Source organism: Gorilla gorilla, chromosome 3, assembly GCF_029281585.2.
Source record: "Gorilla gorilla gorilla isolate KB3781 chromosome 3, NHGRI_mGorGor1-v2.1_pri, whole genome shotgun sequence".
Lineage (NCBI taxonomy): Eukaryota > Metazoa > Chordata > Mammalia > Primates > Hominidae > Gorilla > Gorilla gorilla.
This window is the reverse complement of record NC_073227.2, coordinates 48,077,284-48,219,071: the sequence shown is the minus strand read 5'-3', so window position 1 is coordinate 48,219,071 and position 141,788 is coordinate 48,077,284. Positions and strand designations below refer to the sequence as shown.

Sequence of the window (141,788 nt, the reverse complement as noted above, 5' to 3'; positions counted from 1 at the left end):
TGTGGGAGGCCAGGTGCAGTGGCGGTGGCTCACACCTGTAATGTCAGCACTTTGGGAGGCTGAGCAGGGAACATTGCTGGAACCTAGGAGTTCGAGACCAGCCTGGGCAACATAGTGAGATCCCATCTCTACAAAAATTAGCTGGGCAACCACACCTGTAGTCCCAGCTACTCAGGAGTCCGAGGCAGGAGGATTGCTTGAACCCATGAGGTTGAGGTTGCAGTGAGCTGTGATCCACCACCACACTCCAGCCTGGGGACACAGCAAGACCCTGTCTCGAAAAAAGAGAGAGAAGGACAGACAGAAGGAGGGAAGGGAAGGAAAAGGAAGAGAAGGGGAGGGGAGGGGAGGGGAGGAAGGAAGGAAGGAAGGAAGGAAGGAAGGAAGGAAGGAAGGAAGGAAAGAAGGAAGGAAAAGAAAGAAAGGAAAGAAAGGGAAAATCCTCTGTGGAAAGCCAGATCACCATGGTGATGTTATCAGCTGAGCAGAACATAAGCTTGTGGATATTTTATTTATTTACTTCTGGTTTTGTTCATCAAAGGATTTAGAGCATCTGGCAAAAATACTTACACCTTAGCAAAATGAAACAATTAAAAACAAGAAATTTGAAAATGAGGCCAAGAGAAGTGAAGACAAAAATGACACTAAAACTGGGGGTGAGGTTAATTACAGAGAATGTATGCCACGTGGTTCTATGCTCTTCAGCAACTGGTATGAAGCAGGAAATATCACCACACAGAAAGCTCATTGCCCGCGGGAGAAACATAAACACATAGCTCAGAATCATGAGGTCTTCCTGGCTCCCCAGTGCTGAGATTAAAGAGAAACTTTGCCCCCTGGATTCCCATAGAGAAGACAACACGGATGAAGTGAAACACCATGTTTAGACTCCACGCAGCCAGCCACAAGTCCGTGAGGTGGTTCCTTACACTGTTCCTCCATATATGCTGATTGCATCTCACCGAAGAGTTTACTAAAAGCAACTCCAGGGTGTGCGGCAGGGAGAGTGCAGCAGGAGATTAATAAGAATGTGCCACCCCACAACACCACTTTGATGTTCCAGTTTTATCCAGAGGTGAAAAATGACTTCATGGGCCGGGCGCAGTGGCTCACGCCTATAATCCCCACACTTTGGGAGGCCGAGGCAGGCGAATTGTTTGAGCCCAGGAGTCCAAGACCAGCCTGAGCAACATAGCGACACCCAGTCTCTAAAATAATAATAATAATAATAACAATAACAATAGGCCGAGTGCTGTGGCTCACGCCTATAATCCCAAAACTTTGGGAGGCCGAGGAGGGCGGATCGCTTGAGGTCAGGAGTTCGAGACCAGCCTGGCCAACATGGTGAAACCCCATCTCTTCTAAAAATACAAAAATTAGCCGGGCACGGTGGCTCATGCCTGTAATCCCAGCTACTCGAGAGGCTGAGGCAGGATAATTGCTTGAACCCAGTAGGCAGAGGTTGTAGTGAGCCAAGATCATACCACTGCACTCCAGCCTGGGCAACAGAGTAAGACGTCAGCCTAAATAATAATAATAATAATAATAATAATAAAGAAAAATGACTTCAGATATGCTTCAGAAAATTCAGGATAAAAAGTTTGTCTCATCCAAGTTTCTAAAAGATTTAAAGAGGCAAAGAGTTCAAAATTGGTTGCCCCTCCAACAGGAGATCCAGTGTCCTTTAAGGGGGACAATGTCTGCCCTTCAGAAAGCAGAGGAGTCAGAAAAGGACAGCTGCCTGTATGGACAGATCCCCTCCATCTCCTAAGTAGAAGGGGAGATGAGGCTCCGCCCTTTGGGAAAAAAAGCAAGAAACGCCACCAGCATGATTTATAACGAGCTCCAGGCCTCAGGCCTTGTACCATTTTCTGCACGAAAGTGGAGATGTACTCCAGAGTCAGGATGGACTGGGTGTGTCCCACCCCATCCTGGAAAGGACTAGGAAGGGCATTGTCATACCTGGCTGCAAGACCCCTGTCCATTTCACCCCCTGGCTGACCACCCTTCTGCTTCTGAAGAACTGGTTTTCTGTGCCTGCAATTGCCAGTTTTAGATGATCTGGTACAGTCCAGTGTTGGGCTTCCTCCTGCTCCTGACCTAGACGCCTCTAATCTTCACACAGTTTAATCTCAGAGAGGATTTTCTTAGGGGAAGGGGACAGGGTGTTGCCATCTAATTTTCTTCTTTCCTTGAAAATGTCTTTTTGGTGTTTCTCTTTCTCTCTCTCTCTCTCCCCACTCCCCTCCTCCCCCACCCCGCCCCTCCTCTCCTCTCTCTCTCTCTCTCTCTCTCTTGCTCTCATTCTTCTAACAGACTTTTAACCGACAGGAGTAGTGGTGAGGGGAGGAAGCAAACGCTGAAAATACATGCAAACATTCACAGACACACATGCACCCAAGTCCCAGGGCGTGTCCCTTCTGACGCTGTGTAGTCTGTCCTTGGGATGGGGTTGGGGGAAATCCTGGGGACTTCAGAGTGGCAGGAGGAGGGAAACCATGGGTCCTCAGTTCGTAACTGGGAATCAGAGCCCCCCTCTGAGCCATCTTCCAGGAAGCCACCTGTAGCCACCACCCACCTCCACTGCAAGCCCAGTGAGGTGCCCTCCCAAGGGCTCCATAGCACGTCGTGTTAACACGGCCAGAGCACTCACCAAATGGCCCTGCAGTGTTCACTTCAGAGGTCCCAGGGCTCAGGGTCCAGCCTTGCCCACTCAGAAATCCAAGGTACTGAACAACCACTTTCTGACCAATAGATTGATTCTCCCATCTCACAGCCTCACAGCTGCCCTTTATGGTAAACACTTTAAACCCTATTTTAACAGCCAAGGAAACAGAGACTTCAGCTGGTTAAATGATTTGCATAAGACCCTATGGCCTAAGAAAACCAGAACCAAGATTCACCCCATTCATCTGTCCTGGCTGTCACTCCCACTGCCTCCCCACAGAGAGAACTGAACCACTGTGGCAACGAGGAGCAGCCAGAGCCCCAAGGCCCATTTTCTTGGCCCTAAACATGCCCCCTCCAGGATTCCCTGTGCGAACGGTCCCCTTCAGGTCAAGGTGAAAAAGCAAAGACTTACTTTCTCAAAACCACCTTCATCAGAAATGTTCTCTGATATGGCAAAAGAACAGCTTATTTTAATAGTCTCCTGTGAACAAAGGCCTCTTTTATTGAGGTTTTTTAAGTAATATGACAACTGCTTGTGTATGTACCCTCAACTCATGCATAAGTACTAGGTTTGCTCATTGCAAAGGTGTTGTGCCACTTACGCCAGCGAAAACTCTTAATGACAATTGTAATTGTATGAATAGTAAATCTTAGAAACCTTGAGACTTGAATCATCTACTAAATTATTTCAGCGCTGGGTTAGTAAGATGCCTTTCCCTCCCCCTTGCTATTAGCATATTAACTGAAATGATTTAGATTCAGTGGGTAGCTCTTAATGTTTACACAGACCCTCATTTATGCCACCTAATAAAATATTTCAGTGAGTTGTGAAGATAGGTAATATGTACTAAAACCTTGTCTGAAGGCTTTGAATTTCAAACTCAGGCCATTAGTCATATTGCAATTATTCTCACCCAGCTCTCCACTGGATGATGAACAACTGTATTAAAACAAAATATCCTTTCCTTCTGATTGAGAGATTTCATGATGGGAACTATAAAATGTTAAGAGAATGATCTTAATTCTGATGTAATTTTTAGTGTAAAAATACATTCATATAAAATACTTTTTAAATTCTGAATATTGAAATAGCTTCAAAATGCCACAGGCTAGAAATCTCATGGGTGATTTCCTCTTTATGCATTTTAATTCATTATTAAAAAAAAAAAAAAAACAGCCTCCCTAACCAGATAATAGCATTTGAAACATCTTCTAGCTTCCCTCTTATTGCCATAACCATAAAAACATCATTTCCCCTGCTGTTATTCTCATCATTTATTTTCTCTTTAAATATGTTAATGTATCATAACATATTGCTTTTTGTTTCAGTGAATATTCGGTTCTCAGGATTCTCAGCTGCCGTGTTTATTCTGGTTTGTTTGCCCTGGATTACTGTGTTGATCTAGCAAACATTCACATCCTGGTTCGTTTTATTGCAGAGCCATAATTCATAGGAAGACAGGGTCTTGTTGCGGAAGATGATAGCACCCAAGTAATAATTCAAGCTGTGGCTCTAAAGTTATGATACAACTTTTTCTAAAAAGTCTGTCAGAGCAGAGCAAATGTAGTGAAATGACCGTTTCCCTTCAAAGCAGTCCCTCGATAGTTGATGCGCTTTTGCAACATCACAGACATGAGTCAAAGTGCATTTAGACCCTTTTTACAACATCCTTGAGAGACAGCTTAATAAACTACAAAACAAAACCAGTATCTGCATTCTGTTCACAACTTGTTTTTGACTCAAAATAGTATATGGCTTTTTAACCCACCTTATTCACTGGATGTAGCTCCGAATGGCTGTCTCCTAAAATCAAATCCACTCTAAAAGGAAAAAGATTTTGCAATCATTGACAAAGTTTTTAAAGATTGTGTGGCAGGCTCTGAGAGTGAGTCCAGAGGAGGAGTTTAAAATGTAGTGTTAGTAAGAGCAGTATCTTTGGGTCAAGGGCCCAAGCTCCTAGGGAATGACTGCAAAGCACAGGACATGCACAGTGATGTAGAAATTCATCAGCATGAAAAGTGAAGAAGAAGGTGATCACTGCTTCTTCTCAAACTCATGTCTTACTTGTTGCATTGATAGGGATCTTCAGTTTGAGCACAAACATCACAGGGTAACTGCAACCCAGCACATCTGCTCACAGCGGGCGTTGCAAACATTTCAGTTGTAAGGCAGGGCAGACCGAGTGTTAATTTGCCATCTTTTCAAAATAACAGATCTCCTCACTGTTCTGTAGGGAACAGGTTGAAGCTTAAACTGAAAGGCAATCTGAAATTTTGGAGAAAGTATACATTTGGATTCAGACAAAGCAAGATTCGAATCCCGGCTCCACTTATTACTAAGGATGAGGCCCTGACCTGCCCAACTGCAAAACAGGTATAATATCTAGCTTGGAAGAGTTCTATTAAAAAAAAAAAAAAAAAAAAAAAAAAAAAACCTGACTCGTGCTTGGAATACAGTAAATGCTCAATACACAGTGGCTGTAATTAGCCACTCCTGTTTTGGATTTTTGCTTTCTGGAGTTTTTTTTCCCCCTCCATCCCTACCCCCTCTTTAAATAACAACTGTTGAATTGAAAAATTTGAGAAGCTTTGGCAGGGCCCAAATTCACGTGGAATAAAGTCATAGAAACTCACACATCACTCAGAGGATTCTAATGTCATGTGTTTATTGTCACAATGAGTTAAAAGGATACAGAAAATTTAAAATCAAATTGTTAATGACATTTTATTCCTTATGCATAATCTGAGCAATGCAGAATCTTCAGAGGTGCCTCCTGAAGCCATCTGGTTGCCCCATTACAAATGCCCTAAGATAAATGAGAATTTATCCTTTCATTCAACGAATATTTACTGAACACTTGCTATAATACTTATTGAGCACTGGGCTAGGTGCTAGGGAGACAGCAGCGAACAACAAGAACAAAAATAGCCTGCTCGCCTGAGTTTATATCTACGTATTAGGAAGACAAGCAATGAATATGAAACTCTAGTAGTAGAATATGCTACAGTGAGCTAATAACTAAGAAGAAAAGCAAAGTAAGGAAGGGGGATAGAAAACTTGGAGGGTGCATATTTAAAAAGGATGGTCAGGAAAGTCCTTCATAGAAAGATGAAAAATGTAAAGTCTTTTAAAAAATATCCTAAAGCCATTTTAATGTTCAATGGTCTTATTTTATGTTTGTGTGTGTGTGTGTGTGTGTATGTGTCTGTGTGTGCGTGTGTGTTTGAGACAGACTCTCCCCTCTCCCCCTGTCGCCCAGGCTGGAGTGCAGCAGCACAATCTCTGCTCACTGCAACCTCCACCTCCCGGGTTCAAGTGATTCTCCTGCCTCAGCCTCCTAAGTAGCTGGGATTACAGGGGCCTATCACCATGCCCAGCTAATTTTTGTATTTTTAGTAGAGATGGGGTTTCAGCATGTAGGCCAGACTGGTCTCAAACTCCTGAATTTAGGTGATCTGCCCCCCTCAGCCTCCCAGAGTGCTGGGATTACAGGCGTGAGCCACCGCTCCTGGCCTATTTATGTTTTTTGAGACGAAGTTTTTGCTCTGTTGCCCAAGCTGGAGTGCAGTGGTGCCAGCTCGGCTCACTGCAAACCCTACGTCCCGGGTTCAAGCGATTCTCTTGCCTCAGCCTCTGAGTAGCTGGGATTACAGGAGCCCGCCACCACGCCGGGCTAATTTTTATATTTTTAATAGAGACAAGGTTTCACCCTGTTGGCCAGGCTTGTCTGGAACTCCTGACCTCAGGTGATCCGCCCCCCTCGCCCTCCCAAAGTGCTGGGATTACAGGTGTGAGCCACCGCGCCTCGCCATAATGTTCAATGGTCTTTATCATCGGCGTAAATCCGTAGGTTTAATGATCATCCGGTATCACCAAGTCCTGGCTCCTCCTTGCTGATGCACAGTCCGCTTCCTGTTCTGCCCATACCTGCGAGCGGGAGAAGCTGACCACGCAGCTTTACTCGGGGGCCAAGTTGGTGCTCATCTCTCAGCCCCATTCCTCCACTTCACTGCTCAGTCCTCCACCCTTCTGAGTCCTTTCTGAGTCTCTTCTCTGAATCTTTGAAAGTCTTTTCCATCACAGACTGCCATGGAGAGAGAACCATAACCAGAGCCAAGTACCTAGTGGAAAATTCCAGGGTTGTAGGGTTGTAGGAGCTTTTTCAAGACGCAGCACCACCATGCTGCTTTCTTCTTCAGCTTGTTATTCTCTGCTCCCTTGATGGTGTTTTGTTTTGTTTTGTTTTGTTTTGTTTTGTTTTGTTTTGTGTTTGAGACGGAGTCCCGCTCTGGCGCCAGGCTGGAGTGCAGTGGCGCAATCGTGGCTCACTGCAACCTCCCCCTCCCAGGTTCAAGCGATTCTCTTGCCTCAGCCTCCTGAGTAGCTGGAATTAAAGGCACACAACACCATGCCCGGCTAATTTTTTGTAGTTTTAGTAGAGACGGGGTTTTGCCATATTGGCCAGGCTGGTCTCAAACTCCTGACCTCAGGTGATCCACCCGCCTCGGCCTCCCAAAATGTTGGGATTACAGGCATGAGCCACCACACCCGGCCTCCCTTGATCTTTGTAATCAGAGCATACTGTTAATTTCATAATAATGGTCACACTGGCTTACCATTTATTAGGCACTACATTAGTCAGTTAAGCACTTTTTTTTTTTTTTTTTTTTTTTTTGAGATAGAGTCTCACTCTGTCACCCAGGCCCGAGTGCACTGGCGCCATCTCAGCTCACTGCAACCTGCGCCTCCCAGGCTCAGGTGATCCTCCCAACCTCAGCCTCCTGAGTAGCTGGAACCACAGGCACACACCACTCCGCGCAGCTAATTTTTGTACTTTTTGTAGAGTCGGGTTTCCCTATGTTGCCCAGGCTGGTCGGAAAATCCTGGGCTCAAGGGATCCGCCTGTCTCAGCCTCTCAAAGTGCTGGGATTGCAGGGGTGAGCCACTGCATCCGGCCCAGTTAAGTACTTTATATGCATTTTCCCACTTAATCATCCCAACAATTATGAGGTAGGTACCATTGATATCTCCATTTGCAAAGGAGGAAACTGAGGCACAGAGCAATTAAGTATCTTGCTCAGGGCCACATGGGCAATAAACAGCACAGCCTGATTCCATAGTCTACCTTTGCACATCTTTATGATGGTAGCCGGTTGACTTTTGCCAATATCTTTGGTATCCTTGACTTCAGGCTGTGGCTACATCATTTAAATATTACTTGTTAGGTCTCTCCACTAAGTGAGTACCCCAACCTCTCAAGCTAGTTTGCCTGATCCCGAATTCCAAATGGCTCATTGACAAAGATCAATTTTAAACTTCAAAGGCTACTATTATTCTCATCCAAAAAAGAAGAAACATTTTCTTTTGTTGTTGTTGTTGTTGTTTTTCCTCCCTCCTCCAGAAGAAATCTTTTCCTTTGCCCTCACTCTGTTCCTTGCACTTTTAAAGAATAGTTCTTTGCCTCTTTTTGTCTTTTTATTCCTAAGATGCCTGTAATTTCCTGGGTTAGCGCAAGTTTTAGACATTCATTTTTAAATGCCATTTTTATTAGCTATCACCATCACACAACTAAGCAAAAGGAATTCCACCCACTAACGCACAGTTTCTGCTGATAATGTGAACGACATGTGTGAGAATGGCTTTCATCTGCCCTCCTGAGTTTTGGAAGATGTTACAGACATATGCTGATTTATAGATGAGGTGTGTGATTGTCTTCTGAAAGTCACTCAAAACTAGAATTGATATGACTTGTCAATTCATAATCTGAACAGGTTAGCTCTCTTAAGTGAATAAAATGCATCTTAGGCTGGGCACAGTGGCTCACGCTTGTAATCCCAGTGCTTTGGGAGGCCGAGGTGGGAGGATCACTTGAGCCCAGGAGTTTGAGACCAGCCTGGGCAACATAGCAAGACCCCATCTCTACAAAAAATAGAACAATTTTAAAAATAAATAAATAACTGTGTCATATAGTGACATATAACCAACACAAGGAAGTCAGGGTATGTCCTGAGTTGGAAAGTAAATGACCAGTGTCGTTTTAATTACATGTAGCCATTTAAATTTTTTTTGCACAAATGTCCAGAATGTGTACAGATTTTTGGCTTTGGATGAATGTAGGTTTTGTTTGTTTTTAAAGATTCCATTTACAGTATTAAAAATGGTCGAGAAAATCAGCTTACCAGAACACAGCACACTCCTTAAGTTTTCCTTACTTCAAGAGAAATTTTATAGTTGACCTGTTGGCAAATCAGGAATAATCTGGCTAAAGCTTTGGGAGGCCAGATTCAGATTAGCATATCCCTTCTTCCTCACCAATTAATTTCTTGTCTTGGAAGTATTCCCTGCTCAAGATAAATGATAAATGTTGAGTCAGTTAAGTAAAATTGTGAATTTCATTCACTTTATTACTGATGCAATTATCATGAAAAGAACCAGCTTAAAATATCTGTGTGAAAATGCGTACTTATTTATAAATTGCAATTGGGCCCATAGATAAAAAACAACAATAATGACAACAACAAAATATGTCATCCAGATGAGACTTGACACCAGTTGGCATGACTTATCAGGAAAAATAGTCATGGGCTCAATGAAAGAGAGACAAGTATGGGCATGAGTCAACCACATTCTTCTTGAAGGCAATGATTTCCTTTCTTTGCTCCTGGTGGCTCAGTCCTAGGAAGCAGACAATATCAGCTCACTGCAAATCAAAAAATCTTTAATGACGTGGGAACATGCTCACAATATACTGTTAAGTGAAAAAAGCAGGTTACAAAACGAATTTAGATTCAACTTGTTGTATACACACATGCCAATGTTTGTAGAGGCAACCTCTAGGTCAGGGGTCCCCAGTCCTGGGGCTGCAGACCAGTACCCACCCGTGGCCTGTTAGGAACTGGGCCGCACAGCAGGAGGTGAGCAGTGGGCAAGTGAGTATTTCAGGCATGAGCCATGCTGCCCAGCCACATATTTCCCAAATGTTCTGTAATGAGCATCTATCATATAGATGAACCAGATGAAAAGTTGTTGTTCCTTTTTTATTTTTCTTAATTTCATTGAGCAAGTCTACCTAAGTTTTCTCTATAAACCCTTGTCATTGCTTCGGTCACAATGTTTTACATAATAACCAGTGATTTTTATAGCAGTTGATTCTCAGGGGAGAATCACTGAACCACAGCTAAGCATAGCAAAGTCATCTTCCTCATTACTCAGCTTACACAGGATCATATTTAGAGGATTCCAACCCGATGCCCATTCAAACTTCCAGACAGACTCCAAAGACAAGGGATTCCAGAGGCTTTTGCATCAAACCTCTTAGAAGCCCTGTCTTAACTTTCCCTTAAAATGGAAATTATACCTGGGAAACACATCCTGGGCAATCTCAGTAGCTTTCTCTTCTCATGGGAAGATAAAGGAGTACTCAAAAATAAAAAAGTGAGGTTTCCGGGAAATTAATTCAGTGTCTGTGCTCAAAAAGAAAGAGGTAGTGGGAAATGCTTGAGGCTCATTAGAGGAAAACATGTTTGTGACAAGTGCAGTCAAGGATTGCAAGGTCTGGTTTCAAACTAAGCCTGCTGCGTTCTCATTATTATTATTATTATTACCTAAATTATTGTAGCTGTGCATTTTTTTAATCATTTAAAAGAAAAGGAAGTAGTTTTGTAATTTCTCCTAAATGAGTACCTTCCTGCTTAAATGACATTTTAAATTATACATAAAATTTCAAGATTAGTCATAAACAAACGTTTTTTGCTTTTTTTAAAACCACATAAACCTTTTAAAAAGTAAAATTTCTATTAAAATGTTTTTTCCAAATAATAAATTTAAGTTCTCAAATGTTTACCAAAAACAAAACAAGCTTTACAATTTTGAGCAAACCTATCTCTATAGTATTTATTATTCAAAATAGAAAATAAAATTGTTTTTGTTCTCTAATTCTTGTCTTTTAATCTTCTAAATATACAATAATGAGATTTCTAAAAATACTTTGAAAGGATATTCACATTACTAAGTTTTCTTTTAACTTTAAATTTTTGTCTTTCAAATTCAATTTACAATATCCTTTTATATTATCATTTATCACAAGGAAACCATAAAACAGCAAAAACCACTATTACTATTATTAGCAACATCTTCACTTTGTAAATGAGAAAAGTGAAGTTCAGAAAGGTTAAGCAACTTACATAAGACCACACAGCCAATGAGTAAGGGGACTCCCTGAATCAATTTACTTCTACAGCATTTCCCCTTACAGAAGACAAATTACTTTTCAAATTAATTCATTATAGTACAACAAGAGGTACACATCGAATGGAAGGGAGACATGCAAAAAATAGAGAAAAACTGTTATTTTTAAAGGGACATGGATTTATTATTACAAAGAGTAAGCTATAAAATTAAACTATCTGTACAGTAAAATCCCAATTTATTTTTTATTTTATTTATTTGTTTATTTATTTATTTTTTGAGACAGAGTCTTGCTCTGTTGCCCAGGCTGGAGTGCAGTGGCACACTGTCGGCTCACGGCAACCTCCGCTTCCCAGGTTCAAGCGATTCTTATGCCTCAGCATCCCGAGTAGCTGGGATTACAAATGTGTGCCACCACGCCCAGATAATTTTTGTGTTTTCAGTAGAGATGGGATTTCTCCATGTTGGCCAGGCTAGTCTCGAACTCCTGATCTTAGATGATCCACCCGCCTCGGCCTCCCAAAGTGCTGGGATTACAGGCATGAGCCACCATGCCCAGCCCAAATCTCAATTTAATATGAAAAAAATTTTTCACATGTCTGAAAGGCAACAAATAATTAGACCCAATAGTAATAGTGACTGTCTCTGAATGGTAAAATTGGAGATAATTTTTTCACTTTTTTCTTTAATTTTTTGTACTCTGCAGATTTTTAATGATCAGTAAGGATTAACTCTATAATCAGAAAAATAAACTTTACAATCTATTTTTAATAAAGAGCTGTACTCATATAGTTTATTCTCTTCAGTGATTCTCTAATGTATTTGGTTTCACTTCAGTTTTTTGCTTTGCTGGGAATTTTTTATTTTAAAAAAAAAAAGGCAGATGAAGTTTCATTGTAAAGAAAAAAAAATAATGTGAAGTCCAGTGCTGCATTTTGAGGGCCTGTTTCTCCATTCTAGCCCGTGCAGCCATACAGGGCAGCTTCTGAGAACTTAATCTGAAAACCATTTTTGTGGTTTTCTTTGTCTCCACAGTAAGTCCCACGTTTAACATAGATGACTACCTGCCCGATAGTCATGTCTTCTTCCTTGCTAAAGAACCTCTATTTTGAGATGGACAAAATGTTCTGTTCCAGGGGATGAATCATGATGTCTAAGACTGAAAAAGAATCTTCTGATTCCTGCTTCACAGCTTCCCCTGCAGCTATGAGTGGCTGTGTGACCCAGTCCTCATCAACGAAATGTTCGGGAAAGTCTTGCTTGCTCCTGGGAGAGGTCCTCCTCACCAGTTAGATTAAGCAGACACAGGGCAGGGGCACCCGTCTTCCTTACATGCTTTGGGTGTAGCCGTGGAGAATTAGATGCCTTGAAGTTTGCAGCAGCCCTGAGGACAAGCGAAGAAACCCAAAAAACTGCAGAGAGACACAGCAGAAGCCCGGCATTGTTGACTCACTTATCACCTCTTACTTTTTATTATGTGAGATAAATGTCTTACCTAAGCCACAGTTCATTACTCTAATACTTGACTGTCTTCTAATGATATAGTAACAAATAACAAAAAGCTTATGACGTTGAAGCTATCAACCTCTTATAAAATGTAAAAAGTAGGCCGGTCGCAGTGGCTCACGCCTGTAATCCCGGCACTTTGGGAGGCCGAGGCGGGTGGATCACGAGGTCAGAAGATCGAGACCATCCTGGCTAACATGGTGAAACCCCGTCTCTACTAAAAATACAAAAAAATTAGCCGGGCGCGATGGCGGGCTCCTGTAGTCCCAGCTACTTGGGAGGCTGAGGCAGGAGAATGGCATGAACCCGGGAGGCGAAGCTTGCAGTGAGCAGAGATCGCGCCACTGCACTCCAGCCTGGGCGACAGAGCCAGACTCCGTCTCAAAAAAAAAAAAAAAAAAAAAAAAATGTAAAAAGTAGTTTAGCCAATACCCAACCTAAATGGCCAAAAATGTAGAATACTATATAGAAATGATTGGTAGATTATCTTACTGGGATGTTACACACGGTCATTTGAAAATAGTATTTGGGAAGATCATGTGACCACATAAGGAGATGCTCATGATACAAGGTTATGTGCAAAAAGAGAAACAGGACTTGGGATTGTATCTGTGCATTATGACTACAACAGTGTTTCCAAAGACTATGAGGAAACAAAGCCAAACCACTAACAGGAATTGTCTTAGGGTAACATGGTTGGTTTTATACATTCCTCTATTTTCTAAATGTTGGAACTTACACAATTTTTATATTAAAAAATATTAAATGGGGCCAGGTGTGGTGGCTCATGCCTGTAATCCCAGCACATTGGGAGGCTGAGGCGGGCAGATCACCTGAGGTCAGAAGTTCAAGACCAGCCTGGCCAACATGGTGAAACCCCATCTCTATTAAAAATGCAAACATTAGCTGGGCATGATGACAGGTGCCTGTAATCCCAGCTACTTGGGAGGCTGAGACAGGAGAATCGCTTGAACCTGGGAGGCAGAGGTTCCACTGAGCTGAGATCCAGCCACTGCACTCCAGCCTGGGCAACAGAACAAGACTCTGTCTCTCTATACATATGTATATATATTAAATGGACCAGCCTGGGCAACATGGCGAAACCCCGTCTCTACAAAAAAAAAAATTTAGCCCAGCATGGTGGCGTGCACCTGTAGTCTCAGCTTCTTGGGCACTGAGGTGGGAGGATCGCTTGAACCTGGGAGGTGGAGGCTGCAGTGAGCTGTGTTCCCGCCACTGCACTCCAGCCTGGGTGACAAAGTGAGACCCTGTCTCAAAATAAATAAATAAATAAAATGAACTCAGACAAGCAATTAGCTTACATCCCTGGAAGGATTTATACCAAATACAAGGATCCATTTGGCTCCCTACTGCCTACAGGGCAAAAGCAAACTTCTCAGCCTGACCCTCAAAGCCTTTCCTAATGTGGCATCTGCCTCTCTTTCTAGCCTGACCTTTCACCCATGTCCTGTTCGAAGCACATGAACACATTTTCCTGTCTCTGCGCATGTTCTTGTATCAGCCTGAAAAGCCTTTACTGTATGCACGGTAAAACACTGTTAGTTGTGTTAGAGACTGCTGACTATCCCCCAAAATCCGTTTCCTTAGCAACAGAACATAATTTTCAACTGAGCATTGTAGCCAATAATAAAGGTTATTTTTCCCAATCTTCTTTTCAGCTGAATGTAGTCATGTGGCTAAGTCCTGGCTAATGGGGTGTAAGCAACCTCCAGGCAATCCCAGGAATGTCTTTAATGGGAAGAAGTACTCTCTTCTTTGTCCTTTCTCTTTTTTGGAGAAAGAGTCTTGCTCTGTTGCACAGGCTGGAGTGCAGTAGCATGATCTCAGCTCACTGCAACCTCCGCCACCTGGGTTCAAGCAATTCTCATGCCTCAGCCTCCAGAGTAGTTGGGACTACCGGTGTGTGCCACCATGCTCGGCTAATTTTTGTATTTTTTAGTAGAGACAGGGTTTCACCATGTTGGCCAGGCTGGCCTTGAACTCCTGACCTCAGGTGATCTGCCTGCCTCAGCCTCCCAAAGTGCTGGGACTAACAGGCGTGAGCCACCGCACCCGGACTTCTTCTTTGTCCTTTGCTTCTTAGGTGCTTACTTAAGTTTGAGCGGCCAACTTGAACTATGAAATGAAAGCCGCGAGTTGAGCTCAGAGGAACAAGAGAGAAGAAAGCCAAGTCCCTGAAGATGACATTGCTGCCATACCAGCCTTGGAGCACCTACCTCTCAGTTTCATTTGCACAGTAGGGAAAAACCAACTTCTATCTTGCACAGCCCACCATTGCTTGGGGGTTTTCTGTCACATACAATTTAACCTAATCCTAATTGATATATTAATCTACAAGATGAGCTAGTATTGAAAATGTTTTGAGAAGAAGGGATGACAACAGTAGCACTGAATTGCTATCCGGAAGAAACAAACAGAAAGCTGGGGAAGTTTCAAGCTTGCTTGAAAAAGAAAACAGAGACAAGAAGAGACAGTGGGTTAGCAATATGGTGACAAGCTGGAGCCACCAATGACTATTTTAGGGGAGGGAACAAGGGCAAAGATTTGGCCAATGTATATATATTTTTTTCTTTTTTGAGACAGACTCTCGCTCTGTCACCCAGGCTGGAGTGCAATGGCGAGATCTCAGCTTACTGCAACCTCTGCCTCCTGGGTTCAAGCAATTCTCCTGTCTCAGCCTCCCAAGTAGCTGGGACTACAGGCACATGCCACCATGCCCGTCTAATTTTTGTATTTTTAGTAGAGACGAGGTTTCACCATCTTGGTCAGGCTGGTCTCGGACTCCTGACCTCATGATCCACCCCCCTCAGCCTCCCAAAGTGCTGGGATTACAGGTGTGAGCCACCGTGCCTGGCCTACAGTTTTTCTTTATACCAGGATAAGGTCATGGTAGACATATTGTTTTGCAACTTATTTTTGTTTTGTTTTCACCAATCAATATAGCAAGGAGAAGAAGTCTGGAAAATAGATTAACCTCACCCTTTAATAGCAACGTAATATTCCATTGTATGGAAGTACCATAATTAATTTAACTAGCCCATCTTGATGTATTTCACTTTTTTGCCATTACCAACAGTGCTATACTTGTACAAAACGATGTAACACATATTTTGTAATTGTGAACTGAATTGATTGTACATGAATGAATTGTGCATGAGTAATTATTCCTGTGGAACAATGACAGGAAGAGACTTTGCAGGTTTCAGAGTAGATTTTTTTTTTATTGTAGTAGATATTGCCAAATCCACTCCAGGGAAGTCCACCAGTGATGTATGAGAGCAACTAACTATCTGCCTGCATTATCACAACACCAGATGTTAGAAATCTTTTTAGATTTTATCAGAAATTTTTTTAGTTTTTTAGTTGAAAAGTGGTGTCTTGCCGATTAATTATTATTGAGATTCAACATCTTTTCACATATTTACTGGTCATTTGTATTTCTCCTCTAAAATGGCATATTTATATCTTGTGCCCATTTTTTTCTATTGAATATTGTCATATCAGTTTAGAAAAGTTGTTTGTATATGAAAGATATCAATAATCTGTCTATATGTTACAGACATTATCTCTCAGTCATTTGTCTTTATTTTATTTTATGGTGTCTTTTGCCATGCCCAAGTTTTTAAGTTTAGCAATTGCTTAGAAAGGTTTTACCACTCTAGGCCAGGTGCGGTGGCTCATGCCTGTAATCCCAGCACTTTGGGAGGCCGAGGTGGGCGGATCACCTGAGGTCAGGAGTTCAAGACCAGCCTGACCACCATGGAGAAACCCTGTCTCTACTAAAAATACAAAAGTAGCCGGGCGTGGTGGCGCATACCTGTAATTCCAGCTACTCGGGAGGCAGAGGCAGGAGAATGGCTTGAACCCAGGAGGTGGAGGTTGTCGTGAGCCAAGATCACTCCACTGCACTCCAGCCTGGGCAACAAGAGTTGCCCAGAGTTTTTTGAGACACAGTCCTGCTCTGTCACCCAGGCTGGAGTACAGTGGCTCGATCTCAGCTCACTACAGTCTCTGCCTCCGGGGTTTAAGCAATTCTCCTGCCTCAGCCTCCAGAGTAGCTGGGATTACAGGCACCTGCCACCATGCCCAGCTAATTTTTGTATTTTTAGTAGAAACGGGGTTTCACCACGTTGGCCAAGCTAATCTCGAACTCCTGACCTCAGGTGATCCACCTGCTTCGACCTCCCAAAGTGCTGGTATTACAGGCGTGAGCCACCGTGCCGGGCCCAGGAAGAAGTATTTAAAAAGCAAAACAACTACAAATTCCCTTTCCCTCCCTTCCTTCCCTCTGCATGGTACCAGATCACCTGTTATCTCCCAAAGAACCTAGTTATCTGTTTCCTTTCATAATCCATCTCAAAAAAAAAAAAAAAAGAAAGGCTTTACCACTCTAAAATGTAAACAATATTTTCCTATGATTCATGATTTATCATTCTTTCAAAATTACACTGCAGTAATATAATGGTTAAGAGCACAGTCTCTGGCACCAACCTGCCCAAGTTTAAATCTTGATTATGCTGTGTAACCTCAGGAAAATTATTTAATTTCCATGTGCCTCAGTTTCCTCAACTGTTAAATGGGGATAATAACAGCCTCTACACCTCTTATGGCTGTTGTGAGGATTAAATGAATTAGTACATACCAACTGCTTAGCACCCTCTTGCAACACAGAAGATTTCAATAAACATTAGCTACTATTAGTTTTGCTGTGACTCAATGGTAGTTTTCCAAAATGTTTTTCGTTTGTTTGTTTGTTTGTTGAGATGGAGTCTCACTCTGTCGCCCAGGCTGGAGTGCAGTGGCTCGATCTCGGCTCACTGCAAGCTCTGCCTCCTGGGTTCATGCCATTCTCCTGCCTCAGCCTCCCAAGTAGCTGGGACTACAGGCGTCAGCCACCACACCCAGCTAAATTTTTTTGTACTTTTAGTAGAGTCAGGGTTTCACCATGTTAGCCAGGATGGTCTCGATCTCCTGACCTTGTGATCTGCCCACCTCGGCCTCCCAAAGTGCTGGGATTACAGGCATGAGCCACTGCGCCCGGCCTCCAAAACGTTTTAATATCTACTAGGACCCATAAATAAATGCTCCACAAATACATCCATTCCTTATAATGGTCTTATGCTTTCTGCCACCTGCTGCTATCAATAAAAATGAAAAATCGGCAACCACAAAGACAGAAAATGAGAAGGGCAGTGTCACACTGCAAATCAAATAGAAGTACCAGCTGCAAAAACTCAGCCAGCTTTAAGCAAATAGAAGAACATGAGGCAGGGAGTTTCAACTGTGAGTCTTGCCCTGACAGAGCTCTCCGACAGCAGCTGCACTAAGCATGTCTTATCCCATGGAAGGCAAATGTGTGCTCATATTCAAAGGAAGTTCGTTCCCTACACATTTCACATGTCTCAAGGAAACTGTGCAGACGGAGTCTGTTCAAACCTTTCCAAATCTTTGTTTTGTCCTGGGCAACTTATTTAGTTATCTAGAGAGCTGGGTATTGTCCTTGTTAAGCATGGTAGCTGGAAGACCAAGAGTGGTGATTGTTTTTTACAATGATAAAGTATGCCCACGTTAATAATCATTGAAATCTACCAGAAAGGTACATGATGCCCCAGTATCACTAGTTACAATTCTTCAATCTCTTTCATATCTGTGAGTACATTTCTTGTGCCTAAAGATGAAGGTTTTTCTTTTCTTTTTTTTTTTTTTTTTTTTGGTGGCGGGGCGGGGGAGTAGTCTTGCCGGAGGTTTTCCTACAACATTTATATATCTTAAAGGAACAACTTTTGATTTTACTTGCTAACTCTTGCTTTATCATTATTTTCCAATTTATTCATTTCTGATTCTATCCCATTTGTGTTGACACTGACAGTTGAGAGAAAGGTAAAGATTGTTTTTAGATTGTACACATTTCTGAGCAAAGAATTCATCCTCCTGTTTTGTTTTGTTTTGTTGGGTTCTTTGTTTGTTTGTTTGTTTGTTTGTTTGTTAGACCCAGTCTCGCTCTGTCACCCAGGCTGGAGTGCAGTGTCATGATCTCGGCTCACTGCAACCTCCGCCTCCTGGGTTCCAGCGATTCTCCTGCCTCAGCCTCCTGAGTAGCTAGGATTACAGGCACCTTACTTTCTACTTGTTTTTTTGTTTTCGTTTTTTTTCTGGTTGCTTAAGTTAAATGCCTCATCTTTCTGTTTTCTGTTGCTCTTATTTCATAACAAAAGCATTTATTTGAGACTATTTTATTCAAAGGACAGAGTGACCCCATGCAGGCACCTGGGCTATGTAAGATTTGTGAAAATAAAGTTGCTCTCCCCTAAAGAGCCTTCCATGTGAGATGACTGCAGAGAAGATGGAAGAACATTAGAGCTGGGAGCAGGCGTAAAGAAAGCCAAAGCCTTACACTCTACAAATGAGGGATCTGACACTAGAAAATGAGAGCATTTGATACTGAAAATCAGATATCCTCACACGGAGTCTGTGCTCTAGTTGAGGTAGAAGTCTTTATTTTTTTTTCTTCTTATTTTATTTTTTGAGACAGAGTCCTGCTCTGTCACCCAGGCTGGAGTACAGTGGCTCGATCTCAGCTCACTACAATCTCTGCCTCCGGGGTTTAAGCAATTCTCCTGCCTCAGCCTCCAGAGTAGCTGGGATTACAGGCACCTGCCACCATGCCCAGCTAATTTTTGTATTTTTAGTAGAAACAGGGTTTCACCATGTTGGCCAAGCTAATCTCGAACTCCTGACCTCAGGTGATCCACCTGCTTCGGCCTCCCAAAGTGCTGGTATTACAGGCGTGAGCCACCGTGCGGGGCCCAGGAAGAAGTATTTAAAAAGCAAAACAACTACAAATTCCCTTTCCCTCCCTTCCTTCCCTCTGCATGGTACCAGATCACCTGTTATCTCCCAAAGAACCTAGTTATCTGTTTCCTTTCATAATCAATAGAAACATGAAATACTGTGTGAATTCTGTGTTCAGAGTTGAGCTTTAGCTAGGCACGACCCCCTCCAGGTTGGTCATTGGAGGAAAGTTCTGGAAGACAGAGGAGCATGCTAGCTTTCCACTGCTGTCTGCTGCAAAAATACTCTTGGTTGATGTTGCAGGACTTTTCCTTAATTCCGCTAAAGAGGGGGTTCTTGTCCGTCCCACAGCCACGAAAATGTAGGCTTGCAGACGGTTTAAAGGATGAGAAAAGGATTTTATTGGGTGAAAAGAGAAAAAAGCGGGGGAAAACAGGGATCCCCCGAAAGGCCAGAGTCTCCTGCTAGAGCGCTTCCCGCACGCAGTTTGAATCCCAGGTTCTACCCAGGAAGAGGAGGGGCCAGGTTCCTCCCTGCTGCAAACAGCATGAACTTCCCGAGGCTCCACCTCAGTGGGCAGGTTGGGTGGAGTTTGTCCAGGGACTCTCTCCCACGTGGCTGTCTCAGGGACATCTGCTTTGACTGTGAATTCTACCACAGGGAGCTTGAATAATTAACTCAGTGAGAAAAGAGTATCACAATTATTCAGGCATTTGTTACGGTTACTGTTCTCGTGTTTTCTCCCAGTCACCACAGAGTGACTTCAGTGCCTTAATCCTACATTTCTTAACTGGAGTTGGGGGAGAGGGAGGCATGCTTATCAGAATCACCTCGGGACTACTTTTGTCAAAACTACACACTCTCCACTCCTTGGATGATGAACAATGATCTAATCAAAGAAAGGGAGACATAAGGGACAAAAATTAATCTAAGAATCTACTTTTGGAAACAAAAATAAGGACAGATGTTCATATTCTTAGTGATGAAGATTTTGATCAGCATGAATGTCCAACAACAGGAAAATAAATTATGTTATTATTACATGTTTGTAACTATTTCTTTTTAGAACATCAGAAAAGATGGTTTAACTTTTTCATCTTGCAAAATCATTGCAAGATGAAAAATCATTTTTCATCATTGCAAAGATACATATTTATAAAATATGATCACAACTATTTAAATGTTTATATACACAGCAGAGAGGCTGGATAGGAAAATCATCAAAATTTGTTTTTTTTCTTTCTCTCTTTTTTTTTTTTTTTTTTTGAGACGGAGTCTCGCTCTGTCGCCCAGGCTGGATTGCAGTGGCCCGATCTCAACTCACTGCAATCTCCGCCTCCCGGGTTCACGCCATTCTCCTGGCTCAGCCTCCCAAGTAGCTGGGACTACAGGCGCCCGCCACCGCGCCCGGCTAATTTTTTGTATTCTTAGTAGAGACAGGGTTTCACCGTGTTAGCCAAGATGGTCTCGATCTCCTGACCTCGTGATCCACCCACCTCGGCCTCCCAAAGTGCTGGGAATACAGGCCTTTTTTTTTTTTTTTTTTCTTGAGACGAGTCTCTGTTGCTCAGGCTGGAGTGCAGGGGCGCAATATCGGCTCACTGCAACCTCCGTTACCTGAGAGCGATTCTCCTGCCTCAGCCTCCCGAGTGGCTGGGACCACAGGCGCCCGCCACCACGCCCTGCTACTTTTTGTATTTTTTGGTAGAAACAGGGTTTTGCCTTGTTGCCCAGGCTGGTCTCAGGAGAGCAGCCCACTTCGGCCTCCAGAAGTGCTGGGATTACAGGCATGAGCCTCAGCGACCCGCCAGTTGTTTTTCTTTTGAATACAATACATTATTATTACCTACAGTTCTCATGTTTTGCATCAGATCTCCAGACTGGTTCATCCCAGGTATCTGCTACTTTGTATCCCCCCATCCTCTATCTCCCTACTTCCTACCTCCCACCCTGCCCCAGGTAATCACTATTTTATTGTCTTTGTATATTTGGCTTTTTTTTTTTTCTATATTTCACATATATACCAGGCTTGGTGGCTCATGCCTATAATCCTAGCACTTTGGGAAGCTGACGCACATATGGCCAGGAGTTCAAAACCTGCCTGGGTAACATGGGTAACACACCGAGACCCTGTCTTTACCACAAAAAAAAAAAAAAAAACTTAGCCAGGCACAGTGGCATGCACCTACAGTCCCAGCTACTAGGGAGGTTGAGGCAGGAGGATTGCTTGAGGCCAGGAATTCTAGGCTGCAGTGAGTTCTCATTGTGCCACTGCACTCCAGTTTGGGCAACAGAATGAGACTGTCTTTGAAAAAACAAACAAACAAACAAAATTTCACATGCAAGTGAGACCAAGCAGTACTTCCCTTTCTGTGACTGGCTTATTTTACTTAACATAATGTCCTTCAGGTTCACACGTGGCAGCAAATGGCAGGATCTCCTTTTTTTTTTTTTTAGGCTGAATAATATCCCAGAGTCTATCTATAGCACAGTTTTTCTTTTTTTCCTCCCAAACTGCTGTGAACACTAAGCACAGTTTTGTTTGTTTGTTTGTTTGTGACAGCATCTCACTCTGTCGCCCAGACTGGAGTGCAGTGGCGCGATCTCGGCTCACTGCAACCCCTGCCTCCCAGGCTCAAGCAATTCTCTTGCCTCAGCCTCCTGAGTAACTGGGATGACAGGTGCGCACCACTACACCGGCTAATTTTTGCATTTTTAGTAGAGACAGGGTTTCACCATGTTGGCCAGACTGGTCTCAAACTCCTGACCTCAAATGATCCACCCACCTCGGCCTCCCAAAGTACTGGGATTACAGGCGTGAGCCACTGCACCTGGCCAGCAGTTTTTTTAATCCATTCTTCCTTCAACACACACTTAGGCTGTTTCCACATCCTGGCTATTGTAAGTAATGCTGCAATGAACATGGAGTCCAGATATCTTTATGAGGTGGTAATTTCATTTTCTTTGGGTATATGCCTAGAAGAGGGATTGCTGGCTCATCTAGTAATTCTATTTTTAATTTCTTTAAATGATCACGGCTCACTGCAGCCTCCATCTCCTAGGCTCAAGTGATTCTCCTGCCTCACCCTGCCAAGTAGCTGGGACTACAGGCATGCACTACCACACCGGGTTAATTTTTTTATTTTTTGTAGAGACAGTGTCTTGCTATTTTGCCCAGGCTGGTCTCGAACTCCTAGACTCAAGCAATCCTCCCGCCTCAGCCTCCCAAAGTGCTGGAATTAGGCATGAGCCACTGTACCCAGCCTCTCGTCTTTTTGATAATAGCTATCCAGTTGTTTGTTTTCAATGAGATTAATAAAGACTTCAAATTTCTTCTGCTTTATACTTTTTTTTGTAGTTTTAGTGTTTTTTTCTCACAAGCATTATTACTTTTATAATTAGAAATAAGCCCAGAAAAGTTTATGAGTAAAACTTCAAATCCGTACTTTCTATTTCTTGCCATCAGTTCAGGAAAAAGAAAAAAAGAAATGAGAAAAGAAAAGGGAGGTAAAAGGAGAGGACAGGGGAGCAGAGAGAGGAAAGAGAAAGTGATAACGCAGAGAAAAGGAAATACTGGTTTGCCAATAGAGGTGATATGCAAAATATTTAACAAGAGTTCGGCCCAGGCTCTCTGCAGTGAGAACACAGTTTGACTTTGACTGTGACTAACTGGTCCACTTGCACTGGTGTATATCCACTGACTGTCAGCCTGTTTTCAGGCTCACTTTACAAGGAAGGGTGTGTTTGGGAATACACTGTTAACCTTGCACAGAGCGTATTTCCCTTCACCTCCATCCGATGCTCATCATCATGAGCCTTACTTGGCTGCCCTAGTCAAAATGAACTTCTTCCTCTGTTCCCTCATACCTCTCACATAGTGTGTACTACAAATGCTGCCTCCTGGTATAGCAATGAGTATCCTATTTTCTTTCCTGCTATTGCGTAAATCCTTGAGGACAGGGGTTGTATTCCCACAGCATCTAACTTGCCAGGGATCACATTCTCATCTTCATCCAACTACATTCAAGCAAAAACTATTTGTGATCATGGGGTGCTTTCCAGGGAGTTCCTGCATTTAGGGTAATCAGCTACCTTTTGCAATTTTGGGTGGCCAATTTGTCCACACCCAGGATCTGAGCAATTTGCTGAGGTGGGAGAACAGAGGTTTCCTAAACTAGCCCCTCTAAGGGGACAAGGGGTTCAAGGGGAAGTTGGCCTGATGCGCAAGAGATGTCCTCTACTGATGGTGATAGTAGAGTTAGATGACCACAAAGATCCTTTTTTGTTCTGGGCTGGGGGTAGAGGGATGGGAACAATGGGAGGGGAAGTTAGGGGAGCAAACTGTCAACAGCAAGGCAGTGTCAACTGGACATAATTTCAAAGATACAGGGAATACTGGGTGGTGCTTTTGCAAAAAAAAGCAAAAAAGTTCGTAGATTCAATGTAACCATTCCTTTGTTTATTTAACAAACAGTAATATTACTTTAGCCAGGCATGTGCTGGAGATTTGGAGATTTTAAGATATTATAAAACACATTGTTGGGAAGACTGCAGTGAAATGGTCATTCACAGATTCAAACACACTGTTGAGTTGAACTGATCCAACCTCACTGTATTAGTTTGCTAGGGCTACAGTAGCAAAGTGCCACAGAACGGGTGGCTTCAGAGAAATGTATCGTCTCATAGTTCTGGAGGCTAAATTCCAAAATCTAAGTGTCAGCAGGGCTAGTGCCTTCTGAGGGCTGCAAGGGAGGCAGCTGTTCCAGGCCTCTCTCCTTGCCTGTGTGGTGTCTTCTTCCTGTGTCTCTTCACATCATCTTCCCTCTGTGGTTATCTCTGTGTCCAAATTCCTCCTTTTTATAAGGACACCAGTCACATTGGATTAGGGTCCACCCAAATTACCCCCATTTTAACTTGTGTGGTGGTTAATATTGAGTGTCAACTTGACTGGATTGAAGGATGCAAAGTGTTGTTCCTGGGGGTGTCTGTGAGGATGTTGCCAAAGGAGATTAAAATTTGAGTCAGTGCACTGGGAAAGGCAGACTCACCCTCAATCTGGGTAGGCACAGTCTAATCAGCTGCCAGTCTAATCTGCCTGCCAGAATAAATGCAGGCAGAAGAACGTGAAAAGACTAGATTGTTGGCAGGGTGTGATGGCTCACACCAGTAAATCCCAGCATTTTGGGAGGCCGAGGTGGGCAGATCACTTGAGGTCAGGAGTTCAAGACCGAGACTAGTCTGGCCAACATGATGAAACCCCATCTCTACTAAAAATACAAAAAATTAGCCAGGTGTGGTGGCGCATGCCTATAATCCCAGCTACTGAGGAGGCTGAGGCACAAGAATCACTTGAACCCAGGAGGTGGAGGTTGCAGTGAGCTGAGATCGTGCCTACTGCACTCCAGCCTGGGCGACAGAGTGAGACTCCATCTCAGAAAAAGACTAGACTGGCTTAGTCTCCCGGCCTCCATCTTTCTCCTGTGCTGGATGCTTCCTGCCCTCGAACATCAGACTCCACATCCATCAGCTTTGGGACTCTTGGAACTTCGACTACAGACAGAAGGCTGCACTGTCAGCTTCCCTACTTTTGAGGTTTTGGAACTCGACTGGCTTCCTTGTTCCTCAGCCTGCAGATGGCCTACTGTGGGATCTCACCTTGTAATCATATGAGTCAATACTCCTTATAAACTCCCCTTTATGTAGATATCTATCCTATTAGTTCTGTCCCTCTAGAGAACCCTGACTAATCCAACTAGATTACTTCTGTAAAGACCTTACCTCCAATTAAGATCACATTCAGGAGTACTGGGGGTTAGGACTTCAACATATGAATTTTGGGGGAACATAATTCAAGCCATAACACCCAGCCACATCATAGGGGATGATCCAAAGCTGAACCTGTGTCATCAGACAACACTGAAATGCTTCTCTGGCCATGTTGCATGGGAATCACCACACAGCATTACCCTGGGAAGCAAAGGTAGCACCAACACCAGGCTCAACAGCAATAAGTAGAAAACAAGATGGCACTCTCTTTCTGCCAATGGTATTGGCAGCCTTCTCCTAGAGCTCGGCTCCTGGTTTCCTGGCTAGTTTTTGGCAGAAGGGATGGACAAACGATGAAAGTGACAGCATGCCCTGGCACTTCACGTTGGAAGAACTTGCGAAGGGCAGAAGATAGACTGAGAAAAGTGGAAGCCCAGTCCTTTAAATATGCAACCTAGCAAGATAGGCTAAATATACCTAAATGCCTTGACCAAACTCCAATATAACTGATACAATCATTAAACTGGGCATCCCTAAATAAAATATACACCAATCTGCTTTTGCTGAAATATTAAAACTGTATTCTCAAACAAGTTGCCAAGAAAGTAAATAAATCTCTCAATCATAAACATGTAAAAGCCTTTTCCATATCACTTATCTCCTAGTTTCAATCCCTTTCCAACATATCAAAGAGGAACCAAAATAGAAAATACATCATTGAGCAAAATGAGGATATGTGAAATACAATTGCACTGTCTTAAATGGCCCATGACATATTAACTCAATCATTTAAGTTAATGCATAACCTGATAGAGCTATTGAACAGGAAATGATCTCATTTGGTAACATCTGGCCAAAAAGATACAGCTGAAAAAACGTAGTCAACAATTTCCAATTAGAACACAAAAATGGATGAGGTCTGCTGAGCTCCTGCATGTGCTTTTTTTTTTTTCTGGGACAGGGTCTCACTTGGTCACCCAGGATGGAGTTCAGTGGCACCACTCGGCTCACTGCAGCCTCAACCTCCCAGATTCAAGCTATCCTCCTGTCTCAGCACCCCCCAGGTAGAGTGGGACTGTGGTGGCGCATGGGACTAAAGGCACGCACCACCACACCCGGCTAATTTTTGTATTTTTTGTAGAGACAGGGTATCGTCATGTTGCCGAGGCTGGTCTTCAACTCCTAAACTCAAGTGATCTGCCTGCGTCAGTCTCCCAAAGTGCTGGGATCACAGGCGTGAGCCACCACACCCGGCCATTCTGCATGTGCTCTTATTAGACAACTACCTAATTCATTTTCTTTTTTATTTGTAATCTTTAAATATATTACCACAATGGACTCTTAAGTTGGGATGACCAGTGTACATAGTAAGCAGGCCCCCTAAAAAAACTGAATGATTGAGGGTATATATCTTGAAATTTATGTTTTTATTTCCATGAAAATTATAGACAGAATTATTGAGCTAAATGTATATTTTAATTTTTAAAAGCTTTTTACCCTCAAATTCATATTTCTCTTTTTTAGAGATTTTTATCTCTTCTAAATTTCATTAATATGAATCTTTTCTTAATTTCCTCCTCTATTTTCTTTTATGGTTATTTTACTTTTTTTTTTTTTTTGAGATTGAGTCTTGATCTGTCACCCAGGCTGGAGTGCAATGGTGCAATCTCAGTTCACTGAAACCTCTGCCTCCCAGGTTCAAGCAATTCTCTGCCTCAGCCTCCCGAGTAGCTCAGATTACAGACGCCTGCCACCACGCCCAGCTGATTTTTGTATTTTTAACAGAGATGGGGTCTCACCATGTTGGTCACGCTGGTCTCGAACACCTGACCTCAGGTGATCCACCCACCTCGGCCTCCCAAAGTGCTGGGATTACAAGCGTGAGCCACCACACCCAGCTTCCTTTTTTTTGTTTTTTTTTTTAAAGATGAGCACTGAATTTCCAATCTTTATGTACTTTACATACAGCTCTTGCTGGATTTTGTAGGTTTGGTTATGTCGAGTTTCCCTTTTTTTCTTTACAAAGTTTATCATTTCAGTTCACTTTCTAATTTGATCCAATGATTATTTAGGAGGGCGGTCTCAAATTTCAAATAATTATTTTTAAATCTTTTATATATTTCTAATTTCATTAATTTACTTCTAATTTCATCAAATAATGTGAAATTTAAAAATCTCTGTTTTTAAGGTTTTTTTCTTTTTTTTTTTTTGAGACAGAGTCTTGCTCTGTTTTGCTGGCTGGCGTGCAGTGGAGTGATCTCAGCTCACTGCAACCTCCACCCGCTGGGTTCAAGAAATTCTCGTGCCTCAGACACCCAAGTAGCTGGGATTATAGGTGTGTGCCACCATGCCAGGCTTTTTTGGTATTTTTAGTAAAGGCGGGGTTTCTCTACGTTGGCCGGGCTAGTTTCAAACTCCTGACCTCAGATGATGCCCCCGCCTTGGCCTCCCAAAGTGCTGGGATTACAGGCGAGAACCACCACGCCCAGCCCTTTTTATTTTTGTGGCCAAGTTTATGATAAATTTTGGTAACTAGTTAGTAGCCATTTAGAAATATATATATTTGGCCAGACGCAGTGGCTCAAGCCTGTAATCCCAGCACTTTGGGAGGCAGAGGTGGGCGGATCACCTGAGGTCAGGAGTTCAAGACCAACTTGGCCAACATGGTGAAACCTCGTCTCTACCAAAAATACAAAAAATTAGCCAGGTGTGGTGGCGCGCACTTGTAATTCCAGCTACTTGGGAGACTGAGGCAGGAGATCACTTGAACCCAGGGAGGCAGAGGTTGCAGTAAGCCAAGATTGCACCATTGCACTCCAGCTTGGGCAACAAGAGCAAAACTCCATCTCAAGAAGAAAAAAGAAATATACATATTTATTCTCTGAAGAATGTATAATTCTATATATATTTATTAAAGCAAGGAGGTCAATTGATTTCTCTGTGGTCTCCTATTTTTTGTCTACTAGATCTGTCTAGTTCTGAAACGGTGTAGTAAAATCTATAAATTTCATTTTTATGATGTTATCCTTATATTTATAACAATCTTCTGATTTATATCTTTATGATATTGTTTGGTGCTTATCTTCATATATTGTCTTTTATAGGTACTGCTCTTCTCCCTGTTTAGTTCATTAACAGCTTGTCCCACCTTTTCTGATATTAATATTGCCTCTCCTAATTTCTAATTTCTTTATATATCTGTAGTATTGCTTTTCCAATTGCTTTAAATACTTCTTTATCATTCTAAGTGTGTTTCTTGTAAACAACATATTCACTGGGTTTGTTTTTAATCCACTCTGATAGTCTCTGTCTGTTGATAGGAAAATTGGGCTTATTTACATTTAATATAATCACTGATATTCTTCATTTTATTCCTTCTCTCTTGCTTATATTTACTATTAAACTTACCTCATTAATTTTCTTTTTTCCTTTTCTTTATATATACTGGTATGATCAAGTTACAATTTATTCCTTTGTTTCCTCTTACAATTTCAAAATGACACTATGCTTTCCCACTCCACTAGTGGTTATGTTTTTTTAATACACATCATCAAACACATATTTTATTACTATTATGTAAGAATACACTATTTCCCCACCAAGTTACTCTATTCCTTGATGCTTTCCCTCCACCCAATAAGATAAAACTTTTAGAATGTTTTTACTTCTTCCTCCCTTTCCTCCAATACCACCTCTTAGGTTTTGCTGAGAAAAATTGTAACTTTTACTCCCAGGCTCTACTTAGATGAGTCTCATTTATCTTAAGAGTCTTTATTCAACACATATAGTACACATTTTCAGTCATTTCATCATCATCCAAGTACATTAACATACATACCCATGTATATTACAAGGCTTATTGTTCACTCATCATCTTCCCTTTCTACTTTACCTTCTCATTTCTTGAAGTCTCTATTCTCATTAATTTGTTATTTAGTTACAGTCCTCTTTTCAGTTTCTTCAGATGGGGATATGCAGATGATAGATTCTTGGAATCCTTTCTGCATCTCTTTCACTCTGGCAGGTGAATGATGCTTGGCTGGAAAGAGACTTCTTGGGTTACTTTCCTTTTCTCTTAACAGGTATAGATATGATTCCACTGTCTGATACCAGTCCAATTCTTTTCCCATTGCAAATAACTTCTTTCTGTCTGGAATCTTATATATTTTTCTCTTTAACTTTGAGATTCAGGAATTCTGTCAGAGTATGTTTAGGTGTATGCCTTTTCTCATCAATCCTGCCTAGAATTTAGTGAACACTTTCAACCTGCAAATATAAGGCTTTATTCAGCTCAGGAAATTTACTTCTATTAAATCTGGCTTTTCTCTTGTATTTCACTCTGGAACTCCCATTATATACAAATTAGATCTCTTGGATCTGTCCTCCCTTCTTCCAGCAGTTGTATCAATTTAAGAGTTTAAAAAGGCAGATTAATGCTTTTCCTGATAATATCAGATCACCACAAACACCAGGTCAATTATCTGATTATAACATTTGGTACTAGAAGGCAGCCTAAAGAGAAACATATTAAAATACACATAATTTGTACACTGAATAATTCACTCTAATATCAAGTATGACATTTTCACTATGTTTCAAAATGTAAAAGTGTAGTTAGAATGAATAAGATCTAGTATTTAATAGCATAAAAGGGTGACTACAGTCAACAATCATTTAGTGTACATTTTAAAATAACTATAAACAACTGAATTGTTTGTAACACAAAGGATAAATGCTTGAGGGGATGGATATCCCATTTACCCTGATGTGATTAATATGCATTGCATGCATGTATCAAAAATATCTCATGTACCCCATAAATGTAAACACCTACTATGTACCCACAAAATTTTAAAATAAAAAGTGCATCTATTAATTATCTTTTTGTTTGTTTTTTTTTTTAGATGGAGTTTCACTGTTGTTGCCCAGGCTGGAGTGCAATGGCGTGATCTCGGCTCACCACAAACTCCTCCTCCTGGGTTCAAGTGATTCTCCTGCCTCAACCTCCCAAGTAGCTGGGATTACAGGCATGCATCACCACGCCCAGCTAATTTTGTATTTTTAGTAGAGACGGGGTTTCTCCATGTTGGTCAGGCTGGTCTTGAACTCCCAACCTCAGGTGATCCACCCGCCTCGGCCTCCCAAAGTGCTGGGATTACAGACATAAGCCACCTCGCCCAGCCAATTATCTCTATTTTTTAATGACTTTCTAATAGTAATATATATAGTTTTAAAACAAAAACAGTTGAGACAATGAAGGCAAAATCTAATTCTCCTACCTCTGACCCCACAGGCCTATCCTGCAAGATAGCCTGCTGTTCAGTTTCTTACAGAATCCTTCAGAAATTCTTCATGTGAAACAGGGAAAAAACTTACTACTGTGGGGGTATTTGTAGCTTCCTTCCTCCTGCCTACTAACAAAGAAAAAGATTCCAATATTTGCATCCTGACCACTTCCCACTGGCTACACCCCCACCTTCCATTGTCTTATTGTGTAGATAAAACAAATGGGAGGGAGGTGTGTTCTATGAGAAGAACCAAGGAAGCTGAGATGAGAGATTTATATGCAAAAGGCCCAGAACTATTCACTAGGCAGAAGAAAACAGAAAGAAAATGGGAAGGGAGATAGATAAGGCCCAGCAGTGGTAGAGACATCAGGGAGGGTTTTGGTGAAAGGAAGAGAGGAAGAAATAGAGACAGAGGCTTTGGGGTATCTACGGAATATAAGAATGGAAGACAGAAAGAATATGAAGGGAAAACTAATTTCAACTTGTGCTATATAAAACACAAATGTTTCCTATAAGTTCTTTGAGGAATACTGACTTCTGAACATGACATCCTTTGAAACTGAGTCATAAGGGGCCCAGAATCTATTCTATTCACTCTATGTGTGGGTTTGCATTCATATATACATATACACACACACACGTACATAGAGATGTATAGTATATCAGTGGATCTATCTACACATATCCTTTTAAAAAACACACTAATGGATCATCCTGTGAGTACCCTTTTGCACCTTGCTTCTTTTTCTCTTAAAAGTAGAGACAGGGACTCACACCTGTAATCCCAGCACTTTGGGAGACCAAAGCAGGTGGATCACTTGAGGCCAGGAGTTCAAGACCAGCCTGGCCAACATGGCAAAACCCCATCTCTACTATAAATACAAAAATTCGCCAGACATGGTGCCGCACACCTGTAGTTCTAGCTACTCAGGAGACTGAGGCACGAGGATTGCTTGAGCCCGGGAAGCAGAGGTTGCACTGGGCTGTGATTGTGCCACTGCACTCCAGCTTGGGTGATAGAGCAAGTCAAAAAAAAAAGTACAGATTGATTTTTATCCTATTTCCAAAAAAAGATTTGAGTTAGCTTACAATAAAATCACAGGAATATGACCTAAAACTATTAACATGACTCTAAGGACAGGAACCAAGAAATATAAGGGACAACTATATTCAGATATTCTAGCTAATGATTCTATGAAGGTAACATAAAATTAATAAGGTACTTTAAAAATAAATTCCTATGTAACCCACTGCCAAAAATTATTTTTGAAAGAAAAAATTAATTTTATCTAAGAAAGGACAGAACAATGAAAAGAAAAACATAGCCCAGAGCTTAAGAAGACAGTGAGCTCTTCTTTACAGCTCAGCAAAGATCACCAGAGTCTTCAGAGTCTCAGCAAAGAGATCAGCAGAGTTGCCTGTAATTGTTTAAATAAATAGGGAAACCACAATAATCTGAAATAATGGGCAATGTATAAGCCTATTTTGTTGGTTTTCATAAATTCAGATGGATTAAATAAATAGGCAAAAAGCAACTTCAAACAAAACAGTGAGGTCCCGCTGCAAAGAACTGTTTCAGAAAGACCTAGGAAACTCCATTTCTCATGACTCTCTCCTTTCAGCCCCTCCCAGTGACCCTATCTATCTTGTCTCTCCAGTCTTGACAAAGCAGCAGATTAAAATAGATTAATCCTTATAATTCTTTCTTCAACATGGGGCTGTGTTGAGTCAGATCCCATCCATGTGAAGAATGGAGACCACGCAAATAAAGAAAACATTTTTATTTCACCCAGACTTCCCAGCAGACTGGCTTTCAATCTTCCTCTCTACTGCACTGCTTGTCACTTTTCTAGGTAATATGTACACAAAGTGGATGATCCAGAAATTTGGTATCAATTCTGTGACCTTCTCCACTCCGACTACCATCATCTCCATGCTCAGCCATAAATCAAACTCCCTTAGGAACAAATACCCACGTCCTAATATCCTGAACTCTGAAGTTCTCAAGGTTCCTTCCTACAACCTCCTTCCACTTTCCCTCCCCCTCAAACTTTCTGAATCTGTTCTTTCCTCAACTATACCTTCACTGCTCACCTCCACTATTCCAGTCTATCAGCCCCCTCTGGATTCCACTTGACTCCTTACCAGCCTGTATCTCACAGTCAAGCTTTTCAACCTTACACATACAGCATTGTGAATTTCGTCTCCTTTCCTTCCCACACTGAACCCTTCCCATACCTATCCGCCAATCACTACCTCTGCTGAAACCAACTGATGTCTCTGTTTCTCCTCTCTGATTCCTGAGAATTGCTGGAGAAAAGTCACTTAACTGATAAAAGACCAGGTGCTTAGAACATAGACATCTCAGTCTGAAACCCGGCTCTGCTATTAATAGCCGGGAAAGATTTAGCAAATTCTATAATCTCTCTGAACATGTTTCCTAGTCTGTAAAACAGGGTATATCAAATCATTAGGATGCTTCCAGATGTAACACAAAACCCAAACAAAGGCAGCTTATTGTCTCTCATAACAAGGCCACTAAAGGTCAGTTCCAGGGTTAGTTAATTCAGGGGCTCAATGACATCATCAAGAACAGAGGGTTTTTCTTCTCTACACTCACCATCCTTAGCACATTGGCTTGGGCCTTAGGTTTGTCTCTTCATGGTTTCAACAAGGCAACTGCAATTCCAGACATCACATACAGATACAAAGTCTTGCTGAACAAGAATGCATTTCTTCCTATGTGTTTCTCTGTATTCGTGAGGAAAACCTTTCCTAGAACCAATGTAGCAGAATTCTTGTTGGTATGATCATATATCCATCCTCCAACTAATCACTGGCAAGGGGAAATGGCATTGCCATGATTGGCTTTTCCACCAATCAAAATTCACCTGCAGGAGCTACAGAGGGGTTGATCTTCCCTGAGCCAACTGCCACCAGATGCCTGAACAAAAAGAGCTGTAATAGAAAGAATGACTGTTGGGTAGGACAACAATGTCGGCCATGTGGGCAATAATACCTACCCCAGCGGGTGGTTATGATTATACTAGGTACATCTGCAAAGTACCTAGTGGTGCCTAGTTCATAGTAAACATAATGGCTTCCAAATACATACACAAATCCTTTGACATTGTATCCTTCAAAAGGTAGAGCTAATTCTCCTGTGCTTCAAAGTTAGCTGAATTTAATGGCTTGGTTCTAACAAACAATTTGGCAGATAACTGCAAAAAACTTCCAATACTAAGTCATAAAAGGTACTGCAGTTTCTGTTTTGCTCACTTGGATTACCTGTTCTGGGGAAACCAGCCACCATGTTTTAAGGACACTCAAGCAGCCTTTGGAGAGGCCCACATGGGGTCCTCTCCCCCTGGATTTTGAGAACTTCACACTTGAACTGAAAGATACCATCAGCTTCCCTGGCTCTGTGGCCTTCAGACTTGTACTGGGCCATGCTACTAGCTTCCCTAGTGCTCCTGCTTGCAGATGGCCTGGAGTGGAACTTCTCAGCCTCCAAAATTACAGGAGCCAATTCTCCTGATAAATCCCCTATCTATCTCCTATTCATTCTGGAGAACCCTAATACATACACCAATAAGCTACATTAAATAATAATGTGTATTATTTGCCATTGAGTAAAACCAGTGCTCCTGAAATATATCCTAAGCTTATCCTGGACTTGGGGTACTCCCTGGCATACCTCTAAATATCCCAGTTGACATGCAATGCTTTTGTGACTAATATGTCAAGCCATTTTATTTCTATACCTGGTTGGACAAGTATCATCGGTGTAGCAAATATGAACATTTGATACTCATCCTCCAGCTCTACTTCTTCTTCTTTTTTGAGACAGAGTCTCGCTCTGTCACCCAGGCTGGAGTGCAGTGGCACTATCTTCGCTCACTGCAACCTCTACCTCCTGGTTTCAAGCATGTGCCACCACACCTGCTAATTTTTGTATTTTTAGTAGAGACAGGGTTTCACTATGTTGGCCAGGCTGGTTTTGAACTCCTGACCTCAAGTGATCTGCCTGCCTTCGCCCCCAAAAGTGTTGGGATTACAGGCATAAGCCACCACACCCAGCCCCAGCTCTACTTCTAATGAGCCTTTCCGTAAAGTTTAAAAGAACATTTCCCAGATCTTTGATGAAGGTAAAATTCTATATATATTAGAATACAATAGTTTCTACCAATTAGATACACTCCAGTGAGATTTGGGAGGCATAAGTAAGGTGGAGGCCATCTATCCACTGGTACGGCTCATTCTGTTCAAAAGGCAAATGATGGAGATTTTTTCTACAACACTTTTCTGGTGCCTAGTCACCAGCTTTGAGAATGGTTAAGAGACAGCTGTGGCAACAGTGCCATGGTGGCCTCCTGATTCCTCACCTTTAAATTACGGCAGAGGTAGCAGCTACTATGCAGGTTAATTCTGCAGCATTCTGGAATTCATCCCCAGAGCCGGGTCTAGAATCCACTTCTCCAGCTCTTCCATCAACTTTTTAAAAATCCTTTTTTATAGAGCTTTGAATATCTTCAAAAGTAGACATTCTAGTATAATAGACATCTATCTTTCCCATTTACAAACTTATGGGCAATCTTGTTTCCTAAGTACCCACACCCACTTCCTCCATCTTATTTTGAATTGCTAACATCGTATCATTTTACATACATATTTCAGCATGTATCTCTTTTTTAAAAAGAGATCCTTTTAAAAATACAACCACATCATTCCTAAAAAACAATTGTTCTTTAATTATCAAGTCAATGTTCACATTGCCAACTGTCGTGTGATTGTCAAGTTTTTCTGCTGAACCAGCACCCAAAAAAGGTCCACAAATTGCAACTGGTATATGCCTCTTTGGTTTCAATGGGTAAGTTCTCCCTCTGCCTGTGTGGTTTTATTTTATCTTCAACTTATTTGAAGAAATTGTGTTGTCAGTTTCCCAGTCTATCCTGGTAATTGCATCCCGATGTCTCACATATTCCTGTGTCCTCTGTAATCCCTGTAAATTGGTTGTTGGATCTACAGCCTTGATCAGATCTAATTCTCCAAGATGAGGGTGCATTCTCTCTGAGAAAATCTGCGTCTGCCTTTGTCAGGCAGCTAGTGGCGGCAGTATCAGGCCAAGACCTCTACCAATTCAATTCTCGACTTCTCATTTTTTTGCCTACTCTAGGTGTTATGACTTCGGGCTGTTATTCTGTGAGGGCCAGTAGTGATTTTAACTTGTCAGGATTGATTGATTGAGTTTTTGGTCTCTTCTGCTCATGCCAAGACAATATTCCTTGCAGTCCTTCTGGGGGTGGGAAGGAGGGCGAAATTGTTTTATTCATCCCCATCCCCACTGAGGATAAAGCTCTGTGGGGTGTTAGGTTTATGGAGTGTCTTAGTCTTTAAGTCTGCTGTCCTTTGTCATCTGTCCCTCCATCCCAAAACTGAAAACTAAAACTTAACATGAGTCAGGAGCAGAGGCACCTTTTGCAAAAGTGCCTCTAATATTCTCACTTAGATTTCTGACCTAAGCCCCTTTATCAACTATGCAGTGCTTTTAGTGTGTGTTTAGTATTTTCATCCGGAATCTTTTGTTTCCCCAACTCTCCCAGTTAGGGAGTCAGTCTGAGTTTTCTAACTAAGAAATGCATGTGAAATAAAGATGTTCCTCAATTTACAATGGGGTCACTTACGTAATAAACTCACTGTAAGCTGAAAATATTTTAAGTGGAAAATGCATCCAATACCCCTAAGCTACTGAACATCATAGCTTAGCCTAGCCTATCTTAAATGTGCTTAGGAAAGTTAACGTTAGCGTGGCTGACTAGGAGCTGCAGCTCGCGGCCACTGCCCAACATCACAGGCGAGTATTGCACCGCATATCACTAGCCCATCACCAGCACAAGAAAGATCAACATTCATGCTTTGAAGGATGGTTTCTACTAAACGCATACAGCATTCATACCATCACAAAATCGAAAAATAAGTCAAACCATCCTAAGTGGGAGACCATCTGTACATATATCCTATATTAAATAGGGCGGGCTAATGTAGCAATGCCAAAAACATGTTTTGACTAATGTACTTCCTGCCATTAGCACTTATTAAGCTAGTCCGTGTCATTTAGTTTTTTCCTACTTGAGGCTAGAACAGGATCATATACAGCAATCCTCCCCGAATAAAATTCCCTGGCTGGGTGTGATTGTTCACACCTGTAATCCCAGCACTTTGGGAGGCTGAGGCGGATGGATCACCTAAGGTCAGGAATTCGAGACCAGCCTGACCAACATGGTGAAACCCCGTCTCTACTAAAAATACAAAAATGAGTCAGGCATGGTGGTGGGTGCCTGTAATCACAGCTACTTGGGAGACTGCACCACTGCACTCCAGCCTGGGTGACAGAGTGAGAATCCATCTTGAAGAAAAAAAAACAACAACAATAACTGTGATTTCCTTTTTTTGATTCCTAACACTCAGAAGTCATCAATGCATCAAGAACTAATTTTCACATTATTTGCATATAATGATAAAAAATGATGTGGCAGAGACTGCTATTCATTCTCCTAATATCCATTCTCTTTCCTCCAAGAGAATACCAAATTTCAGCAGAACATGGCAGTCTGAAATAGAAAATTTCCCAGCCTCCCTCGCAGCTAGATATGACATGACTAGGTTCTGGCCAATAGGACGTAAGTAGAAGTGTCCTACGGCAGGTTCCAAAAACCATCTTTAAGACCACTTGGCACTTGCCTTTTGCTCCCTTTTTCTTTGTCTTTCCTCCAGCAGAATACAGATGTGACAGTTAGAGATGTAGCCACCCACCCTGGCCTAGGAAAATGAGGGCCATTATCTTGGGTATGGCAGAATGATGAACTTTCCTAGATTCCCAAAAGCGCCAAGTAAAAGAAGATTCCCAGCAGTCCTGGAATTTTTATCCCTGGGATTTTATAGGAAGAAAGAAATAAACTTTTACCTTTTGCCATTAGTATTTTGGGTTTTTCCAAAGTACCTGCTTTCGTATAAAGGAAGAAGGCAGAATCATAAACGGTAGGTTTTCAAAGACATATACTGTGGAGCCACAACTCTCTGGAGAGAACAGTAGACTATTATCTCTTTATAAGTAACTATTCTCTCTTAGGACAAATGCAGCTGCTCCATATTAGGAGTCAGAGAATGTGGTTCAAGTTATACCTCTGACATTAAACAGCAAACCAGTTAACTTCTCTAAGTCTATGTGGCTTTATTCATTAAATTGGGATAGCACTACCTATGTAATAAAATTCTCTTGAGATTTAAAATATAACATATACGAGAGTATCCCATAGTATAAGTCACTACATACATAGGAGTTGATAAGAATAATTATAATTCTGGATAAAAGCTCTATCGCATTTACCCTGTAACCCCAGTAACAAGTGCTCTAAATATTTGTTAGATAAATGTTTTTAAGTCCTTGCAAAATGAGTGAATTCTGCTTTGGACTCGAATATAAAGTTCAAAGGTCATTAATATTATTTAAAGCATTACTTGAGTCTCTAAGAGATTCTTTTTTTTTTTTTTTTTTTTTTGAGATGGTCTCGCTCTGTTGCCCAGGCTGGAGCTCAGTGGCACAATCTCGCCTCATCGCAACCTCCACCTCCCAGGCTCAAGCAGTTCTCATGCCTGGGATTACAGGTGTATGCCACCATGCCTGGCTAATTTTTTGTAGAGACAGAGTTTCACCATGTTGGCCAGGCTGGTCTCAAACTCCTGACCTCAAGCAACCTGCCCGTCTCAGCCTCCTAAAGTGCTGGGATTACAAGCATAAGCCACCGCGTCTGGCCTCTAAGAGATACAATTCTTAATTTTGATATCAGTCAAAAGATACAGGGTGTGAGGAGAGAAACCATAGCTAATCCATTTATCTGGTTCAAAAGTAGACTCTTATTTGCTACAGAAAACGCAAACTAGAAGAAAAGTTGTGGTACAGAAATAAAATTTTTATGACACTTTCCCCCTGAAATTACAAAGTTAGACATAAAAATATTTTAAAATATTTAAACCACTAACCCTAATACATCAAATGAAGGATTTCCTCACACTGGACTGTGGCTAAAGTATTTTATTAAATTAAGTATGTAATTTGCAAATGGCTTCATAAGAAAATTTAAAAGCAAATTTATAAAACATTTTCAATTTAAAAAGTACAGAGTTAACAGCAAAATTACATTTTCTATACAGTACAAATAAAAACATTTTTCTGATATACTGTCTGAAAATTTTACAATATATTCTCCAACTGATAGCTGCAATATTGTATTTTAATGAGAAGCCTCACAGTTAATTCAATCATTTATTAATAATAAGTTCATCATTGGACCATAAAAGTCAATTGCTCAACTTTAAGGAAAATAATGAACTTTGTCATCATATAATATGAAGTTATAAACGGCTCTTCAGGATGTAGATGTGTTCTAGTCTTGTTTCTCTATTAAATTCTGTAAAGAAGCATTAAGTAATACTGTAAACTTGAATTACATTTTAAAAATAAGCACCATGAACATACATTCTACATAAACTTATTTTACCTTTTAAATGACACCTTTTGGCCACATAAACATTTAAATCTGTTTTCTTTACATGTAAATAAAAATTGAGCAATATTTAACTACTATACAGAAAAATTACCAAACTTCACCTCATTGCACAATGGAAAAGCACTTAGAAAAAGCACTTGGAAAAAACAGCACACGTTATTTTTGTCTTTTTTATACATTTAGTCATTTTCTTAAATTGAGAGCAGTTAAAACATTGTCAGAGCAATTTCCTGAGTTTCCAAAGTTTCCAATTTCCAGCTCAGAAATAACCGATCTCAATATTATACATGTCTACTTTCTAAGCATACAAAACACTTGAATTCAAAAAGAAAAGACCTAAATAAAGGATGGAAACCATCCAGAAGAGCAGTATAGCTTTTCTTCTCAAAATATACTACTCAAGAGGATTTAAAAGTCAAAATTTCTGCTATATAATATGTCCTATATTTAAAGGCCATAAAGTTGCAAATAGTATGGAAATACTAACAAATTAAAGAAACTGCACATTAAAAATAATGTAGAGAAATATGAAGAGCCAATAAACGTAAAAAAAAAACAACTTCCATTTCTCACATTGGAATAAAGAGATGGACAGACTGAAAATACTGTTAGGTGTCTAATATCTCCCTGGTCCAACTGGATACCCTCTGGGGTTTCCACATTAGTCCTCTTTTTCCATCTGGGAAATAATGGTAAGAGACTACTGAATGAATATAATTATTACTGAAACCTTCCATACTACAGAAGTGCTGTACTTTTAAAATATTAAGTTTACAAAGAATCATTCTAATGAGTCATGTATTAGCACAAATATACAGGTTGAGTGAGTATCCCCTACTTAAAATGCTTAGGACCAGAAGTGTTTTGGATTGCTGGGGTTTGGGGGGATATTTTAGAACATGTGCATTGTATTTACTTGTTGAGCATCGCTAACCTACAAATGTAAAATGCTCCATGAGTATTTCCTTTGAGCATCATGTCTGTGCTCAAAAAATTTCAGATTTTGAAGCATTTCAGATTTTGAATTTTCTCATTAGGGATACTCAACCTACACCAATACATGAAAATTTTTATAATCTCCAAACTATCTTTGACATACAGGATTTAGAAATGGGTAACAGAGAAAACTTTTAAAATCCCCAAACTATCTTTACCGCGGGCATACAGGATTTAGAAATGGGCAAAAAAAAGAAAGGAGGGATTATAAACTTTTCTTTCAAAATTATGTGTTGCTTAAACTATGCTAGATAGTGGGGTGGGAGGCAATTTGGAATTAAGCAGCTTCATAAAAATACATATGATGCTCAAACTTTGCCTGTATATTTATCAACAATGATTAAGATATACTATTTGATTTATCAAAATAAGGCATAATATTAACATTGATATAGTAAACAAGTAAACAATATAGCTTTTTTCGTTTGACTTCTGCCCACAGAATACCACACCTCTACTTCTTACTGCTCCTTCATTAATCATAATTATAATATTGAAATAAGTCTAGCTGAAGTGCTGAAAAGTGATGATTTTTAAAACTAGGTAAGGAAATATAAAAACACAGAAAGTGAGTATGCAGCTGCACACATTCCAATAACTCCACATTTTAGCACTGTTTTTCATACCCTTAAATCACACTAATGTATACATAGGAATATCTTATTTCATTAACAATTATAGTTTTATAGTAAGTTGTTTAAAGGAACTGCTTTATTTTTAATGTTTATTTTTAATGTATAGAACTGTTCTAGAGATTACAAAAGTGTGCTAAACTGTTGGCATTCTTTAAATAAACTATTACAAACATAAGTGTGAATAATACTTCAATACCAGTCACTAACCATTTCTAAAAAATAAACATGTATTTTCATTTTTATGGAACTAAAATTCAATGATAAGCCTCCTTATTTTAAAAGCATGCAATCATGATATATAAAAAAAATGTTTCGGGGTTTTATTTTCATTGAAATGTCTGCTCTTTTGGAAAACCATTCTGTACTTTAGGATTCTTTTGGTACCAGCTCAATCCTATAATTTCCGATCCAAATTTTTTTTTAAGCTTAACAAAAAGCAACAAAACTATTTGTTAAAATTATGTATGTTGAAAATATTCTCCATCTCCAAAGGCAAATTTAAGCCATTGTCTCATATTGGAAAATTATACGTTACCACGTTATAACCTCCTTTACACAGGTTTAACTTGCATACTAACAGAATTTATTAGCTAACCAAACAACAGAAGTTAATGAAAGCTTCCTTTGAGAAAGTTGGCTCTTTTTCAAAATAAAAGTGAAAATATTTTAAATTGTAAGGATTCTTCTTATGATTATAACCAAAATATTTTCTCTTTTTTTTCTTTTTTTTTTTTTTGGAGACGGAGTCTTGCTCTGTCACCCAGGCTGAGTGCAGTGGTGTGATCTCGATCTCGGGTCGCTGCAACCTCCACTCCCAGGTTTAAGCAGTTCTCCTGCCTCAGCCTCCCAAATAGCTGGGATTACAGGCACACGCCACCACACCCAGCTAATTTTTGTATTTTTAATAGAGACAGGGATTCACCATGTTGGCCAGGCTGGTCTCAAACTTCTGACCTCAGGCGATCCACCTACCTCGGCCTCCCAAAGTGCTGGGATTACAGGCGTGGGCCACCACACCAGGCCAATTATAACCAAAATATTTTCTATATTTGTTTAATAGAATTTTAACCTACTGCAGTTTTAAAATTACATGCCTCAAAAATATAAGTATTTAGTACTGTCTGAAATACGACTTATACAGACAGTTCTAGAAGCATTTCGATAAGGCAGCAACATCTGGAAGATATTTAACCATTTCTTTTTCTCTGAAAACCTTTCTGTCTATAGAAAGTGTAAAATTACAATATAATCTCAGACCCAACTTTCTTTCCATAAAATGCACACAGAAGAACAGAACAAAAGGTAACAGATCAAGGTCATATACAAAGCAGAAGAAAGGACAAAAGCATGTCTTCCTTCCTGTAGGATATGGCAAAATAAAAGCATTTTATGTGTTTAGTTTTGAAAGTAAAAAAATATTCAAGTGTTTTTATTAGATCTCCTTTTTTTCTTTACTACCCACTACTATGTCCTTTTTCCTCTTTTAATACCACCCTTTGGGGGGCATGAATCAGGTCTCAAAGCACTTTAAATTCCTCTCACAAAAGACTTTTAGGACATTACTAAATGTCACACAACAATTAATACAAAGGTAACCTTTTCTGAGAAACAATCAGAGCATTTTAAACTTTAAAACTGTAGCTGATAATTTTCTTACATATTTTGTAATCAATAAAATTTCTCTGTAATATGTTTAACAGGTAACATTTGCATTTGATTCAGTAAAAAAAAAAATCAAACCTCACTTGCATTTTGAAAAACATCATAATTTTTTTCTTTCATAATTGAATATTATTTATAATAAAACACATCTTTAGGGTAGAATTGACTGAATTACTGCAAATAAAATAATTTTAACCTACAAACCTTCATACTTCTAATTCAAGGATGTTTATTTTACTTTAGCATGACTTTCAAGCACCCTGGTTTAATTTCAGAGAACCTGCAGAAATGAGAAAAGAGTTATTTTAAAGATGAAAATTTCAAATTAGCTAAGGAATATACCTTGTAATCAACTGCAAGTACCTATGCTTAATATAATATTTGCTACCAAAGTATTGCCCCTTATTAAGTCAATATCCAAGATCAACATCTAGGTTTATGTTCCTTTTATCTACGGTGAAAACAAATACAATCTTAAAGCTGGGGGTTGCTCTTGACTTAGTTAGTATAATTTAAGATTTGTCAAAACCTGTGAGGCCTGAATTTTACCTTTATGAAAAAGAGTATGTTGTAGAAAGAATAAAGTCCTTGGTGCATCATGAAAGCACCAAGAAGAAATCTCTGATATATCAGGTAAGTCTGATTAATCTGGCCATGCAATTCTTTCAACTCTATCCGTAGAGAATTTAAAGGAAGACTAGTCTCTAAAATAGATAATTAATCTCAACATAATGTTCTGGTCTAACTACTCCTTTTATAAAAATAACCCTGATGTCACCTGTTTTATGCTCATAACTTATGCTATCATTTTCGATAATGTAGCCAAATAACATCTTATTACATGGCATAAAATAAATATGCTACACTGAAATTGGTGGGTAGGAGTTAATGATACACATCTGCAGGAAATCTATCCATCAACAGATATTTCATCTTTGACTTTCTTGTCATTTTCTGTTATTAAATAATTATCACTTAATGAAAAAGAACATTCGTGTTTGTCAACACAGGTCATTAATGGCATTTAACTTATGAAAACACAAATAAATTCATATTAACTGAACATTTCTGCTAAAGTTTAAACATACCTAAATTATAACTATATTTCAATAGAAGCCACCCAATTCCATCCAAAATCCACAAATACTGATTTCCTTTCAAAAGAATAATAGCAAATCTTAAAGTATGATACATATTACCTAATTATTTTGCATATTATCAAAGAAACAAATATATTTACTTTCTTTTAGAACTTTAAATTTATGATAGAAAGTTTTATCAGATGATTACTGGCAACAAACACATTTTTCCTTATTTCTGGTTTACCAGACAACATAAATCCAGCAGGGAAAGTTATATCATAATTTAAGCATGAATCTGTGGCTGAAATCAGATGATTAAATTTAGTTAACTATTTTAACAGATTGTTCTGAGTACGCTATTAGTGTTTATTTACCTAGCTATATTAGGGCTATTGCTATTATCAATAACAGAAATCTATACTCACAGAAATATCTGATATAGATCCATATGGGCAGTTGCCATTATCAATAACAGAAATCTACACTCACCTGAAGCTATGGCTTATGAGGTACTTAATGACAGCTGGTTTGATGCGAGCAACTCCTCCCTGGCTGTGGTTTCCTCTTCCCGTAATCACAGACAAATAGGGCTTCCCACCGTTCTGCTTAAATTCTGTTACAACAGAAATCAGGGGAGTTAAAATTCATTTATCTTACATTCTCAATAGAAAACGTAAACCTTAGCTACTCAAGCACGTGAAATTGTTTTCATGAGGATTTTGGGGTTTGCCATCTCAAAACAGTAATAGTAAGACAGATTTGCTATCTCAAAAAGCCCCCAAATTAATGTTTTAAGATGTATGTTTTAAAACACATAGCCTCATTGTAATCTATCCATCAAAAGATTTGGTGGGACTTCTTCCTTTATGGGGGAAGAGATTTCTGTGCACTACCAGAACTTCTCCCTGAAACAATGATAATGGCAATAATAACATTAATGATACCTAACAATTACTATACAAAAGGAATCAAGTACTGCTTTAAGTGGGTTATATTTATGAACTAAGAATCTTCACAACAACCCTGTTAATTAAATATTCTAAAGCCATCGAGCTTTGTTCTGAATCATAGCTCTGCCACTAAATGACTGTGTGACCATGGACAAGTTACTTAGCTTCTTTTGTGCCTATTTTCTCATCAGGAAAAAGGGATAATGATAGCAACTAGTTTATAGATTATCTTCCAGTAATAGCTATTAGCAAATCCACTAATCACAGCTGGATTGCAGTCTTACTATTAAAGATAATCAATTGTTAACAAACTTTTCCTGATAGATAGTTCTTAAAACATCAAAGGAGTCTGAGCCTCCTAAAATACTGAAGTTCTATTTTGGAAATGACCTTGTGAAAATCAAGGATATAAATCCTGAAAACTAATAAAAGCTGTAGCAGAATAACAACAACAAAAAAAAAACTATTAATGAGATGAATTAATAAATTTAAAACACACAAAATATAAACATTCCACGGTCTGCTTATTAAATTGTCCTAATACTCCTAATAGAATACAAACAAATGGTTTTTCAAGTATCATATCTCCAAGATGATATTCAGCCTGGAATTTTAAAAGAATATGTTGCACTTGCATTTCTAATTCCTTGTCTGTTTATGATCTCCATCTCTAATCCACATCCATTACTTCAAGCAATATGTTGCTCAAAATTCAATTGAGTGCTAGCTTCACAAAGGTATTCACAGTGCACAAAATTCTAGGTATATAGTGTAAAACCTTTTTACGAACTTTTTACAAAGTTTTTGCACTATATACCTATAATTTGGGGCACTGTTCTTTACACATGTTATATTACGCATAAAAGTTGACTTTGGCCAGGGACAGTGGCTCACGCCTGTAATCTCAGCACTTTGGGAGGCTAAGGAAGGTGGACCACTTGAACTCAGGAGTTCAAGACCAGCCTGGGCAATACGGCAAAACCCCATCTCTACTGAAAATACAAAAATAAGCAGGGCATGGCGAGGCGCACCTGTAGTCCCAGCTACTTGGGAAGCTGAGGTAGCAGGATGGGTTGCACCTGGGAGGTGGAGGTTGCAGTGAACCAAGGTCACAACCAACTGCCAGCCCGGGCAACAGAGCCAGACTCCCATCTCAAAAAGAAAAAGTTTACCTACAAAAAAAGCCCAACTAAATCTCTAATCATAACTCACACTCTTCACTATGGCTCCCCTTATCACTTAGGTCAGTCATTTATACGATTATCACCTGCTAATAGTTCACTTATTGCTCTGAAAATATTCTCTAGTTGATTCACATGCCTCAAGTAAGAGTTCAAAGGATGTTTGTTGCATGAAGTAATGTATATGTTTCGTTTCCCAAATACAGGCTGTTCTTGTTGTTTAACACCTTTGAAAGGACTGTTTAACTCATTTTTCAGCACGCTCCAGATACTTCAACTGCAAATATTTCAGTACATACCTCATAAAAGATAAAGACTCCTTTAAAAAGCATAACTACAATGGCACCATCATATCTTATAAAATTAATAAAAGTCCCTTAATATCATTAGTTTCCAAAAATTTCCCCCAATTATTTCAAAAATATGTTTTTACAGTAATTTGTTGGCATCAAGATTGAAATAAGTCTATACATTCTATTTGATTGATATATTTCTTAAGTAACAAGATTTCCCCTCCCCTGGTGTTTTTCTTTACAATTTATTGAAAAAAATTGGATCATTTATCCTAGACTTCCTCTTTTTTTTCCCCCCCCCCCCCCGAGACAGAGTCTCACTCTGTTGCCCAGGATGAAGTGCAGTGGGATGATCTCGGTTCACTGCAGCCTCTGACTCCTGGGTTCAAGCGATTCTTCTGCCTCAGTTTCCAGAGTGGCTGGGATTACAGGCCTGAGACATCATGCCCAGCTAATATTTTTGTATATTATTAGTGGAGACGTGGTTTCACCATGTTGGCCAGGCTGGTCTCAAACTCCTGACCTCAAGTGATCTGACTGCCTCGGCCTTCCAAAGTGCTGGAATTACAGGCATGAGCCATCACACCCAGCCTATCCTAGATTTTCACAATCTGAATTTTGCTGACTGTATCCCCATGGTGTTGTTTAACATGTTCCTCTGTCCCCTGTAAATCCCTATAAAATAGTAGTCAGTTCTAAAGGTTTGATCTGCTCCTAGTTTGATTTGGGGGCAAAAATGATTCGTACGTAGCACTGTGTATTTCAACCAGAAGGGACATAAGGTCCAGATGTCTCTCTTTTTTAAAAAAATTCATCTCCGATTTTAACACTCCTTAATCTTATGACAAAAGGCAATGCAGGTCAGAGCCACAAATCTTCCACTGGATTCATTTCTATTCAACAATACTGCCACCTGGTGGTGACTGACAGTAACTACAGACTACCACAGGTGGCAGCATGCACTAGAGATGGGCCTTGGCTTCCAGAAAAGATCTGCATCTTGGATCTTGACCAAGTATTACCTTGGGCAAATTACTTAGCTCTTTTTTCTTTTCTTTCTCTTTTTTTTTTTTCTTTTTGAGATGGAGTCTCGCTCTGTCACCCAGGCTGGAGTGCAGTGGCTCGATCTCGGCTCATTGCAAGCTTCGCCTCCCTGGTTCACACCATTCTCCTGCCTCAGCCTCCCAAGTAGCTGGGACTACAGGTGCCCGCCACCATGCCCAGCTAATTTTTTTTGTATTTTTAGTAGAGACGGGGTTTCACTGTGTTAGCCAGGATGGTCTCGATCTCCTGACCTCGTGATCCGCCAGCCTCGGCCTCCCAAAGTGCTGGGATTACAGGCATGAGCCACTGCGCCTGGCCTCTTTTTTTCTTCTTACAATTTTTTTAATTGAGATAAAATTAACATAAAACTAACCATTTTAAAATATGCAATTAAGCGGTTTTTAGCATATTCATCATGTTGTGCAACCACCACCACTAATTCCAGAACATTCCATCATTTCACAAAGAAATTCTGTGCCTCATAGCAGTCACTGCTCTTATTCTTGCCATTCCAGTCCCAGCAACCACTAATCAAATTTTTGTCTCTCTAGATCTACATACTCAGAACATTCGGTAAAAATGAAATCATACAACATATGGCTTTTTATCTGCCTTCATCTTTCACAAAGAATAATGTTTACAAGGTCCATCCATGCTGTAGCATGTATCAGTACTTCATTTCTCTACATGGCTAAATTAAATTTCATTGTATAGATTTACCACATTTTGTTTCTCTATTCATCAGTTAATGAACTTTTAGGTTACCACCACCTTTTGGCTGTTGCAGACATTCATATGCAAGTTTCTGTAAAGACATATTGTGTTTTTATTTCTCTTGGGTACATAGTTAGGGGCAGAATTACTGGGTCATATGTATATGTTTAACCTTTCAAAGAACTAGTGAAATTTTCCACAGTGGCTACACTAGCAATATATGAGGGCTCCAATTTATCCACATCCTTAACAATACTGACTACTTTCCATTTCATTTTTCTGTTTTTCAATTTTTCAATTTTTTTTTTTCTTAGAGAGTCTCACTCTGTCATCCAGGCTGGGTAAAACAACCTAATTGTCCATCGATGGATAAATTGATAAAAAAAAGTGATATAGACACAATGGAATATTATTCAACAATAAAAAGGGGACCAGGCACAGTGGCTCAGGCCAGGCATGGTGGCTCACATCTGCAATCTCAGCACTTTGGAAGGCCAAGATGGGAGGATCACTTGAGCCCAGAAGTTCGAGACCAGTCTAAGCAACACACTGAGACCTCCTATTTCTTTTAAATAAAAATAAAAATTTAATTAAAAAATTTTTAAAAGGGGAAAATCCTGCCATTTGCAACAATACAGATGTGGCTGGAGGGCACTATACTAAGTGAAATAAGCCAGACACAGAAAAACAAATCCTGTATGATCTCACTTATATGTGGAACCTAAAAAAGCCAAACACATAGAAACATAATAGAATGGTAGTTGCCAGGGGCCAGAATAGAGAGGAGGAAATGAAATGCTGGTCAAAGGGTACAAGCTTAAAAAGAATACATTCTGCTGAGCTAATGTGTAGCATGGTAATAATATTTAATAGCACTATATCATATACTTGAAATTTGCTATGAGAGTAAGTCATAGATGTTCTCATCCCACACACACAAAATGGTAACAATAGGTGATGTATGTGCTAAAGTACTTCATTGTGGTAATCACTTTACAATGTGTACATTTATCAAATCATCACATTGCATACTTTCAATATAAACAATCTTATTTGTCAAAAAAAATAAGAGTAATAACTACCATTATTTAGTCATTTATTCAAAAACTTTTTTGAGTGTTGAAGAAAAAACGTGATCATCACTGGCTCAATTCTTGGCCAAAAAGACAGGTATTTAATAACCAATTATACAATAAGCTTTTTACAAACACTGTGAGAGGTAGGAGTACTGTGAGCAGTTATTAACAGGGGGCCTAACTAGTATGGGGGTCAAGACTGACAGTGTAGTTAAATATACAGAAAAGGAGAAAAAAACACAGGATGAGACTGGAGAGGTAAGCAAGAGATATTATGTAGGGATTTTAGAATTTATCCTAAATACAACTTGTATTTTCTTATTTTATTTTATTTATTTATTTATTTATTTATTTTTGAGAAAGAGTCTCGCTCTGTCACCCAGGCTGGAGGGCAGTGGCGTGATCTTGGCTCACTGCAACCTCCGCCTCCAGGGTTCAAGTAATTCTCCCTGCCTCAGCCTCCCAAGTGGCTGGGATTACAGGTGCATGCCACCATGCCTGGTTAATTTTTGTATTTTTAGTAGAGACGGGGTTTCACCATGTTGGCCAGGCTGGTCTCGAACTCCAGACCTCAGGTGATCCGCCCACCTCGGCCTCCGAAGTGCTGGGATTACAGGCATGAGCCACCGCACCCGGCCACAACCTGTATTTTCTTATCACAATGCTAATTACTTATGTAACTATTTTTTCACTGTTATCTACCCTACTAGATGATATACCCCACTAGACAATAAACTCCAATAAAGACAAGGATTGTGTGTCTTTTTCACTACCTTATCCTTGATGCCTAGAATACAGAAGATAACCAAATATTTATTGAGTAAAACACTATTAATTCATCCTCTATAGAAAGAATATTCTTTCATAACACTTCTATATACTTGAAGAGTTTTCTTCTCTCTGGATTAAATAATAATTTAAACGGCTCTTAAAGTTTCTCTTTTCTAATCTTTACTGTTTTCTAGATTTTCTACAAGATTTCCAAAATTCAATTTAAAAACAACTGGGGCTCCCTCTCCCCTCTCCCCTCTCCCCTCTCCCCTCTTTCCACAGTCTCCCTCTGATGCCGAGCCGAAGCTGGACGGTACTGCTGCCATCTCAGCTCACTGCAACCTCCCTGCCTGATTCTCCTGCCTCAGCCTGCCGAGTGCCTGCGATTGCAGGCGCGCGCCGCCCCGCCTGACTGGTTTTCGTATTTTTTTGGTGGAGACGGGGTTTCGCTGTGTTGGCCGGGCTGGTCTCCAGCTCCTAACCGCGAGTGATCTGCCAGCCTCGGCCTCCCGAGGTGCCGGGATTGCAGACAGAGTCTCGTTAACTCAGTGCTCAATGGTGCCCAGGCTGGAGTGCAGTGGCGTGATCTCGGCCCGCTACAACCACCTCCCAGCCGCCTGCCTTGGCCTCCCAAAGTGCCGAGATTGCAGCCTCTGCCCGGCTGCCGCCCCGTCTGGGAAGTGAGGAGCGTCTCCGCCTGGCCGCCCATCGTCCGGGATGTGAGGAGCCCCTCTGCCTGGCTGCCCAGTCTGGAAAGTGAGGAGCGTCTCTGCCCGGCTGCCATCCCATCTAGGAAACAAGGAGCGCCTCTTCCCGGCCGCCATCACATCTGGGAAGTGAGGAGCCTCTCTGCCCGGCCGCCCATCGTCTGAGATGTGGGGAGCACCTCTGCCCTGCCGCCCAGTCCGGGATGTGAGGAGTGTCTCTGCCCGGCCGCCCTGTCTGAGAAGTGAGGAGACCCTCTGCCTGGCAACCGCCCCGTCTGAGAAGTGAGGAGCCCCTCCGCCCGGCAGCCACCCCGTCTGGGAAGTGAGGAGCGTCTCCGCCCAGCAGCCACCTCGTCCGGGAGGGAGGTGGGGGGGGTCAGCCCCCCACCCGGCCAGCCACCCCGTCCGGGAGGGAGGTGGAGGGATCAGCCCCCCGCCCGGCCAGCCACCCTGTCCGGGAGGTGAGGGGCGCCTCTGCCCGGCCACCCCTACTGGGAAGTGAGGAGCCCCTCTGCCCGGCCAGCCGCTCCGTCCGGGAGGGAGGTGGGGGGGTCAGCCCCCCGCCCGGCCAGCCAACCCGTCCAGGAGGGAGGTGGGGGGGGTCAGTCCCCCGCCCGGCCAGCCGCCCCGTCCGGGAGGGAGGTGGGGGGGTTAGCCCACCGCCCAGCCTGCCGCCCTGTCCGGGAGGGAGGTGGGGGTTCGGCCCCCCGCCTGGCCGGCCACCCGGTCCGAGAGGTGAGGGGCGCCTCTGCCCGGCCGCCCCTACTGGGAAGTGAGGAGCCCCTCTGCCCGGCCAGCCGCTCTGTCCGGGAGGGAGGTGGGGGGGTCAGCCCCCCGCCCGGCCAGCCACCCCGTCCGGAAGGGAGGTGGGGGGGTCAACCCCCCGCCCGGCCAGCCGCCCCGTCCGGGAGGGAGGTGGGGGGGTCAGCCCCCCGCCCGGCCAGCCGCCCCGTCCAGGAGGTGAGGGGCGCCTCTGCCCGGCCGCCCCTACTGGGAAGTGAGGAGCCCCTCAGCCCGGCCAGCCGCCCCGTCCGGGAGGGAGGTGGGGGGGTCAGCCCCCCGCCCGGCCAGCCGCCCCGTCCGGGAGGTGAGGGGCGCCTCTGCCCGGCCGCCCCTACTGGGAAGTGAGGAGCCCCTCAGCCCAGCCAGCCGCCCCATCCGGGAGGGAGGTGGGGGGGTCAGCCCACCGCCCAGCCTGCCGCCCTGTCCGGGAGGGAGGTGGGGGGTCAGCCCACCGCCTGGCCAGCCGCCCTGTCCGGGAGGGAGGTGGGGGGGTCAGCCCACCGCCCAGCCTGCCGCCCTGTCCGGGAGGGAGGTGGAGGTTCGGCCCCCCGCCTGGCCAGCCGCCCCATCTGGGAGGTGAGGGGCGCCTCTGCCCGGCCGCCCCTACTGGGAAGTGAGGAGCCCCTCTGCCCGGCCAGCCGCCCCGACCAGGAGGGAGGTGGGGGGGGTCAGCCCCCTGCCCGGCCAGCCGCCCCGTCCGGGAGGTGAGGGGCACCTCTGCCCGGCCGCCCCTACTGGGAAGTGAGGAGCCCCTCTGCCCGACCACCACCCCGGCTTGGAGTTGTACCCAACAGCTCATTGAGAACGGGTCATGATGACAATGGCGGTTTTGTGGAATGGAAAGGGGGGAAAGGTGGGGAAAAGATTGAGAAATCGGATGGTTGCCGTGTCTGTGTAGAAAGAGGTAGACATGGGAGACTTTTCATTTTGTTCTGTACTAAGAAAAAATTCTTCTGCCTTGGGATCCTGTTGATCTGTGACCCTACCCCCAACCCTGTGCTCTCTGAAACATGTGCTGTATCCACTCAGGGTTGAATGGATTAAGGGCGGTGCAAGATGTGCTTTGTTAAACAGATGCTTGAAGGCAGCATGCTCGTTAAGAGCCATCACCACTCCCTAATCTCAAGTACCCAGGGACACAAACACTGCGGAAGGCCGCAGGGTCCTCTGCCTAGGAAAACCAGAGAACTTTGTTCACTTGCTTATCTGCTGACCTTCCCTCCACTATTGTCCTGTAACCCTACCAAATCCCCCTCTGCGAGAAACACCCAAGAATGATCAATAAAAAAAAAAAAAAAAAGAAAAAAAAAAGAGAGAAAAAAATAAAAACAACTGGGGTCAGGCTAGGCGCAGTAGCTCACTTTGGGAAGCCAAGGCAGGTGGATTGCTTGAGGCCAGGAGTTCAAGACCAGCCTGGCCAACATGGTAAAACCCTGTCTCCACTAAAAATACAAAAACTAGCTAGGCTTGGTGACACCCGCCTGTAATCCCAGCTACTCGGGAGGCTGAGGCACGAGAATGGCTTGAACCCAGGAGACAGAGGTTGCAGTGAACCGAGATGGCACCACTGCACTCCAGCCTGGGCAACAGAGTGAGATTATGTCTCAAAAAAAGAAACAAAACAAAAAAAAAAACGACTGGAGTGGGAGAATCCTACCACCTTATTATTTACTTCTGTATTTTATCAAACATCTACTGAAAAATTGAAATCCAAGAAATATCAATTAAGTTTAATAAATGTCTATTGGACAAAGATACGTAATATTCCTGAAAGGTCTCATTTATAAGTCACAGAGAGGATTCGCAGATTACACCATGCCCTCCCGTTAATAAATACAGCACAGGAATACAAATGAAGAAAATGTTAATCATCATACCAATGAGGATCCTTTCCCAAGAAGGTTCTCTTGAAGAATGAGTAACACAAACATTTACAAATGTTACACAGATATTCTCAGCCTGCATATTCAGACTCTCCTGAATTTGCAAGCTATACCAATATAAGCAAAGACATATATTCTATTGAAAACTTGTGATTACCACAGTCCTACCTTCAGTCTTCTTCTCTAAAACTCTCATCAAATGTTCTAGAGCTTCATCCACATGCAGCCCATGGAGGTCTAAAACATTCTGTGGCAGCAGCGAAGCATTGACTTTCTCAAAGATCTCTATGGCAGCAAGGTGATTGGCTTCTTTCATCTTCTGCTCATGAAGAGTACCCTAAATCATAAACATATCACCAAGGGACAGTTTTGCTGTTTGCTAATTGGGTGATGAGGAAGTTAATAGTGCCCCCAAATAAAAGGAAGGGGGAAAAAGGGAATAATAAACCTAAAATCTTAAATAATGCAATTAGTTTAATATATAAGAATGCACCAAAATTTAGGTAAATTTCAGTGAATTAATAATGTAGTCCTTAAACTACTGAGTCATTCTTTCTAACATTTTCTGAACAAAAAGTCATAAAAGTGGGAAACTTAACTAAACACGATCCTCACATATGACAGTTAATTTTAGGTATCAATTTGACTGGACTGAGGGATACCTAGATGGCTGGTGAAGCATTGTTTCTGGGTGTCTCTGTGAGGGTGTTTCCAGAGAAGACTGCCCTGCATGTCAGTGGACAGAAAGAAGACCTCCCCTCCATGCGGGCAGGCACCAACCATGTGGGCAGCTGGAGGCTGGCTAAGACAAACAGGCAGATGTTCTCCTCCTGCCTTTGGAATTCAGACTCCACATTCTTCAGCTTTTAGACTGTGGAACCTGCACCAGCTGCCTCTTGGTGGCTCTTGAGCCTTTGACCCTGGACTGGGGGCTGCAGTCAGTATCCCTGGTTCTGAGGCTTTGAACTTCGACTGCGCTACACTCCTGGCTTTAAGCTATGCTATCGAATTCTTTGGTTCTCTAGCTTACGGCTGGCCTATTATGGGACTTCTCCACCTCTGTGACTGTGAAAGCCAATTCCCCCTAATAAATTATCTTTCATATATCCTACTGGTCTGTCTCTCTAGAGAACTCTAATACACCATCTCAAGAAGGAATCACTGGTTTATTATTTGTGTATCCTTTGATAATGCTGGGTCTCATCTTGGCGTTCACCTTCAACATTTTGTAGTTACCTACCCCAGAAGCTATCCCCCAAGGACTACTGTTAGGGCTCACAGGCCTATAGCAGTTTGATACTCTTCTCTGCTCAATCACAAAGAAGTAACCCATATGGAAACACAAACATAAAAAGTTAAGCAGATTCCTGGCCGGAAGTAGTACCTTGCACTTGTAATCCCAGCACTTTGGGAGGCTGAGATGGGAGGATTGCTTGAGCTCAGGAGTTCACGACCAGCCTGGACAACATGGTAAGACCCCATACAAAAATGAGCTGGGCCTGGTGGTGCATGCCCGTAGTCCCAGCTATTTGGGAGGCTGATGTGGGAGGCTCACCTGAGCCTGGGAGGTCAAGGCTGCAGTTAGCAGAGATTGCACCACTATACTCCAGCCTGGGCAACAGAGCAAGACCTTATCTTAAAAAAAAAAAAAAAAAGCAAGTTCCTTATAATATCATGTTAAATGAGCCCAGGTAGAAATTTTACTTCCCTAAAAAAATTAATGTTATTTTTGTACTATGAAAGTGATATATTACCAAAAATTCAAACATGATAGAAGGCACAAAACCCCTTTAATCTCACTCTCAGATGGCCAATATTAATATTTTGCTGCCAGAAATATGGACTGTCAGAATAAACTGTAATTCACATACGCAGTAAATGCAAAAGCAACCACAGAAACTGAGCATTTCAAATGCTCAAAACAGCAGGAGATGAAATTCTCAGAACCATACATTTCTTAGGATACCTTATTTATGTCACTTATATAACTACTACATTCCCCAGAATAACTTAATCTAGTCACAATATGGGTGTCTTATCTGCTTCAAGAGTATTTAGTTATTATAACTGACAAAAAATACATAATCAGTTTTCCACTTTACCTGCTGGGCATAAAAGGTGGCGACATTTTTTTTCCCTATCCGATAAGCTTCTTTGGCCTTGCTGTAGCACTCCATCCTCTTCTGTTGGTGAAGGAAAGCCTCTGCTCTGTAGTCATCATAGTCTGGGTACTCAAAGTCCTGGAAAGACAGTTCGCTTGGTGTTTCTTCAGTCTCTTTTAATTTCTTTGGCTATAAGATATTAAACAATAAGTAACACACACAGAAAGTTAAAAAAAAACTCATGCCTTACACCTTCACAAAACGCACATGAAAACTGGGCTGTCGTATATTTTCATCTCTCTCCTCAGGAAATAGATTCTCCCCAGCGTCTACCTTGTAAGTCAGGCATTTATCGACTATCATTAACTTTTTTATGCTGCTAAGGTTACCCTTCCTTAAACCACTCTTGGGAGATGTTGAAGAGTTCTCTAAAATTATCAAAATACAATTAGGGATACTGAACTCCAAGTTGGAAGAGGCGAGTTCAGTCTCAAAATGGAGGTAAAACCACCACCCGGTCACCCCCAGCCCAACTCCAGCCGTTGCCACCACCGCCAGAGAGAGGAGGGCCATGATCCAAATGAACCAGAGCAGTTGAAAAAACTGTTCATTGGTGGTCTGAGTTTTGAAACTACAGATGATAATTTAAGAGAATAAGTGCAAAAATAATTTCCAGAATAACTTAAAGTTTACATTTTGGCCAAGGTTTACATAACTCACAAAAACTCTCTTTCTGATTATATTTCCAATCATCTCCCACTCTGAGCAAGCACACCTTCTTATCACCCCCTATTACCATAATGACTCACAGTGCCTTGCATATTATCAGGAGGGAGAAGTAACTTCATTGCCAATTTGGCCCATAAGGTCTCATAATCATCTTGTGTACACTCTCTGCATTTTTATAACATGCTGCATCTATCTAACCATGACAGCATGTTTTCCAGGTGGGCAGAGGCATCAGTGGTAGCACTAACAGATCACATGAAAATCAAAATTACCTAAGTCCTAAATACCAACTAACTGACAATGAAACATTCAAAGAAAAAAGGAAGCACTTAATTTACCCGAGTGGTCTTATTAATAAGGATTGCAGGATGATAAGATGCTGTAAAATAAAATAAAATAAAATAAAATAATAAGGCTGGGCGTGGTGGCTCACGCCTGTAATCCCAGCACTTTGGGAGGCCGAGGTGGATCACTTGAGCCCAGAAGTTCAAGACCAGCCTAGGCAACCAAAACCCTATCTCTACAAAAAATACAAAAATTAGCCAGGTGTGGTGGTTCATGCCTGTAGTTCCAGCTACTCAGGAGAGGGAGATGGGAGGATCGCTTGAGCTGTGATCCTGCCACTGCACTCCAGCCTGAGCGACACAGTGAGAACCTGTCTCAAAAAAAACAAAAGAAAAAAAAATGTAAAAAAAAAGCCTAATGCTAGGCCTGGCGCAGTGGCTCACGCCTGTAATCCCAGCACTTTGGGAAGTCAAGGTGGGTGGATCACGAGGTCAGGAGTTCAAGACCAGCCTGGCCAAGACGGTGAAAGCCCGTCTCTACTAAAAATACAAAAAATTAGCTGGGAGCGGTGGCAGGCACCTGTAATCCCAGCTACCTGGGAGGCTGAGGCAGGAGAATCGCTTGAACTCAGAGGGCACAGGTTGCAGTGAGCCGAGATCGCGCCACTGCACTCCAGCCTGGGCGACAGAGTGAGTCTCTGTCTCAAAAAAAAAAAAAAAAAAAAAAGCCTAATGCTGATACAAAATTAATACAAAAAACCCAACTGCATGTCTATGTATTTGTAATAAACAATCCAAAAATAAAATTAATGCATAATTCCAGGCCAGGTGCGGTGGCTCAAGCCTGTAATCCTAGCACTTTGGGAGGCTGAGGCGGGGGGATTGCTTGAGCCCAGGAGTTGAAACCAGTCTGGGCAACATAGCAAGACCCTCGTCCCTTTTTAATTTAAAAGTAATATCAAAAAATAAAGTAAACTTTTAAAAAGGACGTAATTCCAGACCAGAAAGAAACAAAACAAACAAAAGAAATAATTCCATTTATATTTACAATAGCATGAAAAAGAATAAAATACTGTATTTAGAAATAAACTTAACAAAAGATGTGTAAAATTTATACTCTGAAAACTATAGCGCATTGTTGAAGGAAATTAAAGAAGACCTAAATAACTGAAAGATACTCCATTTCATGAATTGAAAGACTTAATATTGTTAATTGGTCTACATATTCAACACGAACCCCATCAAAATTCTAGCTGGCTTCTTTGCAGAAATTCACAAACTAATCCTAAAATTCACATGGAAATCCAAGGGCACCAGAATAGCCAAAATCTCTTAAAATAAATAAATAAATAAATAAATAAATAAATAAATAGAACATAGTTGGAAAACTCACACTTCCCAATTTCAAAACTTACTACAAAGCCACAGTAATCAAGAAGCCGCAGTAATCAAGACAAGTGGTACTGGCAATAGGACAGACATACAGATCAATGGAATAGAATCAAGAGTCCAGCAATAAATCCTTATAACTATGGTCAATTCATTTTCAACAAGAGTGCCAAGAAAATTCAATGGGGAAAGAATAGTCTTTGCAACAAATGGTACAAGACAACTGGATATCCACATGCGAAAGAATCAACTGGAACTTCTATCTCACAACATATACAAAAATTAACTCAAAATGGATTAAAGACCTAAATGAAAGGCCTGAAACTATAAGACTCCTACAGAAAATACAGGAGGAAAGTTCATGACATTGGATTTGGCAATGAAGCACAGGCAACATAGCAAAAGTAGACAAACTAGACTACATCAAATTTAAAAGACTTCAGTGTCACAACAGAAACAACAGAGTGAAAGGCAACCTATGGAAAGGACAGAATATCTGCAAATCAGATGTCTGATTGGGGACTTGTATCTAGAACATATAAAGAACACTTACAACTCAACAATAAAGACAAATAATCCAATTTAAAAATAGGCAAAGGATATGAACAGATATTCTTCCAAAGATGTACAAATGACCAATAGCACATAAAAAGATGCTCAACATCAATAGTCATCAAGGAAATGCAAATCAAAACCACAATAAGACACCATTTCTGTATTAACCATGTCTTTTATTTTCTGTATTCTGCCACTGGCATTTTTGCAGCCTTCATGACACTAGAGAGGCTGCTCCCTCTGCCCTCTCATCTCCATCCACTCTCACAACCCCCTCAGGTTTAGCTAATTCCTAGAGATAACAAACACCTGTCTGGGAGCACGCCTTTCATTTGGAAACCAACCAGTCCAGAAACTATGCCTCCAACTTCCTCCTTTAATGGAGTTCTCCCACTCCAGGGCACTATCCACCTGCCCCCGAGTATCAGACAACCAGGGGAAGTCCCTATGCCCCAGAGCCTGCTGAAATTATTTAAACTAGCCAATCCTAAACCTGCTTACCCTGCCTTACCCATTCCTTCCCACAGAAACCAAAATACAGGCTTTTGCCCACATTTCCCCCCTACTCCTTCTGCCTCCTGACCAATCCTGCTGGCTCCCCATGTGGCCTTGGGTAGCAAGCCATATCTCCTGTTTCCAGAACTCCGTGAGTATGATAAACTTCCTTCACGACACTTCCATGTCTGCACGTCTTACCATACCTGATTAAAACAAATTCTCGGTATTCTTAAAACAACTTCCCACTCACTACAATGGTTATAATAAAAAGACAGGTGTTAAATAATAATATATGTCAGTGAAGATGTGGAGAAATTGTAGCCCTCATACTGTTCTAGTGGAAATATAAAATGGTAGAGCCACTCTGGGAAAAAATTTGGCACTTTCCCAAAAGGCTAAATATTTCTGCCCACATGTTTATATTCAAGACCCATCACATTACTGCTATTCAATTAAACCACATACTCTATTGTGTCAGAGTATACAGAAGTTGCAGAAATTCAAGTGCCTGTTTATCATGCACATGAAGAAAAAAATCAGCTATAAATTCATTATTTTGAGTGCACAGATATTATAAGCCAAATATGCCATTGGTGGTCAAATTTCCAGTCTAGTCAAAATGGTGAGAAATAATCATTAAATTATTATACTCAATGAACCAATTATATTTTTATATGCAATTATCTACCCTTGTAGAAAAAAAATTAGTAACTCCATACCTTTTTCTCTTTAGACTTCTGGCCAGTATGAGATGTGACATTCTCATTTTGGTGAACAAACTCTTGGGCTACAACTGTTTTTACAGGGTCCCCTTCAAGAACACAGTTAAGAAATTGCACTGTGTGTTCTAATGAATAGCTGTAGAAAATTTAAGTAGAAACATAATGTCAATAAATGAAAATAAGTTGTGTGGAGACATTAACACAAGCAATCTTCAAACATCTTACAAGAATATGAAAAACTGCCTTACTTTTAAGTTTTCAACCCTGAAATTAAATGCTCATGGTCTATCTCAAAAAAAAATCAAGAATAATCAGAAGGAAACTATCAAATAATAGGTTCTCAAAAGCTAATTTTCAAAAAATGAATGCCAAAAGATAGCATATTGGTAATTCAGCCAGGCACAGTAGCTCACGCCTGTAATCCCAGCACTTCGGGGGGCCGAGGCAGGTGGATCACTTGAGGTCAGGAGTTAAGAGACTAGCCTGGCCAACATGGTGAAACCCCGTCTCTACAAAAAACCCAAAAATTAGCTGGGTGTGGTGACGCGCACCTGTAATCCCAGCTACTCAGGAGGCTGAGAGGCACGAGAATCGCTTGAACCCGGAAGGCAGAGGTTGCAGTGGGCTGAGATGGTGCTACTGCACTCCAGCCTGGGCGACAGAGTGAGACTTTGTCTCAAAAAAAAAGATAGATAGATAGATAGATAGATAGATAGATAGATAGATAGATAGATAGATAGATAGATAGATAGATAGATGATAGATAGATAGATTCAATTTCCAATCCTTTATTCCAGGCAGATTAGCCACAACAAATCTTTCTTTCATTTTATCACCTGTTCTTCTTAAATCCTTTGTTGGATTTATACCTGGTTTCCTTCAAACATCAAACACAGACAATAGACCTTTAAGCTGACATTTTTGTTTTGTCAAATCCTACATTTACTTTTACCAGGGGATTTTAGTCAAATTCTAAGCAGGGATACAGAAAAGAAAAACTTAAGCACCACCCTACCTCTCATCCCTGCATTATTCAGTCATATCTTGAGAGTGATACTATATTATCTGTAGAATGAAAGTCTACAAATCAACAAATGTCTGATACACTCACGTTCCAATATCTAAAGAAAATCATTCAAAAAAATTATATGCTGCTCAGTATTTCACACTATTTATGTCTCTCACCTCTTCCACTGGCCAGATACTGAGGAACTGACCATATACGAATATTTTTTGAAATCTGGTTAACTAGGCAGGCACGGTGGCTCACGCCTGTAATCCCAACACTTTGGGAGGCCGAGGCAGGTGGATCACCTGAGGTCAGGAGTTCAAGATCAGCCTGGCCAACATGGTGAAACCCTGTCTCTACTAAAAATACAAAAATAAATTAGCCGGGCATGGTGGCGGGCGCCTGTAATCCCAACTACTTGGGAGGCTGAGACAGCAGAATTGCCTGAACTCAGGAGGCAGAGTTTGCAGTGAGCCGAGATGGTGCCACTGCACTCCAGCCTGAACAACAAGAGCAAACTCTGTGAAAGAAAGAAAAGAAAGAAAAAAAGACTGTAAACTAGTTCAACCATTGTGGAAGTCAGTGTGGCGATTCCTCAGGGATCTAGAACTAGAAATACCATTTGACCCAGCTATCCCATTACTGGGTATATACCCAAAGGACTATAAATCATCCTGCTATAAAGACACATGCACATGTATGTTTATTGCGACACTATTCACAACAGCAAAGACTTGGAACCAACCCAAATGTCCAACAATGATAGACTGGATTAAGAAAATGTGGCACATATACACCATGGAATACTATGCAGCCATAAAAAATGATGAGTTCATGTCCTTTGTAGGGACATGGATGCAATTAGAAATCATCATTCTCAGTAAACTATCGCAAGAACAAAAAACCAAACACCGCATATTCTCACTCATAGGTGGGAACTGAACAATAAGAACACATGGACACAGGAAGGGGAACATCACACTCTGGGGACTGTTGTGGGGTGGGGGGAGGGGGGAGGGATAGCATTGGGAGATACACCTAATGCTAGATGACGGGTTAGTGGGTGCAGCGCACCAGCATGTCACATGTATACATATGTAACTAACCTGCACATTGTGCACATGTACCCTAAAACTTAAAGTATAATAATAAAAAATAAAATAAAATAAAAAAGAAAGAGAGAGAGAGAGAGAGAAAGGGAGAAGGAAGGAAGGAAGGAAGAAAGAGAGAGAGAAAGAAAGAAGCAAGAAAGCAAGAGGGAAAGAAATTTGGTAAACTAATTATCCAAAATAATGTGGTATTTTGCTATTCTTCAATTTATTAAAGACAACCCTTGAAAGGAAGCCATGTGCAACTACCAGTTCCACTTCCCCTCTCATCTTGCTGCCTCAGATATGCTCAACACAAAGGATATCAGTATTAGGGGCTGGATGCTACCAACAATTATCCACATCCTTTCTAGGCCTTAAAATCACCCACCTGCTGGAAGTCAGTCTCCAGCCCTGATGTTGTTGTTTGAGGCAAACAGCCCTAGAAGATTACACCTCAAGCACATACTGTAGTAACTGAGCCCACCTACCCTTCTTACCAGGATGAAGCTGAACCTACTGCTAGCTGAGAGAATCAGCCAGCCGTTGGCAGACAAATGGAGTCAATCAGCCACCTAACATGAGGGGCCTGGCTGACCAATCACTGACCATCCCCAGAAAGGACACACCCAGCCCCCTCCTTTGCCCGGGGAAGCACAACTCTGAGCTATTTCACCTCAGGCCTCTTGCTCTAGGTACTCATAGAACAGGAGTGGCCATATGCTAGCATCACCCTCTGGCATCTGGGAGATTTTAACACAAAACTCTCAGAAAATAGCAAGTTAGGTAGCAAAAATAAATAAGAAAATTAGGGATCAGAATACTACCTTTAAAGATTTGATTTAGGTGACATACTGAGAACTCTGCACACTCAGCAGAGAATAAATATTCTTAAGTACAGACTGGGCTGGGCACGGTGGTTCACACCTGTAATCCCAGAACTTTGGGAGGCCAATGGGGGAAGAATCCCTTGAGCTCAGGAGTTCAAGACCAGCCTGGGCAACATGGTGAAACTCCATCTCTACAAAAAATATACAAAAACTAGCCAGGCGTGGTGGCACGTGTCTATAGTCCCAGCTACTTGGGAGGCAGAGGTGGGAGGATCACTTGAGCTTAGGAGGTCAAGGCTGCAATGAGCCAAGATCGTGCCACTGCACTCCAGCCTGGGCAACAGCAAGATCCTGTCTCACACAAACACACACACACACAAAAAAGTATATGTTGACTACTCCTCATCTGAAACATTTGGAATCAGAAGTGGCTGAGATTTCAGATCTTTCCAAATTTTGGAATATCTGTATATACATAATGAGGTATCTTGGGAATGGGGTCCAAGTCTAAACATAAAATTCACTCATGTTTTTATATGCCTTAAAAATTGGCCAGGCGAGGTGGCCCACGCCTGTACTCCCAGCACTTTGGGAGGCCAAGGTGGGCGAATCAGCTGAGGTCAGGAGTTCGAGACCAGCCTGGCCAACATAATGAAACCTTGTCTCTACTAAAAATACAAAAATTAGCTGGGCATAGTGGCGCACGCCTGTAATCCCTGCTACTCAGGAGGCTGAGGCAGGAGAATCACTTGAACCCGGGAGGCGGAGGCTGCAGTGAGCCGCGATGGTGCCACTGCACTCCAGCCTGGGAGACAAAGTGAGACTCTGTTTCAAAAAAAAGGAGAAAGAAATTCCAGGGTAAACAGAAAATCAAACTAAAATTTGAGATTTAGAAAATAATGAAAATTAAAATATGTATCAAAATCAAAACATATAGAGAAAAATTCATACCTTAAATGTATGTTATTAAAGACTGAAAGGAAATAAACTAACCAGAGTTGAAAATATACTAACAAATTTTAAGAGAAAGATATCAGTAAAAAATAAATGATAAGACAGCATAAAATAGACTTTGACCAATAAACCAAGATTCTCTCTCTGAGAAGGTACAAGCCCAGAACCTTCAAGGTACTAAGTTCTTTAAACTTTCCACAGCAGAGGGAAAAATGGCGGGCTGCCAGTTTATTTTATTAAGCCTGACACCAAATAAAACACTGAAACCAAAATCTGAAAAAAAAAGCCCAGCAACAGAAAAAAAAGATCACAGACCAACACCATTTCATTACTATTGTAAAAATACCAATGAATTAGTAAATCAATTCCTACCTGCATTAAAGGAAAAAAAAAATCTGAAAGTAAAGTAGGTTTTATTCCAGAAATCCATTATTGTGATTGATATGAAATATATTAATAAAGATCAAAATCTATATTAGATTCTCAAAAGATTCTCAAAAAGTACCTATTTAAAACAAGCTCTTGTGAAGAATTTAAGAAAAATACATGATCAAAAGTATGTATTTTTCAAACCAGAGCATTCCTGATATACCTAACATAACACTACAATAATTAAAACAACACGGTGGCAACTCAGGATCTAACAAATAGCTCAATGGAATTAAAGTCCTTAAAATATATATTTGGGGATGTAGTATTACTGGTTATGTTTTATATAAGTGGGCAAAGATGATCCATTCATTTGGTTAGTCATTTGGAAAGACAAGTTAAATCTCTAGCTCATTTATAAATCTCTACTTCATACCACATACATAAAAAGGTAGACATTTAAAATAATAAAGAAAAATTTTTATAATATTAGGACATAACAGACTCCCTAAATAAAACATAAAACTCAGAAACAATAATGGTAAAGATTTTCTGTCCTGTAACCAATCTCCCAGATACTGAAGGACAACTGTATTTTGAGACACAGAGAGAGAGAGACCATGTTTACATAACTTATATTACAATATATTGTTATAATTGTTCTATTTTATTGTTAGTTATAGTTGTTAATTTTTTACTGTGCCTAATTTGTAAATCAATTCTTATTTACAGGAAAAAAACATAGTATATAGAGGGTATATATAGGGTTTGGCTATATTCATGGTTTCATGCATCCACTGTGGGTCTTGGAATAATACCCACAGATTAGGAGAGACTACTGTAGACTTACATTATTTTTGTTATCAGAAAAATAAACATGGCATATGCTTTCAGTGACATCAGAGTAGAAACTACAGACAATCCTTCTAGCACTCACTTGTGGTCCTTGAAAATGTCCACCAGAAAATTTTGGTTAATGGCTGGAAATATCTTAAAGAGCTGCTTCTCCTTTAGTTTAGTGGCACAATCTTTTTCAAACATAAGGGTCTCCCTTTTCTAAAACAAAAACATAAAAATCATGTTCAAGATGAAATGTGTAATACTAGAAACACTGACCAAAGGCATGGTTAACTTGTTGCAAAACTACTGATGATTTAAAAGCAATCACAGACTTTCTTTACGGATTAAAGGCTGAAATTAGTAATACGAGTACTCTTGCAGTATTTATTTATATCTCATTTTTTGCAAAGTATTTGAAGTTGCTTATAAATATACACACACACACAATCACATGTATACATGTATGTGTGGGCATCTGTATGTAAATATATATACACATACTGTCACACATGCATATCCAACACATTGAATCATTAAAAGGATGAAGATATAGAGGCATATATATACATACACACATAAACAGGATAAAAATAAATGAAGTCGGAGAAAATAAAGATAAAATATAAGCTAAGGCTAGCAGTATTAGTATATAAATGCATGCCACAAAATCCTGTACAATTGCTACAAGTAGGCCACAAATTTAGTTCTGAGACTCTTAGTGGCCAAAGCAAAGGGGAAAACAAAGATTCTCAGTGTCCATAAAATAAAAACAAACCAGTTGCTCAGAAGTACAGCTTTTTCTGGTACTGAGACCTGAGAGAAATTTCCCCATGGGTCCTCATAAAAGTGACACTGTGTGATGCTGTGAACATCGTCCTCAAAACATATTCTCCTCAATGGGCAGAAACTACAGTGTACAAACAAGCTGCAAATTCAGATTGACAGAAATCTTGGAATTCACAATTGTTTTTTTCAGTTTTTCACAAATATATTTACTCCAAAATAACTGTATAAGAATTATATTATTACTCACATTTCATATTTGGATCTGCTCTAAACTGTCAGACAAAAAGAACTTTCCTAAAAATATGCTATTTTAATTCTAACCTAAGATGATAATAAATATTCTTAAACATTGTGATGTAACAAAATAATTTTGTTTGCTACAAAAATGCTGATGTCTGAAAAATAACTTCCTATACAGTTTCAAAGGCAATAAAATGACTGAAAATTCCTAAATTTAAAAATTACAATAGCTGAGGTAGGAGGATTCCTTGAACCCAGGAGTTCAAGACAACCTGGCAACACAGCAAGACCCTATCTCTACATAAAATTGTTTTTTAAAAACTGGCCAGGTGTGATGGCAAGAGTCCCAGCTGAGGTGGGAGGATGGCTTGAGCCCAGGAGGTCAAGGCTAGAGTGAGCTCAGATGAAGTCACTGCACTCCAGGCTGGACAACAGAGTGATACCCTGTATCAAAAATAAATAAACAAAATAATCTGGGAAAATGCTAGAATTGTTATTTATTTTAAAGCTTAACCATACTTAGGCCATTTATAACACCAAACAGCAATAAAAGAGGAACCACAAGAGGTGACAATATGACTAAAAAGGAGTGATAAAGCTGAACATACAACAAGAGTGATGGAAACAAGCTACCTGAAGAATTTAAAATATTTCTGGCTGGATGCAGTGGCTCATGTCTATAATCCTAGCACTTTGGAAGGCCAAGGTGGGCAGATCACTTGAGCCCAGGAGTTCGAGACCAGCCTGGGAAACATGGCAAAACCCCACCTATACTAAAAATATATTTTATTTTTGGCCAGGCATGGTGATGTGCGCTTCTGGTCCCAGCTACTTGAGGGGCTGAGGTGACAGAATTGCTTGAGCCCAGGAGATTGTGCCACTGCACATTCCAGCATGGGCAACAGAGTGAAACCCAGCCTCAAAAAAAAATAAATTAAAATATTTCACATTTTACTTAAGATATGCATGTAATCTAAACTTACTAAAAAATTCAATCATCAGATTTTCTACCAATCTATCGGGTCAAAGTTTCTAAACTATAAATTCTGAGGTTTCATCAATGAACTAAAACCTTGTAACCTTAATCATCTTAAAATTAATTATTCTATTCATATATTATGTCTAAAGTTATATTTTTGCTTTAAAAAATATATACAAAGTATATTTCTCCTTTGGGTACAAAGAGTGAGGACAGCATCAGGAAATTATCTGGCTGAGTGCAGTGTCATTTACACTTACAATCCCAGCACTTTGAGAGGCCAAGGTAGAAGGACTGCTTGAAGCCAGGAGTTCGAGACCAGCCTGGGCAACACTGCAAGACCTCATCTCTATTCGAGAAAAAAAAGAAAGAAAAAAAATTATCTTTCTGAGGCTGCATGTGAAGGTAAAGGTGAGTATCCTTGGGACAAAGCCAACCAGCTTCTATTATATTACCCAATCTACAGAAAAACAAGAAAAGGCCAGGTGTGGTAGCTCATACCTATAATCCTAGCACCTTGGGAGGCCGAGGCAGGTGAATTGCTTGAGCTCAGGAGTTTGAGACCAGCCTGGCCAACATGGTGAAACCCCATCTCTTCTAAAAATACAAAAATTAGCAGGGCGTGGTAGCAGACACCTTTAATTCCTGCTACTTGGGAGGCTGAGGCAGGAGAATCGCTTGAACCTGGGAAGTGGAGTTTGCAGTGAGCCGAGACTGTGCCATTGCACTCCAGCCTGGGCAACACAGCAAGACTCTGTCTCAAAAAAAGCAAAACAAAACAAAATAAAAACTAGCAGGGCATCGTGACTCACACCTGTAGTCCCAGCTACTTGGGAGGCTGAGGTGGGAGGATGGCTTGAGCCCAAAAGGCAAAGTTGCAGTGAGCTGAGATGGTGCCACCGCACTCCAGCCTGTAACAAAGCCAGACTGTGTCTCAAAAAAAAAAAAAAGAAAAAGAAAAACAAGCAAAAATCACTGATAGCAAAAAAAAGGAGTAAGTTGTGAAGTCAAAAGATGCTCATTTGTTCACCTATTACATCAAGATATTAAAGGGAGGGTAGAACTGTAAAGACAAGTTTTAATAGTGGAAAATGGCATTTCAATAGAAAGTATCACACCATTTAAGCCTAAGTGTTAGGCTTTCCTTATTTTATTTATTTATTTATTTTTTAAGAAAATCCATTGCTGGCTGGGCGCTGTGGCTCATGCCTGTAATCCCAACACTTTGGGAAGCCGAATCACTTGAGGTCAGGAGTTCAAGACCAGCCTGGCCAACATGGTGAAACCCTGTCTCTACTAAAATTACAAAAATTAGCTGGGTATGGTGGCGCATGCCTGTAATCCCAGCTACTTGGGAAGCTGAGGCAGGAGAATCACTCGAACCCAGGAGGTGGAGGTTGCAGTGTGCCAAGAACGCACCACTGCACTCCAGCCTGGGTGACAGAACGAGACTCAAAAAAAAAAAAAAAAAAAAAAACAGAAAGAAGAAAGAAAATTCATTGCCTCAAATTAATACATATATTAATTGAAGAGGCTATTTGACAGGACACTAAAATTTTAAGATCTACTGAAGAGGTTATTCCTTGGATTGCGTTAGGATACAAAGACGGGAATGGCAGTATATTTCTAATTTAGTTAACCAAGATAAATTTAAAAAATAAATATGTAGGTAGGGCAATCCCTATGCCTTAACTGGATGTATTACAGCCAAATATAAAGGTGCTCCTTTGTGCAGTCAAACGAATAAGAAAGTGTTAAAATGTTTTAAGAACACCATCTAAGAATTATTCTTTTCCCTTGAGAATTAGACTAAATAACCTCTAAGATGTTTTCCCTTTTGACCTGGAATTCTTTAATACTAATTTTCAGAATTCCAGAAAAGAGTAAGACGAAATCCAAACGAAATCTACTGCACGTATGGCTTCACATATTTAGATATTTTGAAATAAAGACCAAAAATAAAATTCAAAGTGAAGGTTCTATTTGAAAAGGAAGAGTAATTTTTTTAATTCAAACTCATAAGTTTCTAAAATTTTTCTCTAAAAAATTTTGTTTTGGCCAGGAATGGCGGCTCACGCCTGTAATCCCAGCACTCTGGGAGGCCGAGGCAGGTGGATCACAAGGTCAGGAGATCAAGACCATCCTGGCTAACACGGTGAAACCCCGTCTCTACTAAAAAATACAAAAAATTAGCCCGGCGTGGTGGCAGGCACCTGTAGTTCCAGCTACTCAGGAGGCTGAAGCATGAACCCGGGAGACGGAGCTTGCAGTGAGCCAAGATCGCACCACTGCACTCCAGCCTGGGCAACAGAGCAAGACTCCATCTCAAAAAAAAAAAAAAAAAAAAATTTTCTCAGAAATAGACATCTTTAATAGTAAGACAGACATTTCTTATTACTAATATATATAATTACCTTTAAATAAGATTTCCTTCATGTTTTTATAGAAATAAAAAAATAGAGGTAAATATTAAAAGCTGAAAAAGATGCAGCTGGCTGGGCATGGTGGTTCATGTTGATAATCCCAGCACTTTGGGAAGCTGAGGCAGGAGGATCACTTGAGCCCAGGAGTGCAAGACCAGCTTGGGCAACATGGCAAGACCCCGTCTCTACAAAAAATAAAAGTAGCCAGGCATGGTGGCACATGCCTGTGGTTCCACCTACTTGGGAGTCTAAGACAGGAGGCTCACTTAAACCCAGGAGGTTGAGGCTGCAGTGAGCCTTATTGTACCATTGCACTCCAGCCTGGGCAACAGAGCAAGACCCTGTTTCAAACAAATAAAATTAAAAAAAAGAAAAAAAGAAGAAGAAGATGCAGCCGGTCAGGCACAGTGGCTCATGCCTTTAATTCCAGCATTTTGGGAGGGCAAGGCAGGTGAATCACTGACCCCAGAACTCGAGACCAGCCTGGGCAACATGGCAAAACTGTCTCTATAATAAATTCAAAAATTCGTGGGCATGGTGGCTCATGCATGTAATCCCAGCACTTTAGGAGGCTAAGGCAGGTGGATCACTTGAGGTCAGGAGTTTGAGACCAGCCTGGCCAACATGGTGAAACCCCGTCTCTACTAAAATTACTAAAAATTAGGCAGGCATGGTGGCACACATCTGTAGTCCCTGATTCTTGGGAGGCTGAGGCAGGAGAATCGTTTGAACCTGAAAGATGGAGGTTGCAGTGAGCCAAGATTACACCACTGCACTCCAGCCTGGGCAACAGAGCGAGACTCCATCTCAAAAAATAAAATAAAAATACCCAGGCATGGTAGTCCCTGTTACTCAGGAGGCTGAGGTGGGAGGATCACTTAAGCCCTGGAGGTCAAGGCTTCCATGAGCTGTGATCACGCCACTGTAGTCTAGTGTGGGCAACAGAGCCAAGACGATGTATCAAAAAAAAAAAAAAAAAAAAAAAGGTAAAGAAAAAGAAAGATGCAGCTCAATCACCTATACAGTTAAATCTAAAACAACACAAACTTAACATGGATGGCTTATAGTTGAGTATTAACTAATTTCCCTGAAGCAAAAACCTCCAGCTTCAAATTATACTTAAAATATTTTTCAATTTTAACATTAAATTCAATCAGGTTAAATATGGATTCTAGACTAGAAAATACTTTGAAAAAATCACAAAGTAAACATACACAATAAACCAGAATCAGAGACAGTAGCTTAATATTTATATTAATTCATACCAAATTATGTTTTTCCTGTAAGGCAATTTCTTCTGACATTATTTCTCTGAGTGACACTTTTTTAGTTTGAGTATTCCAATGATCCAATAAAGGTAGCATTTCAGATGCTGTTAAAGTCTTCAGTAATTTTTTGCCTGTTCTCTGAGATGATTTTTGTTCGAGATTATCAAGCCCAGTATGTCCAACCAAGGAAGGATCTACAAAGTAGTATAAATACTGTCATACTCTCAACAATAAATGTATAAATTAAACATTATTCACTCTGTTATATTTACCTCAGAGACCAAGGAAACAGTTTTTTAATTTTCAGTTTGTAAATATAACACAACTCTGAAATTGTAAAATACATCTTCACATCATTGCAAGTAAGAAATAGTATGTGTTAATGTAGCAATATTTTAAAAGAGTAATGATCTGTGTATAATTTTTTTTTTTTTTTTTTTTGAGACGGAGTCTTGCTCTGTCGCCCAGGCTGGAGTGCAATGGCGCAGTCTCGGCTCACTGCAACCTCTGCCTCCCAGGTTCACGCGATTCTCCTGCCTCAGCCTCCCAAGTAGCTGGGATTACAGGCGCCCGCCACCATGCCTGGCTAGTTTTTGTATTTTTAGTAGAGACGGGGGTTTCACCATGTTGGCCAGGCTGGTCTTGAACTCCTGACCTCAGGTGATCCACCCGCCTTGGCCTCCCAACGTGCTGGGATTACACGCGTGAGCCACCGCACCCGGCCAGTCTGTGTAAACTGACTCAATGCTTCCCACTCTTTTTCATATCATATCAACCCAAAACATAGTGACATGTATACAGGACACTGGTAAATAGAGGAAGTTACAGCCAGCTGGAAGTGAGCAACCATAACAGCTGCAGTCAGCTCTGGCCACCCATTCTAAGGACCAAGAAGATCGATTACTTTGGCAAACCTGTAACTCAGTGAAGGCACACAATAAGGAGTGGGCAAATGATATTCAAAATAAGGAACTGAACATTCTACGAAGTTCACAACAACAGAATTTAATGTGTAACATTTCAACTTCTCAGAGGAGTATCAACATATTCTGATACATTCCTCTGCTGTCCTAGAGAGTGAAGAAACAATAGACACTGGCATTTGCACACCATCCTTTGGGCACCTCTATCCCTACATCAGCTGTAGCTCTTGAGGCTATGACATGAGCACAGGTCTGGACCAAAGTGGATCCTAAGAATCTTCAAGGTGAAACTCCTTGCCTTGGTCCCAGTGTGGACTGGACAACAGAGGCATGTGGAGGAACTCAGGCACAAAAGGAGGATGCTTAATAACAGGTCTGCCACCCTGCAACAGTCACTGAAGACAACACTATCTAAGAGAAGTCATCTGGAATCAAATATTTTCAAGTTGGCAGGATGTACCAAAAAGCAGGCTGGGTTTTGTGGTCTAACAATACTGACATCAATAAAAACTTTGAATAACCAAGTAATATTTCAATGATGTTCTTGATCAAACACATGAACACTCTGTTGCTCTCAAACCAAAAGTTTTCTTTCATGCAGAGCAAAACCTCAACAGGAAATGCTTTGAGAGCATACCCTAGGTGTTCCACAGCACTCATGAAAGTTCAATATATATTATAGGGGCTTTTTTCCCCTTTAAGTTTTATTTTATTTCATATCAATAAAATATTAAATATTTTTAAAGAACTGGCTGGGCGCAGTGGCTCATGCCTGTAACCCCAGGACTTTGGGAGGCCGAGGTGGGCAGATCACCTGAGGTCAGGAGTTCAAGACCAACCTGACCAATATGGTGAAACCCCGTCTCTACTAAAAATACAAAAATTAGCCAGGTGTGGTGGTGCGCACCTGTAGTCCCAGCTACTTGGGAGGCTGAGGCAGGAGAATTGCTTGAACCCAGGAGGCAGAGGTTGCAGTAAGGCAAAATGGCACCACTGCACTCTAGCCTGGGCAACAGAGCAAGACTCCGTCTCTAAATAAAAAAATAAATAAATAAATAAAACTTTTATTTGCAAATCAAAATTTGTGGGTACCGTATTTTGTGGAAGTAATTTAGAATGAGTTAAAATTCAAACACACACACCAAATTTCAACATTAAGACATTAGAAATAAAAACATGTGCTTTACCTTGCATAAACTTGCCACAAGACACCTCTTCTTGTCTTTGTCGCTCCTAAACACAAAAGCCAGGCAAGAGATTGGCAAACAGGGAGTGCATTAGTAAACAAGGATACAAGGTTATATTATTTTTCTCTAGAAATCATTTCTTCTTGTATAACTGTAAACCATTCTTACTCAATCTAAGTAAAACAATAAAGTTAGATAATAAAAATTATGAAGTATGACTACAGCTACATATTTTTTCCACTTCTAGAATGGTAAAAATACTGCATTTTTTAAAAAAATTTCTTCTTATGAAGAATGGTCTGAAAAAATTTTTTAAATAAATTAAAAACTGTCTTTGAAATTTAACCAATCAGCATTGAAGTCTTTAATTCTGGGATTGAAAAACTCACTGTTTATAATTATTTTCTTAAAAAAAAAAACAGGTCAGGCACAGTGGCTCATGCCTATAATCCCAACACTTTGGGAGGCCAAGGCAGGAGGATCACTTAAAGCCAGGAATTCAAAACCAACCTGGGCAACATAGTGAGACCTCGCCTCTACCAAAAAAAAAATTACCTAGGTGTGGTGGCAGGCACCTGTATAGTCCTACCTACTCTGGAGGCTAAGGCAGGAGGATCGTGTGCCCAGTAGTTCAAGGCTGCAGTGAGCTATGATTGTGCCACTGCACTCAACCAGGGCAACAGAGCTAGACACTGTCTCTAAAATAGAAAAAAGATATAAAAAAAATCAACAATCACAATGAGCTCTATGGCTAATTATATAATTTGGCTGTCTGGAAATACTTAAACTACTAAAAAGAGAGAAAAAAAAAGACAGTAATCTGTTAAATGGTACAAGTTCATTCTCTCTCAAAGTCAAAATTCAATAGAACTCTTCCATCTCAAAGCCAAAATTCAATAGAACTCCTTAATATTATGTGGTAGATTTTACTGAAATTCAAAGGTTCAAAATGGACAAAAAAGGAGCTCTTTATAAAAAGAAGCCTACCAACCATTACAGATTCTTTCCATTTCTCATGAATCACTTTCGCCAGATTCAGATCTATATGAACCACACAATCTTCAACTGTTAGAGACCCTTGTGGGGGAAGGGGGAGGGAAGAAAATGTAATCATTACTCACATATTTGCAGAAAACATACTAAACCACCTTATGCATCACAAAACTAACTTGTACTATTAATTCCTAACTTATGTTTCTATTTACTAAATCTTAGAGTATTTTTATTTATGTTATATGCTATGTTACTGTCTTCACACTTCTTGACTACTGCAGTTATACAAAGCTTTACAGTAAATCTAAGTTATTCCTTTCCATGAGTCTAAATATGTTTACTTTATTCATTTCTATTAGTCAAGACTTTTCAATAAATATGTTCTAAAAAATTAATCTTGTCTTAAATGTATCTGGAGTAGCACCAAAGGATTTTAAAAGGTTCATCCGTACAATTAAGTGTGAAATAAATACCAGAGAAAACGTTCAAACTATGTATGGGATAAATACAAACTCCATATAAATATTCTCTATTTCTTCCTATTGTATTTTTTAAAGTCCTCCAGAAATGTGTCAAAAATAAGGCACTATGTGAAGTTAGGCAACATAAAATTACTTTTGCATTTCAGTTAACATAGAATATAATTTTACAATCAAAATAGAACTCTCTAGCCAGGTACGGTGGCACATGCCTATAATCCCAGCTACTCTGGAGGCTGAGGCAGGAGAATCACTTGAGCCTGGAAGGCAGAGAGGTTGCAGTGAGCCGAGATTGAGGCACTGCACTCCAGCCTGGGCAACAGAGCAAGACTCCATCTCAGAAAAAAAAAAAAAAATAGAACCCTCTGTAGTCGAGTCACACAAAGACACACGCGGTCATTTACTTTTTCCTTACCTGAATCAATACCAACAGGACCAAATAATTCATTAAGTTGAAAAGCCAGTTCAGGGGGTAATGCCAATTCCAGACAGTCTATGGTCAGAGATTTGGCCATCGCTGGAGTGGGATTCAATATCTCGGTTTTATCTTCCCCACTAACTCCAGCTGATAAACTACTTCCTGCCATTAGAATTTCCTTCATTTCCTTCTCATCTTCATTCATAAATTCTTCTTCATCTGAAAATTTCACATAATCCTTTGGAAATTTTTCATTTCTCTTTATTTCAAGAGAATCAGTAAAATAAATTTCTTCATTTAATTCAAGATTTGAAGTACTAGATACAAAGTTAAAAATATCAGAGAAATGTGAAGGAGAATGTATGTTGTCTCCAGTCTCTGTGACTACTAGGTTTTTTTCTGTTTCACTCATATCTTTAGGAGTAGTAGCTTTTAGAATACCTGGAAAGGACTGCTTACTGCTATATAAAAGTTCTTCCTGGCTGTTAGGAAGTATGTCATTATTATTCTTTAGACCCACAGCAGCACTGGGAAATATACTTGTCATCGATTCATGGTTGTCAGGAGTGACAGCTCTCATTTCCGCCTGCTCTGAGTTTCCTCTTTCTGCATCACAAGTAGACTGTGAGTCAGCGTTACTAATACCAATCCCATGGCTAAACTCTGGCACAGGAGAATTAGAATTCTCTAAAGTTCCTCTTTGGCTAATAATTTCTTTCAAATTCAACCCCAGAGAAAAAGGCCCAATTTGTGATCCATCACATGATTTTTGGAAATTCTCAAACTCTGTATCCTCACATAACTTAGTTTCAGAATCCAACAAAAGGCTTGTGGCCCAAATAATATCTTTATTACACCTCTCATATAAGTCTTTCAGGGCTTCTAATGAAAAGGATCCAAACAGTTTACAAAGAATGTTAAGATTTTCAGATTCATCTGCACTGGTAAGCTCACTTTCTTCAACAAACGTGCTTTTATCATACATTACTCTATATGGAATTGCTTCTTGAACGTCTGATTTTGTGTTAATATTGAAAACTTTCGGCTTAAATCCATCTAATCTTCCTGTTAATACTTTGATAGAATCTGAAATGCTAATTTTATTCTTTTCTATTTTCCATAAAAGAGCAAAATCCTGTGGTTCAGTCTGGGTGCACATGCCTACTTCTTTTCCAGGGTCTCTCTTAGGCATTTGCTCTTGACATTCAGCTAACGTTTGTGGTTCTACTACTCCAGAAACAGTTGGTGCACTATTGGTAAAAGTAAGAGGCAACGATGTGTGTTGCCCATGACTCTTTTTACTTAGACAAGTCTGACTCTCACAGGTCATTTCACTGAGTAGCATTTCAGAACTTCCTAGATTGGAGCTACCCAATGTCTTTAGTTTTTGAGAGCTTGTGCCCCAACAGGCCTCATGTGCTATAGATAAGGATATTTCATTCATTTTGTCATTTGTTCCAATTTCTAGGTTGGGCTCACTTAAACCAGTCTTTGGCATTCTTGATCTGTGTTCCCTCTGAGCTAAAGAATCAGATGAAGGCCAGTCACCCATAATGTTGAATGAGTTTTTTTCAATATTTTTATAAGCATCATATTTACAGCTATTGAGTGGCTCTGAAGCATCATCACACTGTGACTTTCTGCCATCCTCTACACTTTCATGTGGAGATCCTCGTTGCTGGACACAATCTGTATTCACAGATACACTGTTAACTAATTTGTGTGACTGAGGGTAATTATACTTTTTGTCGCTTTGTACAGATGAAGTTTTTTCAGTTTTTCTGTTCCTTTTTGTCCTCTGACCAATAGTCTTATCAACTGGCCAGTCACCAACAAAATTTGATAGCTCATATCTTGGGAACTTTTCCAAAGTCGATTTGCTTTTTTGTTTCCCAAAGGCTTTTTTCTTTACTGTTGCTCTTTCTTCCACTATTTCACCAGGTGAGGATTTTTCATTTTGAAGTGGTCCAGTATTTGCAAGATCACAGTCTTCTTGATTATTTTCACTACAGCAAGTACTAGGTGATACTCTCTCCATAGAACTATCTGTGTCAGTTTTACTATACCCTTTTACAGCCACCATTTCTATTTGCTCTTTTTCACTTTTGTCTGTTACCTGTAGTTTGCCTTCAGAGTCAGAAAAATACATGTGTGGAGTTTCCAGAATTAAAGCACTTTGAATGCTAGGATTCATATCACTAATTTCTTTTCTTCTTTTGTTTAAATCTGCATTACAGAGATATGCAACATTCTCAGGTAACATTGTTTCTTTGGTTACATCAAGATTCTTCTCTTCAGTGAACTCTAGATGCTTCAAAGATGAAGATAACATATTTTCTTCTTTTTCAGAGATAATATCTTCATTGTCTTTTGGGCTGTAAGATTATTTTAAAGAGTATCATAAGAAAGTCTCTTAATGCTGCCATCAATACTATGATTTAAAGAAGCATTAATTGACAGACAGGGCACTTAACAGTTATTCTGAAAATTTTATAAATAAATTACATTAAAATTATAAAAGCTGATTCTGATCTTTCTCTAATACCCTATGAACACATTACATTGTTGTAACCCCATTACCTAGCATGATGCTTGGCATATATGAAGCACTCAAACTTTTTTAATTGAATAGTACATATGAGATTTTCAGTTTAGGTGTTAATTATGCATTAAAGTTAAAGCTCTGAATTTGTTCCCAGGAGAGGACACCACTTTCCTGGCTTCTTTCTGACCTTAGTTTTACATAGCTAAGCATATGTAAAATAGGTCTGATACAGAGGAAGCTTCATTTACAAAGTCACAAAGGGCCAACCAACGCTATTTGCCCGATTAAGAGAAATTAGAGAAAAAGAGCTTTCATTTGAAATGTCATTTGGTAAGATTTTTTAAAGCCATACTTAATGTTAATTTCAGACTCAGAGCACTTGTGCAAATCATTATACTCTCAACTTTAGTTAATTTTTCTCGATTAAATTTGTCAACGCATTTCCTCTTTTTTTTAACTTCAGGAGTGCTCGAAGTCCCAACTCTCGCAGGATGCCTTCCTAAGTGAAATCATACCTAACGCTGAGTTTTCTATGTGTTAGATGATGCTACTTTAAGTCCCTTGCATGTACTAATTCATAATCCTTATAAGATTTTTATGAGTAGAGTGTTATTACTGGCATTTTAGAAATGAAGAGCTGAAGTACAGAAAGATTTGTAACTTGTCAGAGATTACAAAGCTTTGGGACTTTTTGAACCCAGGAAATATAGCTCAAGAGTCCATGCTCTTAACCACTTTGCAACACTGTTTCTCAATCAAAAAAGCATTTATAAATTTTCTCTTCCCCATTCCCAACTCCTTTTTAACAGAACCTTTCTGTCCCTTACCATCAAAACATATGGATAATTCAGACCTCTGGTTTCTTCTTTACTCTGTCTGTCAATTAATGCTGTTTTTATTTATTCAATTGTTTATGTGTCTTCGTTGCTAAACAGAATCAGTGCTACCTTGGATTGCAAATTGTCAGAAGGCCATGACTTGTATTACTTGGTAAAAGTGTACTGTTAACAATTTGTATAACACTAGCTTGAAAGAGTATTTTCATTAAAACTTAAGGAAATTAAGAAGTGATTTGAGTGGATACAAAATAATAACTGCGAGAAGATAAGGGAAATACTGGATTAGCAGCGAGCGTCAAGTAAAACTGGCAGGAGAATTCATAGCATAATCATGGACTCACAAAACTCTGAGGACAATAAAAGAACTGTCATGTCATCTCTCATATGAACTTGTACTTCTCTTGATAACTACATATATCCCACCCCAGGTAAGACTACAAGTAAATCCTTAAAAATAACAAAAGTCCACCTTATTTATTTATTTATTTATTTTTTGAAATGGAGTTTTGCTCTTGTTGCCCAGGGTGGAATGCAATGGTGCAATCTCGGCTCACCGCAACCTCAGCTCACCGCAACCTCTGCCTCCCGGGTTCAAGCAATTCTCCTACCTCAGCCTCCCAAGCAGCTGAGATTACAGGCATGCGCCACCAGCCAGGCTAATTTTGTACTTTTAGTGGAGATGGGTTTCTCCATGTTGGTCAGGCTGGTCTCGAACTCCTGACCTCAGGTGATCCACCTGCCTCGGCCTCCCAAACTGCTGGGATTACAGGTGTGAGCCACCACACCCAGCCAAGTCCACCTTATTTTTAAAGTTTATCAGCAATGATTCCACAAGCTCCAAAATTATACCTTTTAAAAATTATATTTCAAATTGAATTTTGTACATAAGGCATTTTAACCTACCTAGTGCTTCTATCCTCACGAGAATATGCACACAACTCAATACGTTCAATTTTCTCTGGAACCGAAGAACTCATAATTATTGGCACTGAAACAAAACGTTGATAATGTTCCAACATTCTTGTTATTTTTTCTTTGCTTACCCCATGAATGTTACGCCTGAAAATTCCAGGGGAAAAAAGGGTTGAAGAAATATTGATAATTAAGTTTTTAAAAATCAGAACGTATGTCTAGGAAAACAATAATATATTTCTAATAGATAAGAATATCAAAGCTGCTTTATTGTGACCACAATATATACAATTTGATTCTAATTTTCATTTTATTAAGGATTTCTTAAATTATACACTTAAGTTCAAACAAAGAAAAAAAATTCTAGTATTTGAAGTTTCTAGATGTTCAAATATGAAGTTAGTTGTTTGTGTTTTCACTCATGGTGCCTTTTTCAAAAATGTTTTTTATTATAAGCTCATATTTGGTTGAACTTAATATATGAGAATTCTGAGGCCTTCAACTCGGAGTACTTTCACACAGCATCTAGTTTATACCTGCCAGGAGGCCAGATGTTATGCTTTAGCCCCTCAAAGGTTTGGTCTTAATGAAAACATCTCAATTGCAACTTTCCTGTCTTGGGTTGAATTCAAGGCTTTGTGACTGGATCCCAGGGATAATATATGCATTTGCCAGTTGGGCAAATCTGGCTTTCATATTTACCTACCTCGATCTTGTCTGGTTTCAGATCACAGAGAAGCAAAGAGATAGAAAATATGAAAGAGAGGTTAAGAGTCATAGGAGCCAGAGCCAAAAGTTCAAGTATACATCTAATCTAAGTCCCGGAAAGAGAAGAGAATGCATGGGACGGAAGCAATGTAAAGAAAAATGCTGAGAATTTTCCAGAACTGATGAAAAACACCAATCCCTTAATTTCAGAAGCCAACAAATGCCAAACAAGATAAAAAAATAAGAAATCCATAACTAGAAAAATAGTGCTGAAATTGTCATTCACCAAAGACAAAGAGATGATATTAAAAGCAACCAGAAATTTTAAAAAATCATTTTAAAACTAGTTATCTACAAAGAAACAATTAGAATGACAGCTGACTTAACAACAATAATAATGTAAGTCAGAAGGGAGTGAAGTGTTATCTTCAACAACAGAAAATAACTGTCAGTATAGAATATACATATCCAGCAAAAGTATCTTACAAGAATGAGGGCAATAAAAAGATCTGCAGATTTTAAAAAAAGAATTTGACACCAAGCAGACCCTTACTGTAAAGAAAATTCTCAAAGATGAACATCAGGCAGAAGGAAATTCCCAGATGAAAGGTATATGATGCAAGAAAAAAATGAAGCAGAAAGCAATAACTAGATGAATAAGTGAAAATAAACACTACCTGTATATTCTGGACAATGAGAGCATGTAAATTGAGAGGGAGGCAAGTGTCAGAATTAAAATGTTTTAAAGTCTTCGTATGCGTGAGGAGGAAAGCCAAGAAAATGGTTTGACTTTAGATTTAAAGTCTCCACGATTTCCAAATTAGTAGAGAAGAAAAAAATTTAATTCAAAAATTTGGAAACAATTTTAAAAATTTTTAAATAAGGCATGATAGGAAAAAAATCCAACTACATCATTTTCTATAATAGAAGAACAATCACAGAAAAGGTGGGATAAACAAAAAGCACAGAATGAGACAAGATCAATTATATGAATAATTCTAAGAAACAAGATCAATTATATGAATAACCAAAATAACCATAAAAGAACTAAGTTTATCAGTTAAAAGTCAAGGTGGACAGAGTGGATTTTGAAAAATCCAGCCATCATGCTTACAAGAGATACATCGAACATAAAAATATTCAAAGTAAAAGTATGAAAAAAGAAGTAACAAATACTAACTAAAAGGAAGCTGATGTAGGTCTATCAATATTAGACAAATTACACTTTACAACAAAAATCACTACTAAAGACAAAAGAAAATCACTAGAAAATAATAAAAGGTTCAATTAATTAGGGTGATATAAAAATCTTAAGCTTGTATACATTTCAAAAACTACCCTCCAAATATGTAAAGCAAACATAGGCAGAATTATGAGGAGAAACCACAAGTTCAACATAATAAAGGGAGATTTCAACATTCATCTCTCAAATACAGGAGATATGAGTAACAATAAGCATGATTTAATGGATATATTAACACATTGTAATCATGTACATTCTTATCAAGCAAATATGAAATGTATAAAAAATCAACATTTAACTAGGCCAAAAAAATCTTATAAATATCAGTGAATTAGTATCATACAAACTACACAACCTGACCTACTGTAGTTAAGTTGAAAACCAATTTTTATAAAAGACAAAACACTCATCTGTTCAGAAATTTAAAAACACAGTACTAAATAACCCAAGAGTTAAAGAACGAAATTAATCATAATGCAAACTAGAAAATAACTAAATAAGACAAAAATAAAGTATTATATATTAAAATTCTGAGAGCAGCTAAAATAATACATATGAAAATTTTATTTTATTGGGAGACAGAGTCTCGCTCTGTTGCCTAGGCTGGAGTGCAATGGCACAATCACAGTTCATCACAGCCTCGACCTCCCAGGCTACAATAATCCTGCCACCTCAGCATCCGAGTACCTGGGACCACAGGCGAACGCCACCATACCCAGCTAATTTTTTTATTTTTTGTAGAGTCAGGGTCCCACTCTGTTGCCCAGACTAGTCTCAAACTCCTGGGCTCAAGAAATCCTCCTGCTTCAGCCTCCCAAAGTACTGGGATCACAGGCAGGAGCCACCACACCTGGCATACATAGGGAAATTTTAACATCAAATGTCATATTAGAAAATGACCTAAACCTTCAAGCAGAGAAGTTTAAAACACAAGAGAATAAAAAAAGCAAAATTGATTTTTTAAAGCAATAAAGGTAGAATAATGAGAAGCAGAAATTAATTAAACATTAGAAAACTTACGATGGAGTTCAAATAAAGCTGAGACTTGTTTATCTGAAAAGGCTAATCTGATCTCTGATGAGAATAATAAAGAAAAAAGAAGGAAGATAATATAAACATACTAAGATTGCAGGAGGGAACTTAACTGCTAACACAGTAGATGTGTAAACAGTAAGAGACTACTATAATTGCTTTAATAGTCTTAATAAATTTGGAAACGTTGCTATAATGGAAAAATTCCAACTAAACATTCTCACAAAGAAAACATCAGATCCAAAGAATTTTTAAAGTAAATTCTAACATTCAAACTTAGATAAACCTAGAAAAGAAGAAAAGAGGAGATACTTCCCAATTAATTTCATGATACTAAAACTATGATATCACTGTCAGGCAAGACAAGTCAAGGAATAAAAAAACTGTAGGTCAATCTCATTTATTTATAAAGACGCAAAAATCCTAAATGAAATATCAGAAAACCAAACTCAGTAATCTATCAAAAGGAAATGAAAAGGAAGTAGTGACACATGCTACAACATGGATGAGCCTTAAAAACATTATGCTAAGTGAAAAGATGCCAGACACAAACAGCCACATATTGTATGTTCCATTTATATGCAGTATATGCAACAGGAAAACCCATAAATACAGAACACATATTAGTGGTTGTCAAGAGGAGGGGGGAACTAGAGTAACTGCTTGTAGGCATAGGGCTTCTTTGGAGGAAATGGAAAAGTTCTGAAATTACCTAGGGGTGATGATCACACAACACTGTGAATATACTAAAATTAGGTTGTCCTTTAGTACTAAAGTTAGTTGAAATTGCCAAGAAAAAAAAAAATAGTCTAACCCAAATGAAGTTAGGGCTATCTCTATGGAAGTACAGAACACAAAGCAAAACGCACTGTACGTCCATGCCTTGACTAACATTTTTATTCAAGTCAAGCAACTGAATAAAGAAAAAAGTATAGCCATAGTGGGAGGCAGGCATGGAGTGAGATATCTGGACAGCTGGATATTTGCTACCTTTTCCATCTCTATATCCGTACTACCTTCCAGTGCTCTAAATCACTAAGCAGCTACGACAATTTGCCCCTCCCAGTAGCACATAGTTCAGGTGTGCCAAATCCTAGGGTCTGTTCTAGCTTTAGATATTAACATATGATTCAAAGTAATAAAGTACAGGCTGGGCATGGTGGCTCACACCTGTGGTCCCAGCACTTTGGGAGGCAGAGGCAGGAGGATCGCTTGAGGCCAGGAGTTCAAGACCAGCCTGGGTAACATGGCAAGACCCTGTCTCTATATTTAAATAAATAAACAAATAAATAAAACTCAAAAAAGGTAGTAAGATACTGAGTATATAATACAAGGGGAATTTTTACTGTAAATTAACTCAATTTTAGAAACACAAAGAAACTCTTCATACAACTGGACAAAAAGCCATAAGCAATAGAAATTAAGTTACAATCTAATCAATTCATTCATCATTTACAAGGGGAAAAATCTAAACGGACCTTGTCTGTCTGTCGTTATATAAAAAGCATGTTAGGTAGCCTCCAAGTTTTACCTTGCAAGTTCCTTTGGTTTAAACTTCCACCATGTGTCTGGTTCCCGAAAAAGGACTTTATATTTGTGTTTCTGAGACTACATACAACAAAGACAAAAACATTTTAAAATAGGTATTTCCAAGAAATTAAAATTATTGTTTCCAAATATATAGCATGTGAAACGTAAAGATTATCTAATCCTGATGAGTGTGTTAAAATGGCAAAATATACAATCACTTTAACCCAGCAATTAACTATTACAAATTTATGCTACTGATAAATACTTATATAAGAGCATTTATTTATATAATACATACATTAGATATATGCCAGGATAGCCAGTTTTCCAGTATTTGTAACAGCAAAAGAATACAAATAACTACGTGGCTATTAATATAGAACTGACTAAATAAGTGAAGGCATAACCACAAGATGAAAATACTACACAGTAATTTTTTAAATTCTACATGTGCTAATGACAGAATGTTCTTTAAAAAAAATGTTAAGAAAGGAAGATAAAGAATTTTCAGCTGGACATGGTGGCTCACGCCTGTAATCCCAACACTTTGAGAGGCCGAGGTGGGTGGATTAACTGAGGTCAGGAGTTCAAGACCAGCCTGGCCACCATGGTGAAATCCTGTCTATACTAAAAATACAAACAATTAGCTGGGCATGGTGGCGGGCACCTGTAATCCCAGTTTCTCAGTTTCTGAGGCAGGAGAATCGCTTGAACCCAGGAGGCAGAGGTTGCAGTAAGCCGAGATCACGCCATTGCACTCCAGCCTGGGCAACAAGAGCGAAACTCCATCTCAACAACAAAAAAAAAAAGGTGGGCAAAAAAGAGCAAGAAGGGCAAGAGGATTAGGTATAGGTCAGGTAAAGGCAAAGGACTTAAACATTAAAAGAAATCTGGCAAATTCAGAGAAAATAGCTGAGTTTACAGAATGCTGAATTTCTCAGAACAGCAAAATTTCAAAAGAAATTTAGGGAAAAACAAAGGACCAACAAATTTTGATTCTGCCAAGTATGAGGAAAAGGAAATAAATATATATAACATATGTACAAACAAAAAAATAAAATTATAATTTAGTACCACTACCTTTTCATAAAAGACCCCAAAAAACAAAACAATCTTAGAGTTCAAAAATTGAATTTCAGAATTTAAAACTTTAACTCTATGGAAAAACTCAGCTAAATGGCCTGATTTCCTCATTTTGCTGAAGACCAATGAAAGCTCATTTACAGACTATCCAAGGTTCTGAGATTCTTAAGTGCTTCAGATTCACTTTCATAATTAATGTTCCCCAATAATTGCATACAAACTGTTATAAACTTATGACAACTTATGGTACTAACCAAAGCAACATACGGTTTCATTTCCCATGCCTGTAGGTTTGTATTATCTATAATTATAGGAGATATCTTCTTCTCAAATGCTTCTTTTGCTGAAAAACATAACATAATTAAAAATCATTTTTTAAACAACAATACTAAGTATTATGATTTTCAAAAAATCTGATCTTTTCATAATTTGAAAATCACGATGTACTAATTTTACTCACTGCTCAACTTCTAAATATCCCTTTGAGGACATAAAAATTAAGTAAGTATGGGTTGGCTGGGCATGGTGGCTCATGCCCATAATCCCAGCACTTTGGGAAGCCAAAGCGGGCAGATCACTTGAGGCCAGGAGTTCGAGACCAGCCTGGCCAACATGGTGAAATCCCATCTCTACTAAAAATACAAAAATTATTTGGGCGTGGTGGTGCCCACCTGTAGTCCCAGCTACTCAGGAGGCTGAGATAAGAGAATCACTTGAAACCAGGAGGCAGATGTTGCAGTGAGCCAAGATCAGGCCACTGCACTTCAGCCTGGGCAACAGAGTAAGACTCTGCCTAAAAAATACAAAACAAGGCCAGGCGCGGTGGCTCATGCCTGTAATCCCAGCACTTTGGGAGGCCAAGTCAGGTGGATCATGAGGTCAGGAGTTCGAGACCAACCTGGCCAACATATTGAAACCCTGTCTCTACTAAAAATACAAAAATTAGCCAGGTGTGGTGGCACGCACCTGTAGTCCCAACTACTTGGGAGGCTGAGACGGGAGAATCACTTGAACCCGGTATGTGGAGGTTGCAGTGAGCTGAGACCACGCCATTGCACTCCAGCCTGGGTGACAGAGTAAGACTCCGTCTCAAAAAAAACCCCACATATTAAGACTGTCAAGCAAGAGAGAAAGACCTTGAGTAGAAAAATTAAAATCAAACTATAGTCTTGAGTTTAGTTAATAATAATAAACCAATTTCTTAGTTTTGACAAATGTATCCTCGTTACATTAGATGTTAACATGAAGGATAAATGAGTGAAGGGTATACAGAAGCTTTCCATAGTATCTCTGCAACTTTTCCATATATCTAATATTCAAAAATAAAGTTTAAAAACAAACAACAAAAACAAATGGACAAATATACACACACACAATGTAATGATCTGAAATAAAGAAAACATTATAATACACCGTTGCACAAGGGATTTTCTTACCTTTCTTCCAAAGGAATTAGACCATACAGGAAATTAATGATGTACCACAACAAGTAAGTCTTACAAGTAATTTATTTGGAAGTTTTCAAAGTTCTGCCCAGTCTCTAACAACTCACTAATGAAGAAACAAACAACCAATTTAAAAATGGGCAAAGGAGGCTGGGCACGGTACCTCACACCTATGATCTCAGCACTTTAGGATACGGAGGCAGGCGGATCACCTGAGGTTGGGAGTTCGAGACCATCCTGGCCAACACAGTGAAACCCCGTCTCTACTAAAAATACAAAAATTAGCCGGGCGTAGCGGCCTGCACCTGTAATCCCAGCTACTCAGGAGGCTGAGGCACAAGAATCACTTGAACCCAGGAGGCGGAGGTTGCAATGAGCCAAGATCGTGCCACTGCACTCCAGTCTAAGTGACAGAGCAAATATGAATAGACATTTCTCCAGAGAAGATATACAAACGGCCAACAAACACACAAAAAGATGTTCCACATCATTAGCCATCAGAGAAAAGCAAATTGAAACCACAATGAGATACCACTTCACACCTACCAGAATAGGAATAATCAAAAAAACGGACAATAACAAGTGTTGGTGAGGATGTAGAAAAGTTGAAACTCTCATAAATTATTAGAGGAAACATAAAAAGGTATGATTGCTTTGGAAAACAGCATGGCAGTTCCTAAAAAGGTTAGACATAGACATGTGTGTTTGTTTATAGCAGCACTGTTCTTAATAGCCAAAAAGTGAAAACAACTCAAATGTCTATTAACTGATGAATAGATTAATAAAATGTGATATATCCACCCAGTGGAATCTTACTCATCCATAAAAAGGAATGAAACACATGCTACAACATGGATGAAGCTTGAAAACATTATACTAAGTGAAAGAAGCCAATCACAAAAGTCCACATGTTGTAGGAAATGTCCGGAATAGGCAAATTATCTATAGGGACAAAACACAGACTGGAAAGAAATGAAGAGTGACTGCTAATAGGTACAGAATCTTTCTGAGATGATAAAAATGTTCTAAAATTTAGCGTGTTCTAAAAGTTGCAGCAAAGCCAAATTAAATAGAGTGTATTAACGAATGCACAGCCCTGAATATTAAGTTCTAAAAACTACTGAATGATACAATTTAAATGGATGATTTGTATGGCACATGAATTTTGTCTTAACAAAGCAGTTTTTAAATGAATTCCGCCTATTAACATATATTATTGTTGCTGTTATAAGGGCATGCTGAACCATGCTAACACTTTTTTTTTTTTTTGAGACAGAGTCTTGCTCTGTCACCCAGGCTGGAGTGCAGTAGTGGGATCTTGACTCACTGAAACCTCCGCCTCCCAGGTTCAAGCAATTCTCCTGCCTCAGCCTCTCAAGTAGCTGGGACTATAGGTGTGCACCACCATGCCCGGTTAATTTTTGTATTTTTAGTAGAGATGGGGTAACGCCATGTTAGCCAGGGTGGTCTCAAACTCCTGACCTCAGGTGATCCATCTGCCTAAACCTCCCAAAGTGCTGGAATTACAGGCATGAGCCACCGCGCCCAGCCAATGTTAACACTTTTCACCTTCATTTAACTTTCACAACAATCCTGGGAGTTAAGTATTATCATTCCCTTTTACAAAGGGGACACTGGGCCTTGGAAAGTATAAGTAAATTGCACAAGATCATATAGCTAGTAACTGGTGAATCCAAGGGTGATCTTCATCACCAAATCATACTGCCTCCTTTGGTTTTAGTTATGTTGGCATTTTCAGATTCCTGAATTCTTAATCTTTAGTTCAAAAAAGAATATATAAAAATTTAACAATGTCTGAAGATGGCAAACCCAAGAATCACCTTTACAGTACACTTATCATAAAAGACTGAGGGCCGGGTGCGGTGGCTCATGTCTGTAATCCCAGCACTTCAGGAGGCCGAGATAGCTGGATCACAAAGTTAAGAGATCGAGACCATCCTGGCCAACACGGTGAAACCCTGTCTCTACTAAAAATACAAAAATTAGCTGGGCATGGTGGCATAGCCTGTAGTCCCAGCTACTCAGGAGGCTGAGGCAGGAGAATCGCTTAAACCCGGGAGGCAGACATTGCAGTGAGCCAAGATCACGCCACCGCACTCCAGCCTGGCAACAGACCAGGACTCTGTCTCCAAAAAAAAAAAAAACTGAGGAAAATACAGTCCCTATATCTTAATAAGATTCTCCATAGAAAATCCAAACTATGCAAATAAACATTTAATGATAAAACTATCTTCACTGAATAGACAGTTACACTAGCAAGGAAACTAAATTTTTACCTATGATGTCCCCACAGATTCAGTTTAGAGAGTCGTTTTTATTCTCACACTATCTTCCATAAAAAGTAAACCAATCGCCAGGCATAGTGGCTCATGCCTGTAATCCCAGCACTTTGGGAGGCCGAGGCAGGTGAATCACAAGGTCAGGTGTTCAAGACCAGCCTGGCCAACATGGTGAAATCCCGTCTCTACTAAAAATACAAAAATTAGCCAGGCATGGTGGCACGCGCCTGTAATCCCAGCTACTCAGGGGGAGGCTGAGGCAGGAGAATCGCTTGAACCCGGGAGGCAGAGGTTGTACTGAGCCGAGATTACGCCACTGCGCTCCAGCCTGGGCAACAAAGCAAGACTTCGTCTCAAAAAAAAAAGAGTAAACCAATCTAAGGAAAACCAGTGGTTAACTGGTCAAATTCTATTTCTAGTGGTTCAAATTCCATTTTAGAAAGCAGTAACCAGGCTGGGCATGGTGGCTCAAACCTGTAATCCCAGGACTTTCAGAGGCCGAGTTAGGCAGACCACTTCAGGCCAGGAGTTTGAGACAAGCCTGGCCCTGGCCAATGTGGCAAAACCCCGTCTCTACTAAAAATACAAAAATTAGCCAGGCATGGTGTCACACGCCTATAGTCCCAACTACTCAGGCTGGGAGGCTGAGGATAAGAATCCCTTGAACGTGGGAGGCGGAGGTTGCAGTGAGCCGAGATCACACCACTGCACTGCAGCCAGGGCGACACAGCAAGATACTGTGTCAAAAAAAAAAAAAAAAGATACATAGGAAACAACTGCAATTTCCTTACAGCTATTCTGAGACCCAAGCAGAAAATCAGATTTACTTCTCAAAAGATCCCTACTGATAACTTAAAATATGCCACACAATATTCTAAGTACCTTACAAAAATTAACTCTTTGAATCCTTATAACCACCCTATAAGATAAACTCACCTCTTACTATGTAACATAAGAATTAATGTTAATGACAGTTAAAATTTTATATATACTATACGGTTATAGGCCACGCACGGTGGCTCACACCTGTAATCTCAGCACTTTGGGAGGCCAAGGCAGGCGGACCACCTAAGGTCAGGAGTTCGAAACCAGCCTGGCCAACATGGGGAAACCCCATCTCTACAAAAAACACAAAAATTAGCCAGGTGCGGTGGCATGCACCTGTAATCCCAGCTACTCAGGAAGCTGAGGCAGGAGAATCACTTGAACCCAGGAGGCAGAGGTTGCAGTGAACCCAGATTGCACCACTGTACTACAGCCTGGGGGCAAAGTGAGACTCCATCTCGAAAAAAAAAAAAATACTAAGCCAATTTAACTGGGCGCAGTGGCTCACTTCTGCAAACTCAGCACTTTGGGAGGCTAAGAGAGGCAGATTGCTTGAGCCCAGGAGTTCAAGACCAGGCTGGACAACAAAAAATACAAAAATTAGCCAGGCATGGTGGCACATCTGTGGTCCCAGCTACTTGGGAGGCTAAGGTGGGAGGATCACCTGAACCCAGAAGTCAAGGCTGCAGTGAGCCAAGATCATGCCACTGCACTCTAGCCTGTGAAACACAGTGAGACCCTGTCTCAAAAAACAAAAACAAACACATAAACAAATACTAAGTGAATTTTTTCTTTGTATTACTCATAACGTCACCCAGAATCTGATTATCTGTTCTTACCACGATTCTGGTTCCATTCATGTGCTTCTCCTAAGTACTTTACATCAAACTGGTACTGTCCATTTATATAAAAATAATCATCAGTACTAAGAATGACTCCACTTGGATTATCCTCTTGCAAAGTCCTGTGAAAGATAAATGAAATAATTTTCATTACCTTTTCTTCTAAATTTTCTCTCCTAATTTTTCCAAAGTCATAAACAAAATAAATTATTCAAGTACTATCATTTTGTGGATCGCTTGAGGCCAGGAGTTCAAGGCCAGCCTGGCCAACATGGTGAAACCCCATCTCTACTAAACATACAAAAATTAGCCAGGTATGGTGGCATGCGCCTATAGTCCCAGCTACTAGGGAGGCTGAGGCATGAGAATTGCTAGAACCCAGGAGGCAGAGGTTGCAGTGAGCTGAGATTGTGCCACTGTACTCCAGCCTGGGAGACAGAGCAAGACTGTGTCTCAAAAAAATAAATAAATAAAATAAAAGAGTAAAAAGCAGCCTCGGCAACATAGCAAGAACCCAACTATACAAAAAAGACAAAAATTAGGCAGGTGTGGTAGTGTGCACCTATAGTCCCAGCTGCTTGGGAAGCTAAGTTGAGAGGATCACTTGAACCCAGGGGGTTTAGGTTACAGTGAGCCAAGGTTGCACCACTGCACTCCAGCCTGGGTGACAGAATAAGACCCTCTCTCAAAAAAGAAAAAAAATTAAACACAAATAGATAAATACAAGAACAAACATATTGTAATATTCAAACAAATCATACTGAAAATACTCTAAGCAGAAGTTTAATTCCAAAAAAAATCTGACCTAAGGCAGGTCTATTTTGCTTTATGTAAATTAATATTCAGAAACTTGTTTTTAATGTTACAAAGACCTTTTATCCTTAACTATAAAATCTTTATAATGGTTAGAAGATTAACAAATTTTTAATTATCCTTTTCTGAAAATATATGTCCCTTTCTGTAGCATCTATTAAGTGCCAGGCACTGTTTTAAGCACTGAGCATACATCAATGAACAAAAAAAGACACAAAAGCTTGCATTCATGGAGCTTACATTCTAGTGAATGCTCATTTGATCCCAATTCCTGTTTGTCCTCTTCTCTTTGTAGCTTTCCCTTCTCTGACACTTCCGTTTTTACCGTTAAACATGTATATATCTCAGCTATCTTTAAAAATTCTAACTAGGCTGGGTATGGTAGCTCATGCCTATAGTCCCAGCACTTTGGGAGGCTGAGGTGGGAAGACTGCTTGAGCCCAGGAGTTTGAGATGAGCCTGGGCAAGCTGGTAAGACTCTGTCTCTACAAAAAATTTTAAAATGAGCCAGGTGTGGTGGCCCATGCCTGTAGTCCTAGCTACTCAGGAGGCCAAGGCAGGAGGATTGCTTGAACCCAGGAATTCAAGGCAACACTGAGCTATGAACATGCCACTGCACTCCAGCCTGGGTGACAAAGCAAGACCCTGTCTCTTAAAAAAAAAAAAAAAAAGTTTGAGACCAGCCTGGCCAACATGGTGAAACCCTGTCTCTACTAAAAATATAAAAATTAGCTGGGGGTGGCAGCAAATACCTGTAATCCCAGCTACTCAGGAGACCGAGGCTGGAGAATCTCATAAACCTGGGGAGGTGGAGGTTGCAGTAAACTGAGATCACACCACTGCACAACAGCCTGGGTGACAGAGTCAGACTCTGTCAAAAAAAAAAAAAATTGTAACTACACTTTGGGACCCCTTTCAACTACTACCCAACTTCTCTCCTTCCTTTAACTCCATCATCAGAGCTTGTTAAACCCTTTTGTCCTCACAGGACAACAAAATTGTTTCTCAGATATCCATTTATGACCTTCTTTCCAATAAATTCAAAGGGCTTTTTGCACCCATCGTTTTCCTTTGGTTTGAATACTAGACCATTCTCTTCAAGACAACGCAGGTTTGTCGGGCGTGGTGGCTCACGCCTGTAATCCCAGCACTTTGGGAGGCCGAGGCGGGCGGATCACAAGGTCAGGAGATCAAGACCATCCCGGCTAACACGGTGAAACCCCATCTCTACTAAAAATACAAAAAATTAACCAGGCGCGGTGGCAGTGGCTGTAGTCCCGCTACTCCGGAGGCTGAGGCAGGAGAATGGCGTGAACCTGGGAGGCGGAGCTTGCAGTGAGCCGAGATCGCGCCACTGCACTCTAGCCTGGGCGACACAGCAAGACTCCGTCTCCAAAAAAAAAAAAAAAAGACAACGCAGGTTCTATGTCTCAACACTCTTCCTGTTATTTCTCTCTCTTCATTCAAAAAATATTAAGTTTCTACCTTGTGAAAAGCACATTTTTCTTTACCCACACTGTAGCTGCCTCTGATTCTAAAGGCCCCTGAAACCTAGTTCTTCAAACTTCTCTCACAGCTCAACTGCCTTCTAAGGTACCACCTTTCAGTCCAATCTCTTTCATGAAACACACTGCCATGACTGACAGTAACATCTATAATATTAAATTGTTTTATGTTGTTGTTGCTATTAAGTCAGTTAGAAAAGCCTACATGTCTACTGAAAAATATGCTTATAAGTGTATCAGCAGAATATGTGGAAATTTACTAGCAGAGAAACCCAGACACAGAAAAGATACCAAAAAAAAAAAACTAAAAATAAGTTTATGAAGGACATTCTCCAGTTATCTATGCATATTCATTAAGACTAGACTAGATACACCCAGGATCAAATAGAGACCCAACTGATAATGTTAGAAGGCTAATGGTTAAAATTTGGAAAAAGGAAAAAAAAAAAAAAAGAACTAGCAAGCCAGGCGCGGTGGCTCATGCCTGTAATCCCAGCACTTTGGGAGGCCGGAGCGGGTGGATCACGAGGTCAGGAAATCGAGACCATCCTGGCTAACACGGTGAAACCCCGTCTCTACTAAAAATACAAAAAAGTAGCTGGGCGTGGTGGTGGGCGCCTGTAGTCCCAGCTGCTCGGGAGGCTGAGGCAGGAATAGCATGAACCTGGGAGGCGGAGCTTGCAGTGAGCCGAGATCGCGCCACTGCACTCCAGCCTGGGCAACAGAGCAAGACTCCGTCTCAAAAAAAAAAGAACTAGCATATAAAATAGATTAGGTGAAATCTTCTGGAATTTAAAGGCTAAGCAGGGATATGAAAACAATACTCTTCAAGGAGTGCCACTGAAACCATTACAAAGCTGCCTCTAACACTGACTCCTGTCTCCCAAATTAAGGCACTCACAGCCTACCTTAACTACAGAAGGGATAAAGGTGTATATATGAGATCAAATAACTGATGGTACTCTATTTTGGAACAGAAAAGTCCCTGAAAACTTGAAGTTCTCTGACTACCAGTTGTCATCCTATACTCTCTTCCTTCAAATCACACATTTCTAAAAGCATTATTTAACAACATTCTATAATCCTGAATTTCCAACTACCAGTAAAATTAATGTATTTAAGACTTCCATTCCATGAAATCAAGATCAATTATATCTCTTTAACTCTGTGATCAAAGCTGAACTCATCTTTCTCCCACTCAAATTAGCTCTCTTCTACTACATCAATAGCTCACAATTTTGAAATTGTCTTTAATTTTTTCTTCTGTCTTTCAAAGAGATATTCCAAGATGAACGGTTCCAATAAACTTCCACAGAAAACAGTGTTATTAGCTACACAAAGTTAGGAAACCTTAGTAAAAAGAAAACATTTTAGGGGTTACTAAAGATCTCTACTAAGCAAAGCATTTTGCCTATTTATTCATACTTGTGTTCAAATTCAGACATTATACTATTTTTTTAAAACCCAATTAAACCTCATACCTTGCCAAAAAAGATTTTCCAGATCCCGGAAGACCTCTGAGAAGAACAAGAACTAGTCCAACGTAAGATGTCTTCTTTCTTACAACCTGAGAAACTGGGGTTTCTTGTACTTGATAAGCACTTGTTCCATCTTTATTTCTCCATACTTTTGTTGGGGAAGTGTGAGAAATAACTGAGGGTGGAAATGTGTAGTTGACAGATCTCCAGTGTGCAGCTGTGGTTACAACAGGAGCTACAAAGCCATGGTTTCCTTGGAAGAGGTCAAAAGCAGGAATCATTGGATTCCACATCGGTGGAGGTGGCGGAGGAGGCAACAGTAATGGGAGAGGAGCAAGTACCGGGCAGTAACTCACATCCTTCCCCTTAGTTGGCAGTTCAGGATGTTTGTGTGGCTTGAAGTTGAACCCTTCGGAAGGTAGAAACACATCAGAGACCCGAGTAGATTTCTGATCCCCACCTGTACCTGGTAAATCAAGCCCTGGAAGGTTTAAACAAGCCTGAGGTTCACTGGCATCCAAATCTACAGGAGCTTCAGAGAATTGAGCCTCAACGCACTCAGATTCTAAAAGTTCTTTCTGTTTTTGATTGAGACTGCTACAACCTGCGATGGAGTCACTTGCTACATTTAAAGAACTACTGAGAAGAGAATCTTCTGGGTAGTTACTTTCCAAAGCCAATGTGTTATCCTTTATAAAACACTTGGACTCGTTCAAAACTGAATGTGAAGGTAATGGGTTTAAACTTAAAGTAGAACCAGAATTCTCTAAATTTTCACCGTTCAAATTCATATTTTGTGTAGAAAAAATGGGAGTCATATTACTTGAATCAGGATTTATAAACTCACTCGAGTCATTAAAACTATTAACATCTTGTGAAGGCAAAAATGAGTATACTTGGTCATCAGGAGAAGAGTTCAATTTCTCAAAAGCATTCTGTATTAAGGAATCCAGGTCTTCAGTTAGCTGCATGTCCAAAAATGAATCCATTTTTGAATCTTCACTCTCTTCTTCAGGATGTTTTTCCATTATTTTACTTTCTGCTGCACCTACTTGGTTCTCAGAAGCAACGAAACTTTGTGAAGATGATTCTTCTATCTTGGTATCAGTGGCAGATAATTCTAATAGACAATCCATAGCATTTTCAACTGTACAACAAGAAGAATAATAACAACAACAAAAATATAGACAGAGAAAACAGATTTAATAATTTTATTAAAATCCAGCTAAAATTATATTGGATTTTGCATTGAACAGAATATAAATGTACAATATTCATGTTATTTTTAAAAAATTAATATTGTATTAACATACCAAAGTCTGTAGTAGCAAAAAGTCTGAATGATGGAGACATGCAATCCTATTCTTTCAGGAAAACAGTAATAAACCAAGCTAATAAACTATCATCAAATAAATATTATTTGCTGAATTGAGTAAATACATAAATATCTGTAATTGGACATATTAGGCTTATTTATAAAAGTCCTAAAGCCTGTTGTTTAACAAATACTTACCTATTGCATGCACACTTTTAAATATTAAGTATTTTATGTATTCTCTTAGTAAATCTAACTTATTTACATGATCCATGCTATGAATTTCACTTACTACAAAGAATATTTGAGCATGTACTGCATATCAGAAATATTTTGTAAAAAAAAATCTTTAATATGCTCAAAGAACTTTGCAATCTAATAGAGATTTAAAACAATTATATTAGAGACAAATAATGCACACTTTTTGGCGCGGTCGCTCATGCCTGTAATCCCAGCACTTTGGGAGGCTGAGGCGGGTGGATCACCTGAGGTCAGGAGTTAGAGACCAGCCTAGCCAACGTGGCGAAACCCCATCTCTACTAAAAATATAAAAATTAGCTGGGCCTAGTGGCGGCGCATGCCTGTAATCCCAGCTACTCAGGAGCCTGAGGTGGGAGAATCTCTTGAACCCGGGAGGCAGAGGTGGTAGTGAGCAGAGATCGCGCCACTGCACTCCAGCCTTGGTGACAGAGCGAGACTCCCTCTCAACAATAAATAAATAAATAATGCACACTTTTGATAATGTACAAATGCCATAGAAGCACAAAGGAGAATAAGAAAAGATCTCACATAAAGTGATATGTGAACTGGGACTTGAAGATTAAAAAGTAACTTGCCAGACACAAGAGAAAAAAGGGTAAACCCAGGCTTGGCTCTCCCTAGAGGGAGGTCGATTGGGTGAAATTGGGAAGAGTCCTGTATGTCATGTTAAGAAATATTAATTTTATTTTCGAAGGGAACTTGAAGGAAACTACCAGTCATAGCATTTGAGCTAGAAGTTTTATACACATCACCTCACTGAATCCTCAAATACTACCATGAGGTATATTATTCCTAGCAAACAGATGAAGAAATGAAGTTAAAAAGTACATTAACTTGACCCAAGTCACACAGATAGTCAGTGACAGAGCCAGGACTGGTGTATCTGACTCCAATGCTGAGCTCGTTCTGTTATAACACAAATAGGGAGCCATTAGAAATTTTAAGGCCAGGTGTGGCAGCTCATGCCTATAATCCTAACATTTTGGGAGGCTGAGGCAGGTAGATCGCTTGAGCCCGGGAGTTCGAGACCAGCCTGGGCAACATGGAAAAACCCTGTCTCTACAAAAATTAACCAGTGTGGTAGCATGTGCGTATAGTACCAGCCACATAGGAGGCTGAGGTAGGAGAATCACTTCAGCCCATGAGGTCGAGGCTACAGTGAGCCTCTAGTGAAAGTGATTACTGCGCTCCAGCCTGGGCGACTGAGTGAGGCCCTATCTCAAAAAAAAAGGAAACCAAAAAAAAAATAATAATAAGAATTTTTAAGCATCTGAAGTTTGGAGGGAGGGGTTGTTTATTTTGTGTTTTGTCTTGCTGTTTTAAGAAAGATAAGTCTGGAAACAGCACAGCAGAGTAGGTAACAGCTCTGGTCTGGAGTCAGAACACCAACATTTAAATCTCTACTGCTGGCTATGACACTTTCAATAAGTTAACTTTCCTAAACCTCGATTTTCTCATTTGTAATATGGGGATAATAAAAGCACCTACCTCATAGGTTGCTGTGAGGATTAAATGAGATAATCCATGAAAATGTGCTGTGCACAAGAACTGGCACCTAGTAAGCACCCAATTAATGTTCCCTTAAGAAGAAAAACAAAGAGGGATTGGAGGGGGCAAGCCTGGCAGAGACCAATTAGGAGATCATAGCAATACTACAAAGGACAGAAAACCTAAAAATGGAAGAAAAAAAAGGTGGCGGGGGTGGGCAGGGACGGGGGAAAAAAAAGAAAGCAAACGTAAGGAGTATTTCTATGAAAAAAATCTACATGACAGTAAAACCAGAAAAGATCAACTAAAAACTTAATGTCTATACAATGAAAAATTACACTAAGTAAAAGTAAATTAAAGATCAAAATGGATAGGTACTTATCACATAAAAAAAAGTCCTTATACAGATTGCTGGGAAAAATTAAAACCATGGTATAAAAAAAATTTTTTTTCAATGAATGAACAATTTACACAAGAATACAAGAATAAACAAACATGTACAAAAATGTTCAACATTCCTCTTTATTAAAAAAACACAAATTAGGAAAAATGCAATTTTATTCCTATTAAAATCTTAAAACATGGGCCGGGTGCGGTGGCTCACGCCTGTAATCCTAGCAGTTTGGGAGGCTGAGGCACGTGGATCACCTGAGGTCAGGAGTTCGAGACCAGCCTGGCCAACATGATGAAACCCCATTCTCTACTAAAAATACAAAAAAAAAATTAGCCAGGCACGGTGGCAGACGCCTGTAATCCCAGCTACTTCAGAGCCTGAGGCAGGAGAATCACTTTAACTCGGGAGGCCGAGGTTGCCATGAGCCAAGATGGCGCCACTGCACTCCGGCCTGGGCAGCAAGAGCAAAACTCCGTCTCAAAAAAATAAAATCTTAAAACACTACTACACAATGTTGAAAAGGCTGAAGTGAAACCACTACACTTATGCAAGCCTGGTGGAATTACAAGTCAGCACACCTCATTGGTAGGCAATTCAGCAGTATGCTTCCAAGAGCCAAAGCAGTTCTTACCCTGTGACGCAAGAAAATAAAATTTTGGAACTAAGAAAAAAAAAGCCAAAAGAAAGAAAAATATATTTTTACCAAGATGTTCTCTGCAATATTAATTATTCACGAAAAACGTAGATATAACTAAACTACGGCACAACTCAGTAGATTAGAAACCCATTAAAAATATAGATTACAGCAACATAGACAAATGCTTATGTTAAGTTAAAAACGCATAATAACAAAATTCCACCACTCAAATCTCAAATGCTTATGAACAAGGTCTATAGAAGATTCTGGAAAACAAAAAAGTTTTTTTGTTATGGTATAGGATGATGTGGATTTCTTGTAATTCCTCATTGCTATATTAGTTTATATGCAACAATTAAATTTTAAACATATCAAAATTAGGAAATGTCAAAGTAACTTACAAAACTCAATATACTATCATTTCTGAGCATCATGCACTGCTGACAATTGGTTTTCTGCATGCATAACTAGACAAGATATGCTCACAGACCACACGATGACTGAAACTGGAAGTTTATAACACATTACCAAAACTTCCCAAATCCAGAATAATTTTACCTTATACTGGCTAGTAACAATACTAAGCATCAACATTTAATTTACTCATCTAGCCAACTTATATAAACTCCCTTCTGTCTACATACTTCTAAACAATGTATGACAAGTTATTAATAACCTACCATACTGAAGACTTTACCAAAAACAAAAAACTAAAACTCAATCCTCACCAAAAAAAGTCCTATGAGGCACATACTGTTATATTTCTACCTAACAGATTAGAAAACTGAGACTCAGAGAGATTAAGTGGCAGAGCTGGAAATCCAACCCACGTTTCTTGACTCCAAAGTCAATGTTTTGAAATTATACTATTCTGCTAGCCTCAACTCTTAATCAGCTCTTATTTGCATAATTATAATTACCTAGTTGCTTAATAGATATTTACTTAGCTCCTATTATGAGTCAGTTGCTATGTTACGGGCTGAAGATACAGGAGTAAAACAAAGTTTTTAAAAACTCTGTCTTTATGGAGCTTACATTCTAGGAGAGTGGTTCTCAACCAGGTACAATTTTGCCTCCCAGGGGACAAATGACAATACATGGAGACATTTTTTATTGTCACAACTGGGTGGTAAGGAGCTATTGGCATCTAGTGTGTACAGGCCAGGGATGCTGCTAAACCTACAATGCATAGGAGAGCCACTCAAAATAAAGGATTATGTAGCCTAAAGTGTCAATAGTGCCAGTCTGTTCTAGAGTGAAGATGAAAGAGATAGAATATGCTATCTATACAAATACCTTACACCTAGAACTGCACATTTCTCAAGAGCAGAAAATATGTTTTATTCTTCATATCCCAAATACCAACTCAAATACCAACCTTAGTAACTTGCCAACAGCAGATGATTAATAAATGATGAATAAAATAGAAACAAGACATTTTTCTATATTACTATTAATCATGGCATAGTACACAAAGTCTTCTTATAAGACGGACAGGGTTCAAACTAAACTTTTTCTCACCTTTGAAATCACATTCAGAAAGCATCAAATACACTACATCAGGATCCAGATCAGAAAATATCTCTGAGATACTGGTGAAGAGTTCTTCCTGATCAACTTTTGTCTCACCCATGGAAGGTAGAGTAGTGGTTGGCTCCTCACGACTAGCAACACTGGATACGACAACTTCCTTAGGGTTTGCAGTCTTCCGAAAAGGATTTCCCCCAAGATTTTTCCTTCTCCTTGGCATTCTGACTTCCAAAACTAAAATGTTTCCCTTTTCTTAGTTAAGATGTTTGATATTTAAGTCATAATTCAAACAAAATAGGGTTAAATATCTTGCACAATCCAGCAGTAAAAAGACCTAAAATAGAAAGCAATTAAAAACACTCAGACTATATATATTTCCATTTCCAAAATCGGAATGACATCTTTATTTAGCTCTAAGAAAGTACCACCAACTCTAACAGCAGAGCTAAAAAGTAGTCAATTTCTCTCTCTTCAAAATATGCAGGTTTTGCCAGGATTGAACATGTTAAAAATTAAGATGTTAACAATATGTATTTCAGAACAATGAATACACTATTTCAATACATTTTTTCATTTTTAAAAACATGAAAGTCTTCATAAATATAATTAGAACGCGTACTGAACACCTATACTCAGATGTCCAATAGGCATTATAAATTTAACATGTCCAAAACAGCTCATCACCCCCTTCAAATCTGCTTTTCCCAGTCTTTCCCATCTCAGCGCAGCTATATCCTTCCAATGACTTGGGCCAAAATCTTGGAATAATCCTTGACTCCTCTCATCCCACATCCAACTGGTAAGCCAATTTTGTCAGTGCGACTCTCAAAACATATCCAGAATACTATCATTCCTCACTGCCACCACCCTAGACTTAGCTACCACAGCCTCTTGCCTGAATTACTATAAGTCTCCTATCTCTTGGTTTCCACCCTTGCCGCTTCAGTCTATTTAGCACCAAAGCCAGCGTGACTCAATTAAACCACATGTTGGATCATGCCTTTCTTCTACTAAACTATCCACTAGCTCCCTAACTCAGAACAAAAGCCAGAGCCCTTAAAATGGCCCATAACCTGGACACTGGTTACCTCTGTACTGTCCTTTCCCTTAGCCACACTTAGGTCTCCTCGCTCTTCTTCAAACACACCAGCAATGTTCTCCCCTGGGAACCTTTACACCTTGGTTCCCTCTACTGAACCACTTTTCTCCAAGTATCTCCTTATCACCTTCTTATCATTATTCAAATGTTACCTTCTCAGGACCTCAGAGCCCCAACACCATTTATCCCACTTTCCTACTTGAATTTTCTCCATAGGACTTATTGTTTTCTTACATAGCATATGTTTTACATACGTATTGTATTTACCACCCATATTCCATTAAATTGTAAGCTCCACAAGGGCAGGGACTCATACCTGGAATAGAACTACAGGCAGTCTACTTGTTTTCTCTGCTTGAATATATCTAATAAACATTTCAAACTTAACATATCCAAAACTAAATGTCTAATATATTTCCCAAAATCTGCTCTAATCATTGGGTCTGACACCTGTCATCTTTCACTCATATTCCAACCTCCTACCTGTTCTCCCTGTTTGCAACTTTGTCCCCCTATAGTCTATTTTCAATATACCAGCCAGAATGAGCTTTATACGATGTAAAAAGGGTCTGATCTAAACCCCTATATGTTCTCCATATCACTCAGAGAAAAAACTAAAGTTCTTACAATGACGTATCTCTCTGCTAGCCCTTGATATACTCTTCCTCAAGATATCTGCACAGCTAACTCCTGTACTCCTTCAAATTTTTGTTCAAGTGTCACATTCAATGATTTCTCTATTGATTATCCAACTGAAAATCATATACCCTGCTCCCTCTGCCCCAATCTCCCCTTTCCTGCTAACTATCCATTGCCCTTATCATCTTCTATTGTGTTATAAAATTTACCTTTTAATTAAATTTGTATCATAGCTCTCTCCACCTTCCAGAACTGCATTGTCAATATGGCAGCCACCAGCCATATGTTCCTATTTAAATTTAAATTAATTACAATTAAATAAAAGTACATTTATATATTAATATCAGACATAAGCAGAATTCAGAGCAAAGAAAATTATCACAGACAAAGAAAGGCACTGTGTAATGATAAAGGATCAGGCCATCAAAAAGATATAGTGGGCTGGGTGTTATGGCTCACGCCTGTAATCCCAGCACTTTGGGAGGCCAAGGTGGGTGGATCACCTGAGGTCAGGATGAGACCGGCCTGGCCAACATGGTGAAACTCTGTCTCTACTAAAATACAAAAATTAGCCAGGCGTGGTGGCATGGGCCTGTAATCCCAGCTACTCAGGAGGCTGAAGCAGAATTGCTTGAACCCGGGAGGCAGAGGTTGCAGTGAGCCAAGATAGCGCCATTACACTCCAGCCTGGACAACAAGAGCAAAACTCCATCTCAAAAAAAAAAAAAAAAAAAAAAAAAAAAAGAAGATATAGTAACCCTGGCCAGACTCAGGGGCTCGCGACTGTAATCCCAGCACGTTGGACAATGGGCAGGAGGATCACTTAAGGTGAGGAGTTTGAGACCAACCTGGCCAAAATGGCAAAACTCTGTCTCTACTAAAAATACAAAAAGAACTAACCTGTTGTCCCAGCTACTTGAGAGGCTAAGGCAGGAGAATCGCTTGAACCCAGGAGACAGAGGTGCAGTGAGCCAAGATCACGCCACTGCACTCGCGGTGGCTCACGCCTGTAATCCCAGCGCTTTGGGAGGTCGAGGCGGGCAGATCACCTAAAGTCAGGAGTTTGAGACCAGCCTGACCAACATGGAGAAACCCCATCTCCGCTAAAAATACAAAATTAGCCAGTAATCCCAGCTACTCGAGAGGCTAAGGCAGAATTGCTTGAACCCATGAGGCAGAGGTTGCATTGAGCTGAGATCACACCATTGCACTCCAGCCTGGGCAACAAGAGCGAAACTCCATCTCAAAAATAAATAAATAAATAAATATAAATAAAAAAGATATAGCAACCCTAAATGTATATGCACTAAAAAGAGCTACAAAATAAGTGAAGCTAAAACTGAAAGGAGAAGTAGACAAATTCACAATTATAGTTGGACACTTCAACACCACTCTATCAACAACAGACAGAATAAACTAGACAGTAAATCAGCAAATATATAGAACTTAAGAACACCAATAATTAAGGATCTAATCAACACTTACAGAACACTCCACCCAACAACAGCAAAATACACACTCTTTTCAAGTATTAACAGAACACATACCAAGATAGATCATATCCTAAGCTAAAACCAAATCACAACAAATTTAAAACAATTGATATCACACAGGTATGTTTTCCAACCACAATGGAATCAAACTAGAAATCAGTAACATAAAAATTTCCAAGCAATATACATCTAAATAATCCATGGGTCAATGACGAAGTCTCGAAAAAATTTTTAGAATATAATAAATTGAATGCCAATGAAAATATACCATATCAAAATTTGTAGGCCAGGTGTGGTGGCTCACGCCTACCTGGATTGTAATCCCAGCACCCTGGGAGGCTGAGGTGGGCAGACCACTCTGAGCTCAGGAGATCAAGACCATCCTGGGCAATATGGTAAAACCCCATCTCTACTAAAAGTACAAAAATTATCTGGGCACGGTGGCTCACACCTGTAATTGCAGCACTTTGGGAGGCCGAGGTGGGTGGATCGCCTGAGGTCAGGAGTTCAAGACCAGCCTGGCCAACATGGTGAAACCCCGTCTCTACTAATACAAAAATTAGCAAGGAGCGCTGGCACGCGCACTGAAGAAACAGAAGCAGGAGAATCGTTTGAACCCAGGAAGCAGAGGTTACAGTGAGCCAAGATAGTGCCATTGCACTCCAGCCTGGGCGACAAGAGCAAAACTCTGTCTCCAAAAGTAAATAAATAAATAAATAATAATAAATAAATAAATAATACAAATACAAAAATTAGCCATGCAAGGTGGCACACACCTATAATCCCAGCTACTCAGGAGGCTGAAGCAGGAGAATCACTTCAACCCGGGAAGCAAAGGTTGCAGTGAGCTAAGATCGAGCCACTGCACTCCAGTCTGGGTGACAGGGCAAGACTCTGTCTCAAAAAAAAAATTGTAGAACATGGCTAAAGCAGTGATTACAGGAAAATCTATAGCACTAAATGCATACATTAGAAAAGAAGTCTCAAGTGAATAATCTAAGCCCCCACCATAAGAACCCAGAAAACGAAGGGCAAATAAACTCAAACCCAGCAGAAAGAAGAAAATAATAAAGAGTAGGCCGGGGCCAGGCATGGTGGCTCATGCCTGTAATCCCAGCACTTTGGGAGGCTGAGGTGGGTGGATCACCTGAGGTCAGGAGTTCGAGACCAGTCTGCCCAATATGGTGAAACCCCGTCTCTACTAAAAATACAAAAATTAGCTGGGCATGGTGGTGCACGCCAGTAGTCCCAGCTACTTGGGAGGCTGAGACAAGAGAATCGTTTGAACCCAGTAGGTGGAGGCTGCAGTGAGCTGAGATTGTGTCACTGCACTCCAGCCTGGGCAACAGAGCAAGACTCTGTCTCAAAAAAAAAAAAAAGGAAATAATAAATAGCAGATAACAAATATTGGAAACAGAAAATAATGAGAAAATTCAATGAAATAAATTGCTGGTTTACCAAAATGATCTATAAAACTGAAAGACTAGCAAGACTGACAAAGAAAAAAGAAGACAGAAATTACCAACATCAGGAATGAAAAAGGGATATTACTACAGACCTTGCAGATATCAAACGGCTAATAAAGTAAACTATGAACACACAAAAGTTTGACAATTTATATGAAATGGACCAATGTCTCAAAAACCACAAAATATCAAAACTCATCCAATAAGACATAGATAAAATCACTATAATTTATAAAGAAATTTAATTCATAATTTTAAAACTCAAAAAAAAAAAATTCCAGGGCCAAATAGCTTCAATGGAAAATTCTAACAAAAATTTTTAGGAAAAAATAATACTAATCCTACATAATCTCTTCCAGAAAATAAGAAAACACTTCCAATCCATTTTATGATGCTAGTATTATCCTGATACCAAAAGCAGACAAAGCCAGTACAAAAAAACTACAGACCAATACTCCTCATGACTACAGACACAAAAATCCTTAACAAAATACTAGCAAATAAAATTCAGCAATATATATATATATTTTTTTTATTATTATTTTTGACACAAGGTCTTGCTCTATCACCCAGGCTGGAGTGCAGTGGATATAATTGTTTTTATATATTGTTGAATTTTGGCGGGGCATAGTAGTTCACACTTATAGTCCCGGAACTTTAGGAGGCTGAGTTGGAAGGATCGCTTGAGCCCAGGAGTTCAGGACCAGCCTGGGCAACACAGTGAGATCTCAACTCTACAGAAAAATTTAAAATTAGCCAAGCATGGTGGTACATACCTGTGCTCCCAGGTATCGGTGGGCAGGGTGAGGTGAAAGGATCACTTAGGCCCAGGTGGTCGAGGCTTCAGTGAGCCATGATCACACCACTATGCTCCAGCCTGGGTAACAGTAAGACCCTGTCTCAAAAAAAAAAAAAAAAAAAAAAGGATTGTAAACTATAATGAAATGGGGTTTATTCCAGGAAGGCAAGGCTAGTTCCATATTCAAAAATTAGTATAATCCACCATTTTAATGGGTGAAAGAATCGTATCAATCAATGCAGAAAATAATGACAAAATTCAACACCATTCATGGTAACTACCAGAAAAATAGGAACAAAAATATTCTCAACCTGATAAAAGCACCTACAAAAACCTACAGCTGACATTGTATTTGTAATGAAATACTAAACGCTTTCCTCCTAACATTAGGAAAAAGGCAAGATATCTACTCTCACCAATTTTATTCAAAATAATGCTGGAAGTTCTAGCTCATGAAATAAGAGAAAAAAAGAAAATAAAACGCATACAGATTAGGGAAGAAGAAATAAAAGTGTCCCTATTTGCAGATAACATGGTTATCTATGTATTATAGAAAATCCCAAGTAATCTATAAAATCTCCAACAAGAAAGTGAGTTTAACAAGGGTGCAAGATACAAGATAAACATATAAAAGAAACTGTATTTATACATACTAGCAAAAAACACATGGACACTGAAATTAAAGAAACAGTACCCTTCACAATTGCAAAAAAAAAAAAAACGGAGAAATACACTAAGTCCTCACTTATTAACCTCAATAGGATCTTATAAACTACAACTTTTTTTTTTGAGACTGAGTCTCGCTCTGTCACCCAGGTTGGAGTGCAATGGCGTGATCTTGGCTCACTGCAACCTCCACCTCCTGGGTTCAAGCAATTCTCCTGCCTCAGCCTCCTGAGTAGCTGGGTTTACAGGCACATGCCACCACACCCAGCTAATTTTTGTATTTTTAGTAGAGATGGGGTTTCACCATGTTGACCAGGCTGGTCTCGAACTCCTGACCTCAGGTGATCGGCCTGCCTCAGCCTCCCGAAGTACTGGGATTACAGGCATGACTCACCACGCCTGGCTGTAAACTACAACTTTAAGCAAGACAATACGTAACCAATTTTTTTCCTCATCAACATTATAACAGAATGACGTTGAACGAAAGTATGTTGTTCAAGGACCTGATACATGTGGTTTCACTTAAAATCACAGTTTCCGAGAACCTATTGATGATGTTATGTGAGGACTTCCTATATTTCAGTACATAGGTATAAATCTAAGAAAACAAGTACAAAACTTAATATGCTGAAAACTGTGAAAGAAATGTTCAAAGACAGGAAGACAACACAGTAAATATGTCAGTTCTTCCCCAAATTGATATACACGTTTAAGAAAATGCCTACCAGAACCCAAGCAAGATTTTTTTATAGATATAGATAAAATTATTCTAAAATTGATAAGACAAAGGAACTAAAATAGGTAAAATAGCTTTGAAAAAGAACAAAGCAGGAGGAATCGTCAACCTGATTTCAAGGGTTTCTGTATGGCTACACTAATCAAAACTATGTAGCATCAGTGGAGGGACAGAAATACAGACCTGATAACAGATTATAGATCTGGGAACAAGAGAGAAAACCTAGCAACATAAGTATGCCTGACTGATTTTTGACTATGGTGCAAAAGCAATTCAATAGAGAAAAGACCACCTTTTCAACAAATGATACTGGAACAAGTGGACATCAATCAGTAAAAAATAAACCTTGACCTAAGTCTCATGCTTACCCTTTAGTATTCTTGGAAATTTACAGAAATATTTACAGAAATATTAACTCACAATGGACCACAGATTTAAATGTTTAAGACATAAAGCTATAAAATTTTCAGGAAAAAAGGGGAAAATCTCTCCTTGTGGGAACTAAAAAAAAGAGAGAGAGAAAATCTTCAGAAGCTAAGGCTAGGCAAAAACATGGCATGGGCCATAAAAGGAAAAACTGATCGTGGCTGGGTGCAGTGGCTCATGCCTGTAATCCCAGCACTTTGGGAGGCTGAGGCACGCAGATCACTTGAGCTCAAAAGTTCAAGACCAGCCTGGCCAACATGGCAAAACCCCGTCTCTACTAAAAATACAAAAATTGGCCAGGTGTGGTGGCATGTGCCTGTAATCCCAGCTACTTGGGAGGCTGAGGCAAGAGAATGGTTTGAACCCAGGAGGCAGAGGCTGTAGTGAGCCAAGATGGCACTAGTGCACTCCAGCCTGGGTGACAGAGCAAGACTATGACTCAAAAAAAAAAAAAAAAGGCAAAACTGATAAATTATAGTTCATCAAATCAAAACTTTTGTTTGATGAAAGACCTGGCTAAAAGGATGAAAAGACAAGCTACAGACTATGAGAAAATACTTACATACCACATTCAGGATAAGGACTAATATCTAAAATCTATTAACAACCTATCAAAACTCAACAGTATGCCAGGCATGGTGGCTCATGCCTGTAAACCTAGCACTTTGGGAGCCCCACAGGGGCTGAAGAGGGGGGGAATCCCTTAAGCCCAGGAGTTCAATACCAGCCTAGACAAAATAGTGAGACCCTGTCTCTATGAAAAAATAGAAAAAAATCAGCCAGGCGTGGTGGCACGTGCCTGTAATCCCAGTTACTCAGGAGCCTAAGGTGGAAGGATCGTTTGCAGCTGGGAGGTTGAGCCTGCAGTGAGCTATGATCATGCCATTGCACTCCAGCCTAGGTGACAGACAGAGACCCCGTTTCAAAAAAACACACACAAAAAAAACAAAAAATAAAAACCAAACAATTAGAAAATCAGCAAAAAAGGAGAAAAAACACTACACGAAAGAGGAGATACAGGTGGCAAATAAGTACATAAAAAGATGTTCAACATCACTAACCATTAAGTAAGTGCGAATTAAAACTCTAATGAGGTCAGGCGCGGTGGCTCATGCCTGTAATCCCAGCATTTTGGGAGGCCAAGGTGGGCAGATCACCTGAGGTCAGGCATTCAAGACCGGACTGACCAACAAGGAGAAACTCCGTTTCTAGTAAAAATACAAAATTAGCCAGGCGTAGTGGTGCATGCCTGTAATCCCAGCTACTCGGGAGGCTGAGGCAGGAGAATCACTTGAACCCGGGAGGCGGAGGCTGCAGTGAGCGGAGAACACAATATTGCCCTCCAGCCCAGGCAACAAGAGCGAAATCCCATTGCAAAAAAAAAAAAAAAAAACTATAATGAGATATTACTTACCTATCAAATTGACTAAAATAAAAAACAGGTACAACACCAAATGATGGCAAGACTTCAAAGAAACAACATCACTTATAGTTGCTGATGGGAATGTAAAATGGTACAGTCACTCTGAAAAATATTCTGCAGTTTCTTAAACTAAATATACAACTACCATACAACTCAGCAATTGCACTTCTGGGCATTTATCAGGACTGAAAAATTATATTCATCTAAAAACCTGTAAACAAATGTTTACAGCAGCTTTATTCATAATAACCAAAAACTGGAAACAACTCATGTCCTCCAGTAGATAAATGGTTAAACAAATTATGGTACATCCATTCCATGAAATACTAGTCAGCAATAAAAACATATTACTGATGCATACAACAACCTGGATGAAATTCCAGAGTATTATGCTCAGTAAAAGCCAGTCTTAGCCGGGCGTGGTGGCTCCCGTCTGTAATCCCAGCACTTTGGGAGGCCAAGGCAGGCGGATCACCTGAGGTCAGGAGTTTGAGACCATCCTGGGCAGCATAGTGAGACCAGCCTGGCCAACGTGGCAAAACCCTGCCTCTACTAAAAATACAAAAATTAGCTGGGCATTGTGGCGCATGCCTGTAATCCCAGCTACTTGAGAGGCTGAGGCAGGAGAATCACTTAGAACCCAGGAGACAGAGGTTGCAGTAAGCCGAGATCGAGCCATTCAGCCTGGGCAACAGAGAGACACTCTGTCTCAAAAAGTAAAAAAATCTAAAAAAAAGCCAGTCCTAAAAGGCTATATTGAATTATTCCACTTACACAACATTCCTTTTTTGGGGGGGGGGGGGGGGGGTGCACGTGGAGTGGGGGAAGGTGGCTCATGCCTGTAATCCCAAAACTTTGGGAGGCCAAGGTGGGCAGATCATTTGAGGCCAGAGTTCAAGACCAGCCTACGCAACATGGCAAAACCCAGTCTCTACCAAAAATACAAAAAATTAGCTGGGTGTGGTGGCACATGCCTGTAATCTCAGCTACTCCAGAGGCTGAGAAACAAAAATTGTTTGAATCCAGGAGGTAGAGGTTGCAGTGAGCCAAGATCAAGCCACTGCTCTCCAGCCTAGGTGACAGAGTGAGACTTAGCCTCAAAAAAACCTAATTTTTTAATTTTGAAAAAAGTATGTAAAATTCAAATGAAACTCCCCTCTCTGTAACCATTAACACAAGAAGCTTCCCCTACTTAAAAAAAAAATTTTTTTTAAGGAGGGGAAGGGGAAAAGGAAAGAAACATAAGAGGAAGAAAGAAAGAGGTAAGGAGGAAGGGGTGAAACAGTAAGAACACAGAAGATTTGATCTGTGCAATAAATATAACTTGACTCCATATCTATAGAACATTGAACCCAATAGCCACAAAACACAATTTACTTTCAAGTGCACATGGAATTATACTAGAAATCAGTAGCAAAAAATGTAATTACAGCAGGCACGATGGCTTACACCTATAATGCCAGCACTTTAGGAGGCTGAGGTGGGAGGATCACCTGAGTCCAGGAGTTCGAAACCAGCCTGGGCACCATAGTGAGACCCCCATCTCTACAAAAAATCTTTTAAAAACTTAGTCAGGCATGGTGCCGTTCACCTGTGGTCCCAGCTACTCAGGAGGCTGAGATGGGAGGATCACTTCAGCCCAGGAGGTCAAGGCTACAGTGAGCTCTGATCGCACCACTACATTCCAGCATGAGCAACAAAGCAAAACGTTGTCTCAAAAGTATAAATAAATAAATTTTTAAAATATATATAATATATATAATTAGAATCCAAATTTCTTGAAAATTAAGAAATATACTTTCCATAAGTCTTTTTCTTATGTTCTTCTTTTTAAATTTTTTTTATTTGGTCAGGCCCAGTGGCTTATGCCTGCAATTGCACTTTGGGAGGCCAAGGCGGGTGGATTACTTGAGGTCAGGCATTCGAAACCAGCCTGACCAACACGGTGAAACCTCATCTCTACTACAAATACAAAAATTAGCTGGGCATGGTGGCGCACACCTGTAATCCCAGGTACTTGGGAGGCTGAGGCAGGAGAATCAATTGAAGCCAGGAGGCGGAGGTTGCAGTGAGCCAAGATCATGCCACTGCACTCCAGCCTGGGTGACAGGGTAAGACTTCGTCTCAAAAACAAAAAAATAAATAAATAATTTTTAAATTTTTTTTCTTATTTTTGTAGAGACAGTGTCTTGCAATGTTGTCCAGGCTGGTCTCAAACTCCTGGACTTGTCCAGGCACGATGGTTCACACCTGTAATCCAGGTTGGTCTGGCATTCGAGACCAGACCTGGACAACATGGTGAAACCCTGTCTCTACTAAAAATACAAAAACTAGCAAAAAAAAAAAAAAATTAGCCGGGCATGTTGGCAGGCCTGTAATCCCAGCTACTCAGGAGCTGAGGCAGGAGGATCGCTTGAATCCAGCAGGCAGAGAGGTTGCAATGAGCTGAGATCAAGCCATTGCACTCCGGCCTGGGTGACAAAAGCAAAACTCCGTCTCAAAAAAAAAAACAAAAAACAAAAAAAAAACTCCTGGCCTCAAATATTCCTCCTGCCTCAGCCTCCCAAAGTGCTGGGATTACAGGTGTGAGCAGCACACTTAGCTAGATTATATTTCTTTATACCAACAACTAGAAAATAAAATTAAATCAAATGATCAGTTCTCAGTTCTTGTCTTTCTAGACCTATCAACAGCACTTAAACAGCTGATCAATCTCTCCCCCAAGAACTGGCTTTCTTCTCCCGAGGACACTGCCACTCTCGAGATTTTCACATCTCTCAACTTGGAAACAATACAGTGTTCCAGAGCTCAGTCCTAGGGCCTGTTCTTTTCCCTCTTTTCCCTCTACAAAAAATTTAAAAATTAGCCAGGCATGGTGGCGTGCCTGTAATTCCAGCAACTCTGGAAGCTTAGGCAGGAGGATCACTTGACTCCAGGAGTTGGAGGCTGCACTGAGCTATGATTGTGCCACTGCACTCCAGCCTCAGTGACAGTGAGACCCCATCTCTTAAGAAAAAGAATAAAAAATAAATCCTATCAACATGCTAACAAATTTACATCTTCAGCCAGCAACTCTTCTCTGACTCTAGACCCACATCAAACTATTCACTGAACATCTCTACTTTGTGTATCTAAAAAACATCTCAGGCTGGGCGCAGTGACTCAGGCCTGTAATCCCAGCACTTTGGGAGGCTGAGGCGGGCAGATTGCCTGAGGTCAAGACCAGCCTGGTCAACATGGCCAAACCCCATCTCTACTAAAAATATAAATTCGCCGGGTGTGGTAGCTCACGCTTGTAATCCCAGCACTTTGGGAGGCCAAGGCAAGTGGATCACAAGGTCAGAAGTTCGAGACCAGCCTGGCCAACGCAGTGAAGCCCCGTCTCTATTAAAAATATAAAAATTAGCTGGGCGTGGTAGTGGGCACCTGTAATCCCAGCTACTCGGGAGGCTGAGGCAGGAGAATCGCTTGAACCTAGGAGGCGGAGGTGGCAGTGAGCTGAAATCACACCACTGCATTCCAGCCTGGGCGACACAGCGAGACTCCATCTCAAAAAAAAAAAAAAAAAATGCCGGGCGCTGTGGCTCACACCTGTAATCCCAGCACTTTGGGAGGCCAAGGTGGGCAGATCACCTGAGGTCGGGAGTTCAAGATGAGCCTGACCAATATGGAGAAACCCCGTCTCTACCAAAAATACAAAATTAGCCAGGCATGGTGGCCCAGCTACTCAGGAGGCTGAGGCAGGAGAATCGCTTGAACCCAGGAGGCGGAGGATGCAGTGAGCCAAGATCATGCCACTGCACTCCAGCCTAGCAACAGAGAGAAACTCTGCCTCAAAAAAAAAAAAAAAAAAAAAAAAAAAAAAATATATATATATATATATATATATATATACAAAATTTGGCTGGGCGTGGAGGTGCATGCCTGTAATCCCAGCTACTTGCCAGGCTGAGCCAGGAGGATTGCTTAAACCTGGGAGACAGAGGTTGCAGTGAGCTGAGATCGTGCCACTGCACTCCAGTCTAGACAAAAGACCAAGACTCCATCTCGGAGGAAAAAAAAAAAAATCTCAAACCAGGCATATCTAAAAGTGACCTGATTCTCCTCTGCCACCCTGCCCTATCTATAGTAATTGCAATCTCAGCTAATGGCAATTTCTACTTGTTGAAGCCAAAAACTAAGTCATTTTTGCCTATTCTTTCCCTCACACCTCATCATTCAGCAAATCCTGCCAGTTGTAAATTCAAAATAAGCTGGGTGCGGTGGCTCACGCCTGTAATCCCAGTACTTTGAGAGGCCAAGGCAGGTGGATTACCTGAGGTCAGGGGTTCAAGACCAGCCTGGGCAACATGCCGAAACCCCGTCTCTACTAAAAGTTCAAAAATTAGTTGGGAGTGGTGGCGCATGCCTGTAATCCCAGCTACTCAGGAGGCTGAGGCAGGAGAACCCAGGAGGGGGAGGTTGCAGTGAGCAGAGATCACACCACTGCACTCCAGCCTGGGTGACAGAGTGAGACCCCGTCTGAATGAATGAAGGAATAATAAATCCAAAATGCATTTAAAGTCATCACCTTCACCACTACCATCTGTATCAAAGGTAGCGTCGTGGATTGGTTTTAAGTGTGGGAGCTCCCAAATTTCTATTTATACCAGCTTTATTAAAATATAATATGTAAACCATAAAATTCACCATTTCAAAAGTGTACAATTCAGTGGTTTCCAGTATATTCAGAGTTGTACAACTATCACCACTAATTCCAGAACATTTCTATTAACTCAAGAAGAAACCCCACCACCCATTAGTAACCATTCCCATTCCTCCCTCTCCTATCCCCTGGCAACCACGAATCTACTTTTGTCTCTATAGGTTTACCTATTCTAGGCATTTATATGAAGAGAATTCTATAATCTAAAACATGGCCTTTTGTGACTGGCTCCTTTCGCTTGGCATGTTTTCCAGGTTCATCCATGTTGTAGCCTGTATTGGTACTTCACCGATACTGCTAGAAAATATTGCGTGGTACGGATATAACACATTTTATGTACATATGCATCAAGTGATGGACATTTGGGTTGTTTCTACTTTTTGGCTATGGTGAATAATGTTGCTATGAACATTTGTATAAGAGTTTGCTGTGGACATGTTTTCATATCTCTTAAGTATATATCTAAGAGTGGAATTGCTAGTTCATATGGTAACTCTATGTTTAACCTTTTGAGGAACTGCCAAACGGTTTTCCAAAGCAGCTGCACCAATTTCAGCTTCCACCAGCAATGTGTGAGGGCTCTGATTTCTCTAATCCTCACCAACACTGTTACCGTCCATTGTTTTGTTTTGGGTTTGTTTTTCTTTTTTTCCTTTTGTTTTTTCCTTTTTCTATGTCCGCACTGCCCCCCAACCCCGCTTCATAATACAGAACAGGCACAGGGCGTGGGCTGAAGTATACGGGGTAGGTTTACTCTATCTCCTCTTTCTATACAGTCAGTGTAAGAATACAGCCCGGCCGGGTGCTGTGGCTCACACCTGTAATCCCAGCACTTTGGGAGGCTGAGGCAGGCAGATCACGAGGTCAGGAGATCGAGACCATCCTGGCTTAAACGGTGAAACCCCGTCTCTACTAAAAATACAAAAAATTAGCCGGGTGTGCTGGCGGGTGCCTGTAGTCCCAGCTACTCGGGAGGCTGAGGCAGGAGAATGGCGTGAACCCGGGCGGCAGAGCTTGCAATGAGCCGAGATTGAGCCACTGCACTCCAGCCTGGGGGACAAAGCAAGACTCTGTCTCAAAAAAAAAAAAAAAAAAAAAAAAGAATACAGCCTGTGGCAAGCACCAGGAGGTGTTGGGTTGGTTTGTTTGGTTAGGCTTTTTGGTTGTTTTTTATTTTGGAGACAGAGTCTCACTCTTGCACACGCTGGTCTCGAAGTCCTGGGCTCAAGGAACTAACTCTTCCACATAATCCTAGTGGTATCTAGCTGTGGTTTTGATTTGCATTTTCCTAAGGACAAATGTTGTTGACCATCTTTACATGTTCTTATTGGCATTTATATACTTTTTTGAATAAATGTCTGTTTGGATTCTTTTGCCTATTTGTAAATTGGGTTGTTTCTATTATTAAGCTGAATCCAGGATTGTTAGAATATTGAATACAACACCTCTTTAGATTGATATAATGGAAATTTAGACAGCCATTTAAAAAGACTATGTTTTGAATAATTTTTTTTTTTTTTTTTTTTTTGAGACAGGGTCTCGCTCTGTCGCCCAGGCTGGAGTGCAGTGGCGCCATCTCGGCTCACTGCAGCCTCCACCTCTTGGGTTCAAGCAATTCCCCTGCCTTAGCCTCCCAGTTTGCTGGGACTACAGGCGCTCGCTACCACACCCAATTTATTTTGTTATTTTTTTTGAGATGGAGTTTCGCTCTTGTTGCCCAAGCTAGAGTGCAATGGTGCAACCTTGGCTCACTGCAACCTCTGCCTCCCAGATTCAAGCGAGTCTCCTGTCTCAGCCTCCTGAATAGCTGGGATTACAGGCATGTGCCACCACACCCGGCTAATTTTGTATTTTTAGTAGAGATGGGGTTTCTCCATGTTGGTCAGGCTGGTCTCAAACTCCTGATCTCAGGTGATCCACCCACCTTGGCCTCTCAAAGTGCTGGGATTACAGGCGTGAGCCACAGCACCCAACCTTATTTTTGTATTTTTTAGTAGCGATGGGGTTTCACCACATTGGCCAGGCTGATCTCAAACTCCTGACCTCAGGTAATCCACCCATCTCAGCCTCCCAAAATGCTGGGATAAAGGCATGAGCCACTGTGCCCAGCCTGATTTGGATAATATTTAACTGCAGTTTTTTGTTTTTGTTTTTTATTTTTGAGACAGTCTCACACTGTCACCCAGGCTGGAGTGCAATGGCACAATCTCGGCTCACTACGACCTCCAGCTCCCGCGTTCAAGCAATCCTCCTGCCTCAGCCTCCCTAGTAGCTGGGATTACAGGCATGCGGCACCACGCCCCGCTAATTTTTGTATATTTAGTAGAGACAGGGTTTTACTATGTTGGTCAGATTGGTCTTGAACTCCTGACCTCAGGTAATCCGCCCACCTCGGCCTCCCAAAGTGCTGGGATTTCAGGTGTGAGCCACCTCGCCCGGCCTTCACTGTAGTTTTCTAAAAGAGAATGTTAGAAATGAAAGCAAGACACTCAACTAAATATAATCTACCCAGACACACAAAAGGGACTGAATTAAATTAGACTGGAAAAGAAATCTCTGGATAATAGAATCATAGGTGATTTTTAAAATATATTTTTATATGCTACTTTCGCATTTTCCACATAATCCGTAATAAATGCATTTTTTCCATAATCAGGAAAAAATCATTATTATAAATTAAAGGTGAATCATGGACTTCCCTCTGTACTTCCTCCAGTTTGCAAGGTATATATCCCTTCCATTCCCTTTTTTTCACTGTGTCTATTTGTATGTAAAAAGATCTAAACATATAGGCAGTTTTAGTGTCCAAATAATGTTTAGCATATTAAAGAAAACTCTTGCCAGGCGCAGTGGCTCATGCCTGTAATCCCAGCACTTTGGGAGGCTGAGGTGGGCGGATCACGAGATCAGGAGATCGAGACCATCCTGGCTAAAACAGTGAAACCCCATCTCTACTAATAATACAAAAAAAAAAAAAATTAGCCAGGCGTGGTGGCAGGCGCCTGTAGTCCCAGCTACGTGGGAGGCTGAGGCAGTAGAATGGCGTGAACCCGGGAGGTGGAGCTTGCAGTGAGCCAAGATCACGCCACTGCACTCCAGCCTGGCGAGATTCCATCTCAACAAATAAATAAATAAATGAGAAAATTCTGATGTATAAAAACATATATAGGCCAGGCACGGTGCTTCACGCCTGTAATCCCAGCACTTTGGGAGGCCGAGGCAGGCAGGTCACTAGATCAGGAGATCGAGACCAGCCTGGCCAACATGGTGAAACCCTGTCTCTACTAAAATACAAAAAATTAGCTGGGCGTGGTGGCACGTGCCTGTAGTCCCAGACAGAGGCAGGGGAATTGCTTGAACCTAGAAGACGGTGGTTGCAGTGACTGAGATGGCGCCACTGCACTCCAGCCTGGCAAAAGAGCAAGACTCCACCTCAAAAAAAAAAATTATATATATACACAGCTCACACTATCTCCCAATCACCTGTTCTACTTATAAATGCAGTTTATCTCAATCCCACATATTCTACTGTAAGTGATGCTCAGGTTTAACTATTTTATCATCTAATCTCACGTATCTTCCTTTTTTCATGACAGCCTCCTTATTAATACATTAGTTTAAATAACCTTGTATAGCATCTTCATATACATACCTGACCTAAACAGAGATTGTATTTGAAAAGGATATAGAAAATAAGAATGCATAAGTGAAGTTTGATATATTATGGAGAAATGTGAATGGACTGGCTCAAATGAACAATGTAAAAACAAATATATTCCCCTCTCCCATCCTCAAAACAAATAATTATTAACAATACCATGAATATATGCATTTTTCAAATTCTTCTACCTCTATTATATAATTTTAACCTGATGTAAAATCTAATCAATACTTGCTCACTGATTATCATCATAATATTCCAACATGGTAAGCAGAGGTCTTATCAACTCTAGATTTTTGTTTTTGTTTTTGAGACAGTCTCCCTCTGTCACCCAGGCTGAGCTGCAGTGGCATGATCTCAGCTCACCACAGCCTCAACTGCTCATGCTTAAGCAATCCTCCTGCCTCAACCTCCCAAGCAGCAAGGGCTATAGGCACATGTCACTCAGCTAATTTTAATTTTTTGTTTTTCTTTTAATAAGGACATATGTTCACTTAAGCAGTTTTTTAAAATTCAGGGTTAACATGAAATCTACAAATAGTAATAGAATGAACAAACATGATCTCTAATAGTGTTATGGCAATGGTCAATACTGACATTATTTGCCTGTGGTTTTCCTACACTGAAAAAAAAAATACTGCCATTAAAGTAGATATACCAATAAACACTTCAAAAAAAAAAAAAAAAACCATCCAGGGTGGGCACAGTGGCTCACACCTGTAATCCCAGCATTTTGGGAGGCCGAGGCAGGAGGATCATTTGAGCTCAGGAATTCAAGACCATCCTGGGCAACACAGCAAGAGCCTCTCTCTAAATAAATAAATAAACAAAAAATACAAAACCTTCCCACTGAAAACCACATCATCAATACAAAAAAAGCACCATTATCAGGCCAGGCACAGTGGCTTATGCCTATAATCCCAGCACTTTGGGATGCTGAGGCAGGAGGATCACTTGAGGTCAGGAGTTCAAGACCAGCCTGGCCAACACGGTAAAACCCCATCTCTACCAAAAATACAAAAATTAGCCAAGTGTGGTGGTGCACACTTGTAATCCCAAATATTCAGGAGGCTGAGGTTGGAGAATCGCTTGAGATCGCGCCACTGCATTCCAGCCTGGGCAACAGAGTGAGACTCCACTCTAAACAACTAAAAAAATGAAAATAAAAATTAAAAAGCACCATATCATTTTTCAAGATACACAATTTTATTACAGATTTTCTTAAAAAAACAAAATGCAGTATCCTAAAAATCCCAAACATTGCTATTGATACTAATTCTGAGGCCAAGTGTAGGTGGCTTATCCCTGTAATCCCAGCACTTTGGGAGGCCACAGTGGGCGAACTGCTTGACCCCAGGAGTCCAAGACCAGCCAGGGAAACATTATAAAACCTGTCTCAACAAAAAAATACAAAACAATTAGCTGGGCGTAATGGTGCACACCTGTAGTCCCAGCTACTTGGGAAGCTAAGGTGAGAGGATCAGTTGAGCCAAGGAAGTCAAGGCTGCAGTTGAGCCATAAGCATGCCACTGTACTCCAGCCTGGGCGATAAAGCGAGACCCTGACTCAAAGAAAAAAAGTAAAAAAAAAAAAAGGATATTAATTCCAAGTTTGCTATGCCACCATACACAAGTCAAGAAACTTAAAAAAACCATTAAATATTTAGGAATATTGGGCTAGACACGGTGGCTCACATCTGTAATCCCAGCACTTTGGGTGGCCGAGGCAGGTGCATCACCTAGACCAGGAGTTCAAGACCTGCCTGGCCAACATGGTGAAACCCTGTCTCTACTAAAGATACAAAAAGTAGCCGGCCATGGTGGCACATGACTGTAGTCCCGGCTACTCAGGACACTGAAGCATGAGAATCTCTTGAAACCAGGAGGCTGAAATCCTGCCACTGCATTCCAGCCTGGGCAACACAAGACTGTCTCAAAAAATAATAATAATAAATACACACACACACACACACACACATATTTAGAAATATTCAACATCAGAAGCTTTAAAATCCAATTCAAAAAGGTACAAGCTGCATTTTTTTAAGTATTTTCTCTAAAAAGAACCTTATCAGCTATACAAATATCTGTACAGTTTTTATACTGAAGCTAAAAATATGGAACACTTCACGAATCTGCGTGTCACATCCTTGCACAGAGGCCATGCTCATCTTCTCTGTATCATTCCAATTTTAGGAAATGTGCTGCACTCCATATCATTTTATAAATAAATCTTTTATATGTAGTATATGACAAGGACAATTAAGTTTGAATATTTTACCTCGGTGGAACAATATCCAGAAAATAACAGATCTCTATAACAATCAAAAAAGATATTCTGGCTGAGTGCGGTGGCTCACGCCTATAATCCTAGCACTTTGGGAGGCTGAAGTGGATGGATCACTTGAGGTCAGAAGTTCAAGACTAGCCTGGTCAACATAGTGAAACCCCACCTCTACTAAAAATACAAAAATTAGTCGAGTGTGGTGGCCGGTGCCTGTAATTCCAGCTACTCAGATGGCTGAGGCAGGAGAATCGCTTGAATCCGGGAGGCAGAGGTTGCAGTGAGCCAAGATCGCGCCACTGCACTCTAGCCTGGGTGACAGAGCGAGACTCAGTCTCAAAAAAAAAAAAAAGATATTCTGGCCAGACACAGTGGTTCACGCCTGTAATCCCAGCACTTTGGGAGGCCGAGGCAGGCAGATCATTGAGGTTGGGAGTTCAAGACCAGCCTGGGCAACATGGTAAAACCCTGTCTCCACTAAAAATACAAAAAACAGCCAGGCATGGTGGTACACACCTGTAGTCCCAACTACTCAGGAGAACTGCTTGAACCCAGGAGGCAGAGGTTGCAGTGAGCTGAGATTACGCCACTGCACTCCAGCATGGGCAACAGAGCAAGACTCTCTCAAAAACAAAAACAAAAATACACACACACACACACACACACACACACATATTCTACATAATATTCAATATCGACCAACCAGGAATAATAGGCCTAAGAAAACTGACACTAAGAACCAAATATTTAGCTCCTTAAGACCATCAAAAAAGAAACAAACAAAAAAAAATCTCTCTATATGTAATATATAGGGAAGTTACAGGACCCAAACATAGCATGTTCCCAAACACGATCAGCAAACAACTTCCTCAGAAAGAGAAGCTACCAAAAACCAGTATCATCAATGTCTTTCCCAAGGATTAAGTTACCTACAAGATGATTTCAAAATACTACTGTGATAAGAAAAAGGTAGATGCTAAAATCTCATGACATACCAAAAGTATGTCACTAAAAAAGATATTTTTGGGCTGGGCGTGGTGGCTCACACCTGTAATCCCAGCACTTTGGGAGCCCAAGGCGGGTGGACCACAAGGTCAGGAGATTGAGACCATCCTGGCTAACATGGTGAAACCCTGTCTCTACTAAAAATACAAAAAATTAGCCAGGCGTGGTGGCGGGAGCCTGTAGTCCCAGCTACTCGGGAGGCTGAGGCAGGAGAATGGCATGAACCCAGGAGGCGGAGCTTGCAGTGAGCCGAGATGGTGCCACTGCGCCCAGCCTGGGTGACAGAGCAAGACTCAGTCTCAAAAAAAAAAAAAAAAGATATTTTTGGGTTTTTTTTGATACAAAGTCTCCCTCTGTCACCTAAGCTAGAGTGCAGTGACAGGATCTGAGCTCAATGCTACCTCCACCTCCCAGGTTCAAGTGATTTTCCTGCCTCAGCCTCCCAAGTAGCTGGGACCACAGGTGTGCAACACCACGCCTAGCTAATTTTTGTACTTTTAGTAGAGACAGAGTTTCACCATGATGGCCAGGCTGGCCTCGAACTCTTGACCTCAAGTGATCCTCCTGCCTCAGTGTCTCTAAGTACTGGGATTACAGGCAGGAGCCACCACACCTGGCCAAAAAATACTTTTTATAGAAAATGTAACCGCCCCTCTCCCTCTCCCTCTCCCTCTCCCTCTCCCCACGGTCTCCCTCTCCCTCTCCCTCTCCCCACGGTCTCCCTCTGATGCCGAGCCGAAGCTGGACGGTACTGCTGCCATCTCAGCTCACTGCAACCTCCCTGCCTGATTCTCCTGCCTCAGCCTGCCGAGTGCCTGCGATTGCAGGCGCGCGCCGCCCCGCCTGACTGGTTTTCGTATTTTTTTGGTGGAGACGGGGTTTCGCTGTGTTGGCCGGGCTGGTCTCCAGCTCCTAACCGCGAGTGATCTGCCAGCCTCGGCCTCCCGAGGTGCCGGGATTGCAGACAGAGTCTCGTTAACTCAGTGCTCAATGGTGCCCAGGCTGGAGTGCAGTGGCGTGATCTCGGCCCGCTACAACCACCTCCCAGCCGCCTGCCTTGGCCTCCCAAAGTGCCGAGACTGCAGCCTCTGCCCGGCTGCCGCCCCGTCTGGGAAGTGAGGAGCGTCTCCGCCTGGCCGCCCATCGTCCGGGATATGAGGAGCCCCTCTGCCCGGCTGCCGCCCCGTCTGGGAAGTGAGGAGCGTCTCCGCCTGGCCGCCCATCGTCCGGGATATGAGGAGCCCCTCTGCCTGGCTGCCCAGTCTGGAAAGTGAGGAGTGTCTCTGCCCGGCCGCTATCCCATCTAGGAAACAAGGAGCGCCTCTTCCCGGCCGCCATCACATCTGGGAAGTGAGGAGCGTCTCTGCCCGGCCGCCCATCGTCTGAGATGTGGGGAGCACCTCTGCCCTGCCGCCCATCGTCTGAGATGTGGGGAGCACCTCTGCCCTGCCGCCCCGTCCGGGATGTGAGGAGCGTCTCTGCCCGGCCGCCCCGTCTGAGAAGTGAGGAGACCCTCTGCCTGGCAACCGCCCCATCTGAGAAGTGAGGAGCCCCTCCGCCCAGCAGCCGCCCCGCCAGAGAAGTGAGGAGCCCCTCCGCCCAGCAGCCACCCCGTCTGGGAAGTGAGGAGCATCTCCACCCGGCAGCCACCTCGTCCGGGAGGGAGGTGGGGGGGTCAGCCCCCCGCCCAGCCAGCCGCCCCGTCCGGGAGGGAGGTGGGGGGGCCAGCCCCCCGCCCGGCCAGCCGCCCCGTCCAGGAGGGAGGTGGGGGGGGTCAGCCCCCTGCCCGGCCAGCCGCCCCGTCCGGGAGGTGAGGGGCACCTCTGCCCGGCCGCCCCTACTGGGAAGTGAGGAGCCCCTCTGCCCGGCCACCACCCCGTCTTGGAGGTGTACCCAACAGCTCATTGAGAACGGGTCATGATGACAATGGCGGTTTTGTGGAATGGAAAGGGGGGAAAGGTGGGGAAAAGATTGAGAAATCGGATGGTTGCCGTGTCTGTGGAGAAAGAGGTAGACATGGGAGACTTTTCATTTTGTTCTGTACTAAGAAAAAATTCTTCTGCCTTGGGATCCTGTTGATCTGTGACCCTACCCCCAACCCTGTGCTCTCTGAAACATGTGCTGTATCCACTCAGGGTTGAATGGATTAAGGGCGGTGCAAGATGTGCTTTGTTAAACAGATGCTTGAAGGCAGCATGCTCGTTAAGAGCCATCACCACTCCCTAATCTCAAGTACCCAGGGACACAAACACTGCGGAAGGCCGCAGGGTCCTCTGCCTAGGAAAACCAGAGACCTTTGTTCACTTGTTTATCTGCTGACCTTCCCTCCACTATTGTCCTGTAACCCTGCCAAATCCCCCTCTGCGAGAAACACCCAAGAATGATCAATAAAAAATAAAAAATAAATTAAAAAAAAAAAAAAGAAAATGTAACCAAATTAAAGTAACCAATCATCTTTAAATATATCTATCAGGGGCAGGCATGATGGCTCACACCTCTAATTCCAGCACTTTGGGAAGCCAAAGGAGGAGGATTGCTTAAGTGCAGGAGTTCAATACAAGCCCGGGCAACATAGGGAGAACACATCTCTGTGAAAAATTTAAAATTAGCTAGGCCTGGTGGTACATGCCTGTAGTCCCAGCTGCTCAGGAGACTGAGGTAGGAGGATTGTTTGGGCCTGAGAGGCCAAGGCTGCAGTAGGCAGTAATCAAAGCACTGCACTCCAGCCTGGGCAACAAAGCAAAACCCTGTCTCAAACAAACAAACAAGAAAAGAAATATGTATCTATCTATTACAACATCCTAAACACTTAGGAAAACAGTATAAATTATGGCAGAACTCATCCTTTGGAATACTATGCAGTAATAAAAAAAAGTTGGTGGAATATAGAAATAAGATGTGTAGGCCTGGCACAGTGGCTCATGCCTGTAACCCCAGCACTTTGGGAGGCCAAGGCAGGCGAATCATAAGGTCGGGAGTTCCAGACCAGCCTGGCCAATATGGTGAAACCCCATCTCTACTAAAACTACAAAAATTAGCCAGGCATGGTGGCATGCACCTGTAGTCCCAGCTACTGAGGAGGCTGAGGCAGAAGAATCACTTTAACTGGGAGGCAGAGGTTGCAGTGAGCTAAGATCGCGCCACTGCACTCCAGCCTAGGCGACAGAGTGAGACTCCATCTCAAAAAAATAAATAAATAAAAGAAAAGCTGTGTAAAAACTGGATAGACCTCTGAGACATGTTGTTAAACGTTAAAGCCAGTTGCTGAAAAATATATACCTTTAATTCCAAGTGTATTTCTGTATAATACATCAACACTGTCTATAATCCTTAACTACTTATTGCAGTACTAGTCTTGCTTAATTTAGAGTCAGTCGGTATTACTGACTTATTAATTTCCATCTATACGTGTTTATATCTACAACTAACAATGTTTCTTGAGAACATGGATCATGATATATACGCCAAAATGGTACTATGCATAGTACCACACATAAAACAGGTGCACAAATATTTATGGATGGCTAACAATATGTAAAATATGAAGAAGCAAGATTGGCCTATTTTTTATTTATTTACTTTTTTTTTTTCTTTACAGAGTCTCACTCTGTCGCCCAGGCTGGAGTGCAGTGGCAAGAGCTCAGCTCACTGCAGCCTCTGCCTCCCAGGCTCAAGCAATTCTCTTGTCTCAGCCTCCCAAGTAGCTGGGATTATAGGTGCATGCCAACATGTCCCACTAATTTTTGTATTTTTAGTGGAGACGGAGTTTTGCCATGTTAGCCAGGCTGGTCTCAAACTCCTGGCCTCAAGTGATCTTCCTGCCACAGCCTCCCAAAGTGCTGGGATTACAGGCGTGAGGCACCATGCCCAGCCAAGACTGGCCTTTAAGAAGCAGAGAAATGAAAACACTCATTAAATAGAAAAACTAACACCACAATTCAGTTCTTTATGCTTCCTCAGTCAACATGTCTTATACCGCGAAAGCTCTTTTGAAAATTCTAGTAACAAAATCTGTGATTATATTTTCCTTCTCATGAGGTGTTTTTTTAGTCCCTCAAATATATAAGTAAAAGCTTAGAAACCTGTGTAGGCCAGGCGTGGTGGCTCACACCTGTTGTCCCAGCACTTTGGGAGGCCGAGGCAGGCGGATCACTTGAGCCAAGGAGTTTGAGACCAGCCTGGGCAACATGACAAAACGCCATCTCTGGGCCGGACACGGTGGCTCACGCCTGTAATTCCAGCACTTTGGGAGGTCAAAGTGGGTGGATCACTTGAGGTCAAGGGTTAAGAGACTAGCCTGACCAATATGTGAAACCCCATCGCTACTAAAAATACAAAAATTACCTGGGCATGGTGGCACACATCTGTAATCCCAGCTACTTGGGAGGCTGAGGCAGAAGAATTGCATGAACCCAGGAGACGGAAGTTGCAGTGAGCCAAGATCGTGCCACTGCACTCCAGCCTGAGCAACAGAGCAACACTCCGTCTCAAAAAAAAGCAAAAACAAGCAGGGCTCGGTGGCTCACGCCTGTAATCCCAGTACTTTGGGAGGCTGAGGCAGGCGGATCACCTGAGGTTGGGAGTTTGAGACCAGCCTGACCAACAAGGAGAAAACTTGTCTCTACTAAAAATAAAAAATTAGCTGGATGTGGTGGCATGCGCCTGTAATCCCAGCTACTCGGGAGGCTGAGGCAGGAGAATCGCTTAAACCTGGGAAGCAGAGGTTGCAGTGAGCTGAGATCATGCCATTGCACTACAGCCTGGGCAACAAGAACGAAACTCCACCTCAAAAAAAACAAAACAAAAACAAAAACCATCTCTACCAAAAAATACAAAAATTAGCTGGGTGTGGTGGCATGCACCTGTAGTCCCAGCTACTCGGGAGGCTGAGGTGAGAGAATCGCTTGAGCCTAGCAGTTTGAGGCTGAAGTGAGTCAAGATCGCGTCACTGCACTCCACCCTAGGTGATAGAGCAAGACTCAATTAAAAAAAAAAAAATCTTATGTGTAAAATATTCATACTCTACAACTTTAATAACACTTACTGTCTGTCTAGCATCGATGCTGTCAACATGCTCATTAAGGCCACAGTTGATATATGCAAACTCTACACCTCTTCTTGTTATCCAACATGTCTTCTTACTATGAAAGGAAAGTTATATATTAAAGTCAAATTCACATCAAACTATAATCACAAAAGAAATCAAAGTCAAAAATGTCTATAATATTTATAATATATATGATATTCCAAAAAGAAAGTGACAAAAGAGAAAAGACAAGAAAGACTGCACTTATTGCCACTGGAGGTGACTATTGCACTCTGAAAAAGTCTGTATAAAAGAAAGTAACTAAGCATCTATTCTGCCTTTAAGTAGAACACTAATTCCAGGTAACAAAATAGCCTTAGTTGATGACAGAAACCTTATCTTTATAGAAGGTGGCTAGCTACTAAATGTATAAGGAACAACAGAACCCAAAACTAATTACCATTTTTTAACCAATAATTAAATAGCTAATCAAGAATCATCAACGAATGCTAAAATCATTACGTGAAAAGTTGGTAAAGAAATTGACCTGGCCAGGTGCGGTGGCTCACACCTGTAATCCCAGCACTTTGGAGACCAAGGTGGGTGGATCACTTGAGGTCAGGAGTTTGAGACCAGCCTGGCCAACATGGTGAGACCCCGTCTCTGCTAAAAATAAAAATTAGCTGGGCATGGTGGTGCACACCTGTAATCCCAGCTACTCAGGAGGGAGGCTGAGACAGGAGAATCACCTGGGAGGCAGAGATTGCAGTGAGCCGAGATGGCACCACTGCAGTCCAGTGTGGGCGACAGAGAGAGCCTCTGTCCCAAAAAAAAAAAAAAAAGTCCCACAAAAATAAAAGAAAGAAATTTATCTGGGGCCAGGCGTGGTAGCTCACGAGTGTAGTCCTATTACTTTGGGAGGCCTGGGGGGGTACAGGGAGGGATTGCCTGAGCTCAGGAGTTGGAGACCAGCCAGGGCAACGTGGTGAAACCTCATCTCTACTAAAATTACAAAAATTAGCCAGGTGGGCCGAGCACGGTGGCTCACGCCTGTAATCCCAGCACGTTGGGAGGCCGAGGCGGGTGGATCATGAGGTCAGGAGATCAAGACCATCCTGGCGAACATGGCGAAACCCCATCTCTACTGAAAATACAAAAATTAGCTGGGCATGGTAGCATGTGCCTATAATACCAGCTACTCGGGAGGCTGAGGCAGGAGAATTGCTTGAACCAGGGAGTCGAAGGTTGCAGTGAGCCAAGATCACACCACTGAACTCCAGCCTGGCGACAGAGTGAGACTCCATATCAAAAAAAAAAAAAAAAAAAAAATTAGCCAGGCATAGTGGCACACGCCTGTAGTCCCAGCTTACTCAGGAGGCTGACACACGAGAATCACTTGAACCCGGAAGGTGGAGATTGCAGTGAGCTGAGATTGTGCCACCGTACTCCAGCTTGGGTGACAGAAGGAGACTCCATCTCAAAAAAGAAAAAAAAAAAATTAGCCAGGCATAGTGGCAAATGCTTGTAGTCCCAGCTTACTCAGGAGGCTGACGCATGAGAATCGCTTGAACCCGGGAGGCAGAGGTTGCAGTGAGCCGAGATTGTGCCACTGCACTCCAGCCTGGGTGACAGAGTGAGTCTCTGTCTCCAAAAAGTCAAAAAATAAAATAAAATAAAAATGTTTTTTAAAAAAAGAAATTTGAGGCCGGGGGTGGTGGCTCACGCCTATAATCCCAGCACTTTGGGAGGCCAAAGCAGGAGGATCACCTGAGGTCAGGAGTTCAAGACCAGCCTGGCCAATATGGCGAAACTTCGTCTCTACTAAAAATACAAAATTAGCTGGGCGTGGTGGCGAGAGCCTGTAGTCCCAGCTACTCGGGAGGCTGAGGCAGGAGAATCACCTGAACCCAAGAGACAGAGGTTGCAGTGAGCCGAGATCGCACCATTGCACTCCAGCCTGGGCAACAAGAGCAAAACTCCGTCTCAAAAAAATAAAAAATAAAAAATTTACCTGATGTCAAAGTACCACCCTATAGATTACTACTTGCTAGAAGCAAAAAGAAAACCATAACTTTATAATGAAATGATCAGGTTCTCACCACATTAGCTTGGTGATCAAATACAGCGTCAAAATAGTGGGACCTGACATTATATGCCTCTTAACTAGAAACAGTAGGAAGTACACAGCATTACTAAATGAGATACTCTTCCAAAACTGTTTAACCTAAGTCTACTCACACCTTTAGATCTAACTCCCAGTTTACAGGAAATAAATATAGGGGATAGAGGAAGAAGTAATACTACGCCATGAGGAAACAAGCAGCAATACAAAATGTAATCGTCTCAACAGACCTAACAGGTCAATACCACAGGGAAGGAGAGGCAGAGTAGGGAAGGAGAGGCAGAGTAGAGAAGGAGGTGGATGGGTAGAAGAGACAGTTCTACCTATATATTTAAAAAGACTCAAGAGATTACAACCCAAATGCAACGGGTAGTTCTTGACTGAAATCTGGCATTTAAAAAAAAAAAAAAAACAAAAACACCAGCCTGGCCAACATGGTGAAACCCCGTCTCCACTAAAAATACAAAAATTAGTGAGGCATGGTTGCGGACACCTGTAATCTCAGCTATTTCGGAGGCTGAGGCAAGAGAACTGCTTGAACTCAGGAGAAGGAGGTTGCAGTGAGCGAAGATCACGCCACTGCACTCCAGCCTGGGTGATAGAGCAAGACTTCCTCTCAAAAAAAAAAAAAAGAAGAAGAAAAAACACCACACAGCAATCAAAAACATTTTTGGAACAACTCGGGAAATCTGAATATAGTATAAGTAGCATGTATCAGGGAATCAGGTCACATGCCTGTAATCCCAGCACTTTGCGAGGCCAAGGCAGGAGGATCACTTGAGACTACAAGTTTAAGACCAGCCTGGGCAACATGGCAAGACCACATCTCTACAAAAAATACAAAAATTAGCCAGGCATGGTGGTATGTGCCTGTAGCCCCCAGCCACTCCAGGAGGCTGAGGCAGGAGAATGGCTTGAGCCTGGGAGGTCAAGGCTGCAGTAAGCCATGAATGTGCTGCTGTACTCTAGTCTGGGCAACAGAGCAAGACCCTGTCTCAAAAAAAATCAAAAAGTAGTACAATACTAGGGAATTACTGGTAATTTTGCTAGAAATGATAATGGTTTTATGGCTATATAGGGAGAATGTCCTCCTTTTCCTTGGTGAGATCTGAAGATATACGTCTTCTTATAAACTTTTAAAAGAGCAAATATCAATCTAAATCTTTAAATGTCAAAGTCCAAAATACATACATTTATAATACCATCATATGATACTTAAAAGGGAAAACTGAAAAAAACTTATTTGCCACTCTTAGTTTACTTTTAAATGGTTCAGGAAATTTATATATGTAGATAAAACAAATATGGCAAAATGGTAACAATTGTTGAATCAAGGAGGTGGGTACCTGTGGTTTCAATGTATCATACTACTTTTCTATATCTCTATTTTCCTAATGAAAGTTTTTAAAATGTACCATGCTTCAAGCAAACTAGTTTGCTTCTAAGATGTTTGAAAAGATAAAACCATATTTAATCCACTAAAAGAATACCTCTACAAAGCAAAGAAAGAGTTTTTGGGGGTTGTGTTTGTTTTTTGTTTTTTTAAGAGACAGGGTCTCACTCTGCCACCCAGGCTGGAGTGCAGTGGTACAACACTACAGCTTTGAACTCCTGGGCTCAAGCAATACTCCTGCATCAGCTTCCCAAAGCTGGGACCACATGCATGCACCATTCCACCCGGCTTATTTTTTGTTGTTGCTTCTTTTATTTTGTTTTGTAGAGACAAGGTCTCACTTTGCTGCCCACACTGGTCTCCAACTCCTGGCTTCAAGCAATCCTCTCCCCTCAGCCTCCCACAGTGCTGGGAATACAGGAATGGGCAACTGTGCCTGGCCAAAATCCTTTTTTAATTCAAATATCAACTCTTAACATGAAACATGTAATTCAAAAATGCCAAGTTTTTATAAAGCAGGGCACACTCCATATTTCAAAGGTTATGTATAGGTTATCTGTCCTTACATGTTGAGAAGAAAAAAGAAAAATTCAACCACACTGTAAGTGAGTTTAAAATGAAAGGAAGGGGAAAAAATGAAAGGGAATTTTTTTTTTTAAACAGTCTCACTCTTTCGTGCAGTGGTGCAATCTTGGCTCCACCTCCCAGGTTCAAGTGATTCTCCTGCCTCATCCTCCGAGTAGCTGGGATTACAGGCAAGAACCACTAAGCCCAGCTAATTTTTGCATTTTTTTGTAGAGACGGAGTTTCACCATGTTGGCCAGGCTGGTCTTGAACTCCTGACCTCAAGTGATGTGCCCGCCTTGGCCTCCCAAAGGGCTGGCATTACAGGCATGAGTCACTGTGCCCGGCTGGGAATTTTTTTGTTGTTTTTTGTCTGTTTGTTTTTGAGATGGAGTCTCGCTCTGTCACTCAGTGGAGTGCAGTGGCGCGATCCCGGCTCACTGCAACATCTGCCTCCCATGTTCAAGCGATTCTCCTGCCTCAGCCTCCCGAGGAGCTAGGATTACAGGCGCCAGCCACCATGCCTGGCTAATTTTTGTATTTTCAGTAGAGACAGGGGTTTCACCATGTTGGCCAGGCTGGTCTTGAACCCCTGACCTCAAGTGATCCACCTGCCTCGGTCTCCCAAAGTGCTGCGATTACAGGCGTGAGCCACTGTGCCCAGCCTGGGAATTTTTAAAAGGATAAAAATTATGAGAAGGATCCCAAATAGTTAAAACAAACTTGAGAAAGAAAAACAAAACTGGAGGCCTCATACTTCCCATTTCAAAACACCTTACATTACAGAGCTACAGTAATCAACACAGTATGGTAGGGCTTAAAGATAGACATAAGACTAATGGAATAGAATAGAAAGCCCAGAAATAAATACTCACATATGTGATCAAATGATCTTCAACAAGGGTACCAAGGCCACACAGTGTGAAAAGGAGAGTCTCTTCAACAAATGATATAGGAAAAACTGGGTACCCACATGCAAAAGAATGAAGCTAGAATCTTATGTTACATTGAATACAAAAGGTAATTCAAAATGGACTAAAGACCTAAATCTAAGACCTTAAACTTAAAACTCGTAGAAGAAAACGGGGAGAAAGCTTCATGACATCGGATTTGGCAATGATTTCTTGAAGATGACACCAAAGGCATAGGCAACAAAAGCAAAAATAGACAAAATGGACATCAAACTTAAAGAATTCTGTGTCACAAAGGAAACAATCAACAGAATAATAAGGCAACCTATGGAATGAGAAAATATTTGCAAACCATACATCTGATAAGTTGGTAATATCTAGAATACATAAAGAACTCCTACAACTCAACAAACAAAATCCAAATAACCCAATTTAAAAGTGGGCAAAGGACTTGCACAAATGTTTCTCCAAAGAAGATATACACATGGCCAACAAGTATATGAAAAGACACATCACTAATCAGAGAAATACAAATTAAAACCACAATGAGATAGATATCACCTTACACCTATTGAGATGGCCACTATCAACAAATAAGTTAAAAAACAGGCCGGGTGCAGAGGCTCATGCCTGTAATCCCAGCACTTTAGGAGGTCAAGGCAGGTGGATTACCTGAGGTCAGGGGTTCAAGACCAGCCTGGCCAACATGGTAAAACGCCGTCTCTACTAAAACTACAAGAATTAGCCTGTAGTCTCAGCTACTCGGGAGGTTGAGACAGGAGAATCACTTGAACCCGGGACGCAGAGGTTACAGTGAGCCAAGATCATGCCACTGTACTCCACCCTGGGTGACGGAGTGAGACTCTGTCTCAAAAAATAAAAAAATAAAAAATAAAAATGTTGGCGAAGATGTAGAGAAACTGGAACCCTTGTGTACTACTGGTAGGAATGTAAAATGGCTCAGCTACTAAGCAAAGGGTATGGCAGTTCCTCAAAAAATTAAAAGCAGAATTATCATATGATCCAGCAATTCCACTTCAGGGTACATATCCAAAATAATTAATAACAGGATCTCCAAGACATACTTGCACATGCATGTTTATCACAGCGTTATTCACAATAGTCAAGAGGTGGAAGCAACCTAAATGTCCATCAACAAGTGAATGGATAAAAAAAAAAATGTGGTACATACATACAACGGAATATTATTCAGCCTTAAAAAAAAAAAAAAAAAAGGAGGCCAGGCACAGTAGCTCATGCATGTAATCCCAGCATTTTGGAAGGCCAAGGCTAACTGATCACTTGAGACCAGGAGTTCAAGATCAGCCTGGGCAACATGGCAAAACCTCATGTCTACAAAAATTATCTAGGTGTGGTGGTGCACACCTGTGGTTCCAGCTACTCAGAAGGCTGAGGTAGGAGGATGGCTTGAGTCTGGGGAGGTCAAGGCTGCAGTGAGCCATGATCACACCACTGCACTCCAGCCTGGGTGACACAGCAAGACCCTGTCTCAAAAAAAAAAAGGAAATTAGGTCATATGCTGCAACATGGAAGAATCTTGAGGACATTATGCTAAGTGAAATAAGCCAGTCACCCCAAAAACAGCAATAACAATGACAAAAAGCTGAATGTTTCTACTTATATGCGGTATCTACAAGTAGTCAAACTCTAGACACAGAAAGTAGAATCGTGGTTGCCAAGGGCTAGGAAGGAGAAAATGGGTTCACTGGGTACAGAGTTTCAGTTTGGCAAGATGAAAAAAACTGCACAACAATGTGCATAGTTAACACTACTGTTCTGTACTCTTAAAAGTGGTTAAGATAGTAAATACGTTGTACTTTTTTCCCCAACTAAAAAAACTATGAGTAGCTTAACTACAAAGAAAAAAACTGAGAGAAGGTGATTTAGCAGAGAAAGAGAATGTTCACTCAAGAGAGATAGACTCAAAAACAGACCAGGGCTAGGCACGGTGGCTCACCCTGTAATCCCAGCACTTTGGGAGGCCAAGGCAGGTGGATCACTTGAGGTCAGGAGTTCAAGACCAGCCTGGCCAACATAGTGTAACCTCATCTCTAATAAAAAATACAAAAAGGCCGGGCGCGGTGGCTCACGCCTGTAATCCCAGCACTTTGGGAGGCCGAGGTGGGCGGATCACGAGGTCAGGAGATCGAGACCACGGTGAAACCCCATCTCTACTAAAAATACAAAAAATTAGCCGGGCGCAGTGGCGGGCGCCTGTAGTCCCAGCTACTCGGGAGGCTGAGGCAGGAGAATGGCGTGAACCCGGGAGGCGGAGCTTGCAGTGAGCCGAGATTGCACCACTGCACTCCAGCCTGGGCGACAGAGCGAGACTCCGTCTCAAAAAAAAAAAAAAAAAAATACAAAAATTAGCTGTGTGTGGTGGCACATGCCTGTAGTCCCAGGTACTTGGGAGACTGAGGCAAAGAGAATTGCTTGAACCTGGGAGGTAGAGGCTGCAATGAGCCGAGATCATGCCACTGCACTTCAGCCTGAGCAACAGAGTGAGACACTGTCTCAAAAAAAAAAAAAGAGAAAAGCACAAATAGAAATCCTGAGAAATGAACTAAATTTAATTACAACTACATAATCAATAATTAACTCTGGGTCCCCTGAAAAAAATGGGCCAGGCACGGTGGCTCACACCTGTAATCCCAACACACTGGGAGGCTGAGGCAGGTGGATCACAAGGTCAAGGGATTGAGACCATCCTGGCCAACACGGTGAAACCCCATCTCTACTAAAAATACAAAAATTAGCTGGGTGTGGTGGCGTGTGCCTGTAGTCCCAGCTACTCAGTAGACTGAGGCAGGAGAATCGCTTGAACCCAGGAGGCAGAGGTTGCAGTGAGCCGAGATCATGCCACTGCACTCCAGCCTGGCGACAGATCTAGACTCCATCTCAAAGAAAAAAAAAAAAATGCTTTACTGGATCTTTATAGGTCCAGAAACTATGTGCAAAATACTCTACTAGATACTTGTACTCCCCAGTGACTGCACATGTATCATATCCATGCCCCCGGTCAACCACTTCTTACCTCCCAAACACCGCCAAAAAAGCCTCCATCTGCTCCTACCTGACCTTAAAAATGCTAAAAAATTCAAATCCCTGCATTGGAAGAACTGTCTAAAAATTTTATTTTCTCTGTGCACACAGAATTGATAATGATCAGACTAACCTAACTCCTATTATTTCCTATACGGTTTCAGTTTCTTAAAATGAAAGTAGTTTATATTTGTTGTTTCAACTTTTTTCTGTTGACTCCTTGACCCAATACAATCCACCCTCCCATCCCAAGCAGCATTTACTGGTTTTTTTCTGTCTGGCCCTTCTTGGTCTCTGTCATGGATTTCCTGCCTTCTGCTCACTTTTTTCAGTGTCATTGCTCGCTAAGGTTCTGTTCCTAATCTTTTGTTCAATTTACCTCTTCTAGGTCCATTCAAACCCATGGCTTCAATGCCTATAAGTGTGAGTCCAGTCAATAATTTTCTCCCAAACCCCAATATAGTTAATTGTTTGACAGACATATCCACTTGAATATTCCATGGGCACTTCAAACCTGAGAGGTCCAGCTTAAATTTCCTTCAATGACTCTCTATAGCTTTCAAGATCAAGTTCCAACTCTGTGATAAAGCACTCAAGGACTTCTATGACGTGATCCCTTATCTACCTTTGGCCTCCTCTTCTTCTACTCTAATCCACCTGTACCTAGTTATTTGTTTCCCACACAAGGTAGCCCATTTCACAGCTCTGTGCCTTATACATTCTCTGCCTGAAAGTCCCTCTAACCCCAGCCGGGCACAGTGGCTCACGCTTGTAATCCCAACACTTTGGGAGGCTGAGGTGGGCAGATCAGGAGGTCAGGAGTTCGAGACCAGTCTGGGCAACATGGTAAAACCCCATCTCTACTAAAAATACAAAAATTAGCGAGTGTGGTGGTGCGTACCTGTAATCCTCCTGAGTACAGGAGGCTGAGGCAGGAGAATTGCTTGAACCTGGGAGGCAGAGGTTGCAGTGAGCCGAGATCACGCCACTGCACTCCAGCCTGGGCAACAGAGCAAGACTCCATCTCTACCCCATCACACTCAACCCATATTTCTTGGTTCAATTTACTTTCCTTTAGGAAAGTTTCCCACTATCTCAAAGCATGATTTAGCCACAGCTCCCAATGCACCCTAGACATCTCTCTATCTTAGCACCTTTGTATTTACTTGTTGAGACTACTAGTCTGTAAGCATCTTGCAGATAAGTGTTTTATTTAGCAAACAAGAGCTCAATAAATACTTGTTATTGCCGGGCGTGGTGGCTAACGCCTGTAACCCCAGCACCTTGGGATGCCGAGGCAGGCGGATCACAAGGTCAGGAGTTTGAGACCAGCCTGACCAACAAGGCAAAACCCCGTCGCTACTAAAAATACAAAAATTAGCCAGGTGTGGTGGTGCGTGCTTATAGTCCCAGCTACTCAGGAGGCTGAGGCAGGAGAATCGCTTGAACCCAAGAGGCAGAGGTTGCAGTGAGTCAAGATCACACCATTGCACTCCAGCCTGGACAACAGAGCAAGACTCTGTCTCAAATAAATCAATCAATAAATAAGTACTTGTTATAAGCTAGCATAAGCCAAAAGGCCAACTTCTTTAAAATGTTGGACTTACCATTTTAGTACCTGGAATACACAGGTCCATATTACAGGGCATCTCTTTACCACAAATAAAGTACCAATGAAAATAAATTCATAATCAGAAAGGTGGTTAAGAATTACAGTGGATGAGGCCAGGCATAGTGGTTCACACGTGGTCCCAGCACCTTGGGAGGCTGAAGCAGGAGGATCACTTGAGCTCAGGAGTTCGAGACCAGCCTAGGCAACATAGTGAGACACCCGCCCCCCCCAATCTCTCTAAATAAATAAATAAAATTGGCCAGCACGGTGGCTCACACCTGTAATCCCAGCACTTTGGGAGGCTGATGCAGGAGGATCATCTAAGGTCAGGAGTTCAAGACCAACCTGGCCAACATGGTGAAACCCTGTCTCTACTAAAAAGACAAAAAATTAGCTAGGTGTGGTGATGCACACCTGTAATCCCAGCTACTCGGGAGGCTGAGACAGGAGAATCGCTTGAACACGGGAGGTGGAGGTTGTAGTAAGCCGAGATCACACCATTGCACTCCAGCCTGGGCAACAAGAGCAAAACTCCGTCTCAAAAAAATTAATTAATTAATTAATTAAAAATAAATAAATAAATAAAACGATAAAGAATTAAAGTGGATATTCTTTATGTCTGCCCAGAACTCCGTCCCCTCCCCTACTCAAGGTCTGCTCTGCTTTTTGCTAACAGATCCCTGGCCATGTAAGTGAGCATATCACAACCTAGAATGAACTAAGCATAGTACTTCATCCCCTCAAACACTAGATTTGGTCAAGGTTCTAGTTGATACCCTTGTGCTGCCACAAAACAGGTTTACCATGTGAAGAAACATATTTTCAGTAAAAGGAATGAAGCCAGTATGCACAGAGTATAAGTACGGAAAGGTCCCAACTATGGGAAAGTTCCCACCCTAGCTCTTCATGGCCATCCTTATTCATACAATGTCTATTATATGGTCATATGAACCAATAACTTTTTCCCCTACAGGCTACTTCAAGCTGTATTTCTGTTACTTGAACACCAAAAAGTCCTAACTAATAAAATAGAGAAACCAAATTGATAAAAATTAGACATCAAAGGATATTTTTCATTCAGGCTATAAAAGGGCCTGGTATGCCTTCTCTGGCTTAGAAAACTTTCATCTATCAAATGTAATGTCCCTTTCCTCTCTGTATTAGATAAACCCCAAAATTACTATTTCATTCTCTTTCAATACACTCTATGCAAATCACATCATTTTTTAAGACAGTCCATTTACCGCTATGTGGTGAGATGACAAATAAGCAAGCAATCACAATGTAATAAAAGAACATGGAGTGCTAAGGACACAAAGAGGAGGCCCATGTAACTCAGACTTGAAGTATCCGAGGGCTTTCTCCTAGAGCTACCACCTAGGCTGAGACCTGAAAGACAAGCCTGAGTTAACAAAACAAAAGTGAGGGTAAGGAACAAACTACGAAAGGTATTCCAGACAGATAGAAGCTTCTGAACTCAAGTGCAGATTTAAGAACTCTGATCCCTTCAGGGAGAAATACAAGGAACTTAATAGGGCTAGTACACTGACAGCCAAGTGTCAATAAGGATCCAAATCATGAGGATCCTGAAAGCCAAGTGAAGAAGTTCAGAAGTCTCAAAAAAAAAAAAGAAGTTCAAAAGTTATCCTAAAGGCCATGAAAAGTCACAAAAAAGTTTTAAGCAGAGGAGTTACATGCTTAAATGTGTTAGACAGATTACTCTAGCTACAGTGGGAAAAATGCATTGGAAGACTGAAAGCAGGGATGAGCTGTTAGGAGGCTCGTGCAACAACCCAGGTGAGACATGATACTAACCATGGAGTAGGAGGGCAGCAGCGAGGATAGGGAAAAGGAACAGATTCAAGAGATATTAAAGAGAGGAGGATCACGAAGTCAGGAGATCGAGACTATCCTGGCTAACACAGTGAAACCCCATCTCTATTAAAAATACAAAAAATTAACCGGGCGTGGTGGCAGGCACCTGTAGTCCCGGCTACTCAGGAGACTGAGGCAGGAGAATCGCTTGAACCCAGGAGGCGGAGATTGCAGCAAGCCAAGATCGCACCACTGCACTCCAACCTAGGTGACAGAGCGAGACTCCGTCTCAAGAAAAAAAAAAAAAAAGTAACCAAAAAATAAAGCAGTAAAAACAAAACAAAAATAAATAAACAAATAAAACCAAAAAATAAATAAAGCAGCAAATTAATGCAAATATTTTCAAGAAAAAAAGACACTAATGGCCAGGCATGGTGGTTCACACCTGTAACCCCAGCACTTTGGGAGGCCGAGGCAGGCAGATCACCTGAGGTCAGGAGTTCCAGACCACCCTGGCCAACATGGCGAAAACCCATCTCTACTAAACATACAAAAATTAGCCAAGCGTGGTGGCAGGTGCCTGTAATCCCAGCTACTCAGGAGGCTGAGGCAGGAGAATCACTTGAACGTGGTAGGCAGAGGTTGCAGTGAGCCGAGATCACACCACTGCACTCCAACCTGGGCAACAAGAGCAAAACTCTACCCAAAAAAAAAAAAAAATACGCCAGGCACAGTGGCTCAAGCCTGCAATCCCAGCACTTTGGGAGGCTGAGGCGGGCGGATCACCTGAGGTTAGGAGTTCGAGACCAGCCTGGCCAACATGGTGAGACCCCATCTCTACTAAAAATACAAAAATTAGCTGGGCGTGGTGGTGCACATCTGTAATCCCAGCTACTTGGGAGGCTGAGGCAGAAGAATCACTTGAACCCAGGAGGTGGAGGTTGCAGTGAGCTGGGATCATGCCATGGCACTCCAGACTGGGCAACAAGAGCAAGACTCCATCTCAAAAATAAATAAATAAAATGAAATAAAAATATGAAAATTAGCGGAACATGGCAGTGGACACCTGTAATCCCAGCTACTTGGGAGGCTGAAGCAGGAGAATCGCTTGAACCTGGGAGGCAGAGGTTGCGGTGAGCCAAGATTATGCCACTGCACTCCAGCCTGGGCAACACAGCAAGACTCTGCCTCAAAAAAATAATAATAATAAAGACACTAATAACCTTAAATCTGGGGCTTGCATAAAGTTTTAAGAAAAACAGCCAGCTGAGCATGGTGGCTCACACCTGTAATTCTAGGGCTTTAGGAGGCCAAGGTGGGAGGATCGCTTGAGCCCAGAAGTTTAAGGCCAGCCTGGGCAATATGGCAACACCCCATCTCAATTTAAATTTTAAAAAAAGAAGAAGAAAAGAAAAGAAAAGCAGCTAATACATGATCAAAGGATATGGTCATACAATCTACGTTTAGAAAAACAGGCCAGGCGTGATGGCTCGGGCCCATATTCCCAGCAACTTGGGAGGTTGAAGTGAGAAGACTGCTTGAGCCCACAAGTTTGTGACCAGCCTAGGCAACACAGCGAGACACTGTCTCTACAAAAAAATTTTAAAAATGAGCCAGGCACGGCGGTATGTGCCTATACTCCCAGCTACTCGGGAGGCTGTTGCAAGAGGATCCCTTGAGCCCAGGAATTCAAGGCTACAGTGAGCTATAATCATGCCACTGCACTCCAACCTGGACAACAGAGGAAGACCCTGTCTCAAAAAAAACAAAAAATCTAGCTACTTAGCCACATAAATTTATTAAAGCCTCTTTTAATTTTTAAAGTATGTGCGGCCGGGCACAGTGGCTCATGCCTGTAATCCCAGCACTTTGGGAGGGCAAGGTGGGTGGATCACCTGAGGTCAGGAGTTCACGACCAGCCTGACCAACAAGGTGTAACCCCGTCACTACTCAAAATAAAAACATTAGCCGGGCGTGATCGTGTGCACCTGTAATCCTAGCTACTTGGGAGGCTGAGGCAGGAGAACTGCTTGAACCCGGGAGGCAGAGGTTGCAGTGAGCCAAGATGGCACCATCACACTCCAGCCTGGGCAACACAGCGAGACTCCATCTCAAAAAAAATAAATGAAGTATGAGAGCTCAGATAGAATTGATTAACCACAATCTAGATGTACAGTTCTAATAAAATAATTTCTGGAGGGCAATGCTGAGATAGGTAAGAAAGTAAAATACTCTTCCCAAGGCGCAGGCACAGTGGCTCACGCCTGTAATCTCAGCGCCTTGAGAGGCTGAGGCAGGATGACTGCTTGAGCCCAAGAGTTCGAGAGCAGCCTGAGCAACATAGTGAGACCCTGTCTCTTTAAAAAAAGAAAAAAAAAAAAAGAATAAGGTTTTGGGTCACAAAGATCTAAGTTTGACTGAAACCTACCTGATACATACATAACACTCCCACACACTAGTCGGGTAACTTTCAGCAACTTTCTTAATACTTCTCAGTCTCTGTCTCCTCCCCTGTAAGAATAGTGCAAATCTCAGAGTTGTAAGAATTAAATACAATCATATATGCAAAGTGCTTAAAACAGCACCTGGTGTGCATGTGTGTGTATATACACATAAGCCACTTCATTACTATGAGGACGAGGGCAATGAGGTTGATAATGATACATGGCTTGATGTATGCTTACTCATTATCAGGCAAGGTAGGTATCAAAAAAGTGTTCAATCTAAGGCCAGGCGGGGTGGCTCATGTCTGTAATCCTAGCACTTTGGGAGGCCAAGGCGGGCGGATCACTTGAGGCCAGGAGTTACAGACCAGCCTCACCAACATGGCAAAAACCCATCCCTACTAAAAATACAGAAGTTAGCCAGGTGTGGTGTTGAGCACCTGTAATCCCAGCTACTCCAGAGGCTGAGACAAGATAGTGCCACTGCACTCCAGCCTGGGCGACAGAGTGAGGCTCTGTCTCAAAATACGTACATACATACATACATAAAAAACGCTCAATCTCTTCTTAAATTCCTAACATAAACTACTTCTAAAGGCATTTAATAGACAACTGATTCTTCCCAAGACTTACAATATGATTTTGCATATAAAAAGCTGAAAGGAAAGCGAAGAAGGTAGGTAGCTATTTTTCTGAAATTCATTAATAAATGGTTGCTGCTTTGCATATCAAAAAAACATGCATAATCATGGCTAATCATGATGAAAAGGGAGATTTTAAAAGGAAAATAATCAGCGTTTTAAAACGGCCGGGCGGGCCTGGTGGTCACTCCTGTAATCCCAGCACTTTGGGAGGCGGAGGCAGGTGGATCGCTTGAGCTCAGGGGTTTGAGACCAGCCTGGGCAACATGGCGAAACCTACTCTCTACAAAAAATACAAAAATTAGCCGGGCGTAGTGGCTTTCGCCTCTAGTCCCAGCTACTCTAGGGGACGAGGTGGGAGGATGGCTTGAGCCCAGGAGGCAGACGTTGCAGTGAGCTGAGATAGTGCCACTGCACTCTAACCTTGGCGATATGGCCAGACCTTGTCTCAAAAAAATAAATAAATAAGATGCAACTATGTAACAGTATTTAGATTTAAAATAAATACTAAAAAAAAACCATGCAACTACAGTGATAATATTTAGCTTCTACTGTGTACATACAAGATACTATGCCTACTTTAATATACTTTAATGAAGGAAAAAATATGCCTCTACCATAACTTAAGCCCACTTTTTCTATGAAATACAGTACTTCTATCTCCCCTTCAAATTAACTAAAGGCAACAAGTACACAAACTGGCATTCGTACGTACTGCGTGCTGATTTCTACTGCTTTATTCTTTATTGTTTTACAGGTTAGTCTTTTTTCATTAACTAAATTGTAGCCTCCTTGCAAAAGAGCAGCCATTTATTTCCTATTCTTCCCACCATGTCCACCACTACAGCCCCTCGCTCCTACCCCCCATCCTAGCACGGCACTTAAATAATAAAAGGTCCTGGCAGCGAAACTCAAAACTGTTTATTTCTGACCTTTAGCAGTAAACAATGTTAGAAAGGCAGATGGAACCACGTTTATCAAAACACAGAACGCACGATGTTTACATTTCCTAAAGCGCGTAAGTCTTTTAGTTAAAATTAAAGGATGAGAGTTAAAACGAGTTACAAAAGACAGCTGGTGTTTGAAAGAAAAACACTGGAAGTAATAAAAACGGAGTGAAAAGGCTGATGTTGGGATTAAAAGAAAACATTTTTTTAATACAGCTGCAAATCAGTCATTGTTTTCTGAGAGGCTAGGTTCATCTCCAGGATTTTCTTCTAGGAGCTCAACCAATGGCCACCTTTACTGAGTTAACCAGTCTCCAGGCAAGCAGCCCTTGCTGATTGGCTCAAAGATGTCGAGTAGAAAAAGCAGCCAATCCTGCCTTCAAGCCAGAACTGTGCCATGGAGACATTACAACCACTGCATGGCGAGAATGTGTACAAACCTGTCCGTGCCACAAATATCAGATCCTAGTTACAAAGACTGCCGCCGAAAGGAAGAGCCTTTGAAGCCAACACTGACACTGACTTGTCATCTACATTCTATTACTCTAGCTCTCTTTCGGAGGGGAAAAAAAAAAAACTATTTTAACCAAAAGCGCATGAGAGATAAACTGTGCCCCCGCTAAGATGACTCACTCTATTGAGGATGAATTTCCAAACGGACGGCTTAGAGAGAGTCCCGATGAGAGAGGGGCTCTAGAAGGGTCCCACTGAGGGTCAAAGTTGCAGATGGGGGCAGGAGAGGCGGGACGAGGGCCAAAGACACACAAATGCCCGGGAGGGGAAAGTCTCTCCGCAGTCTCCAAAATCCGAACGTGTGAGTAGCTGTGTGTCTGGACTTGAACTGAGTAAATAAACGGCTCTGCTAGGACTATGTGCTCAGGAAGGTGGCCTGAAGTTCCCAGAAGGCTCCGCCTGGCAAACACCTAAGGCGCCTGGAGGGGCGCAAGGTCAGGTCCTGGCGGGAACAGATCTCGGAGAAAATCTCGGGGGGTCGAGAGGGGTGTGTCTGGGGCCTGGAGGCCCGCCAGGCACTCGGAGGCCAAGGAAGCGGCCGCGGCCCCCGCCTTCGCCCGGCCTCGGGCTGAGCGCCAGGGCCCGCCTCTCGCCGACGCCTCACTTCCCTTCCGTCCGGGCAGCCGGGCCCGCGGGTCAGATCGGAGGTGGCCCGCGCTGGGCCCCACATTCAGGGCTTGGGGGTTCACTCGCCGCGCCGCCCGCCGCTGCTTCAGGCCCTCCGCTTCGGCTCGGAGCCCCGGGACCCCTAATCTCCAGGGCCCTCACCTTGGACCCGCCTCCCTGCCTCCCACCCGCCGCCTTTACCTGCTTCTGGAGCGGGCAGAGGGCGTCGAAGCCGGTGCCGCGTCGTCGAACGCACAACGCGGCGCCGCAGGTCCGCAGCCCTTTCCCGCCGGCGCCACTGCGCTCTCCCGCGCCGCGCAGGGCTAGCAAGCAGCTGCGGCCGCGGGGGAGACACAGCGAGCGCGCCCGGCGGGGAGACACTGCCGCTCTCCGTCCGGCCGGGGAAGAGCAGCCGCGCGGAAGCCCGCCGCGAGAGGGCGGGTGGGCGGCCGGGTGGGGAGGGGTCTCGAGGCGCCGGCAATGGCTGCCACGTCGCCCAGGTGGATCGCCGCCCACCGCCCCCCCCAAGCCCGCCGGCTGTCCACCACGACCTCTGCTTCGTCCCCGAGCTCCGCCTCGGCGCGGCGGCCCGGGGGACTTGAGCCCGCGGGCGCTCCCACCTCTCCCGCTCCCGCTCTCCCGTTGGAGAGCAAGCCCTGCCCGGCCGGTTCGGCTGCTTCCGGTCGCCCACCCCCCAAGGCTCGCCCGAGAGCGGGCCGTGGTCCCCACTTTTCTTATCAAGGGGTCCCTGGAGGAGCAAGCCCTTCTTCGAGTGTCGGGTTCTGCTGGGGGGGGAAGGCGGGAGCTGTTTGGCGCTGGGGAACATTGCAACAGGCCCGGAATTTTTGCCAAAATAAGCGGCGCGGTAAACCACAGCTGTTTCTAGCCCTCGGCACTCTCCCGAGCCCCAAAAACAAAACAAACACAAGGTCGGCCTCGCGGGGTGAGGGGAGAGAGGAAAGCAGAGCTGGGACGAGCCCTGACGCGCGCGGGGTCCAGGCTGCAAGTTGGGAGGGACGGCGAGGCGAGCGACCGGCCTCGGCATTGCCTGACTAGGGCCGTGGCCGCTGCGGCGGGCACGGGAACCCGCCTTCTCGCGCGCGGCCCTCCCGCCGGGGGCTTCCGGGCGCGCGGCCTCGGAGCCCCACGGGGAGACAAAGGGGTAGGCGACTGCCACGGGGTGGAGGGAGGCCGCCCAGCCCCATCGGCCCTGCCAGCGTGCGGTCTGAGCTCGGGGAATGTGTGCGCCTTAGCCGGTGGAACCGCAGCCGCTGGCCTTTGCCCCCAGTTCGAGCTTGAGTTTTCGGGTGCCAAGAAAAAGCAAAGACGTACTCTTCCCCCTTGCGACCGCTGTAGTATGAGTCC

General features: G+C 41.4%; 1 protein-coding gene and 2 pseudogenes across 5 annotated transcripts; all 3 read right to left on the bottom strand.

Moving 5' to 3' along the window:
- Positions 1-37,765: 37,765 nt before the first annotated feature.
- On the bottom strand, positions 37,766-141,384 carry N4BP2 (NEDD4 binding protein 2). 5 transcript variants are annotated; one of them, XM_063705233.1, is made up of 18 exons: positions 123,811-123,898; positions 98,357-98,699; positions 92,744-93,887; positions 88,942-89,066; positions 83,787-83,875; positions 82,451-82,527; positions 77,928-78,083; positions 73,638-76,015; positions 72,742-72,827; positions 71,751-71,796; positions 69,638-69,834; positions 64,042-64,160; positions 58,852-58,990; positions 54,678-54,866; positions 52,744-52,912; positions 43,663-43,786; positions 42,296-42,371; positions 37,766-38,699 (listed from the first exon to the last, which is right to left on the bottom strand). In XM_063705233.1, the coding sequence occupies exons 2-17, from the start codon at positions 98,583-98,585 to the stop codon at positions 42,326-42,328; spliced, it is 5,313 nt and encodes a 1,770-aa protein (XP_063561303.1). In that variant the 5' UTR covers positions 98,586-98,699; positions 123,811-123,898; the 3' UTR covers positions 37,766-38,699; positions 42,296-42,325. The 5 variants fall into 5 exon arrangements, with proteins under 5 accessions (XP_063561303.1, XP_055240788.2, XP_063561304.1 ...); XM_055384813.2 differs by lacking the exon at positions 123,811-123,898 and adding an exon at positions 103,839-103,907; XM_063705234.1 differs by lacking the exon at positions 123,811-123,898 and adding an exon at positions 95,805-95,896 and having other exon boundaries at positions 98,357-98,487.
- On the bottom strand, positions 112,507-112,625 carry LOC115934472 (uncharacterized; annotated as a pseudogene).
- LOC115934392 (uncharacterized) lies at positions 117,589-117,687 on the bottom strand (annotated as a pseudogene).
- Positions 141,385-141,788: the final 404 nt, after the last annotated feature.

What these genes read in the sequence shown, in the direction of transcription:
- N4BP2 (XM_063705232.1), bottom strand. Translation starts at nt 141,249, where the DNA reads ATGTTCCCCAGCGCCAAACAGCTCCCGCCTTCCCCCCCCAGCAGAACC. An exon ending in TGAATGGAACCAGAATCGTG is followed by an intron (nt 83,876 to 88,941) that starts GTAAGAACAGAT and finishes TATGTTTTTCAG; the next exon opens with CAAAAGAAGCATTTGAGAAG. An exon ending in AATGGAAAGAATCTGTAATG is followed by an intron (nt 71,797 to 72,741) that starts GTTGGTAGGCTT and finishes TTTTGTGTTTAG; the next exon opens with GAGCGACAAAGACAAGAAGA.